The sequence below is a fragment of the Tenrec ecaudatus genome, chromosome 2 (assembly GCF_050624435.1).
Source record: "Tenrec ecaudatus isolate mTenEca1 chromosome 2, mTenEca1.hap1, whole genome shotgun sequence".
Classification (NCBI taxonomy): Eukaryota; Metazoa; Chordata; class Mammalia; order Afrosoricida; family Tenrecidae; genus Tenrec; species Tenrec ecaudatus.
In genome coordinates, this window is record NC_134531.1 from 217,662,072 (window position 1) to 217,806,250 (window position 144,179).

The window sequence follows — 144,179 nt, forward strand, 5'->3', positions numbered from 1 at the left end:
TGAAATAATAAACTACTTTGGGGTATATAATTTTTTATACATTAAACATTCATTAAGATAGCAAATCAAATATTAAATTATTCGTATCCCACCACTGGATTTGGTCAAAAGTCTTTTCCTCAAAAAAAAATATTTTCCTCACTGAATGATAAAATCTTGTGGTTATTGAATTCTTGGGATTAAACCTCCTTGGTCATAATGTAATATATTGTTGGTAGGTGCCATTGAGTTGGCTGCAACCCTCTGCACAACAGAATGAAACACTTTACGATCTTGTGCCATCTTGAAAATTGTTCCTATGCTTTATCCCATTTATGTAGCCACTGTGTCAATCCATTTGGTTGAGGGTTTTCCTCTCTTTCACTGCCACTCTGCTTTACCGAGCATGGTGTCCTTCTCCAGAGACTGGTCTCTGACAATACGCCCAAAGTACATATGTGAGACAAAGTCTTACCATCCTTGCCACTAAGGAGCACCCTGGCCTTACTTCTTCTTAAACAGATAGGTTTATCCTTGTAGAAATCTATTGTACTTTAAAAAATCATTTTATTAGGGGCTCATACAACTCTTATCACAAACCATATATACATCATTGTGTAAAGCACATTTGTACCTTCATTGCCCTCATCATTCTCAAAACATTTGCTCTCCACTTAAGTGCCTAGCATCAGGTCCTCATTTTTTCCCCTCCCTCCCCTCTCTCCCCACCTTCATAAACCCTTGATAATTATAAATTATTATTTTGTCATATCTTGCCCTGTCCGACATCTCCCTTCACCCACTAACTGACCGAATATATTGTACTTTATGTTGTTCTCCAACATCACAAATTAAATGCATCAATTCTTCTTCAGTCTTCCTTATTCGATGTTCAACTTTCACATGCATATGATGCAATGGCGAATACAATGGCTTAGCTCAGGTGCACCTTAGTTCTCAAAGTAACATCCTTGCTTTTGAATACTCTAAAGAGGTCTTGTGCAGAAAATTTTACTTAATGCAACTTGTGTTTTGATCTCTTGGCTGCTGCTCCCATGAACACTGATTTCCATCCAAGTAAGACAAAATTCTTGACAACTTCAACTTTTGCTCCATTTATCATGATGTTACCTGTTAGTCTAGTTGTGAGGATTTTGGTCTTCCTTAAATTGAGTTGCAATCCATACTGAAGGCTACAATCCTTTTGTCTTCATTAGCAAGTGCTTCAATTCCTCCTCAGTGACAGAAAGCAAGGTTGTATCATCTGGATACCACAGGTTATTAAGAAGCCTTCCTCCAATCCTGTTACCGCACTCTTCTTCATATAACCCAGCTTCTCTGATGATTTGCTCAGCATTCAGACTGAGCAAGTTTAGTGAGAGGATACAACACTGATGCACACTTCCTTGATTTTAAACCATACAATATTCCCTTGTTCTGTTTGCACAACTGCCTCTTGACACATGTACAAGTTCCTCATGAACACAATGAAGTGTCCTGGAATTCCCATTCTTCTCAAGATTGTCCACAGTTTAGGAAGGTGCACACAGTTGAATGTATTTGCATAGTCAATAAAACAAACACAAGTAAACATCTTTCTGGTATTCTTTCCTTTGAGCTTAGATCAATCTGATATCAGCCATAGTAGCTCTTGTTCCACAGCCGAATTTGAATTCAGTCTGGACTTCTGGTAGTTCCATGGCAAAGTACTGCTGCAACCATGTTTGGATGATCTTCAGCAAAATTCTATTAGTGTGTGATATCAATGATATTGTTCTTAGTTTGAGCATTCTGTTCGAGTTACTCATTCTTTGGAATGGGTACAAATATGGATCTCTTCCAGTTGGCCAAGTAGCTGTCTTCTAAATGGCCTGAAAGACGAGTGAGTGCTTCTAGTGCTTTCTCAGCCTCCTGAAACATTTCAGTGGATGTTCGGTAAATTCCTGGGGCCTTGTTTTTGGCTAACGCATTCAGTGCAGCTTGAGCTTCTGCCTTGAGCACTGTCAGTTGTTGCCATAGGCTACCTCCTGAAATGGCGGGCTGCTGGCTAGCCTGGGTTCGGTTGGGTCCAGTGACTCGGAATTCTCTCCATCTTTTCTTGATGCTTCCTGCGTCATTCGGTATTTGGATCTTTCAAACTGTGATTTGAGGCTTGAATTTTTTCTCGAGCACCTTCAGTTTCAGATATGTTGTGTGGGTTCTTCCCTATTGGTTTTCTAAGTTCTTAAACATTTTGTTATATTTGGCTTTGTTTTCTTGAGCTGTCCTTTAAAATTTTCTATTCAGCTGCTTCACTTCATCCTTTCTTCCATTTGCTTTAGCTACTCTGCAATTAAGAGCAAGTTCCAGGGTCTCTTCTGATATCCACTTTGATCTTTTCTTTCCTCCTTATCGTTTTATTGACCTTTTGCTTTCTCCATGAATGGTGATCTTGAAGTCCTACCACAGCTCATCAAGTCATCTGTCATGGGTGTTCAATGCATCAAATTTGTTTTGAGTTATTCTCAAAATTCAAGTGGGATAATCTCAAGGTTGTTTTTTGACACTTGTAGATTTGTCTTAATTTTCTTCAGCTATATTCTGAGCTTCCTAATAAGCAATGAATAGTCTTGTTCCACAGTTGGCCCCTGGTCTGTTTATAGCTGCTGTAATTGAGCTTCTCCATTGTGTCTTCTCACAAAGGTAGTCAGTTAGATTTCTGTGCATTCCATCTGGGTAAGTCTGTGTGTATAGTCATCATTTGTGTTGTTGGAAAAAGGTATTTACTATGAACAAGCTGTTTATTTTGCAAAATTCTATTGTGCAATCTCCAGTTTCATTTCTATTACCATGTCCATATTTTCCAATTACTGTTCTTTGCTTCCAACTTTTTTATTCCAATCACTAGTAACTATCCATGCATCTTAACTGTGTGTTTGATAAATTTCTGACTGAAGTTGTTGGTAGAATTCTTCAATTTATTCAACACTAGCTTTTGTGGTTGGTGCATACAGTTGAATAAAAGTTGTATTGATTGGCTTTACTTGAAGGTGGATAAGATATTCTGATCACAAATAGCATTGCACTTCATGATGGATTTAGCAAGATTCTTTCTGACAATGAATGCCATGCCTCTTGATTGTGTTATTTCCAGCATTGTAAATCATATGGCTTTCTGATTCAAAATGGTTAATGCCAGTCCATTTCAGTTCACTAATGCCTAAGATATCAATCTTTGTGAGTTCTATTTCATTTTTACCATTTCCAATTTTCCTCAATTCATACTTTTCATATTCCAAGTTCTGATCATTAGCAGATTTCTGCAGCTATTTCTCCTTACCTTGAGTTGTTGCCTTCAGCAAATGAAGATCCCAAATGCTCCATTCCCACAGGCTTTATCTGACTCACATACCATGGTTGACTCCACTGAGAGAAATAAGCACCTTCTCAGCCACAGTTCGAGTACCCTCAAGCCTGGAGGTTCATCCTATTACTGTATCTCTGACAATGTTCTGCTTCCTTTGTATAGGCTTTCAGTATTTGAAAATGCTTTAAAGCTATGCATAAGGTTTCAGCAGTCTGAAGTGAGGATCAAAATGCTTTTTCATTGTCTATTCTTAGTCTAGAAGCTCCACTGAAACCTGTTCACTGTGGGTGAACCTGCTGTCATTGGAAATACTAATACATAACTTCCAGCATCATAGCAACACACTGCAACAAAATGATAGACAAGTGGTAGATAACATAATATAATAATAGTTATTATTTTTAGTATGTCATTGGATTATACTGACTAGGATTTTGCTACAATTTTTTATCTGAGTTCATGAGGAATATTGTTATATAATTTTCTTTTTCAGTGGTGTCTTTGCCTGGTTTGAGTATCAAGGTCATGCTTGCTTCACAGAGTGATTATGAGTGTATTGTATGATTTTCTATATGCTCAAATAGTTTGAGTAGAATTGCTATCAGATTCTCTCTGAATGTTTAGAAATCACTAATGAATGTATCTTGGCCTGACTTTTATTGTTGTTGTGAGTTTTTAAAAAATAACATTTCATTCCTTTTTGTGTGTTATTCAAAATTTCTACTTCAAATTGTGTTAGTTTGAGTACATTGTTTCTAAAAACTATGTCCATTTATTCTCAGTTTACTTTTTTTATTAAAAGATCATTTTATTTGGGGCTCTAACAGTACTTATAATAATCCCTACAGCAATTGTATCAAGCATATTTGTCCATATGTTGCCATCATTATTTTCTAAAATTTACTTTCTTTTTTAAAAATCATTTTATTGGGGGCTTGTACAACTCTTATCATAATCCATACATACATCTATTTTGTCAAGCACATTTGTACATTTATTGCCATCATCATTCTCAAAACATTTGCTTTCTACTTGAGCCCTTGGTATCAGCTCACTTTTTCCCTCTGTCTCCCACGCCCTACCCACCCTCACTTCTCAGTTTCTAAGTTGTTGGAGTACAGATCTTCATAGCATTCTGTTATTATCCTTTTAATTTGGTTTTGTTTTGATGTTTCATATCTTATTCATGTTACTTGCATGTTACTTGTTTCATATCTTATTCATGTTACTTGCATGTTTTCTTTGTCAATGGTTTCTCACTTTTATTAACTCTATCAAAAAACTAATTTCAAGCCACGTTGATTCTTTCTCTTATTTTTAAGTGTAGCTTCATTTATCCCCACTTGAATCTTTAATATGTCCTCTATTCTCATGACTACAAACTATGTTTGCTGTTTGTTTGTTTGTTTTAATTTTTGGAGATATTGTTTTAAGGTGTTAATTTGATTCTTTCTTCTTTTTTGATGTGTATATCTATGGCTATAAGTTATTCTCTGAGCACTACTTTTTAGTATGTTACAGAGATTTGAGTATATTGTGTTTTCAGTCTCATTTGATTCAAGGAATTTTAAATGTTCATTTTTCATTTCTCCCATTACCTGGCACTTTTTAAGTAGGTTGTTTTTTAATTTCCATGTAACTGATTTTTCCCTTGATCTTACTGGTAATTCTAATTTTATAACATTCTAATTTGAGAAGATGTAGTATTTTGGTGTTTTTCTAGTTTTTTTGATGTTTTAAAATATATTAAGGTTTGATTTGCAGTCTAACATATGGTCTATCCTGAAGGATGTTTTACCTGTATTAGAAAAAAATGTATAATATGCTGTTGTTTGGAGATGTGTTCTCTATAAATCTGTTGTGTTGGACAGGGTTCTCTAGAGAGACAAATCAGATTGCTAGTAATTATATATAAATATATTTATAAAGATAGATACATAATACAAGAAATGAACCATTAAATTATATACAGATAGATAATATAAGAAATTAACAGTTAAATTATAAAGCAGTGAGACACTAGCAGTCCTTTAAGGCTTGAGAGCCGCCAGTTGCCAGTCGCCTTCTGTAGAGAGAGCTGGGCTATATATCTCCAGGCAGCAAATAGCAAGGCAGGTCCCCAACTGTCATCAACTGTCAGTCCCCAGCTCCAGAGATGAACATTCCAATCGTGTGGGCTTAAAGGGACCTTAACTTACAGCGACACAGTCCACAGGCTAGGCATCCCACAGGTAGTGTACCCCTTTAAACTGAGGCACAGAACAAGCAAGGCGAGGCTCACCGAGCCATTTATCCCTCTGCTCTTCAGTTAATCCTACTTGTGTTTATCGGCCAGGCTGGCACAATAAACTATCGCATCTGTCAAATTGGTTGATTATGTTGTTTAGACCTTCTGTATCTTTGTTGTGTTTCTTTTTAGTTATCTGTCCTTCACTAAGTGGAGTATTAAAGTCTCCAACAATTCTTATAGTCTATTTCCAGTTTCAATTCTATAGTTATAATCAATAGTTAGATTTATGTATTTTGAGGCTCTCTCATTGGATGTGTAGATTTTTATCATATCTTACTGGATTAACCCTTTAATTACTATATCATGTCACTCCTTGCCTCTTTTGCTGTTTTTTACCTTACAGTCGATGTGTTAGTCCGGTTGACTAGAGAAACAAATTCATAGACAATAGAAAACTTTATATCAAAGAGTAATTGTATATTAAGAAATCACCCAGCCCAGTCCCAATCAAGTCCATAAGTCCAATATTAGCCCATATGTCAGATACCAGTCTATAATTTACTCCAGACTCCCACAACACATGTAATAACACCAGATGAGGAAGATCACAAGCCAGTGGGTGGAAAGTCTTGTGGATCCAGTGGTGGTGGAAGCATGTCAGTGCTGGCATGGGTCTCCACATTGATCCTCCAGTTCCAGGGCTCTAGCTGCATCAGTGGAGCTCCATGTGGCATGTCAGCAGGAAGCAGAGTCTCCTACCTCCAGGAAGGAATACAGGAGTTCCCAGAATCCTCCTAAGAAGGCCATGCCCACACCAAGGCCTTATTGGCTATAGCCTAATTGACAGGCTAGATTCCACCCCTTTACAAGTTGACAGGAGATTATGTAACTGTGACAGACCACTCCATAACAACTTGACACTTTTATACAACTCTATAAACTTCAGACCAGCCAATCCACTCTCGTTTTCTCTTCTAGTTCCTATAAACCAGGTCCACAGTGTCAATGGCCAGATTCAACCTGTCTCTCTATTGCTGCTTTTCCCCCACTTCCTCTCAACAAGTGGACCCAGGTAGTTACCTAGCAAGCATTTCAGGCTGCCACAGGCTCCCTTTAATCAGTCCAAGACAGGGGTTTTCTTCATGGTTCCAGATTTTTCCAGCCTCAAGCACAAACCACTAGTTCAAAATTCCAATATCCAAAGATTTCCATTTTTTCCTTCAATCTGTCAACAGCTCCTAGGCAAGTCTCTTCACCTTCAAATGTCCTGAACACTGAAGATACTGGGTGGGGCTTATCTTTTCAGAGCCTTCTTTGTAGGCGTGTCCTAAACCCATTTAAAGATTCAAATTTTAATGGCTGAAGGTAAGGCTTACAAAATATCTATTTTTATACTTCCCAATGATCATTGTATCGATCATTATATCAACAATAATAAGCAGAATAAATCAGTATAAACAAAGTAGAATCAGATCCTAAATTGAATTCTTAAAACAGTCAAGTTTCCTTAACTTAGTTATCTTAATCCTTATCAAAACTATTCAATTGATATGAAGTATGGCCTTATACATTTGGCTGCATTGCCTCAAGCCAGGGCCAAGCATTCTGTCAGCCATTTTGAACTTCTCAGCGGTTTTCACTAAGCAGCACGGTCTCTGAGAAATTCAAACAGCGATTTCACACCCTGTACTCAAAACATACGTTAATCAATTCATTTTCACCATTTCAAAGAGGAAAACCAAAGACAAAACCAAACAGAATAATCAAAACTTAAACTTCCCATATTCTCTCCAGAAACAACCCAAAAAGTTGCATGGCTGTATCTGACCTGTGGCTAGCCAAAGAAGAACTACCATGAGGTAGAGGTCAAACAACCATCCGCTCTCCATCTTCACAATGTTTCTCTAGTACCCAACTCCTGACACCAATGGCCTTAGGCAGAGTTCTCTAGAGAAAAAAACCAGGTCATTTATGATTACAAGCACACATACGCACACACCATATATACTTGTCTATAAGCTGAGTTTCTTTCCGCACATTTTTAATGCAGTTTTTTGTGGTAAATTAGGTGCCTCGGCTGATATTCAGATTGGCTTATATTTGAGTATATACGGTAAATAAATGGATAGGTTTATACAGCTCAAAGGAGGACAACAGCTAATTAGTCCACACAGCAGTACACAGGGCTCAGTTCAACTCACTTCTGTGGAACAGTTAATATACTATAAATTCTAGGACTCATGAGGGCTACTGGGTCCAAGGTCAAGGACGCAGACAGCTGAGTCTTCCCTCAGACAATATAGGCAGTCTGCCCACAGGCAGCAAACAGCAGGGTGGGTCACCAACAGTCAGCATCTCACGAGCTAAGTGAAGCAGGCCTGGGATATAGAACTCAAGCAATGCAAGGCGACAGATTCCACCAGCTTCAAGCTCTAGCAACAGGATCCATGGGTTTGTTTGTCCCACAGGTAGTGTAGCTCACGAGTTAAGGGAGAGAACTAGCTAAAGCAGCCACATGCTAGTGCGATCACCAGAGCGCAGGTGAGTGGGCAGGCCATGCAGAGCAGTTTATGTCTTTGCTCTCCAATCAAACTGCAACCTGATTAATACCACATGTTCCCATTGGCCAGGTTGGCATAATACATTTATCTATCACAGTCTATTTTACAGAAATTAATATTTCTGCTCCTGCTTATTTTTGTTGCTATTTGCTTAACATACTATTTACCATCCTTTGCGTTTTAGTCTACCTTTTCTGTGTGTCTAAGGTATTTCTCTTGGAGACAGTGTTTGGATAGGTCATGATTTCTTATTTAATCTGCTACTTTCTGTCTCTTGACTGGTGCTTTTAGTCCATTTACTTTCAGTGTAATTACTGATAGTTATGTCTATTGCTGTCATTTTGTGTGTTTCATATGGTGTTGACAGTTTCTTTGGTGGAGTGTCAAGCCCTGGCCCCAAAGTCTATTTTTGGAATTCCCTGGGGACTTCATTGCTCTGTTCTCCTTGCTGTTCTGTTGCATCAGTGTGGTGGGATCAGATGGGGAGCAATTCCCACACTGTTTCTCTAGTATTGTCCCCTGTAGGGCTATGGGTCAGTAAGGGATGTCATGTCTCATAGTGGGGCTGGCCATATGGTCTTCTCTGTGGATTGGCTGCTCTGAATGGAATATCATCGTCAAGGCTTGGTGGCCAGAATGTGCTCCACTCTCTTTTACTCTCCCTTAAGTTGTTTCTGTGTGCTCTGATCAGACCCTCTCCCTGAGCTGCAGCTTCAATGTTGTACTCTGAAATAAGTTCTTCTGTGCTTTTTTCCCTCAGGATGTTACACATGTCATTCCACTGTCTTCTTCACTACTTGGCTTCTTGAAGAAATTAGAGGTTAGTCTCATTAGATTCCTTTGTAGGCTACTTTTCTTTTTTTTTTCTCAGCTGTTTTCAGGATTTTCTTTATCTTTGGTTTTGGACTGTTTAATTATATCTTTGGAGTTTTCATTTGGAGCCTATCCTTTGGAGTATATGTAGGTTTCATCAAGCTTCTTGAATGTCTATCTTCTTATCTTTTATGATATTAATAGAGTTTACTTCCAATAAATCTTTGAAAATTATTTATCTTTTTCTGTTCTGGAATTTGGTTACACATTAGCAATGCATCTTGATGATATTCTACATAATTCTTAGACTTTCTGCATTTTTTACTCTTTTTTCTGATTGTTTCTCTGGCAGATTAACATTGAGATTTACCTTTGATTACATTAATTTTGTCTTCCATTACTTTGATCCTTTTTTATCCTTTCAACTTGCTATCAATTTCTGAAATGTTAATATCAAATTTCTGAATTTAAGTTTTCCATTTATTTATCAAATTGTTATTGCATTGTTTGCTTGTATGCTTCTATAGTTTTGTGTTTTCTTTGATTACCATCTCTTTCTTAAACTGTAGAAAGGGCATAAATATAAATCTTCTGAATTCTCCAACAGGAATATTTGTTGACCCTGTATTTTGTTGAGTAGTTTGGACTATCTTGGCCAGTTTAAAGCTTTGAGTTAAAGTTGTTGTCTCTGAGACATAGTGATGCTATTGTATTGATTTGTTTATAATATGTCAATTTGCTTCACCCTGACTTTGTTTTATTTTCATATATTGTAGTTACATAATCTGTTGTCAATTTAAGACTATTAAGAACGAAGTGGTACAGTTTGGTGTGTCAATCAGGTCGCAACTTGATGACCTCATTGGGAGGTACTAATGAGATAAAGTTTGCTGGAGGCAGGACACACACAACTTCCTGTGTAACAATCCTGATGACAAGACATGAAGCCACACAAGAGCCCTGGAGCTGGGGGAGCGTGAAGACCCCTGCCAAAGTTGAGATGTTTCCACTACCACTGGATCCACAAGACTTTCCACTCACTGGCCCGTGATCTTCCTGCATTCAATGTCATTGCATGTGTTGTGTGAGTCTGAAGAGGAATTTATAGATTGGTATCACACATATGGGCTAATTTTGGACTTATGGGCTTGGACTGGACTGTCTTGGGATGCTCTCATACACATATGAGTTTCTGTGGATTTGTTTCTCATTAATACACTGGTGCTTGAAGGAGTGTTGGCATTCTCTCTGGTGGGTAAGGTCTCTGCTTCCTAACTGCTCTCTGATGGCTGGTCACCAGTGTGTCTGGTGAAGTCTTGAGTGAGTGCACTGAACTATCTGGGTCCTGCTGTGACTGGAATGTTGCTAGTGATAACTCAAAATGGCTATATTGTGGCATTTGTTCCTGGTTCCATTTGTCTCCTAATTCTGTTTTTGTTTAGCCTCTTTGTCTCATCAGCATTTGATCCACTTCTTTATCCTATCCTTTGAAGTTCTTGACTCCAAAATTGCCACCTATATTCGTTCCACTTTATTTCTTGAGTATTTATTGTAGTGGGTCTGGATACTGCAACTGTCTAGTCTGTCATTTTGTGTCCTCTTTCCTGACTTGTGTTTTTAATATAGTAAGGTTTATGAGGGTTGGTTCACAACGCTAGGTTACACATAAGTTAGATGTTTATAACCTGGAGACTACCTGTATATTCTATGTTCTTAGTTTTTAATCCATTGAGTATCTGAAAGACTATGTTGTATTCAAATCTTCCACTAGCAGTATCTGTCTATTCAACTAAATGTTTTTGTTGAATATATCATTGCTATACTATTCTGCAATGGTTTCAACATTGTGTCTTTGCTATTAATTGATAAAATTATCCCAAACTCCTCTTAAACTTTAAAATGTAAATTTTTATTGTTGAGAACATAAAGGGCAAAACAATTCATCAGTTTCTACATGTACTATTCATTGATTACATTCTTCAAGTTGTACAGCCCTCCTCAAGCTCCTTTTCTGAATTATTTTTCTCTTTAATAAACTCACTGGATGACCTGATGCAGAGGACTTAAGTGGAGAGCAAATGCTTTGAGAATGATTAGGGCAAAGAATGTAGGGATGTGCTTTATACAATTGATGTATGTATATGTGTGGATTGTGATGAGTTGTATGAGCCCCTAATAATATGTAAAAAAAGAAAAGAAAATGATTAGGGAAAAGAATGTACAGATGTGCTTTATACAATTGATGTATATATATGTATGGATTGTGATGAGTTGTATGAGCCCCTAATAAAATGTTAAAAAAAATAAACTCACTGTCCCTCAAGGTTCCTATCTAATCTTATAAGTTGCTGTTATCTATTGACCTCCTATAGATAGATTTTCAAAGAGCACAATGCTCAACTTAGTATTTTAACTAAGATCAGTACCTCCCTTGTTTGGTGACCTGAATATCTGCAGTGCAAACACATATAGCATCTTGTGTTTTTTGGAATCTAATTTGTTAACATACTTGCTGTTCATAGTTTTCTCTTGTGGCCCTTTTTATTTATATAGGTTGGTTATAATGTTACCACTTTCATTTTAAATGTAGCACCTTACTTGGTAATTGCATGCACTAGCTCTGGAGTAGAATGGGTGGGTGTGATAGTTAACATTTTGTGTCAAATTGGCTTGGCAGTGAAGACCTACTAAAATAACTTATAATGAGATCTTCATGAAGGGAAGACCTACTCCCAGTATAAGTAAGCACTATGGAAAAGCTTGGTTGCTTTTGTCTGGATCTGATAATGAATTTGGCTCACTGAATTCTGGTTCTTTGAATGTGAGCCAAAGGCCTGCCATATTACCTGCCAACCATGGGAGTTGTCAGCAGCCTGAAATCTTACTTGTCAATCTTAGATGAATTTGCCTTTGCAGTCAAAAGCTTGTCATCTGACTTGCTGATCTTGGATTCACCAGCAGCTACACAAGTCTGGAGAAGCCTCCAGCCTGAAATCTGACCAGGAACTCAGAATTTACCTGCCACTACAATGGTGTAAGCCATTTGTTCAGTAAACCTTTCTCTACATATATACATATGTAAGCATCAATGGCTTTACTTCTTTACAGAACTCAGACTAAGACAATGTATTTAAATTCTGGCTTGCCACGTAGGTACTATGGAAGAACTTCAAAAAGTTTATGGAAAAATAGAATCAAAGGGTAATATTTTTCTACAAACATTTTGAATCTGCCTCATGTATGACCTTGAATGAGTACATTAAGACACCTGTGCCTCAGTTTTCACTCTTTGGATAATGAGCTAATAGTACCCATTTCCCTGACATGCTCAATGAAGACAAAATGGGTGCATAAGCAAATGTGGTGATGAGAGCAGATGGTGCCCAGCTATAAAAAGATATGGCATCTGAGGTTTTAAAGGCTTGAAGTTAAACAAGCAGCCATCTAGCAGGGAAGCAAATAAGCCCACATGGAAGAAGCACACCAGCTTGTGTGATCATGAGTGTCAACAGGATCAGTTATCAAAAGATCCAAAGCACACAACTTTTTGGTTGCAAATGAGGGAGTTGGAATAGAGACCCAAAGCCCATCTGTAGACAATTGGATATCCCCCAACAGATGGGTTAAAAGGAAGTGAGGATTCAACCAAGGTGCAGTACAGCATGAACGAAATGCACATCATTCCTCTAGTTCCTGAATGCTTTCTCCCCACCATTACCATCACCCAATTCTAACTTACAAAACTGGCTAGACTGGAGAACACACATTGGTACAGATAAGTTCTTGACACATGAAATTCAGGACAGATAAAGCCCTTGGAACGTAGTGGGAGTCGGGGTGGGGGAAGGAGGAATAAGGGTGAACCCATCACAAGGTTGGATTTATAGCTCCTCCCAAGGGGATGAATAACAGAAATGAGGGTGAAGGGAGACAACAGACAGCATGATACAAAATAGTAATAACAATATATAATTGATCAACGATTTATGAGGGTAGGAGGGAGAGGAAGGATGGGTAAAAAGAGGAGCTTATATCAAGGGCTCAAATAGAAAATGTTTTGGAAATGATGATGGCAATATATGTACAAATATGTTTGATACAATTGATGTATGGAATGTGGTAAGAACCCCCAATAGAATTATTCATAATAATAATAATACCCATTTCTATGTAAATAATATGGGAATTATATAACTTTTTGAAAATCATGCAACCCCTTTGAATGCTATTCTCCTATGCATGTTACACATATTATATGCACATTCATTAATTTACATGAGTGTACTAATTGTGAAAAATGTGTTTCTATATGACAAAATTGTTGGAGGATAAAATAAATATATTAAAACATTTTAATTGCTTAGAACAGAACTTGACCCATAGCAAATTTTGGACAACTCTGTGATCTCTTAAGAATCCCACTGTAAAGAAGGGGCGATGGGACCATTTTGCCAAGAGGAGAATGGGTTCAGAGAGCACAGGCGTGAAGTTCCCGAGAAAGGACTTTTTGCAGGTTGGATTGTATGTCAGCTTCCTCTGAAGTGGATATCAGTGTGAAGGAAGCGGTGTGTATGTGTGTGGGGACTGATCTCTGGATCAACAGATGTATAAGGGGACATAAAAAAGGAAATAGTATTGGGCTGAGGGAGAAGTTAAACTGATGGAGTCACAACAAAGCCTTAAGCTAATTTTATACGGAGCATAGTGGTGTAAAAGGTATAGTTTTAAATAAAGTAAGTCAATCACAAAAGGGAGACTATTGCATAATCTCATTCATATGAAATATCTAGAACAGGTAAATGTAAGATTATTGGTTTGGGGAGCCAAAGGCAAGGGAAAAGTGGAAATCATTATTTAAGAAGCAGTAAGTTTCTATTTATGATGATGGAAGATTTGGCAAGGGATATTGGTAATGGTTGTATAGTATGACATGTTTGATGTCTAAACATTAACTTGGCTAATGTGTTCATATATTTTTACAACAACTTTTAAAACTATGGGTTTTTTATTTAAATCATTTTATTGGGGCTGATACAACTCTTATCACAATCCATACATACATCAATTGTGTAAAGCACACTAATACATTTGTTGCCCTCATCATTCTCAAAATTAACCTTCTGCTTGGGTTCCTGGAATCAGCTCCTCATTTTCCTTTTTTTCCTCCCCCTCCCTCCCCACTCCCTCCTCCCTCATGAACCCTTAATAATTTATAAATTATTATTTTATCGTATCTTACACTGCCCAGCGTCTACCTTCACTCACTTTCCTGTTGCCCATCCCCCAGAGAGGAGGTTATATATAGATCCCAGAAATTGGTTCCCCCTATCTAACGCCTCCTTCCCTCCCTAATAACATGTTTTTATGGAATAAATTATGTCCATTTAAAATATGTGATGGCAATCACTGAAGACAAAATGTGTGCATAAGCAAATGTGGTGAATAAAGTTGATGGTGCCCGGCTATCAAAAGATATAGCGTCTGAAGTCTTAAAGGCTTGGAGATAAATAAGCGGCCGTCTAGCTGAGAAGCACCCTAGCCCATATTGAAGAAGCACACCAGCCTGTGTGTGATCACGAGGTGTTGATGGGATCAGCTATCAGCCATCAAGGACCCAGAACAAAAAATCTTATCAATGTGAATGAGAGGGAGGATGGAGTAAAGAAAGACCCAAAGCCCATTTGTGGACAACTGGACATCCTCTTACAGATGGGTCAAAAGGAAAAGACAAGCCTGCCAGGGTGCAGTAGAGCACTGATGACACATACACTTTCCTGTAATTATTTAATGCTTCCTCCACCCACTGTCATGACCCCATTCTACCTTCCAAATCTAGGTAGACTGGAGAATGTACATTGTTAGAGATAAGAGCTTGAAACACAGGGAATCTAGGGCAGATAAACTCTTCAGGTTCAGTAAAGAGAGTAATGATACCAGGAGGGTAAGTGTAAGGTGGGGGGAAGAGAAACCAATCACAACCCCCTCCCAGGGGAACAAAAACAGAAAAGTGGGAATAGGGAGACAGTGGTCGGTATAAGACATGAAAAAATAAATTATAAATTATCAAGGGTTCATGAGGGAGGAAGGGAATGGGAAAATGAGCTGATATCAAGGGTCAAGTAGAAAGCAAATGTTTTGAGAATGATGATGGCAACAATGTACAAGTGTGCTTGACACAATGGATATATGTATGGATTGTGATGAGTTGTACAAGCCAATAAAATGGATTAATAATAATGATAATAAAATAGGTGTTGGATTCCTAACCCTTATATCTGTGAGTAATCCTTTGGGACACTGGGTCTTTGTTATGTTAATTAGCTCATACCTGAGTCAGATGGATTCTAAATTTGTTCACTTATGAAAGTTTTTTAAAAAATTAGACAAGGAGATATGGAGGAAGATAGGCACTATGTGAGGACAATCTATAAACAAACTAACCAATGAAGGAACGCATAGGGCTACATCCAACTAAGAAATGTACAAGGCTGAGACCCTAATTTGGATTTTCAGCTTCCACAACTATGAGAAAACACACACACACACACACACACACACACACACATATATAAGCCACTCAAGTGCAGTATTTCTGTTACAATAGCACCATCAAACTAAGACAGATATCCATGCATTCTTGACATTTTCTTCCATGGTAAAGGAAAATTCCCTTTTTCTTGAATATGGCCTGAATCTAGTAACTCTCTTCTAACAAATAGAAGTGGCAGTGTGAGACTTCAGAGACTAGGTCATAAAAGGCATAGCAGATTTTGCCCTGTTGGATATATCTATTTAAGCCACCAATGGAGAGGACCATATGGTGTGGACCTAAAGCCACCTGAGTTAAGCCACAAAGGGAGCCCCTTGGAATGGGACTCTTTAGCCACAATCTAGTTTTCAGATGACCATAATTGTGTCCAATGTCTTTACTGCTAACACCTGAAAATTTGAGCCACAACCACCAGCAAAGGTGACTTTAAGTTCCTGACCCACAGACACAGTGAGGTAAGTAATGTTAGTTGTTTTAAACTACATAAGTTTGAGGTAATGTGTTGCGGGGGAAGCCAGCCCCCAACAACTAATCATGGGTTCAGTAAGCACAATTGTATGGTTGAGAAATATAAAGATTATAGTAAAGTCATAGAGAATAGGGAGAGACGGGAGAGAGTTTTATAAAAAAGTCAGACGCAATTCATGGTTGCATGCTCACCTCCTGGATGGCCATGATCTCAATAGCCAGGTTCGTGCACACCAGGGACAGGGAGGACAGGAGAGAGTGATTTATTGCTAACCCAGGCTTATATATCAGGTAAAGACATACATCACAGGAAGGGGTTGTACAATAGGTAATACAAGCAATAGGAGGGGGATATACAATGGACATAGATGTGACAGGAAGGGAATGAGCTAGGGGTATATGAGTAATAGGAAGGGGAGGGACTAGAGGTATACATGTGACAAGGACGGACCCTAGGCAAAATGGCAGCCTAACTTGGTCATCCTTGAATGGGCTTGACCTCCCTGGGCTCTCCTTCAGAGAAACAATCTACTATCCTTATTGGAAGGGAGTGGGACCTACTAATGATGGGAAAGACTATATACAGTCTGATTGCCCTAAATGGCTGATAACCTTTAGGGAGAATAACCTCTGACCTACTTTCGTTGACCCCCAAGTGTATAGTCATTTACTATGTGTAGCAAGCAGCTAGGTTTGGCATCTATTTGGGGGTGAAAACTTGGGAGAAATTTGTTTCCCACAAAGTGTGATGCATTATTAGGCACCTAGTACATAGAGCTTTGAAGCCATAATGGTTCTTTGGAGTTATCCTGAACTGGGATGATAAGGATGAATTTGTTTTTATATCCTAACTTGACCAGTCATTGGATATGGACTGTCTACTAGAAAGGAGCATGACCTTGATGTAAGGCAGTTTTCTTTAGTTGAGGGCAAGTTCTGTAGAGTGAAAACTGAGAGCTGTTGAGTTCAATACTCCAAGCAGCTCTGGAAACATGTCTGACAGGCCTTGCGATGCTTATGGTTTGGGGTCACTTTGGTGGTACCATGAATCCAGAGACATGAAAGTTATTAGTTATTGTATAATTATGTAATATAGTAATTTGGCATTTATGTTATAATCAACAACTTGTAATCTTACATAATGTAATCTGTCTTAAAGTAATGTCAGAATGCTCCTTATAAGTGAGGAATGGCCAGACTTCATCAAGACTCAAAAGATCAGTTAACAGAGCCAGATAATCAAACCCATTACAATTCAGTGGACTGTGACTTACAGTGACAGTATAGGATGGAGTTCTGTCCCCTAGGGTTTCCAAGAATATAAATATTTACAGAAGAGAAAGCCTTATCTTTGCCCTGAAGAGTAGATGATGGGTTTGAACTGCTAAACCAAAAGTCAACTGGGTTAGGTCAGGGTTATCAGTAGTAATCTCCCATGATGGCATCTAACATTACATAGTCAACTCCATTCTGGGGTCTAGCACACCTTAATCAATCCTGTGAGCAACCAGCAACTATGGTGGGTTTGAGTCTCCTGGATTAGGTCACAACCTTGATGCAGTTGGAAGACTCTTTAGGGTGTGGAAAGCTTCCCTTCTACTGGGTCTGGATCCTGAATATAGTTGTTGACCTCCTGCCATACTGCCACTGATCCCAGGAGCCATCTGCTGACCTTGGATTCATTCAACTTTGCATCCACCAGCTTGTAGTCTTCCTACTTCCTTATTCATCAACCCTTTCTTGGTATCTCTTCACACACTCGCTCTCTCTCGTTACTAGTTTTTCTTCTCTAGAAAACTCAGGGTACACAGAAACCATCCAATTAAGAGGTCTCAATCAGCTGATTATACTGATAAATGCTGGAATCAAAGTTCTGTGCACCCGCCAACATTCTCTAAAGATAGAATCCATCCTCCAAAGATAAGCAAAATATGGCACACCTGTTCTTGATGAGTAAGGAATGTTCTGTTGGGAAATAAATATAAAGCAAGTTTTAGCAGCAGTCTAGAATTTGGATTCATGTAGGTGTTTGTTTCCCTGTGCTGACATCAGGTTAATTTTAACCAGTTGAAAATGATGGGTGAATCTAATGGACAGGAATCTACTTCTGGAATTGCAAACAGAATGATTAAATCCCTAATGAATTGTTTCAGAATCCTTAAATTTAAGACGCCAAGAGGATATCCTAGATAGATGGAAGCCCTGAGGATTGCGAATAGCTGCAAACTGCGACCTGAATATTGGGGAACTACTGTATTTAGCATCCCTCAAAAACCACTGCAGCGACAGCACCACCACTCTCGTCTCGTCCTACTAAAAATAACAAAAAGCTTACATTTTCAAAAGGGAGGCGTTCGTGCGTGACACCAATGCATAAACATGTTTTACAGAAAATTTCTGATGTAATCCTAATCGTAGGGCACGATTTTAAAACAAGACTTTAAACAAAAACACTGCTTCACTGGACCACTTAATTAAACCTGTCACCAAAATTATGAACATTTTACCTTTCTGTTTATCAGAAAAGTCCTTGTTTAAAAGCATTTACAAGGGATTTCATTTAATTAAATATACTATGTTGCCTAAAACGACGGCCCAGCTGGACGGGAGTAGCTTTAAAAAGCCGATCTCTGTGTACCCTGTGTCTTCTTCATTCGGTGTTGCGGGGAGAAAAGGCAAGTTCTTCTCCGTTTGGGTTATCTTTCTCACGCAGTCTCGAGCCTCAAGGACTGAGTGCGGCCCCTACCCGTTTTCCAGCGCCAGGCGCACGGATATGAATATTTAACACCCGCTATCGGGACGCGCGCCTGGGGAATACCCACAACCCCCCGCGGCTCCTCGGAGCCGAGCTGGCAGGTGACCCAGCGCCGCCGCTTGAGCGGAGCGAGGTCACCCGGCACTTCCCGAGCCTCGGCCGCAGGCCCGGCTGGGGGGGGCGGGACATCCGAGCCTGGCCAATCAGCGGGCTTCGGGACGGGAATGGGCGGGGGAAGGGGGGGAGTTGGAGAGCCCTGCAGGTGACCGGAAACGCCCCCCTTGGGAAGCGCTGCAAGCGGCGGCGAAGCGAAAACAGTTTAAGGAAGTGCTGGCACCTCAGAAGCCTTGAGAAGAATTTCGAGGGGGGACGCACTCAGGGAAATGCTCGGCTCGCACTTTCCGAGTCTGGGGCCCAGGGCCTGATGGGAGTCTCGGTTTTCACGCGCAGCTTGCGCTTGAGAGATGCGGTTCCTCTCTGCCGCAGGGCAGGCCGGGAGAGGCGAGCACTCTCCGCCCCCGCCCCCGCCCGACCCTGTCCCCTGCTAGGGGTAGATGGAGATTATTTCCGGCGTGACTCTGGCCTTGTGAAAGGGGTGGAGCCGGTCTGGTCCCGCCCTCAGCCTGAGGGGGGCGGGGCGGGGAGTGGCGGCCCCTCTGTCAGCGCCAAGGCCCGCCCCTGCGCCGGAAGGAGGAAGGCGTGCGGTGCTATGGGGACCGGGGAGTCGACCCGGCGTAACGCGCGCGGTCACGTGACGTAGCTGCCAGCCGAGAAGTGGAAACGGGTGGAGGGAGGCGCGCCCTCTTCCCTTCGAGTCACGTGCCGGCAGGAAGTAGCGCCCACTGCGGAGAATCCGAGATGGGGACCTCCCTGGACATCAAGATTAAAAGAGCGAACAAGGTTTATCACGCCGGGGTAAGTGGGATGAGGGGGCGGGCCTGCAGGTTGCGGCTTCTCCGACGCCCAGCGTAATCCTCTGTTCTAGACGGTTTGGGCTGGCTCGCCTGCTGCCTGCGGACCGGTGCACCCCCCATGCTGTCCGCTGTCCTCCTTGGGCCCCTGACGGAGGCGCTACCAAGTCGGGGAGAGGTGCAAGGGCGAGAGGGCCGGTGCCCGAGCTGCAGCCCTAACTGTCTGTTGCCTTGAATATCCTGCTGCCTTGGTCCCTGATGGTGGAGACCCTCTATGAACAAATGTCCCTCCCTTCCTCTTGCAGTGACTGGACCTCCAAAGAGTGCTGAATGGACCCTTAAAAGCACAAGTATGTCTCAAAAAAAAAAGCATAAATATGCACATCAAGTGGTTGTCAGCTCAAACACCGTACACAAATCACTCAGTTTTCTGCTTTTTTCTTGGAATACTCTAGAGAAGAAATGGCATATTTAAATGAAAGCCAAAACAAGAACATTAGTTTCAGCCCCCTATGGCCTCAATTGCCTTATTTGCAAGATGATATTCTAAGATGCCTCTAATTGGGGGAAATCTCAACTTTTCTTAAACATGCCAGTCACTTAGCAGTTGTAAAACTGTGATAGACCAGGTCATGTCTGTGCTTCTAATGTACAATCTGCTTGAAATCCTAGCTAACTAACACTCCCAGGGAGATTTTGATTGCAGTGGTTTGCCACATGAATCTGAATAGACTATCTTTCCAATGCAGATGAGCTGCTAGGGTTTGGTTAGCATCCAACCACTTTAGCCACTGTATCACCAGGGCCCCTGAAACATGCAGGATTTTCTTTAAAAACGAAACAACACGAATGCCCCTGACTCATGTTAGACTCTGATCTGTGATTCAAGAAGAGGTCCCATCTCTGGTCAGTCTGAGTCAAGTGTAATTTACACCATGGCTGTGGGAAGGGTGACTCTCTAGGTATGAGCTAATGACAAAGTCTTCCATTTTCTTTGAACATCACAACATTGGTGAAAACTCTTGTTCTCAGAGGCTTGACTCCCCCCATGGAGTGATTGGCTCCATGGTCAGATTGGCTTGATGTAGTGGCCTTTTATTTTAGTATGATCCCAATTAGTAGAAATCCACTCTTGAAGTAATGAATGATTGCCATCAATCAAAGCAATGCTTGTTCCTTAGCATACACTGGTATAGAGTTTAACAACCAGACCATTTACTCTTGTTTTACTGATGAGGAAATTGAGGCCTAGAGAAGTTGAGGAATTGCCCTGGGTTACCAGACTAATAACAGGCTGGATCCTAGCTCAGGTTTGAGTGATTTCAAAGCTTGTCCACCCAACACTGTACTATTCTGCATCCCCAAGCGTGAACATTTTTTGCAAAATGGAGGAATTTATGGTCTAGAAATAATGATTATCCATGATGAAGTATACTGTAAATAGCACTCTAATATTTCATTTAAAAAAAAACTACTTTGAACATGTGCTGATTCTGTTGTGTGTTTCAACATCTCAGTGTGGAATGAGAGTAAAACCTTCAAAAACCAGAACCTGTGGGGAACCTGTGTAAGCTGGAAACCTATCAGAAGGAAAGCCCAAATATTTTCCACTAAAACAAGTAGTAGAAACGTCTTAAGCCTACATTCTATCAAAGATGGAAAACCTGTGAACCCAAAGACAGTCTTGTCAAGTCTGACTTTAACAGATTTCACTGTACAGTCAGCATCCTACCAGGGTTCAAAACTGTTGGGAGACAGGGTGGAGCTCTTAAAAAGCATTGGTAGCATACTATGCACATAACACCTTATATGGTGTTAACTGCAGCCCTTCTGAGCATTAGTTTCCTCTCTGTGTGTTGTGTATGTCTGCACAAGAAATATTAAATAATCAAAGTAGTCACTCAAAGACTAAGGGAGCATAAAGAGCTACTTGCATTGCCTTTACATTCGATGAGATATTGTAAGTAATGTGGCAGGTGGTTTAAAGAATATAGCATGCAACGAGTAAGGGACTTGAGCATCTCCAGATTTGGGTATTCTATGGCCAATGGGAGTCTTGAAGCCAATCCCTTCAGATACTATGGACAGTATCTACAGACATTTGGAAATGACTTCAATTATGCGAACACAAAATAACTTACACTTAGATTTAAAACCAACATTTGTAATTTTCTCCTAAAACAAAATGCTAATTTGAACAAAGGAAAACAGTTTAACATTTTTAAAATGTAAAAATAATTTGGCACAATTGTGAAAACTAACTATTGAGAGCCATGCAACGTGAAAAGCCATATTCTTTTACCTTCCAATTCTCTTCCCTGCCTCTGGAGATACCTGCCAGTGGTTTGTGTACAGACACTTTCTATGAATACTGAATGCATGCCTGTCTGCCCCCAAAGCCTCCACACACGCAACTTGTTCTTTGTGTAACAATTTATCTTGGATAACTTTTCATATCATTGCATCTTTGTCAGTGTCATTTTGTTTAGATTACTATTTAATCCAAATAAATTCAGCCAATGTCTGTTCATTTCAAGAAGTTCATTAAAGCGAGAGGTGAGTAAGAAACAAAAAAAACAACAACATACTCAGTGTTTATGGTATATAGCCCTGGGTGGCACATTCTGTAAATGCTCAAATACTAGCCCAAAGCTTGGGAGCTGAAACTCATCCAGAGACCTCTTGAAAGAAAAAGACTTGGAATCTTCTGAAGAATGCCATGGCCTTGAAAACCCTGTGGGCAGTTTTACTTATGTAATACTTGGAGACAGGATCAAACCAATGACAACGAGTATGGTGTAAGACTGGGGCCAAAGAGCAGGCCCAGCCATTTTAGGGGCAAGGAGAGAAGGGACACTTGGGGAGTCTGCCGGAATTGATGGTGCTGGAGCCCAGTTCTGCAACCTGTGAATGAGGCCAGGGCCTCCCTCCCCTCTTGAGTTAAACTTGTTTCCGACAAAGAATAGACAGTGGAAGCAAATAGACAACTGCAAAGAAACCTGAGTTACGTGAAAGAGCTCCTCTCTTTGCCAAGCTTTTTGTCTAATTTGACAGACATCCTAATCTCCTTTTATTTTGTGTAAGAGTCATTTAGCTTCATAGTCTTTTCAAATTTTTCTTTTTTGCTGGTCTGGGGCTTAATGCACATATTTTGCACTCAGTAATCCTTTAGTTGCAACCCACAAATTTGCTTTTAAATAACCCCTTTGTAATTTGTTACATACATAGGAAAGAAACATCCTCGTCCTACTAATAGAAAAGTCTACCAGAGATGGGAGGGAGTAGGAGAGTGACAGGCTGGAGGCTAGGTAAAGTGTTAACTTGAGGGAAGAGGAAGCTCATGACCAACAAGAAGATGGGCACAAATGACAGACATGCCAAGACGGTGGGAGGCTTGATGAATATTGGTTGTAACGCTCTTCATACGTTCTTCAATCTTCACCTGATTCACAATAAAAAGAATGTAAAAAAAGAACAAGCACCCGTAGAACCCGATCCAGGTCCTGGAGAAGGTCAGGCGAGGGAGAGGAAGTAGGGGAAAGAACAGTTGAGAAAGTGGTGTCACTGACAGAACTCTAAAGGATGATGCTTCATGAAGATGTGGGAACATCCAGCAACACACCACTGCTGTACCCCAAAATTGTGCCCCAGAAGGCTTGAGTAATAGTGTTGTCATTAATGTACAACTTCAGTATCATCTAATTTCCATTATTTTTCCCCCTTGACATACAAGAGTACTTAAAAGAAAGTTTGTAGGAAAGGGGAATTAAAAGAAAAATAATAATATAAACTATTTCTCAGTGTAAGTTCCATTGAGGTCAGATGCCTTTGTAAGAGTTGCTAGTAGCCATTTAGTCCATCCCTGAAGAATTTAAACTCATTTTCAGAAGGGACATTAAAAGTTAGTCCCCAGGGTCCTGGGAATGTAACTGGCAATGCACCTTTCCTTACATTATTGACTAAAGGTTTTTTAAAGACTGGTAAACAAAAGGAAGTCATGGAGCCAGAGATTTCCCACAGAAACTTGCAAAGTTGTCTTCGTTTGATGAAAGGAATAAGCAGGAACATTGGTGGGGAAGGAGTGCTCTCTGGTGAAGCTTTCCTGGGTGTTTCTCTGCTAAAGCTTTGGCTAACTTTCTCAAAACACTGTCATCATAAACATATCATTGTCCTTTTCCCTCCAGAAAGTCAACAAGATAATCTTGTGCATCCAAAAGCACTATTGTCGTGACCTTTGTTCTTAACTGGTCAACTTTTGCTCTGACTGGATCACTTGTCCTTCTTGGTTGCTATTGCTTGACTGTGCTTTGTCTTTAGAATCATACTGGTAAGGAAGCATTTCATTTCCTGTACAGTTCATCCAAGAGGTGCTTCGGGGTCTTGCTCCCACTTTTAAAAGATTCCGCTCATCTATATTATATGTAGGCACAGTCTTTTGCCGCCTATCAAGTGTAAAGTTTGCTCAATTTTAATTTTTCAGTCAGAATGGTGAACAATTAAAAGGCCTGTGGTTTTGAACATTGTTTCTGCTGTTAATCGTTTGTCCTTTTCAATTAGGGCACAAACAAGATTATTTCCTTGTAAGTTGATGTGGTTAGTCCGGTACCGGAGGCTTCACCTTCAACATTTTTTTAAAATCATTTTTTGGGGGAGCTCATATAAATCTTATCACAGTCCATACATACATAACTGTGTAAAGCACATTTGTACATTCGTTGCCCTCATCATTCTCAAAACATTTGCTCTCCACTTAAGCCCCTGGCATCAGTTCCTCATTTTTCCCCTGCCCTTCCCAGTCCCCCCGCCCTCATGAACCCTTGATAATTTATAAATTATTATTTTGTCATATCTTGCCCTGTCCGACATTTCCCTTCACCCACTTTTCTGTTGTCCGTCCATCAGGGAGGAGGTTATATGTAGATCCCTGTAAGCAGTTCCCCCTTTCCACCCCATCCACCTTCAACATTTTAACGCCCCTTCTGAAAAAAACAATTTCTAAGCTGCTGCAATGAGTTTGGTTTTGTTTTTTGATAGCCCTTTCTTGGATTTTTTACACAGAGTTTTACTGTCTCATGCCAGGAGTGATACTTATCCAAATCTTGGCACTCCCTTTGTATCATCAGAAAGTGTGTTTAAGGTAATCTCTCTTAAACCCAGATCATCGTCTTTGATTCATGTACCCCAATACTTGTTGACTCAGATCCAAAAATTCAGTTTAGTGACCTTGGGAGTGCAATTTTATAGCCAAGGCTTCCCAGAGGCCTTATCAGAAAGTGTCAGCCCTTAAACGTAGAAGTTGTTTGAGGTTTTGACTTTACATTCATTCTTATACTGAGTAGACTCAAAGCTGCAGCTGGAGATTTACCTGTCAAAGGCAACCACTCGGCCCACTTCTGTGTTGGTAGGTGATGGGACCATCTCCTTAATTGGGGTTAATTTTGGTAGGAGGGCAGTAGTGATTTAGTGGTAGAATTATCGCCTTTCAAAGCATTACACCCTGTGCACTGCTTGCATGTTGCTATGATACTGAACAAGTTTAATCAGTTTAAAGGCTGGCAATCTACCTCTAAAAATCAGCCAGTGAAAGCCCTGTGGATCGCCAGGGCACTATTCTCAACCAATGGGGATGGCACAGTATGTTCCATGGTACATGGCATCACCATGAGCTGGGCATCAGACTCCATGACAACTAGCAACAACACCCATTTAGATAGTGTTAGATCTGCTCTTCACCGTAATGTATCTGCACCATTGTAGCCAGTCAACTCTTGTCTGATTCTTTTCAAAATAAGCCATATTTTTATGGCAGGCTTTCTGAGAAACATACAGTTCATTCATTCTCCTTTTGTAAATGAAATGTTTCTATGTGTTTTAGAGATGGGTAGAAGTATAGCAGGAGGCATTTATGTACAGGTAAAGGTTAAGTCTTACAGTAGTATCTAAAGATTTTTAGGCCACCTTAAGTGAAAATATTTCTGAGACTAATGGATACTCAAGAAAATATAAAGCATTAACTGCTGGTATGTATCTTACTAAAGATATGTAAGTATTGGCACAGTACTCAGCTAAAAGTATGCATCAGTTTTAATCCCACCAATATGTTATGGAAAATCTATTTCCTTTTACTACCTTTCTTTAAATATGGTTACGTCAACTTTATTACCTCTCCACATTATACATAAAACACCCAGGGTCTGCTCTTTAAACTGGCATTGAAATTTTTTATGTCAAATCTGTGATTATCTTGCTAAGAAAATTGAGTGGGAAAGATTAGCCACTGAGAAGTACAATTCTGCCTCCTCATCCTCGTACTCCTCAGTTAGCTATGTTATATTACTAAACTCGCAACTGGGGCGTTCTTACGGTCGCTGAGGGGATTTGAACCTGGGCGCAGACTTGTCTGGATCAACCGAAGGCCAGGAGAGATGGCTTTAGATGTATGCTGTGATCTGCCTCCAGTCATTCTCTGAGGTTTCTCTCTGTACCAACAGCTCTTCAGGACTGTGGCCATCTTTGTGGCTGGTGGTCTCCTCTCTTGTTTCTCTGCCCTTGAAATTCACCTGCATCATCCAGTTGGCTGAGGTATGGATGATATGTGACTGGCTAGTGCTCATGCTTATTTTTCACTGACCAGAATTGTAATGCTATGGTTGCTGGGTTGTTCGTTATATAAGTACAGGCTTGCTATACGAGGCGTTTCCCTTGGCCTGCTCCCTCTGTGCCTTGGTAATTACTTGGACACGTGTGCATAACTCCCATCCTCCTATGTAATAGGAGCCCCCCTAATCATTTGGTTTGTCATCTGGAGTCTACTTGCACTTTTTGTCAGCCATTCCAAACCAACATCAAAGTTCTGAAACTTGTGTGCTATAATGTCATTGACGTCTTAAAAACGACTAACTCAATCTGTTATTATGTAGACTCTAACTTCTGGAACCACACAGCACACCATGATTAGAACTTCAAACTCCTGTGCAGAAGTCCCTTTGTTCACTCTAGTTAATTCTTCCTTTTTATGAATCATATTTATAGTCTGCACCTTTCCTCTCAACTTTAGCTCATGGCTTAAGTTCATTTCCTGCTTCCCAGGAAAGTATCAAAACCAGAAATTCCACATATCAACACTGGACAGTAGCTTTGCATTCTACTGGCCTGCTTTCTGTAGTATTTAACCCCCTATCTCTCATTTAAAATAAAATCCTGTTGTTTAATTAGATTTAGTCTCTGGGGTCTTGGTGTCTGTTCAAACACGGGAGAGGTGTTTTCCAAGTCTTTCCCACTTGCAGGGTTCTCATTGCCAGCAAGATCCTCTGGTCCAGACATGAGTTCATTGCTGCATAATTACTCCTGCCCTTCCTGAGGCTGCCTTCGCTTTCCGTCTACTATTAACTGCAAAGCCACCTGGCCTACAGGATGAGTCTAGCTTTGACACACACATACACAGCCACCAAAGAGCCATCAAACCACCTAGGGCCAGCGTTGAATTGACCCTGAATCCTGCTCTTTCCCTTGTCTTTCAGTTACATGGATTCTGTTATATGGCCTTTGTCTCTTCTTATCCTCTCCAGGCCTTCAGGGAAGCCCTCAAGCTACTGATGTAAGGTAGTCAATGGGATTCATACTTTTGGATTATGTCTTTTAAATTAGATCAAGAAGTGAACACCTGGCACCAAGCTGCAACTTCCCCTCAAGGCTGTTTTGAAAGGGAGGCTCTGCCAATCCTGGCCTACTCTAGGTCTCTGCATCTCCTTCCTTTTCTCTCCTTTTGGTGCCCATTCTTGATTTTAATTAGTAATAATGAACATTCGTGGAGATTTTACTAAATGCCAGCACACCACGGTAAGTGTTCTTCACAGGTGATCTAATTTAATGTTAACGATTTAAAGATTTTTAGTATCATTAAAAAATACTGCCATTCATTCCTTGATGCTCACCTACCCTACACGATCACTGAAGACAAAGCAGGTGCATAAGCAAATGTGAAGAAAGCTGATGCTGCCCGGTTATCAAAAGATAACAGCGTCTGGGGTCTTAAAGGCTTGAAGATATAAACAAGCGGCCATCTAGCTGAGAAGCAGCAAAGCCCACATAGAAGAAGCACTTTAGTCTGTGTGGTCATGAGGTGTTGATGGGATCAGGCATCAAAGAACAAAAAATCGTATCTGTAGGCAACTGGACATCTGCTTACAGAAGGGTTATGAGGAAGAGAGAAACCAGTCAGGGTGCAATGTAGCTATGATGAAACATACAACTTTCCTCAAATTTTTAAATACTTTCTCCCCCAACTATCATGATCCCAATTGTACCTTACAAATCTGGCTGGACTGGAGGATGAACACTGGTACAGGTAGGAACTGGAAACGGAATCCAAGGACAGATGACCCCCTCAGGGCCAGTGGTGAGAGTGGCAATACTGGGAGGGTAGAGAGAAGGTTGGGTAGAAAGGGGGAACTGATTACTAGGATCTACATATAACCCCCTCCCTGGGGGATGGACAACAGAAAAGAGGGTGAAGGGAGATGTCGGACAGTGTAAGACATGACAAAATTTATAAATTATCATGAGTTCATAAGGGAAGGAGGGCGGGGAGGGAGGGGAAAAATGGGAGGACACCAAGGACTCAAGTAGAAAATGTTTTGAGAATGATGATGGCAACAAATGTTTAAATGTGCTTGACACAGTGGTTGTGTGGATTGTGAGTTGCACAAGCCCCCCAAAAAATGATCTTAAAAAAAAGTCTGCCGTTGAGTTGATACCTAGTCAATATGACCCTGTGTAGAGTTTCTGAGGTTTTGAAGTCTACAAACAGCCTCATCTTTCTGCCCAGGAATGACTGGTGAACTTAAGCTGTAGACCTTGCTGGGCAAAGCTTACTCAACAGCATGCTTCTCTAATGAGGCCTAGGCAAGTTCCAATTCTCTGAAAGCTGGTGCTCAAAAGTGTGGGTGCATTGTGGCTTGGGTATCAACATCTGCAGGCCACGCTTGCTCTTTCTTTTCATCTGTGTAAGCCAGCTCCAGGAGGGAGGGTAAATCAGTTCTGTATACATCACTCTGAACTCCACATTGGAGAATCAATCTTAGGTGGGATTAATTGGAAAACCTTACGGATTGTATGGTAAAGATGGCTTCATATCTTCACTCCGGGTGGGCATAATGTTAGAGACTAAAGGATGTGAGGTGACTGGTGATTTGTTAAAGAGTATTTTATACACCAACAGGCACTTTAAGGAAAAACTCATTTTGAGCTACAAATCTGAATATCACAATGATTTTCATTTCTCATTACTTAGAAAAAGGTAATTCAAGACACAACGAATCAAGTTACGGAAAAAGTAATTGGACAAGAAGTTACACAGATAATCATGCTTGTGAGGGGGTCTCTGCAGAGAGAGAAGCTAAGAACCATGTGCTTCATATGGTAGAGGAGGCCCCAGCCCGAGAGCCACAAGGAAAAAGAGACCAAGAAGCACAATGTGTCACAGAGAGAGGAACGCCAACGACTGGTTAAGAACCATTGGGAAGGAAGGCCAAGGAGCATGAGAGCCATGTAATGTGAAAAGCGTAGGAGCACAGAAGGGCCAGATATAGCAGTAATCAGGCCATCTTGTAAATGGATCCTCTGGTCCCCATCAGCCACCCCAGCCGATGCCACGTGGATCGGAGACAAACTGCCCACCCCCGCATTCCTGAATTTCTGAACGACAAAAATCTCTGATGTACAGAACAATAGAGTGGTTGTTTTTATCCAGTAAATCAGGGTGGTTATACCATAGATTCCCTGTAGGCTGAGAGTTTGAATGTTAAAGCCGGAAGGATCCTTGTAGGGGCCACCTGGCTCAGACACCTATGAAGGTAGGGCTCACCATTATTATTTGCCTGTTGGTGACAGAGTTCTAGCTGGATCCCAAGTGCCCAAGGTCTATTTGTACAGGAGGCACGGAGTTGTTTGGCAAGGACACTGTAGAGCAAAAACCATTGTCCTTTCTAGTACTGAGTTCTTTGTGACTGTAACTCCCTTCCCAAGATACAGAGCAACCTGCCGCCCCAGATTGCCATGTTCATCTTTGTGCTCAGCCTCTCCTCCTCAGCTCCTGTAAACACTGGTCTATTTTCAGTCTACTTAGTTTGCCTTTTCCCAGATGTCATGTCAAATGGCATAACTCTGTACAATCAGTAACATTTTGAATCTGACGTTATCACTTGGCTTTATGCATTTATGATGTATCCATGCTCTGTCAATAGTCCCTTTTGCGGAATCATCTCTTGTGTGGATGTATCACCATTTGTTTTGCCATTCACCTGCTGAAGGACATTCAGTGATTTTGAAAGAAGCTGCTGCGAACAGTGTTTGTTGGATGTAAGCTTTCATTTCACTTGGGTAAAGTTTAGGGATAAGATGCGAAGAGCATTATCACAATTTTGAGATGATGCATTCTCTTCAGAATTTTCTCCTTCTGGGCTCCAGTAAGCACCACATACTATTGGCCATTACGAGGTGGAGAAAATCTTGGTTGTGGTTAGTTGCCATCAAGTCAGTTCCAACTCATGTTGACCCGATGTACAGCAGAACAAAATGTTATCAACTCTGCAACATCCTTACAGTAGTTCTGTGTGAGCTCATTGTCGTAGCCACTGTAGCAATTCTGGTTGAGGGGCTTCCTCTTTCACTGCCCTTGTACTTTTTCAACCATGCCCTTTTCTAGGGACTGCATTCTCCTGGCAACATTTCCAAAGTACATGAGATGAAGTCTTGTCCATCTTTGCTAGAGAAGCATTCTGGCTATACTTCTTTCAAGACAGATTAGTTTGTTCTCATAGTCTCTGCTGTTTTCAGTATTTTTAGCCAGCACCATAACTCAGATGTGCAGTTCTTTAATCTAATTGAATGTCCAGCTTTCACAGGCATGTGAGGCAATTGAAAATGCCATGGCGTGGATCAAGCACTTCTTAATGCTCAAAGTGACATCCTTGCTCTTCAACACTTTTTAAAAAATCATTTTATTGGAAGCTCTTAAAGCTCATATCACAATCCATACATACATCCATTGTGTCAAGCGCATTTGTACATATGTTGCCATCATTTTCAAAACATTTTCTTTCTACTTGAACCCTTGGTATCAGCTCATTTTTCCCCTCCACTGCTCACCCTCCCTTGTGAGCCTTTGATAATTTATAATTTTTCATATCTTATACTGACCCACTGTCTCCCTTTGCCCACTTTTCTGTTGTTCGTCCCCCTGGGAGGGGGTTATATGTAGATCATTGTGATCGGTTCCCTCTTTGTCCCCTCACCTTCCCCTTATACCAGTAGTTCTCAACCTGTGGGTTTTGACCCCTTTGGGAGTCAAACGACCCTTTAACAGGTTGCTTAAGAGACCATTGAGACCATCGGAAAAGACATTTCCGATGTTCTTAGCAACCGAGACACTGCTCCTCGGTGGTCTCCAGGCAGGTCCACCCACATGCAGATACGCCCACATAGGGGTACCCAATATGAAAACTGTTACCCATGCTTCAAGATAAATTTCATCTATTTGTAATTAGAAATAAATATTTCACAAAGTATAATTACATATTTTGTGATTAATCACTATGCTTTGTGTTCATTTATAACAACAAAAATACACCCTTCCCCAAAAATACATCCTGCATATCAGACATTTACATTATACATTCATAACAGTGGCAAAATAACAGTTATGAAGTAGCACCGAAAATAATTTTCTGGTTGGGAGTCACCACAACATGAGGAACTATATTAAAGGGTCGTGGGAGTAGGAAAGTCGAAAACCACTGCCTCACACCCTCCTGGTATCACTATCATTGGTCTTTAGGGGTTTATCTGTCCTGGATTCCCTGTATCTTGAGGTGTTATCTCTACCAGTGTACATGCTCTGGTATAGCCGGATTTGTAAGGTAGAAGTCGAGTCATGATAATGGGGGGGAAGAAGCATTAAAGAACTAGAGGAAAGTTGTATGCTTCATCGTGCCATACTGCACATTGTTACTCTTCTGCAAGGGGTTGTTCAGTTGCCTACAGATGGGCTGTGGGTCTCTACTCAGCAATCCCCCTCATTCACAGTGACAAGATTTTTTGTTCTGGGTCTTTGATGCCCAGTACCTGATCCCATCAATACTTCATGATCACACAGGCTGGTGTACTTCTTCCATGTGGGCTTGGTTGCTTCTCAGCTAGATGACCACTTGTTTATCTTCAAGCCTTTAAGACCCCAAATGCTTTATCTTTTGATAGCCAGGCACCATCAGCTTTCTTCACCACATTTGCTTATGTACCCATTTTGTCTTTCAAGATCATTTCAGGAAGGTGAACATCACAGAATGCCGGGTTATTAGAACAAAGTGTTCTTGAATAGAAGCCCAATGTTTGTCTGCTGCCTTAATACTTAACATATATGTACATCGATCTATTTCCCTGTTATATATAAATATATTTACATTTGTACATGCCTGCATTTAGGCCTGTATAAATGTCTTTTGCCACCTAGATCTTTATTCGATTTCCTTTTACTTTCCTCTTGTCCCACTATCATGTTCAGCCTTCATTTGGGTTTCAGTAATTCTTCTTGGTTAGTGTCCTTGATAAGGCCCCACCTATGCCCTCCTTGTCACCAATTTTAGATACCTGTTGTTCCCTTGCCCCTGGGTTTGTTGACACCCATTTCCTTTCCCCCATCTCCCCCTCTCCTGTGTCCCCCAGAAGTGTTGGTTCATTTGCTTTCCCCTCCCGGTATCGCCGCTCACATCACTGGTCTTGAAGGGATCATCCATCCTGGATTCCCTGTGTTTCCAGTTCCTATCTGTACCAGTGTACATCTTGTGGTCTAGTGGGATTTGTAAGGAACACTTGGGATCATGATAGTGGGGAGGGGGGGTCGTAAGCATTTAAGAATTAGAGGAAAGTTGTATGTTTCATTGTTGCTAGACTGTACGCTGACTGGCTCATCTCCATTTCTGACAGCTCCCTGTCAGTGTACTGCTACAACCATTATTAAATTATCTTCAGGCAAACTTTACTTGCATGTGATATTAGTGATATTGTTTGATGATTTTGGCATTCTTTGGGGTTCCCTTTGCAATGGGCACAGAGAGGGATCTCTTGTATCAGTTGGCAGGTGGAGAAATCTAGTGATTGTTCTATTTTCCATGGAAAATTGGAAAACAATTTTATTATCTAGGGTAGCAGAAATGAAAATACCTAAGAAGTTGAATTCTCTTTAATGTGCCTGATTTCAGTTTTCCAACCAAGATGAGTCTCTTAGTGCTAGTAAAAAGGGTGTTTCAACAAGCAATTACTTGTTAGCCTGATGTTTTCCCATCCCACTCACTTTGTGATTTTTTTCCCTCATTAGTTATTACTTAGTGCATTTAATTCCTTGCTGATAAATAGAAGGGCAGCTCACAATTGGTGAACAAGTGCTGTAGACCAAATGTGGTTTAAGAATCCAGGATGTTTTAAGGGCATTAATTACTGAAATTTTAGAAAGGAAGGACTGTTTGAAACCCACAGTGGCCTCTTGGTAACATGACCTGGGGTGGCCCATGCTGGTGCCAGCCCACCAGAGAGAAGACAGCAGTGAACTGGGAGGCATTTAAGAGGCTTTTACTTCCCTGCAGTTGTGTTTAAGTAAAAAAATAAATATTTCAAAGATGTGTGGCTTTTTTGTTTTTGTTTCTTAGCATACACTGTTAGGGAAGGTAACTGCCCTTGGGTAATCAAAATTTGAAAGCTTAGAATCTTACATGTTTATGTCTAGGGACCACCATGTTGAGATTTCATCCTATTTAAAAATTGACATTGTGTTAGTAGGTAACTGCTTCGCGTGATTCAGCACTTACTGTTTTACTGTGGATAACATCCACCTGCTGCCTCTGTCGCCTGTACACAAGCCGTCCAGTTCTTCTCTTCTAGGGCAACTAAAAGAGTCTTGTGATTCCTTCCACTGATACTTTGTGCACATAGCCTCCCTTTATACAGATGTGAATGATTTCTAGGAAAATAATGCTTTTGTTTTTTTAATCACCAGGTTCCTACTATGGGAATTTAGGTTGTTTACAATCGTTTGTTACAATTGTCCTACAAGTGGGATTGCTGAGTACGTGTGCTTGAAAAGTGTTTGTGGTATTTCCGAGTGGTCTTATGACTTTGCAGTATTTTAGACTCCCAAACCCCACTCAACAGTGCACGAGAGGGCCTTGCTTCTCCCCCGGCCGACGCCCCCCACCCTTCAGCACATAATAAAAACTTTATCTTTTTTAGTCTTGTAAGTAGAAAGTGAAGCAGTATTTTTAATTTTAAAAAAGTTAATTTTCATTGAGAATTAGCATCTTCTCATGGGTTTAGGAGAAATTTGTACCATAGCCTTTGCCCAGACTTTCATTTTTGGGTTGAGTTATCATTTTCATTGTTTTTAAAAACAGTTCTTATAATATTAGGGAAATTGGCCCTTTGCCTATTATATCAATGCAAATATTTGCCTACCTTATTTATATGGCGATAATTGTACCTAGTCACTCCTTTTTTCTCAGACATTGCATTAGTCATGTTTATTTAGGATTTTGGGGTCTTTCCTAAAAAGCTTTTCCATTGTTGTGGGTTAGGTGTGGATCTGCTAACCACAGGGTCAGCAATTTAGACCTACTAACTGCTCTTGGGGAGAAAAATGAGGCCATTGGGCCCCCCAGAGTTACAGTTTCAGAAGCCATGCATAGTATTGCTATGAGTCAGAATCTGTTCATTGCTAGTGGGTTTGGTTTTTTGGTTTGGGCATCTGAGAAAAATCATTCTCAGTGGTTCCCTCTGAGAAACTTTTAGTGTTTTAGTTTATTGATTTAAGTTTTTAATTAAGAATTTTCATGCACACAAAAGTAAAGTATAAACCCCATTTAAGTTTTTTTTTTCTTTCAGTTGTCTAGCCATTTGTCCCCGTGTCATTCAATCTTTATGGATTTAAAATGCCACTTCTATCATATATTACATTCCCATACAATTTGGGTCTAGTTCTGACTTCCAATTATCTTCTGTGGATGTTTCAATTTATACACATGCGTCTTGTTCAACACTTTGTAAATTACATATAATCACCCATAGGGCTACTTCCCCCCTCTTTGTTTGTCTCTCCCAGAATTAATTATTATTGCATATGAACACTTAGATCAGTGTATCTAGTCTAAAAGAAGCATTTTCCTGTTTCTAGGGAAATAGATATATTAAGGATGTTGAATCTTCCTACCCAGAAACAATGTTTGTTTCCCATTTGCTTAAGTTTTCTTTTGTGGCTTTTAGGCATGTTTTAGCTCTTCAAATGGGAGTTTTAGACACTTCTTTTAAGTTGATTTATGAATATTTAAGCTGTTTGCTGCTTTTGTAATTTGGGCCTTTTCTTCCAGTGTGTCTTCTGTGTCTTAATGTTGACACAACTATCTGTGGAATTCTCTGCTATTTTTTAAATATATGATCCACATATCCTACAATTCAGTAGTTCAGTCACAACCAGAACAGTTGCTGTCATCACCACAATCAGATTTAGGCCATTGTCTTCATCATTATTAGCTCCCCATAGCCCTAACGTCGCCTGACGTGCCCTCAAGGAACCCTTAATCCAGGTATAGTCTCTAGATTTACCTGTCCTGGAGTGAAATTTTCTTAATATTGTAGTTACTCAGTGGCTTCTCTTTGGATTGCAACTGGATCAGCTGCAAATAATCATCAGTGGCTGCCTCTTTTCCAATTTTCATACTTAATTCCTCTTATACTTCTTTCTCTCATTTCATGGAATTAACTTGTACCTACAGTACAATAATAGTAGCAATATCAACATCTTTTATTCCTGACGTGAAGGTACCTAATATTTCCATTACTTTCAGTGGTGGCTTTTGCAAATAATTTTTCAGTTGAGGATGTATCTTTCTATTCTTATTTTACTATGAATATCAAGGATGGTATTAAATATAACCATTAAAATTATTTATCAAGTACCTTTTAGCACGTAAGGTAATGAATATACTGCTTTTCTCTTGTGAGCTCGCATAAAGTGGGCATGGTTATGTGGGAATATTAGTGGTGGTTTTCAGGTGCCATCAAGTCAGCTCTCACAGTGACCCTGTGTACAACAAGACGAAGCACTGCTGGGTCTTGGGGCGACCTCACACTTGTTCTTGTGGGTCAGCCCATCGCTGTAGCCGCAGAGTCAGTATTGAACTATCCTACTGTTTACAGTTTGATATTCCTTAATTTGCTATTGGAAGGTAATTTCTAGCATTTTATTTAGGAGTGTGAGTTAGTATTTATAAATGAGATTAAACATACAGTTTAATACATGTATGTGTGCAGTTTTGCCTTTGCTATCATTGTTAAATGTGCTATATATTTTTTTAATAATCTTTTTCTATTAACTAGAATCTCTTAGGTTTGGAATTCCTGTTTACACATTTAGAACAGTCCTTCATGAAACTTTCTGGGTTTAGTGTTGTTTGGAGGCCTTATTTCTAACTGTAAGTTATCTAAATAATAAATTGTAATTATTTAAGAACTTCTTTCTCTAGTGATTAATAAGATTTGATATTCCCTTTGGAGTTATTTTGGATAAATTGGATTTTCCTAGAAAAATCATAAATTAAAAAATTGATGTATTTATTTATAGTTGAAAACATCTTGTGTGTCTGGTTATTTCCCTTGTATTTCTTATTTTGAGTATTTTTGTATTTTTGTCCTCTTAGTTTCTTGGTTAGATTAGTTAATAATTTACTTTTTTTCCCTAAAGAGAACTTTTGGAATTATTTACTAGTTTCCTTTGTTGGCTCATGGAGTCCTTTTTTTGTTCATGAACAATAAAAAAGAGTGTATTTTCTGCTTCAAGGTCTAGAGTTCAATATATACCAATTAGTTATGCTTTATTGATGTCATTTAGTCCTTCTATATACTTGTTCCATTTTTATATGTTATCTATTTTGATTTGAGAGAGGTGAAATAACATCTCCTCTAACTAATGTATTTTACTCAATCTCTCCATGTCCTCTTTGTAGTTTTTGTTTTGTGAGTATTGATGCTTTGTTATTTGATCTACAGAGTACAATACGTCCCTACTGTGAATTACACCCTTTAGGAATTGTAAGGTACCATTCTTTGTCTTGTTTAATGCTTCATGCTTTGAATTTAACCTTGTCTGATATTATTATAACCATGACGTACTTCCTTTCATTTGCTTCATATACCGTACTTGGTTATCCTTTATTCTTCATCCCTTCCAGATCTGCCCCACATGCCTGCCATTTTTAGGTGCTTTTCTCTCATGCAATATAAAATTGAGTTTTGCTTTGTGATCTAATCTAGATGTCTGGGTTTGGTTTTGTTCGTATTTTAATTTACATTTCTGTAACGCATTTATTGATACGATACATGTTTGGTATTGTTTCCTTGAACATTTCTGTGGTTATCACTCTAGTTTCATTTGGAATTATATTTTGCTATAATACTTTATTATACCTTGGAGAGGTCTGATTTTTCCTCCCTCTTATTCAATGCTGAGCAAATAATCCTAGTAGCTCGACTATATGAAGCAGAGTATGACATCAGGATTGGAAGGAGGCCCATTACAACCTGTGATATTCAGATGACACAACCTTGCTTGCTAAAAGTGAGGAGGACTTGAAACACTTGTTGATGAAGGTGAAAGACTGCTGTCTTTAGTACTGATTGTAGCTCAATGTAATGAAAACCAAAATCCTGACAACTGAACCAATAGGTAATATCATAATAAATGTAGAAAAGATGGGAATTGTCAAGGATTTCATCTTGCTTTAACATACAATCAATGCTCACGGAAGCAGCAGTCAAGAAATCAAAGGATGCATTGCATTGGGCAAGTCTTCTCCAAAAGACCTTGTAAAGTGTTGAAGAGCAAGGATTTCGCTTTGAGGATTAACATATGTCCTAGCCCAAGCCATGTTATTGACAGTCACCTCATATGGATGTTAAAGTTAGACAGTGAATAGGGAAGACCAAAGAAGAATTGATGCATTTGAATTATGGTATTGATGGAAAATATCGAAAATACCAGGAGCTGCCAGAAGAACAAGCACATCTGTCTTGGGAGAAGTGCAGCCAGAATGTGCCTTACAAGTAAGGATGTTGAGACTTTATCTCATGTACTTTGGACATGTTGTCAGGAGAGACCAGCCCCTAGAGAAGGACATTATGCATAGTAAAGTGGAAAGGCAGTGAAAAAGAGGAAGACCTTCAAGGAGATGGATTCGCACAATGGCTACAACAGTAGACTTAAGCACAACAGCTGTGAGAATGTTGTAGGACTGGGGAGTGTTGGTGGTGTGCATGGAGTCTCTCTGAGTTGGAACCAACTCATTGATCCCTAACAAGAACATAAGGAACTTGATATGTTTGCCTGATTGCTTAAGCAATTTTTTTATTCCGAAAAACATTTTATTGTGCTTTAGGTGAAAGTTTACATAGCACAGCAGTTCTTCAATTAGTAATTTATATGCACAGTGTTCTGTGGCATTGATTCCAGTTCCTGCAATGTGTCTAGGCTCTCCCCTTCCCTTTCTGGAATCTCCATTTCTATTGCTCCAGTTTCCATGTACCTTCTACCCTTCCAGTCTTTGGCTTGCAGCTAACATCTTTTGGGTTTTGTATAGTTGATTGTTCTAAGAAGCAAATTCTTCCCAGGTGTTGTAATTTATTTTATAGGCCCATCTGTTATTTAGCTGACAGATGACCTCTGGAGTATCCTCAGCTTCACATTTTAAGAAATTTCTTAGGGCATTAATCTGGGAGTGGGGCTGGAGAGGGAGGGTCCCTTATTTTCTTTCAGACCAGCAAGTATGGCCTTTTTGTTATGGTTAATTCGATTCTACTTTTCATCCATTCTAATTGTGACCATCTATATGTTCCTGGTTAGTGTCAGATAGTAGTAGTCAGGCACCATCTAGTTCTTGTCTTAGAGTAGAGGTGGTTCAATGGAGTAATGTGGTTCAATGGAGTAATTGCTTTCCTTCCTCTTTAATTTTCTACACTGTCTTTTGCTCGAGGTGTACAGAGACCAATAGGTGTTCTCCTAAATGATCACTCACAAGCTTTTTTAAAAATCGTTTTATTAGGAGCTCATACAACTCATCACAATCAATACATACCTCAGTTGTATAAAGCACATTTGTACATTCATTGCCCTCATCATTCTCAAAACATTTGCTCTCCACTTAAGCCCCTAACATCAGGTCCTCATTTTGTCCCCTTCCTCTCCGCTCCCCCCTCCCTCATGAACCCTTGATAATTTATAAATTATTATTTTAGCGGGGTGGGGAGAAACCGAGTGGATGGTATGGGGGGGAACAGGGCACTAATCCACCCGGGGGAGAGTATTGATTGTGTCCCCACAGAACTGTAACGTGCATACAGACCCCACCCCACCATGACACACCAACGTAAAGTACAGAGGGCAACGTAAAGTACGGAGCATTACACAAAGAGACGACCATATGCCAGCTTTGTCCAGAACTAGCCCGACCCCCACAATCGAAGGAAGCTCCACAGAAAATGAAAATAGATCGTCTGGTGTGGGAAAGGAACTGACCTACCACACCACACACAGAAGGAAGCTAAAGCAAAGGAGGGAGGAACGGAGTGGAGTACACCTGGACCCACCAAGCTCAGAGGACGATAGCCCGGCTCAAGGGCCCATCGTACAGAGAGGACCATACAGCTGGCCCCACGGCCAGATGTGACATCCGGCACTGACCCATGGCCCTACATGGGACAGCACTTGAGACACAGTGGGGGATGTGCGACTGAGCTGACCCCACCACACTGAGGCAAACACTGGGGGCATGCAATGGAGCAGCGGGGGAAGCAGAGCAAGGAGGTCCTTAGGGAGTATAAAGGATGGACTCTGGGGCCAGGACGAGGCACCCCACCAGACTCATCTGGAAAACACTCCTAAAGGCCAACAGACCTCGAACTACTAACAGAATCTTTTTTTTTTCTGCTGTTTGTTTTTTCTCTTTTAAATTTTGTATGTCAGTGGCTTTTTTGTCTGTCAGCATGTTGGTGTACTGTCAATGCCATGTTCTTATGTGCCACTTGGGTGTTGTCAAAGCCATCTGCATTTTTATGCACATATTACTATATCTGCAGGTCTACCTAGGTAAGATAGGCTGGACAAACATGTGAGAAGAAAATAACGGGACCAGTGGTCCCAGAGGGACATGAGAGTGTGGGAGGTAGGGGAAGGGAGGAGGTGTTGGCCAACACAGGGACAAGGGAAAAATGAGTGGTTCAAAACCAGTGCCAGGGAGGGAATGGGAGGACTAATAGGGAGGAACCAAGGGCAAGGTAACTGCAAGGAAATACTGAAACCAGAATGAAGGCTGAACATGGTAGTGGGACAGGAGGAAAGCATAAGGAAATAGAGGAAAGGAGTAGGAGGCAAAGGGCATACATAGAAGCCTAAATACAAACATGTACATATGTAAATATATTTATGATTATGGGGGAAATAGAACTATGTGCATATATTATAGGTTGAGTAGTAGGGTAGCAGGTGGACATTGGGCCTCCTTGCACGCACTCCTTCAATACAATAGCACCTTGCTCAGCTAAACTGTCATTCCATGATACCCACCCTTCCCGACATGATCACTGAAGACAGACGTGTGCATAAGCAAACATGGTGAAGAAAACTGATGGTGCCCAGCTATCAAAAAGATATAGCATCTGGGGTCTTAAAGGCTTGAAGGCAAACAAGCGGCCATCTAGCTCGGAAGCAACAAAGCCCACAGAGAAGAAGCACACAGCCTAAGTGAATATAAGGTGTTGAACGGACCAGGTAGCAGACACCAAGTAACAAAAACCATCATTGTGTGACCACCTTCCTCACATAAACGCTGAAGACGAATGTGTGCATAAGCAAGTGTGGTGAAGAAGGCTGATGGTGCCCGGCAATTGAGAGCTACAGCGTCTGGGGACTTAAAGGCTTGAAAGTAAACAAGCAGCCATCTAGCCCAGAAGCAACAAAACCCACATGGAAGCAGTACACCAACATGTGTGATCATGAAGGATCGAGGGGACCAGGTTTCAAACAACAAAGGCGGGGGGGGGGGTGCGGATTCACATTACCGTGAATGAGGGGAGTGTGTGATGGGGACCCAATGCCCATCTGTAGATAGCTGGACATCCCTTGCAGAGGGGTAGTGGGAAGGAGACGAGTCACTCAAGATTCAGTGTAGCAACAATGAAATTCAAAATCTTCCTCTAGTTCTTGAACGCTTCCTCCCCCGCCAATTATCATGATCCCAATTCTACCTTGCCGACCTGGTTAGACCAGAGGATGCACAGTGGTGCAGTAGAGATCTGGAAACACGGGGAATCTAAGACGGATAAACCCCTCAGGACCAGCGGTGAGAGTGGCAACACTGGGAGGGAAGGGGGTGTAGAAAGGGAGAACCAATCTCAGGGATCTACATGTAACCTCCTCTCTGGGGGATGGGCAACAGGGAGGGGGGTGAGGGGAGATGCCGGGCAGTGTAAGATAAGATAAAATAATTTATAAATTATTAAGGGTTCATGGGGGAGCGGGGAGGGAGGGGGAGAGGAAAAAAGGATAATGAGCTGATTCCAGGAACCCAAGTGGAAGGCAAATTTTGAGAATGATGAGGACAATGAATGTATAAGGGTGCTTTACTCCATTGATGTGTATATGGGGTGTGGTAAGAGTTGTATAAGCCCCAATAAAATGATTTATTTTTTTAAAAAAAGGAAAGCTAAAAAAGTTATTATTTTGTCATATCTTGCCCTGTCCGACGTCTCCCTCCACCCACTTTTCTGTTGTCCGTCCCCCAAGGAGGTCACATGTAGATCCTTGTAATCAGTTCCCCTTCTCCAACCCACCCACCCTCTACACTCCCAGTATTGCCACTTATACCACTGGTCTTGAAGGGATCCTCCGCCATGGATTCCCTGTGTTTCCAGTTCCTATCTGTACCAGTGTACATCCTCTGGTCTAGCCAGACTTGCAAGGTAGAACTGGGATCATGATTGTGGGGGTAGGGGGCGAGGAGGAAGCATTTAGGAACTAGAGGAAAGTTATATTTTTCATCATTGCTACATCGCACCCTGACTGGCTCATCTACTCCCCGAAACACTTGTGTAAGAGGCTATCTCCAGTGGCCTACAAATGGGCTTTGGGTCTCCACTCCGCACTACCCCCCCACTCATTCACTATGGTAAGATTTTTTGTTCTGATGATGGCTGATACCTGATCCCTTTGACATCTCGTGATCACACAGGCTGGTATGCTTCCTCCTTGTGGGCTTTGTTGCTTCTGAACTAGATAGCGGCTTGTTTACCTTCAAGCCTTTAAGACCCCAGACGCTATATCTTTTGATAGCCATATAGCCAGGCACCATCAGATTTCTTCACCAGATTTAATTATTCACCCGCTTTGTTGTGAGCGGTTGTGTTGGGAAGGTGAGCATCATATAATGCCCATTTAATAGAAGAAAGTGGTCTTGCATTGAGGGATTACTTGAGTGGAGGCCCAATGTCCTTCGGCTACCTTAATACTAAACCTATAATATATGCACATAGATCTATTTCCCCATCCTCGTATATAAATATGTTTGCATATGTACATGTCTTTATCTAGACCTCTATAAATGTCCTTTGCCTCCCAGCTCTTTCCTCTATTTCCCTTGACTTTCATCATGCTCAGTCCCCACCACTGTTTCAGCAATTTCTCTTGGTTACATTACCCTTGATCATACCCTACCAGGCCTCCTACACCCTCCTCACCACCGATTTGGATCACTTGTTCCCTTGTCCCTAGGTTTGTTAACACTACTACCTTACCCCCCACCTTCCCCTTCCATGTTCCCCGGAACTGTAGGTCCCATTGTTTTCTCCTCCAGATCGTTCATCCAGCTTATCTTATTTAGACAGACCTGCGGAGATAATAACATGCACAAAAACAAGACAAAACCAAGCAACAATATACAAAAAACAATGACAAAAAACAAAACACAAGAAAGAAAAGCTTGTAGTTCAAGGATTGTTTCTTGGCCTTTAAGAGTGTTTTCCAGTCCAGTCTGTTGGGGTACCATGCCCTGACCCTAAAGTCTACCTTCAGCATTCCCTGGGACCTCACCGCTAAATTCCCTTGCTGTTCTGTTGCACCCCCTTAGTGTTTTGCCTCGGTGTGGCGGGATCAGATCGGACTCAATCCCCACACTGTGTCCGGTATTGTCCCCTGTTAGGCTATGTCTCACAGTGGTGTCATGTCTCATAGTGGTGCCAGTCATGTGATCCTCTCTGTGGACTGGCTGCTATAATTGTGAACATCGTCCTCAAGGTCTGGTGGGCCAGGATGTGCTCCACTCTCTCCTCTCCCCCATCATATGCTCCCATGTCCTCTGATCAAATACACTCAGAAGCTTTTAAGCTCCAAAATTCTACTCACGTGACTAGGATATAAAACATTTTATTTATAAATCGTATTCTATAAATACAGTTGACTTAGATGTCCCTCAAGACTAGGGACCTTGGCCTTCAAGTCCTGATGTCTAAATAGTTTCTATACCTGAACCCCTTGTGTGCTCTATTATATATTGGCGCATACATACAGTGTTTACAAATATGCATGTAGAAATGTCTACAACCCGATGCAAACAAGGGTTGTCGGAGTGGAGACCCAAAGCCCATCTGTAGACATTTGGACATCCCCTCACAGAAGGATCACAGGAAGGAATGAGCCAGCCAGGGTGCAGTATAACACCGAAGAAACACACAACATTCTTGTAGTTCTTTAATGCGACCCCACCCCCAGCCCGCCCGCCTGCCCCAATCATGACCCCAGTTCTAGTTTACAAATCCGACTAGACCAGAGCATATACACAGGTAGTAAGAGCTCTTGACACAGAATCCAGGACAGATAAACCCCTCAGGACCAATAATGAGAATAATGACACCAGGAGGGTGGGGGGGGGGGGGAGAAAGGGGAACCAATCTCAATAATCTACATACAACACACATTTACACCCCTTACCTCCCAGGGGGACGAACAACAGAAATGTGAAGGGAGACAGCGGATGGTGTAAAATATGAAAATAAAAATAATTGATAAATTACCAAGGGTCCACAACAGTGGGTGAGGGAGGGGACGAAAGAGCTGATTATTAAGGGCTCAAGTGAAAGAAAATGTCTTGGAAAATGATGATGGCAACATATGTACAAATGTGTTTGATGCAATTGATGTATGGATTGTAATAAGAGCTGTAACAGCTCCTCTAAAATGATTCATTAAAAAAGAAATACCCACGACCATACCTATATATGGATGTGGGTGTACTTCCTTATAGCCTCATTTAGCATACATATTTATGCTATCTACACGCAAATTATTATTTGTTACTGTTGTTGCAGGATTGTAAGTTCTGGTATTTAGTCTTTTCCTCTGTCTTGGTCATGATATGCTGAATTCCCCCTTATTGTATATCACTTTCCATTTACCATAACTAGTACATGAACTCTCTAAGTAGTGACTTACCCTCCCTTCCTTTAATGAATGTAACCATTTCTGAATCTTTCTGTGTGTAAACCTGTTCTTGACTCCTTACAATAGTGATCCCATACAGCAGTTGTCTTTGTGACTGACTCATTTTACTCACCATAATGCTCCCTAGATTAATCAATCTTGTAAGATGTTTCATAGCTTTATTATTCATCTTTCTTTATTACAGCATATTTCATTGTATGGATGTTCCTTAGTTTGCTCATCCATTCACCTGTTGATGACAGGCAGACTATTTCATCTTTTTGCATCATAAATGGGATGAACATGAGAGTGCATATCTCTATTTGCATCACACCTCTTATTTCTTAGGGCATATACTAGGAATTAGATTACCTGATCGTATGGTATTTCTATTTTAGCTTTTTAAGGAAATACTTGTTTTCCATAGTGGCTGTACCATTTTGCAGCCCCACCAGCAGTGAATAAGAGATCTCCCCACAACATCCCTAGCATTTATTGTTTTATGTTTTGTTTTCTTCAGTGGGGTTCTTTTTTTTTATTAACTTTTATTGGGGACTCTTACATCTCATCACAATCCATGCATTCATCCATTGTGTGTAGCACATTTGTATATATCTTGCCATCATCATTTTCAAAGCATTTTCTTTCTGCTTGAGCCCTTGATATCAGCTTCTCATTTTTCCCACACCCTCCCTCCCTCATGAATCCTTGATAAGTTAGAGATTATAATTTTCATATCTTACATCATCCTCTGTCACCCTTTACCCACTTTTCTGTTCATCCCCCTGGGAGGGGGTTATATGTTGATCCTTGTGATTGATTCCCCTTCCCCCCCCCCACCTTTCCCTTATCCTCCTGGTATCTCTGGTTTCATTGTTGGTCCTGAGGGGTTTATCTACCCTGGATTCCCTGTGTTGTGGGCCCTTAACCTATAGCAGTGTACCTTCTGGTCTAACCTGATTTGTAAGTAGAATTGAGGTCATGACACTGGGAGGAGAGGACACATTCAAGAACTAGAGGAAAGTTGTATGTTTCCTGTGTTTCGTCGGTGCTACACTGCGCCCTGACTGGCTCGTCTCTTCCTGAGACCCTTCTGTAAGAGGATGTCCAGTTGTCTGCAGATGGGCTTTGAGTCTCCACTCCTTGCCCCCTGGGGTTCCTGATTTTTAAGTAAAACAATTTTACTAGCATCTGTCTTCTCATTGACTGTTCTTAATTTATTTTCCCTTTCAGTAGTTTTGAATCAATTATAACTATTCTGCTAACTTCAGTTTTCTTGGGGATTTCGTTGTGTCTATGTTGAGAAGTCCTTACTTTCCTCTGTCTTTATCATTTTCAGGTTCTTCTCAATTCATTCTTGAATTTTTGATTAATCTGTTTAAATTTTTTCATTTTTTGTCCTTTATATATTTTGTACTCTTTCTAACGTTACCTCTTTTTTCCTTTTAAGAAGTTATTGTAAATTGAGTGAAGGTTTACAGAGAAAGTTAGTTTTCCATTCCACAATTTACACATATTTTGACTCTTCTTTTTTCCTGTAATGTTTTGCTTTTTTCCATCTACTTCTTTTCTGAGCTCATCTTCATTTTTCAATCTTCCTGTTGTCTCACCATTACATCTTTGGGGGCTAAATTGATCTATTATGTGTTCACCCCTTATAGGGGCAATTGTTTCAGTACATTTATACAATGTATAGCAAAATGCATATTCACAACTCTCATGTTTGATCGCACTGTTCCTGGTGAATGATCATTTCACTCAGTGAATGCTTATAATGATCAATTACTCTACCCTTGTAGAGTTTACATCCCAGTGGGTGGGGACAGATAATAAAACAAATGAGTAGATTAGATGTAGATGATTAATGCTACAGAGGAAGGTAAGGAAGGCAGAGAGTGAGTGTGCAGTCAAGGAGGCCTCACAAAGCGATGCCATCTAAGCAGTGATGTGGGGGAGGGGAGGGAGCAAGTCCAGTGGTTCTCTAAGAGGTGTGCTTCCTTCCAGTGAAGGAGCAGCTGAACCATAGTAGGCCAGTAGGTTAAAGGAGTAGCAAGGAGAACAGTGCAGTGGAAACCTAGTGAGGTTAGACAGGGGACACACACACACACACACACACACACACACACACACACACACCCTTTTGTGGATCATTGTCTTGAGGATGGTTTTCACCATGAGTAAGGTAGAGAGCAACTCAAAAAACCAAAGTCGCTGACATCAAGTCAATGCTGACTCATAATAACCCTATAGGACAGGGTAGAACTGCCCCTGTGAGTTTCTGAGACTAACTCTTTACAGGAGTAGAAAGCCCTGTAGCCCAACACATAACCACTACACCAACAGGGTTCCTATTTAGATCCTATTTAGCATAGCGTTTTTCCAAGTTAAAATAGTGACATGATCTTTATTTTGTTTGTTCCCTACCAGCCATTTGAGATCTTCTTAGCTTTCTCTTTATTTTTTAATTTCTGTGTCCTATGTACCTCTGCTGGTCCTATTTAGTTTCTCCTTGTAAGAGGATGGCTGAGAGTTCTTTTAATGTCTTAAGATTTTATGTGTGAGTATCGTAAGCCTTGAACAACTTTCTCTTCAGCCACTGAGCTGCATTGGTTCTCACAAGGCAGGGGAGCCTATTTCCTCCAGTGCCCGAAGTGAAGGCTTCTTACAGTGTGTTCATGATCTCCCTCATTTCCCTCCTCTGCTTCTTAGAGCCCAGCCATCACCAGCAGAGCTTCAGTGGCCAGCCAGAGCAATGCACCCATGTGCCGAGCCACTTCTAAGTTCCTTTGCTAGACCTTTCTGACCTCCACAGCCATATGGCCTCTTCTTCCAACTTTTTGCTGCAGGCACCCTTGCTGGGCCACCCCTTCTTTTGGCAGATCTTCCACCTCTGTCATGGTGTTCACGGTCTTCTTGCTTCACCGAAAACGGAGTTCGTGCTTTCATTTTTGCCCTTTGGGATGATTTCTAAGCTAAAGGGGAATGCTGACCCGATGCCATCATCTTCAAACCCAGAACCCCAATTATGGTCTTGGTATTTTATTCCAGAGAACAAAAAAGGGGGTTAAAAAAAAAAAGCAAATACAGAGAAACAGAAAGTACTATTGTATATATTTGAGTATAAGCCGACGCACCTAATTTTACCACAAAAACTGCATTAAAAATGTGTCCCAAAAACTCAGCTTATATATGAATATATACTGTGTAGATTAGAGGTTACCAGGGGCTGGAGGGAGAGGAGAGATAATGGGCTTACTGCTTATTTGGTATAGATTTTCTGTTTGGGGAGTTGAAGACGCTTTGGAAACATACTACTAATGGTTACATGAAATTGGGAATATGATTGACAATAAATTGTCCTCTTAAAATAAGTTACAATAGGCATTTTATGTCATATATTTTACCACAATACATTATTTAAAGAGAAAGAAAATGTATGGATTTGGTAGTAGCTTTTTATATTTAGAGAAGACCAGGTTGGAAAACATCCCTTTTTTTTTAAAGCACTCTGGATGGAGGGGTGGGGAGGTGGGTAGGGGTGGGGTCCTTGGGTAGTGAAAATAGTTAACACATTTATCCATTAACTGCAAGGTTAGATAGAGATTCACATCTACCCAGAAGCACCCTGGGAAAAAGGTCTGGTTATCCGTTTCTGAAACATCCGCTATTGAAAACCCTGTGGAGGGTACACAGTTCCACTCTGATACACACATATAGGATTGCCATGAATTGGAATCAACTCGGTGGCATCAGGTGCTGGTGAACAAATGCAGTTTGTGGTTTCTTCCTGGGAAGCAGGCATGACTGAGAAGACCAGAGTGTGCCCAGTAGCTTCTTTTCTGCTTTATTTTCAACCCTCTCATTTGGGCTATGGTTGAAGATGGGACAGTTGGGTCTTTCTCTTAGATTAGCATCTCCAGGCCAAGGACTTGAACTTGCTTACAAGAGCTGCTCTCCTGGAAACACATCACCTCACTCTGAAGTGAGTTGTCCATGATGCTGTTGGGATCTGAGGCAGCTGTGCTGCTGACTTGGCTGTCCACGAGAGGGCAAGATCTGCCATCTCCAACACAGCCTCATTACCCCTGTGTTTTCTATGCACATTCAAGTGGAGGACCTGCATCTCTCCCCAGACTCTGTCTTAATCTTTTTAAGGTCATGGGCCTCCTTGATGATAGGATTCGTCTCACTGAGAAAGAAGCACTGTGGTCTTGTTCCTAAAACAATAGCTCACATGCCTATTTGTAGATCGTTCCTGAATCTCTTGTCATCCTGAAGCCCCTCTTTAGTCATGATTTCCAAATAACAGTCCTTTCTACTACGTTAGAGAGTGGAGGGTTGAGATAGGCACCATTTAGAATCATAAACCTTATTTGCTCCTTGTTGAGATTCCATACAAAAGTCTGAGGGGGAGTTTCTAGCCAGGTCTGTAGTTTTCCTTCTTTAATTCCTGTTACTCAACTTTCTTTTGTCTTCCTTTACCAGAAATAATCATTGTTTTCTCACTGCTCTTGGTCGTAGTCTTTATTAAATCACCTTGTTTCTAAAATCTTTGACTTCTTGGGCTGATTCTCCAGTGACCCCATGTATCATAGAACAAAACCCTCACCATTGCTCTGCATCATCCTCACAACCCTCCATGTCGGAGCCACTGTGTCAGCCCATCTCGTTGTGAGCCTTCTTGTTTTTGTTGACACCTACTCTACTCTAAGCATGATGGCTTTCTTCAGGGATTGGTTCCTCCTGGGAGACAAATTGAATGGAACTGTCAGTAGTTTTCTGCCATATATATATATAATCTCCATGGGTGTAATTTGTCTATAATTTTTATTTTGTATTTTCTTTACTATATTGTTCAGTAATTAAAATTTTTAAATGACAAAAAGACCTTGATTCATGAGATATTTACTCTTTTTACTTCCAAGGTTCTTCACTGCATTTTCTTTGTTATGCCACAGAGTGTCTAATGCTGTGATTATAACAGGCCAGTTGGTGATCAACAGAGATCCTGGGCCCATGAAGTTAACAAAAGGGGTTATAGTTAAACAGGAACCAAGCCACCCACAAACATTTGCTCAGTGGATAAGATTTATAAAATTATTTGGTCGCATTTTATCTTGGGGAAATTCTAGTCAAGTATATCTTTTAAAATATACTAGTGAATGGAAATGTTTCAAAATTGAATTTCAATTTTATTTCAATTGTACACAAATATTAATTATCTCAGAGGAATTTTCATTTAAATCTGTTTATGAGCTTTATGTATTAAGAAGGTTTGCTAAAAGCAAAATGATTTCTACTCTTAAGATTCTTCTGGGAATGGAGATGATAGTGTATATTTTAATGTAGACATCTGAGCTCTGAGAAAAGAAAACAAACAGTTTGCACATTTTTAAAAACCAGTTGCTGTCGAGGTGACTGGCTCACAGCGACCCTGTGTGCATGTGAGTAGATCTGTGCCCCTGGGGTTGTCAGTGGCTGATTGGAAATAAATTCTCAGACTTTTCCTCTGAGGCTTTCTAATGGCTTAGTGGGCAACTTGTTGGGCTTCTAACCTCAGGGCTACCAGCCGTTCCTCAGGAGAAAAAAATGAGGCTTTCTATATCCGTATCGAGTTAAGAGTGACAGTCTTGGAAAAGCACAGGGGTAGTTTTCTACCTGTCCTGTAGGGTCACTATGAGTCAGCATCGACTCAATGGCAGTAAAGGGCATAAGGGGGACTTCTGCGTAGACTTGAGCCAAGTACATTAACCTTTTGCCCTACCCAGGGACCACTTAGCACATTTAGAGATGTAGGCAATTTCTGCTCTGAAATTCTGTATAATGTAAGAACTTGGTGACCGTCATTTCACTGAATGACGAGAGGAAGTACTGTATGTACTCGTGTATAAGCCAGGTTTTGCAGCACATTTTGAATGCAGTTTTTGTGGTAAAATTAGGTGCCTCGGGCTGATATTCGGGTCGGCTTATACTCGACTACACACAGTAAAGTTTTAGAAAGTAGTAGGGCAGATCTTTTTTATTTAAATATTTTGATTTGCAAGCCATTGTTCTTGGTGGTTTGGGTTTAGTTTTGTTGAACTTTCAGCAGTTTCGACCATCATGATTCTTGTGATAGTAGGTGTGCTACATACCTGAAGTTCATTTCAGAAACATACTGTTTTGTATTTATTGCAGATTTGCTTTATGCTTTAGTCTATGCTATTTAATCTTCTCAATATCTTTTTCCACTCAAATCCCCATAACAAATTCAAACTGTCATGTTCTCTGTGGACCGGAAGAAACTGCTGCGCAGTAAAGAATGTCGTTAATGTGCATATTCTATTACTCAGTCATTATCTCCAGATACACGAATAGAAGACTTATTGTAAAGCTTTTCCAAAGTGATTTATGAACCAGGAACCGTAGGCTGAAATGACCCAGAACATGAGGAGCTGGGGAGGCCTTGCAGGAAAGGGGAGTGTCGCCTACATGTATTGTAGCGATAGTAACCTCCAGCCCTTGGGGTTTCTGGGCAGCTGGACACTAGGCCGTCTTGGTAGACTATGCAGGCATCTGGGTTGCCATTGCAGTCAGGATAACCAAGGAAGACCCCAACGGCAAGAGTGCTACTGTGTTGCATCCCATCTGAAGCAATCATTCTCTGTGAGCCTGTGTGAGCTAGCCAGGAATCTCCATTAGCTCCAGACACTCCTCTTTGCCTTTTAAAAATCAGTGTCTGAAGCATTCCCCTAGCCTGTGAAGGAAGATAGTTTAGAAAGGCAGGTGGAGTGAGGTTGCTTGCTCCCTCCTCTGGGCCACTTCCCTGTGTGCATACACAGCCCCCCTTGTGATTGTCCATGGGTCTCCAACTCCCAGAGTTATACCTTCTCCATCTTGCTTGCTGGAGTCTCCTGGTACCGTAATGTGTTAGTCTGGGTGCACTAGAGAAACCAATCCAGGAAGACTTACACTTGTATGAGAGGTTTGTATACACAAGCCACTGAACATTGAGAAACCAGCCCAGTCTAGATCAAGGCCATAAGTCTGATATTAGACCATATGTCCAATACCAATTTATAAAGTCCTCTTCAGACTCATGAAACACGTGCAATGATGCCAAATGCAGGAAGATCACAGGCCAGTGGGTGAGGAGTCTTGTGGATCCAATGGCATTATAAGCATCTCAGCATTGGCAGGGGTCTTCACATGGCTTCTCCAGCTCTAGGTGTCTGACTTCATCAGTCTCCATGTGCCTTGTCCACAGGGAATCAAAACTTTAAATTCCCACATTCTTTACAGAAAACAGTCAAGTAAACAGTGTGGCTTTATCTGACCTCCAGCTAGCCAAAGAAGAAAAATTACTCTGAGGGAGAGGTCAAACAACATCCACTCTCCACCTTGTGATTTGTTTCTCTAGTACCCCACTCCCAGGGTACCATACTATGTTAGTCTGGGTAGAGAAACAAATTCATAGAGACATATGTGTATAAGAAAGAGCAATAGAATATCGAGAAAACCTCCCAGCCCAGTCCAGATCAAGTTCAAAACCCTGATTTAACCCCTATGTCCGATACCAATCCATAAAGTCCTCTTCAGAATCGGCAAACACATGCAGTGATGCTGATGCATGAAGATCATAGGTCTGTGGGTTGGAAGTCTTGTGGATCCAGTGGTGTTGTAAGCATCTCAGTGCTGACAGGGTTCTCCACATGGTTCCTTCAGCTCCAAAATTCTGCCTCAGGGTAGCTTCATGTGGCTTCTCCTCAGAAATGTCTCTCAGGGAGTGAGCATGTGTCTCACCTTCAGCAAACTATATATCTCCTTAGTGCCTCCAAATGATTAACAGGCCAGACTCCACTCCTTCACTCTTAATCCTCAAATTGATGCCACTTTATGTAACTATCACAGACCCATAATAACTACCAGTGAGTACTCAGTGGATGAGTGTTTTTAAAAATTGGTTGTAGCACCCTGGTGTGGTAAACCAGGTGAGTGAAAGCTGGGTGCTCACTTCCCTGGTGGCTGTCTTCTCTCCCGTAGGAGCTGCTCTCTGGCGTGGTGGTCATCACTAGTAAGGATTCCGTCCAACACCAAGGAGTTTCTTTGACGATGGAAGGGTCTGTAAACCTCCAGCTCAGTGCCAAAAGTGTGGGTGTGTTTGAAGCTTTTTATAACTCTGTCAAGGTAAGAATGCTTCAATTTCATGTGGTACGGCCTATATTCAGATGTCTATAGTGGTCTCTTAGGGTCGCTTTGAGTTGGAATTGACTTTATGGCACGGAGTTTGGTTTGTTTGTTTTTAATGGTGGCGTTCATGTACTGTCTGTCTTCGTTGTAATAACTCATTGTTCTGTGAGAGATGATGGTGGTCATGCTTTTAATAATGAAGGTTCAGCCCAGTAAGAGAACACAGCTTGCGCTTTTTTTTTCCTGATTTTTTAAGTGAATTTTTTTTCCTTTTTAAAATCATATTATTGGGGGCTCGTCCAACTCTTATCACAATCCATACATACATCTATTGGGTCAAGCACATTTGTACATTTGTTGCCATCATCATTCTCAAAACATTTACTTTCTACTTGAGCCCTTGGTATCAGCTCATTTTCCCCCTCCCTTCCTGCCCCCTCCCTCATGAACCCTTGATAATTTAGAAATTATTATTATTTTGTCATGTCTTACACTGTCTGACATCTCCCTTCACCAACTTTTCTGTTGTCCACAGGGAGGAGGTTCTATGTAAACCCTTGTAATCGGTTCCCCCTTTCTACCCTATCTTCCCCTTACTCTCCTGGTATCACTACTCTCATAATTGGTCCTAAGGGGGTGATCTGTCCTGGATTCCCTGTGTTTCTAGTTCTTATCTGTACCAGTGTACATCCTCTGGTTTAGCCGAATTTGTAAGGTAGAATTGGGATCATGATAGTGGGGTGGGAGCAGGGGGGAAGCATTTAAGACCTAGAAGAAAGTTATATGTTTCATCGTTGCTGTACTGCTCCCTGACTGGCTCGTCTCCTCCTGACTCTTCTGTAAGGGGATGTCCAGTTGCCTACAGATAGGATTTGGGTCTCCACTCCACACACCCCCTATCCTCTCGTTCATAAGGATGTAAATTTTTTTTTTGATACCTGATCCCATTGGCACCTCATGATCACACAGGCTGGTGTGCTTCTTCCATGTGGGCTTTGATGGCCACTTGTTTATCTTCATGCCTTTAAGACTCCAGATGCTGTATCTTTTGATAGTGGGCACCATCAGCTTTCTTCACCACATTCGCTTATGCACCCATTTTGTCTTCAGCGATGTCGGGAAGGTGAGCATCATGGAATGCCAGTTTAATAGAACAAAGTGTTCTTACGTTGAGGAAGTACTTGAGTAGAGGCCCAATGTCCATCTGGTACCTTAATACTAAGCCTATAAACATATGCACATAGATCTATTTCCTTATCATATATAAATATACTTACATATGTACATGTCTGTATTTAGACCTCTATCTATGCCTTTTGCCTCCTAGAAGAACACAGCTCTTGTTTTCCTCAAACAAAAATGTTATTTTATCTGTATGTTGCTGTCAGAGTTGACATTGAGGTAAGATGCAGCAAGAGCAAGTAACCCCTCTGTTCTTTTAGTATTTTAAAGTAGAGTTATGTATTTTTAAAAGTAAGCTCTTTCTCTGTGCCTACAGTCTCCTTTTCCTGTGGATGTATTCTATGTTTTGAGGGAAAAGAGTTAAGAAGAAAACTCCCAAAATTTACTGCCCTTGAGTCAATTCCAACCCATAGTGATCCTATAGGACAGGAGAGAATCACTCCTATGGAGTTCCAAGACTGAAACTCTTTATGAGAGTAGAAAGCTTCATTCTTTCTCCCTCAAAGCAACCAGTGGTTTTGAACTGACCTTGTGTTGGCAGTTTAGTGAGTAACCTGCTGCACCACCAAGTCTCTTGTTAAGAAGAAAAATGGTTGTATATTGTGTTAACAACATTCAGGGCCTTCCTGTGTTTTTCTACAATTTTCTTATTTTAACCCCTTAGTACCTGGAGGTTTACTTCATACTTTATGGACTTTTTCAGACTATTGATTAGCCAGAATTTCAAAAACTTTAATACTTCTTGTTCCTGGCAGGGGACTCCCTGATGGTGTGGTGGTTATAAATTAGGCTGGTAACTGCAAGGTCAACAGTTCAAAGCCATCAGCTGCTCCTTGGGCGAAAGATGAGGCCTTCTACTATCATAAAGAGTCTGTCTTGGAAAACCCCAGGGCAGTACTACCCTATGCTTTGTGGGGTTGCTATGAGTAGGAATCTGCTTGATGGTAGTGAGTTCGTTTAGTCCCTGGTAAGCACACAAGCCAGTGGTAGAGTGGAAACTCAGACAGGGATGTTTACAGTCTTGAGGCAAAAGTCATCTCACTTCAGAAACCTTGGACTTCTGATGGCCTTCAACTGATGGGTGAGACCTACTCACATTACAAAGGATAATCTGCTTTGCTTAGGGTCACCTGATTGTAAATGTTACTTACAAGCATATACTTTTACCAACATCTAGACGAGTATTGAATCAGATTGAAGTAGGTACCCAAGCCTAGCCAACCACACCTGCCTTGGAGAATTATTGTGACAGTTAAGTGAGATACTTGGTGAGGCGAGAGGGAAAATATTGATCCAGCTCTTACTGTGGTCAGGCACCTAAGTGTTCATGCTGTAAAGAGCCATCATTTCCCAGAGACATAGAGAACGGACATACACTCTGTGCGCCAGCAGACCTAGCACTATGTGGCCAAACACACAAGGTGGTAGTATGTGAGAGGTTTTTGTGTTTTATCTTTAAGGAGATTGTTAATGGACACTATCATTTGAAAGCACCTCTAACTATGCATGTTGATGGACTATTTGATTTTCATTTACAGCCTATCCAGATTATCACCAGCACCATAGAAATGGTGAAGCCAGGAAAATTCCCCAGTGGCAAGACAGAAATTCCTTTTGAATTTCCACTCCACGTGAAGGGTAATAAAGTTCTGTATGAGACCTACCATGGTGTGTTTGTCAACATCCAGGTGAGCACTTGCTAGTCTGAGTAGTTGGCTTCCTTGTTTCACCTCAGAAGCACATCTTGGTCTTTCCTTTGAGAATCCATAGAGGGACCTAAGAATTTAATACTGTGCCAAAACTCAAAACAAAGCTCACTCCACTGAGTCGACACTGACTTTTAGTGACTCTAGGACAGGGTAGAAGTGCCGCTGAGGGTGCCCAAGACTCTTTATGGGAGTAGAAAGCTCCGTCTTTTCTCCCAAGGAGCAGCTGGTGGTTTCAAACTGTGAGCCTTGTGGATGACAGACCAACATGTAGCCACTACACCACCAGGGCTCCTGAATACTGTACAAGGGAACAGCAAAAAGTGCAGGGGCGGGGGGACGCTTTATGTTTGGAAACGTTTGGAAGGTCCCTTGTGTTAAGGAGCCCTCTCTTGTACTCACTTACATACGCTAATGTTTTCTCACTTTTCCCTCCTGGATGCATTTCACACAAAAATTAAACTAGTTGTTCCCTCGCAGTTAATTCTAGAGTATCATTCTGATTCTCAGCGTGTCAGAGTACAATTGGGCTCCATAGGGTTTTCACTGGCTGATATTTCGGAAGTAAATCACCAGGCCTTTCTCTAAAGCACCTCTGGGTAGATTCGAACTACCAGCTGCTACCTGAAGCCTTAAGTGTTTGTGCCACAATACATTTCCAATGTCACCGTTATTTATTTTTTAATCGGAATCTTAGAGGAGCCCTGCTATAACTTTAAACATTCTTTTGTTTCCTTGGGCTCTTTGTACAAGCCAAGTTGACAGTGGCAGGGGATGCTCTTACTGTTTGGTAATAGATATGCCCCAGCTTCTTTCTGGCTCCACCACTGACCGTCTTGTCTATTTCATACTTATAAGCATCTCCTTGTTTAATGCCCAAAGGCTACGCATTTAACATTGGCTTGCATTCTTTATTGAACAAACCTTGTAAATGAGAGGAAGTGAATTTATGACTTCCTGTCAACTTTGCTGGTTAAGGATGTCTTTCACAGCTGCTATTGTTGTCTCAGGAGGCATGACTCAGAGTGAGAGAAAGAGCCTTTCCTTTATCCAGAGGAAAGAAAGGTACTTTTGTGACATTTTGGGCAGCACTTCCCCTGCTGGAGGAGACAGAACTGTTTTGTCTTGCAAATGTTCAAAGAGCTGAAAGTTAAGCATTTGGAAGATGAAATTAATTTTTTGTCAATAATTTGGCATCGCCGCCTACATATGGTACCTCTAAAATACGAGTCTCCAAAACACTTAATGGCATCCAGCCAAAGCTTGTCTGTGTGTGTTTTATGAACTGCTTGAGAGCTCTGTCCTGAAGGGTGCCATAATCCAGTAGGATGGATTCTACTGCAGTAAATCGTTTTCTGTGCAGAAAAAGGTGGGGTTTTAGTCCCTTAATATTAGAAGTACCTCTTTCAGGCCATAGACTTATCAAAGGCTTTGGACCTAGACAGCCGCTAGGAGTATCAGTAATGAATGATTGTGCTGGCATACACCGACATTCAGATAACAAGGAGACTTGCAAAAGTTCATGGATTAAGACTTTCATCATTTGCTAATTTATAGGCCAGGTTTGAACTGCTCCGTGAGTTTCTTTCTTCCTTTTTTTTTTTAATAAAGCATTTTGTTGGGGGCTCTAACAGCTCTTACCACAATCCATACATCAATTGTATCAAGCACATTTGTACATAAGTTGCCATCATTATTTTCAAAACCTTTTCTTTCTCCTTGAGCCCTGGGTATCAGCTCCTCTTTTCCCCCCTCCCTCCAGTGAGCTTCTACGACTGTACCTATTTATGGGAATAGAAAGCCCCATCTTTCTCCCATAGAACTGCTGATCTTGTGGATCAGAGACCAAAGCATAACCACTGTGACACCAGAGCTCCTCCGCTATGTATAAAGCAATGGTGGCTACATGATAGAATTCTTGCCTTCCATGCAGGAGACCTGGGCTCGATTCTTAGCTGCTGCGCTTTGGACACAGCCACCACCCAGTAGTCAGTGGAGGTTCATTTTTTGGTGTGATGCTAAGCAGGTGTCAGACTACGGCGGACTAGGAAGAAAGTGCTGGTGAAAGTGTCTACTTCCACAAGTCAGCCGATGGCAATCGTGCAGGTTCCTGATGGTACAGTCCAGTTGTGCCTGGAGTCACTATGAATTTGAAACACCTGGAGGGCACCTGACTCAACAGCAGGCATTTGCATTTCTTCTGTAGAATACATCAGCTGGACACAGTTTCTCTCAGCTATTTCGAATCACTTCGTTTTTGCTCTGGTTCTAAGGTGAGAGCAAATGCACTGGAATGACATTTTCTTCTCCACCTCTCCCTCCAGTACACACTGCGCTGTGACATGAGGCGATCTCTGCTGGCCAAGGACCTAACCAAGACCTGTGAATTCATCGTTCACTCTGCTGTAAGCTCTGCTTGGGACTCCGGGGCTGAGTAGTAGGAATCCTCCATGGCGTCTGGGACGCTCCTTCAAGCTATTCAGTCAGTCTCCGTAGTAGATGTTGGTAGAAGCCACGAGGCTCCCAGGTCAGAGTTGAAGGACTTTGTTTCCCACTCACCACAGGCAGCCCAAGCATCGGCCATTGTTCTCAGGCCTGGTGTCCCACTTCGGTGGTGCCGGGACCCCAGGAGCACACTGCACCTGTTGTGTGTTTATGTTGCAGCCGCGTTTTTAGCGAGTAGAAAGCAAACCTGTTCCTTGTCCGGGAAGGATACCACCTCATCCTTCAAGTTTGCTTCTGGAAAATGCAGCTGAGAAGACTACATTTAGGATGAATTTTCCTTAAAACATTGTTGGGAAAAGTAGTAAACTTTAGCAAATTGGTCAGCACCCATCCCCCTCTGTAGCTCACTGGTCATGGGTTTTGGTGGGCTTTTGAGGGTCCTGCCCAAGTAGATGCTTGGCAGGCACTAATGAAACTTGCCTGTAAAGACAGATTCTGCAGTTACGTAAATTAGGAATAAAATGCAGACCAAACTCAATGCTATTGAATCATTTCCATATCATAGCAACCCTTTTAGACAATACAGAACCTTTGGGTTTCCGAGGCTGTAAATTATTATGGGAATGAGACTCACCTTTCTCCCAAGGAGTAGCTGGTAGGTTTGAACCACCAACCTTGCACTTTATAGTCCAGTACTTCCCTGACGGTACCACCAGAGCTCCAATTTGGGTATGATCAATGCTAATTATTGATGGAAAGACTAAAATGTTATAGGTAGGCAGTTATATAGCTCGGTGGCTAACAGCACAGGCATTGGAGGCCAGCCACTTCTGAGTTTGAATCCCAGCCCTGCCACTTACTTGCTCACATCCTTTAACCTCTCTGTGCCTGACCTTCTTCATCTGGAAAGTGGGGCTATTGGTGGTCATAGTGCCCCGTAGGGTCATTGCACTAGGACACAAGGTAGACACACAAGTGTTAGCTCTTCTCCTAAAAGAGAAGCAGAAAATAACTTTTTCCTCAAATGATACTGTTCTGTTTCTTGGGTCTGATCTTCAAATTCCGGACCTGAAAGGGACCTTAGAGACTAAGACATCTATCCTCTTGTTTTGTACAAGAGGAAACAGAGTCACAGGGGAATGAGAAAACTTGGCAAAAGGGCACACCGTTGGTTTTTGGCAGAAGGGATAAGCAGCCAAGTATCCTGCCTCCTGGTGCCTTTTGTTTTTTAAAGGGAGAAAGAGGAGTGTGACTTGCAGAGCTCTTGGTCTTGCACCAGCTGATTTTGATCTTCTTTCCCATTTCAGCCTCAGAAGGGGAAATTGACACCAACCCCTGTGGACTTCACTATCACCCCTGAAACCTTGCAGAATGTCAAAGAGGTAACTGCTTCTTATCCCTACTGTTGTGGGTGCTCTTAGAAACTAGATCCCACAGATGCACTGTTACTTTGTTTGGCGTTCAAGTCATCAGCAAGAGGAAATTCCTGATATTTGTCCCTATCCAAATTAGTCTCTATTTCCAATTTTGATAGCCTTTTGTTTTTGCCATGATATCTCTGTGCTTTGCATTTGCCAATTCAGCGTTTTTTAAATGTGTAACTTAGGGGTATCAACTACATCGATCAAGTTGTCATCGTCGACAGTATCCAATGCCAAATTTTCCATCACATCCATTGATGTCTTTTGAAACTCAAATTATTTAAAATAATGTTTTTTTAGGAAGGTATGTGTTTTTATTGTTTGTATTCTTTTAGGTACTTTTTTGGGGTGATGCACATAGATATTATGGCAAAAACAAAAAGCTATCAAAATTGGAAATAGTCTTTATATTTTTCACTGACCTTGTACCAAGCCTAATGTCTTTCCAGGGATTGGTCTTTCTTGCTTTCATGTCCAAAATCCAATAAGACAAAGTCTCTCTATCTTCTCATCTTCTGAGCCTCCTACTTCTTCCTCCTAGCTGTACTTCCTCTAAGACAGGTTTGTGCTGGCAGTCCATGGTACTTTAAATACTCTTTGTTAAAATGCATCCAGTCTTCTCCAGTCTTCTTTGTTCATTGTCACACTATCACATGTATATGAGGTGATGGAAAATACCTTGGCTTCAGTTTGGTACACTTTAGTCCTCGGTGTAACCTCCTTGCTTTTCAACACTTTAAAGGTGTCTTGTGCGGCAAATGTGCCCAGTGCAATGTGTCCTTTGATTTCTTGACTGCTGCTTCCATAAGCACTGATTGGGGACCAAGCAAGACAAAATCTTGACAACTTCATTCTTCTCTCCCTTCATCCTGTGAGGATTTTGGTTTTGTTTACTTGGGTTGAATTCCATACTCAATTTTAAACTTTCCCTAGCAAATGCTTCAAGTCCTCATCGCTTTCAGCAACAAGTTTGTGCCATCTGCGTATCTCAGGTTATTAATAAGCTTTCCTCCATCTTCATGCCACATTCTTCTTCCTATAGTTAAGCCTCTCAAAGTATTTGCCAAGCATACAAATTGAGTAAGTATGGTGATAGGATTCAGCCCTGATGCACACCTTTCCTGATTTGAAACCACACAGTATTCCCTTGTTCTGTTTGAATGTTTGAATTAATGTTTCTTGATCCAGGTACTCATTAAGTTTCCACTGGTGCAGATAGGAGCTGGAGGCACAGGGAATTCAGGGCGGATGATACTTTCAGGACCAGGGGTGTGAGGGGTGATACTGGGAGGGTAAGAGGGTGAGTGGGTTGGAAAGAGGGAACCGATTACAAGGATCTACATGTGACTTCCTCCCTGGGGGACAGACAACAGAAAAGGGGGTGAAGGAAGACGCCGGACAGGGAAAGATATGACAAAATAATAATTTATAAATTATCAAGGGCTCATGAGGGAGGGGAAAGCGGGGAGGAAGGGGAAAAAAAGAGGACTTGATGCAAAGGGCTTAAGTGGAAAGCAAATGCTATGAAAATGATGAGGGCAAAGAATGTACAGATGTGCTTTATATAACTGATGTATGTATGGATTGTGATAAGAGTTGTATGAGGCCCTAATAAAATGTTAAAAAAAAAAAAGTTTCACATGAGTCCAATAGAGTGTTCTAGAATTCCCATTTTCATAATGTTATTCGTGGTACATTAAGAGCTACAAGTGGAATGCCTTTGCATGGTAATAAAACACAAACATCTTTCTGGTATTCTCTGCTTTCAGCCATGATCTATTTGACATCAGCAATGATATCAACACTTTAAACACTCTATGCCATTTCTGAATCCAGCTTAATTTCTGGCGGCTCCCTAACCATGTTCTGCTGCAATTGTTTAATTATCTTAAGTAAAAGTTTACTAACGTGATATTAATTATATTGTTCGATAATTTCAACATTCTGTTGACTCACCTTTGGAATGGATACAAACAAATGTAGATCTCTTGCTGTCAGTTGGTTGGGTAGTTTTCTTAGAAATTTCTTGGTATGGGGAGGGAGGGGAAAAAGTGAGAAGCTGATACTAAGGACTCAAGTAGAACGAAAATGTTTTGAAAATGATGATGGCAATAAATGTACAAATGTGCTTGACACGGATGGATGGATGGATGGATGGATGGATGGATGGATGGATGGATGGATGGATTATGATAGTGTTGTATGAGCCCCCAATAAGATTTTTTAAAGGAAAAAAATTGTGATAATGATTGTACAATTCTTGATATGATTGAACTATTGAATTGCATGATATATGAAGTGTCAATAATATTATTAAAAAATCAAAACAAAACAAAAAATGTCTTGGCATGGACTTAGTGAGTACTTCTTCAGGTTACTGAAACATTTAAGTTGGTATTCCCTTAAGTCCTAGAGTTTTATTTTTTGCTAATGTCTTCAGTACAACTTAGATTTCTTCCTTCACGTTCCGGGTTTTTTATAATATACCTCTTAAATTCGTTGAATATTGACATTTTTGGTACAATATTTCCATTGTCTTTTGATGTTCAAAAAACTCACTGCCATTGAGTCAGTTCCGACTCAAAGCAACCCTATAGAACTGGGTTGGACAGCCTCTATGGGTCTAAGGCTGCGAATCTTTATAGCAGAAGATCGCTTCCTCTTTCTCCCTTGGAGTGGCTGGTAGTTTCAAACTATTGACCTTGCAGTTAGCAGCCCAACGTCTAGCCCACTATGCCACCATGGCTCTTGCTCATAGAATCCTTCAATATTATAACTTGGGGCTTGAATTTTTTCTTCAGTTCTTCTGTTTGAGATTGACTTAATACTCTAACTTCAGGTCTTTGCACAGTTCATTATAATTTTTTTCTCAAGCTTTGAAATTTTCTGTTCATTTATTTTACTGAATCATTTCCTTAATTTTCTTAACTATTGTACAAGAATAGCCTTGTGTAGTATAGTCATGACAACGTCTTCTGGCATCCACTTTAGGTTTCACTTTCTTTTTTGACTTTCTAATGACTTGTTTTTATTGTAAGACGTTCTTGACTCCATTCCATAACTTACCAATTCTTTGATAATTATTTCATGTGTCAAATCTGTTATTGACATATTCTTTAAATTCAGGTAGAATATGTTGAAAGTCATATTTTGGCTCTTGTGGACTTGTTTAATTTTCTTCAGCTTGAACCTGAACTTGAAAATGAGCAATTGATTACTTGTTCCACAGTCAGCCCCTGACAGTATTTGTTTTCTCTGTTATTTCTTCCCACAGATGTAGTCAGTTGGATTCTGGCGAATTTCATTTGTACAGTCTCCATTATGTTACTGAAAAACTTAATTTGCAATTAAGAGTTCATTGGTGTAGCAAAAGTCCGTTATGGGCTCTCCAGCCTTCTTTCTATCATCAAGGCCATATTTTCAAACTCCTGATCTTTCCTTTCTGTTTCCAATTTTAACCTTCCAATCACCAGTAATTATCAATGCATCTTGATTACTTGTTTGATCCATTTCAGATCAAAGAAGTTGGTAGAATTATTCAAATTTTCCATCACTCTTTTTAGTGATTGATGCCTAATTTTGAATAATTGTATTAATTGAACTTTCTTGTAGGCATGTAGATACTATCCTATAACAGCCAGCCTTGTACTTTAAGATAGATGTTGAAATTTCTTTAGTGACAATTAATATGATGTCATTTCTCTTGAGAATTTGTCATTCCCAGTATGATAAACCATATGGTTGTCTGACTCAAAATAGCCAATACCAGCCATTTCAGCTCACTAATGTCTGCGACGTCATTCTTTATGCATTCTATTTCATTTTTGATACCTTCCAATTATCCTAGAGTCAGACTTTGTACATGCCACATTTGGATTATGAATGGATGTCTACATCATTTTCAGTACGTAAAGTTCCTGAAGGCTTTACTCCCAAAGCCTTCGCTCCATATATGTCATTAAGGTCAACTCTACTTTGAGAAGGCAGGCCTTCCTCAGTCACATTCTGAGTGCCTCTGACCTGAGGGACTCAATTTCTGGCACTATTTCTGACAATCTGCCGCTGTTATGCATGAGGATTTTTGGTTTCATTTTGTAACCATTTAGTGAACAATTTAGAATTTGTGCTAGAGTTTGTGGTTTAAAAATTTTAAGTTTTAAGGGGAAATTGATCGACACACAACCAACACACACCCCTCTAGGGGAAAGGACAATGGAAACCATGGGAGAAGGGAGACAGTGGTCGGTGTGAGACATGGAAATAATAATTTATAATCTATCAAGGAGCCACGAGGGTAGGGGGGAGAAAGGGGTAAAAAAAGGAACAGATACCAAGGGCTCAATAGAAAGTAACTATCTAGAAAGTAACTATCAAATGATAGCAACATATGTATAAATATGCCTGATACAATAAATATGCCCGATACAATTGATGTATGCATCATAATAAGCACTGTAAGAGCTCTCAATAAAATTTTTTTAAAAATTTTTTGGCATTTAAGTCATGTACCATACAATTCAGTGGTTTGAATATATTACAAAAAAATTGTACAAGCATCACCACAGTCAATTTTAGAACATTTTCTTAATTTCCCTCCAACCATGACCTAGCTAGTTACTATCTCTAAATATCTATATATCCTGGATTTCATATAAAGAAAATCATACAAAAACAACAGTAAAACATAGAAAAACCTCAATCCAAAAGAAAGCAGAAAAGAATAAAAACTAGAACAAGTTAAAAATGAGTGAGAAGGGAAAACAATGGTAAGATGTTTAATTTTAACCTAACTACCTGCAGCAATCCGCATGGTCTGGGATAAATGCTACTCACACTCCTGGTCAGTAGACAAAGGGGATTCAATGGAGACTTAAATCCATATTGCGGATCTGCAGTTGGATTTTGGGTTTTCACTGTCATCCATAGCTTTCTGCAAAGTGGGTCTTATACAGTCCTCCTCCCCATGGATTTTATTATTAATAATCCTTTGATTACACTGGCTGGTGTGCTTCCTCTGTGAAGACTTAGCTGACTTCTCGCTTAGATGTCTGCATTTTTAAGATGAGCCCTTCAACATAGGGCATGAAGTATGATGATCCCCTCCCCAAAAGATTGCACTACAGAGGACAACACTGAAGAGAGTGGCGGGTCTTCCCAGACCACACGGGAGCAAATGAAGAGCGAAAGAGAGAGAGTAGATCACAGACTGGCCCACCAAGCCGAGGATGACACTCCTGCTCAGAGCAGCCAAAGCACAGAGAGGACCATAGGGCCAGCCCCATCATGAGACACGGCATCGTCTCACTGACCCATAGCAGAGCAGGGGACGGCACAGGAGACACAGTACAGGAATTGTACCTGGTCTGTCCCCCACACAACTGGGGCAAAACACAAAGGGAGTGCAACAGAGCAGCAAGGGGAGCAAAGCAGTGAAGTCCTGAAAATAGACTTCAGACTCAGAGGGAAGTCCTTGGCACCTCATCAGACTCGATAGGAAAACATGCATAAGGGTCAGCAGACACACCTGGAACTATTTATAGGCCCCTTTTTTCTTCTTCTTTAAAAAATTTCATGTCTATATAAGATAGGTAATACTTACCTACAGGGGGATACCATGATCACGAAGGTGATTTTCCCAGGGCTTATCCATTGCACTCCGAATGTGCAGACCCCTGCGATTTCCCCAAACTCAACTACAAAATTTGTGGTAGTGGGGGACTTTGTCCGCATTCTCCCCTAGAAAAAGAAAGATAGGCAAGATCAACAATCCTGAGGGGAAAACAACAGGACTGACAGTTCCGGGGGAATGGAGGAGAGGGGGAGGAGGGCAGTGGGGGAAAGGGAGGGAAGAGCCACCAAACACAGGGACGAGGGAACAACAAGAGATCTAAAATTGATGGTGAGGAGGGCAGAGAATGCCTGGTGGGGTTATCAAGGGAAATGTAGCAGATAGGAATTACTGAGTCGAATGAAGGTCGTATGTGATAGTGGGACAGGAGGAAAGTAAAAAGAAATACAAAGAACTAGGAGGCAAAGCCATTTATAGAGGTATAAAGACAGGCATGTACATAAATATATTAATATATAATGAAAAGGATATAGGCCTATGTACATAAATTTATAGGTTAAGTATTAAGGAAGGAGAAGTAAATTGGGCCTCTACTCAAGTCCTCCCTCAACACAAGATTACTTTGTTGAGATAAACTGGCATTCCATGATGCTCACCTCCCGGTTATGATTGCTGAAAACTAATGGGTGTACAAGCAAATGGTGAAGAAAGCTGATAAGCCCTGGCTATCAAAAGAACAGTGTCAGGGGTCTTAAAGGCTTGAAGGCAAACAAGCAGCCATCTAGCTGAAAAGCAACAAAGCCACATGGAGGACGCACACCAGCCTGTGGGACCACGAGCTGTCGACAGGATCAGGTATTAGGTATCAGAAGACCCAAAACAACCATATCAATGCAAACAAGGGGTGTCCGAGTGGAGACCCAAAGCCTATCTCTAGACGATTGGACATCCCCTCCCAGAACGGTCACAAGGAAGGGAGCAGTCAGCCAGGGTGCAGTACAGCACCAAGGAAACACAGCATTCCTCTAATTCTTTAAGCTTCTCCCCTACCCACCCCGCCCAACATCACCCTATTTCTACCTTGCAAACCTGGCTAGAATGGAGCATGTACACTGGTACAGATAGCGCTATCAACACATGGAATCCAGAACGGATACCCCCCCACCCCTTCCCCAGGAACAGTAATGGGAGTAACCGTATTGTGAGGGAAGTGGAGGCAGAAAGGGAACTGATCAAAATGCTAGATGTAACACCCACCCCTGAGGGGTGAACAACAGAAACATGGGTGAAGGGAGACATGGCCGGTATAATAAGACATGAAAACAATAATTTATAATATATCAAGGGTTCACGAGGGGAGGGAGGGAATAAAGAGCTGATACCAAAGGCTCAAGTTAAATGAAAATGTTTTGGAAATGATGGCAACGTGTACAAATGTGCTTGATAAATTTGATGTGTTTATTGTTGTAAGACCCCCCAACAAAACTATTTTTTAAAAAAAGATGAGCCCTTAAGACTCAGATGTTACTCTTTCTGATAGCCATGTGCCATCTGACGTTTTCACCCTACTTTTTGCTGTAGATCTAAAATGATCTCCTCGGGAGGACACATACCAAGCAGGACCACATCATAAGAACTAATTGTGCTTGGATTGAGGCTTATGATTCAGCACGACCTCAAAATCATTCATACATCTATGGGGTGGGTGGGTATCTGGTCTACTTTAAAGGCAGCATTATTAGTTTCTTGAGAATTAATATAAATAACTTACACAGGACATTTGGATTTTTTCCCCCGTTTTTGGAAATTCTAATATCAAAATCCCAGTGGAAGTAAAACATAGGAATCATTTCTTATTAGTTGCCTCAAGTGTAAAAACTCCATTATTTGGACATAGCTCTAAGTTTTATTTATTCTTTCCTCTCCAGTGTTTCTACTTGTGGTTTTGGGTTTTCTGTGTTGCTGTTTTTCTTTCCAGTTTATTTTTTTTGCTAGAATAGATCCTAGAATCATTCTTTCAGAAAGGGTGAGGAATGGACTTCCATCCAGATCAGTACTTTTAACTTTGTCCTCACATTTGAATTTTAGTTGTCTCGAAGAGAGGATGGTGGCACTTCATCTTGGGACATGTTTTCAGGAGACTAATCCCTGCAGAATGATAGGAGATGGATTGATACAGTGGCTACAGCAATGGGCTCAAGCATAGGCACAGTTGTGAGGCTGGTGCAGGACCAAGCAGTGTTTCATTCTGTTGTGCATAAGGCTGCTATGGGTCAGAACTGAACTGATGGCACCTAACAACAGGTAGAAAATGCTAACTCTAGTTTCATTAGCCCTCAGACATTTGAAAAACAGCTCCTTGGTCTTCTAATATCTCACACACATAGACACACTCACTCACTGCAACAGAGTCAATTCTGACTCATAACGACCCTATAGGGCAGAGTGGAACTGCCCCTTTGGGTTTCTAAAACTGTTTGAGAAGTAGAAAGCGTCATGTGTCTCCTACTACCTTTCATCTAATACCTAGGATACAAATTCTCAAATTTGTGTGTACTTAGCTGTTTCTTCTCCCCTCTTCCTCTCCCTTACCCTTCCTTCCAAGGTCTCCCCATCATTGGGGTTCTAGAATTTCATAAGGACCTCCGTGGTGTGAATCTTTGTTTAGTCAGTGTGCCTGGCACTTGATCTCTATTAGTCCGGAGGCTTGAAGAACCTTCGTTCAGTTCTAGGGACCTTTCTTCTGTTCTTTCTTATAAGCTTCATAGGAGAAGCTCTTGAGCCAATCTCTCAGCTCAGTATTTGCTCTTTATTTATTTAGCATGTCTGTTGGGATCTTACCTATAACAATGCAATTCATTTCTATATATTATTTTTTCAAGATAGCCTCTTACAGCTTAGCACTCTTTTATTTCTTCTGCTTCTTAGTGATTGATCCTTTGGTTTGATTGTGTGCTACTTTTTCTTTTCCTCAAATGTGTATTGGCTTTTGGTAGTCCATTCATGTTTATAGATGAGGATCTAATTGTGTGGTATTGTTAACCAGACTACCTGTGGATCCTTAATCCACAGGAGAATCTGTTCTGCACATGAACTGAGGCTCAGACTAGAGGTGCTCTTGCCTTGAGCAGTACGCAGGAGGGGGGGCATTTGCTCTGTGTTTTCCAGTAGGTCTTGGGCCTTGCTGTCCTGCACTGTGGCCTTAAATGACTGGACCAGCCTTGGAGGGCTTGAGTAGAAGGTCCCCCTTGCAAAAAGCAGATCCTAACTCCAAAGTCTAGAGCTGCAATGATTTCACTCCTTTTAATGAAGTATACTGAGCTATCCCAGACTGCCCCCAACTGCCCCTCTCCTAACTCCCCACTGCCTCTGAACTCACTCCTAGAATCCTCTCTCAGAACCAAAGAACTGTGCTCTGGTGAATACTGCTCCGCTTCTATTGAAAGTATCAATTGAAAGTGTTTCCTTTTTCTTCAGTCCCTTGAGTCTTTAAGGTGATACAAAGTCTCAGTAGCAGAAGGTTCCACCCTCAGCTGCTAGCCAGAAGGTATATGTTTCCGACCCCGGACCCCCAGCAGCTCTGTGGAAGACACAACCTGCCCAGCTGCTTCCCTAAGGTGGCAGCCTAGGAAAGCGTCATTGTGGATCAGCTCTACCCTGGCTCAGGGTGCTCAGACCTGGAATTTATTCAACAGTCCCTAACAGCAACCCAAAAAAGCAAAAGCAAACCCACTGCCATCCACTTGATTCATGGCAACTGCACCAAAGTTTCTGAGACGCGCTCTTTATGGGAGCAGATAGACTGCTGGATTAGTACTACTGACCCTGTGCTTGGCAGCCTGACATCTAGCCCACAGCACTACGAGAGCTCATTCGGCTAAAGATGAGGTGTTCTGCTCCTGTAGATTGATAGCCTCAGAAACCCTAAGAGGTTTACGCCATAGGGCTTCATGAAAGGACTCACCTGCCTTTGCAGGTAAGGGTTCTAAACCTGCCTTTCCAGTAGGGCCACCTGCTACACCTGACTGTCATGGTGAGTCCAGAGATGGGTTGCCAGGGTCTAGTAATGTCCAGTTTCAAAGACTTGATATGACAAAGAGAATGTAAAATCTATTGTTAAATTGTTTTATATTGATTGTATGCAGAGATAATATTTTTGCCCACTCAGCTGCTATCCAGTTGATTCCGATTCATAGTGCCCCAGTCGGGCAGAGAACTGCCCCGTGGAGTTTCTGAGACTGTAACTCTACAGGAGCAGAAAGCCTCCTCTTTCTGTTGCAGAACGCCTGGTGATTTCAGACTGCTGACCTTGAGGTTAGCAGCCCAGTGCGTGACCACCATGCCTCCTATAGTTTTACTGTGTTGGTAAATTTCACACTTCTTTTGACTCTCTTTAACATAGCTCCTAGAGAATTTTTAATTACACGCGTGGTACACGGTTGTAGCTCACATTGTGTTGCTGTTGGACAGTGGTGTTCTAAGCTCTGCATCAACTTTAGAACCTGGGAAACAGCCAGGGGTTAAGACAGCTCGAACAGTTGTTGCCCAGTCTTTAGATCTGTTTCTCCCATAACATCAATCACCATGGACCAATTTCCTAAGCCCAGTGCAAAGGCCCTTAGGCTTTTAGTCCGGCATGCAAGAAAAGGGCTCCCTGTACATGTCCTTGTCATAAAATATTTTTCTTGACTTTTAATAATTGGGTTAAAAACTTTTAATCTCCTTAAACACCATTTTAGTGACTGGCTGTCCTTAACCTTCACAACTCCCCTAAGACATTTGTTATCTTCGTGTTTGATAGTTTTCCAGGCCTGAGTGCTGCCAGTCAGGGTGATGTCTGCTCAGTGAGGTGGTACCAGTAAGGTGCCCTGTAGACAGATGCAATTGTAGTGGTTTTTGTTGCCATCAAGTTGGCTTCCTGTGTCTCGTGGAACCCAAGTCCGGCAGAAGGAAACGTTCCCCAGTCTGGCACTGTCTCCACAGTATTGGTATGCTGGTGCCCATTGTTGCAGCTGCAGTGCATTTTGGGTGATTTCTGCCCTAGAGATTCAGCTTCCAACATCATATTGGACAGTGTTCTGCTGACTAATCTTGGGGTATAGAGTGCCAGCTCTCTCTTAAACTAGTCTCTCTCCGACTGGACGCTCTGGTGACACCTGCTCACTACGGGGGACTGCTGGTATTTGAAATATTGATGAGTTTCCCGCCTCAGAACAACCCACAGGGCTGGCTCTCTGTGTGACCCGCTGAAAGAGGAGTGGTGGTCCGTATATGAGGGAGCTTCAGAGACTTCATGAAAAAGCCCCATGAACTTTTGGTTCCATTTGTACACAAACTACTTAACGCCCATCCTATATAAAGCTGACTAATTCTGTTCAATGACGGCCACACCTTCTGTTGAAAGAAGATGTAAATAACACTGTCCCTTTTTTTGTCATTCTGTAAAACAGAATTCCAGTGTGTTTTATTACAATTACTAACTTTAAGTTTTGATATGTACCAAAATAATGTTGAAGTAATTTTTCATTCTTGGTTATTTATTTTTAATTTGGTTTTATTTTAGAGAGCCTTGCTGCCCAAATTTCTTATTAGAGGACATCTCAACTCAACTAACTGTGCTATCACAGAGCCACTGACAGGAGAGCTGATTGTGGAGCATTCGGATGCAGCTATCAGGAGCATAGAGCTGCAGCTGGTCCGAGTGGAGACCTGTGGTAAGCCTACTCCCCCCCATTCCTCAGCTCTCCAAGTGGATACCTGTGGTGGGGGTCCTTTGTTAACAGGTTCATCTTCTAGTTTCTGCCTTTGGCCATTCATTGTGTATTCAGCAGTTAAAATGATGCCCGGAGAAGCAAAAATAAAGAGCGCATCTCTTGGCTCCAATAAATACGAGTTTCAAAAAGTTTGGATAAAAATTCTGTTCCCTTTTCATTCCCTTTTCCCAGTGTACATCCTCCTGTGTGTGTGGGAAAAGTGCAGTGGGAAAGGCCCGGAGTGTCCTGGAATCTCGCAGAGCAGGCTTGCAGACCCGGGGTTGCTGCTGCTGCCACTCCTGCTGATTCTCACGGGAGGTCTCATTCAGCTGGTGCTGGCGTGTGACCTCGTGCCATTCTCTCCCTTTCCCAGGCTGCGCGGAAGGGTATGCGCGAGATGCCACGGAGATTCAGAATATCCAGATCGTTGATGGGGATGTGTGCCGGAGCCTCTCTGTTCCCATCCACATGGTTTTTCCCAGGCTCTTCACCTGCCCTACTCTGGAGACCACCAACTTCAAAGTGGGTAAGCTCAGGGGTAGGGCCAGCGGAAGACAGACAACCCACAGTCTGCTGGGGTCACTGCAGCTCAAGTCTCTTTGCTGATTGCCAGGCTGGCTGGGAAGCCCTTGGACAGTGCGGAGGGCATAGCAGAGGATCAGCCCTGCTCCTGTGGAGCTCAGGCTGCCCAGCACAGAGACACTCCCCATGTGCAGCTGTACAATACATCAGGGCACAGGGAGAGTTGTGCAGAAACTAGTGACAGTGAGGCGCTTGAGAGCAGAGAGGAGTGGTTTGGCGGGAGGCCATTTTGATTAGGGACATCTGAGAAGAAATATCCAAACAAGTGAAAAGCTCACTGTGGCTGTTCCTCCAGATAAAAGCTTTGGGCTTCTCCAATTTAGATTATCACTGCTAATCAGTAGGTCAAAACAACCACTCACACCTCAGGAGAAAGATGAGGCTTTCTACTCCTATTAACGATGTCCAGCCAGGTCGACTCAATGGGAGGGAGTGGTCATTTTTCACAGATAAATGCATATACATCTAATGACCACAAAGGCTTGAATCAGGATACAGTGTTGTGTCCTGCTTTTTCCCCTTAACATTATTTCACGTTAAATGAAACCACATTAAAGGACTTTTACATCTTCTCATCAACTGTTTTAATGGTAGAGCGACCCTAGTTAAGAGTAGTGTTTGTAGAGTTGAGTTGAGAAACAGCCCCATGAAGAAGTGGAACAGAGACACAGTGGGGAGGGACTACACATGGCTCGGGCTCTGAAAAGAGTTTTCTGTACACTGACTACAAAGTGTCCCCAGTCATCTTGGGCCAGGCCTGAGGTGCACTGTTACAGATATGGGATGCAGAACTTCAGGGAGAACAAATTCCCTTGTGTCAAACCTTTTCCGAGTAGACCTGTGCTCCGTGGGGGTCTTAATGGGAGCAGACTCAGGCCTGCCTTCTAGAATGCCAGCCTTGTGGTCAACAGCAAGCACAGAACCAGGGAATCCTGATGGGCTGGCCTTCCTGTTTGATCAAAGAAGGGCCCCGCATCTTTATTAATGTCCCAGTGCCCCTCAGTCTTTTAACTTGCATAACTCATCCACCAAGAGGCCCCCTTTTAGTCCGTAGCACTGTGATTCTACTTGAAAGAGTCTGAATAATGTAAGTTAAAACTTACATTATAGACTCATTGCCATCAAGTCATTTGACTCACAGCCACCCCATAGGGCAGAGTAGAACTGCCCCTGTGGGTTCCCCAGACAAAGTCTTTAGGAGGGTAGAAAGCTATGTCCTTCTGCAGAGGGCAGCTGGGGCTAGAACTGCTGACCTGCAGGTAGAGGCTGGACGTGTACTCCACTGTGCCACCAGAGATCCTTAAATTTAAATTTTAAGTTCAATGCAACTTTGTTGTCACAGCTGACCTGTGCTGTCTAGGTTGAGAGAGGAGAGTATGTTGGGTCTGGCTGTCGGGTCACCCAAGGGGACAGTGACCTCCCTGTGAGTGCTTCAGGCAGCTCGCCCAGTGCGGCCAGAGCCCCTGGTAGCCTTTGGAGTCTCCCCAGTCCTGTGTGTGAGATGCTAAGTTGTAGTGTGGGATCAAGAGGCTCAGTTGTTCACCAAACACATTTGCAAAAGAGCGTCACTTGCCAAAAGACGTTTGAGAGTCAAACCTGAAACTCATGGGGTTGCCATGAACTCGAATGAGAACAGGTGAAATATGCTCGTCTTGTAAAATCCCAGGGCATGGAGTGAAGGGTAAATTCCTTCACCTGCAGCTGCTCTGGGTCCACATCCGGAGCGGCCAGCCCACCTCGACATGCTCCACCTCGACCAGGTGGATCACTCTGTGTATCCTCGGTACCACACTACACAGGTGACCCAGAAGGTGGGGACGTTTTTTGTTGGGTTTTTTTTTGGCGGCACTTGGAGGAAGGTCTCCGCTGTTGCTTTCCCAACTTGGTTACCCTCCATAGACTGCAGAAAAGTGCAGGAAGGTGTGGTTTCCTGCTGTGCTGTCAGTGAAGCTCAGCTGTATGAGAATTGTGCCCTCAGTCCCTCATCCAAGACAACCACACACTCGTGTCCTCACGCTGAAGGTCAAGCTTTACACATGGCAGATGTCTTTCCCAGAACGTTGATGACATTTAGTGGTTGGAGCTGCCCTGCACTGCTGTTCCCATTGGCGGTGGAGGGGAAACTGAAGGAAATGGTTCCCACCGGTGGAGGGCGAGTGTGGCCCGTGGGGCGGGGACCAGAGAGGCTGTGGTTCACAGAGGACGACTGTAGCCCAGAGGTGGGCTTGAACACAGAGCCCCGTGGTAAGAGTGACCTCCTTGTGCTCTGACCATTCGCCTCAGCTGTGCTGACTTACAGTGGCTTCACACACATGGTAAGCGCAAGCCATCTTGCAGCCTCAGTCCCTGGCTAGAACAACAGCAGGAGTGTGGGACATCAGAGTGTGGGGTGCTTGGCCCAGTGCATTCTTTGTGCTGGTGGGTCCCCTCTGCTCCACACAGGTCCCCTCAGTGCCTCCTGGGGAAAAAACAGCTAGGAGGGTGGGGGAACAGAGGAAGGGATAGTGGCTGGAATTGCTCAGAGGAAGCATCCAGTTTTGTGATGATTATCAGAGACAGGGAGCCAACCAAACAGATGCTGTTGGGGCACCTGTCACAGTTGATGCTTGTGTTAAGACAACACCCACATTCAGGACATTTGTTGACAGGTCTCCAGCCTCGGGCACCATTGGCTGAGGTGACCCCAAAGCCCCTTCAGAAGCTGAACTCTGCAGCACCGGGCATTCACCCTCTCCCAACTGCTGCTCGGCTCACAAAGAGCACCTCTCTCTACCTCCCTTCTCAGGGGAGCAGGACTTTTCTACAGGGAAGACACACACCCTTTACCTTGTGATCAACAAGGGAACCCACTTCAGCTAAAGAGATGGTGGAGAGAGAATCCTTTTGGTTGAAAGTTCAGGGAACCCCCTGGAGCAGGTGTGTCCGGTCAGCTAGCTGAAAGGCAGAGGCTTGCCACGTCCACTGTGCGTAATCCTGAACATGTTTCCTCCCTGGCGCTGTGCAACGTGGACACTGACAGCTGTGGGTCCGTGTGCTGGCCGCGCTCCATCAGTTGTAAATCACAGCCACACGGTACAAATGGGTTGCAAGGTTTCTGGAAGTGTCTGTAGTAAAGACAAAGGACAAGGAAAGTCATTCGGGGAGCCTGGTGTGGCCTGCTGTCCAAGACAGAGGAGAGATGGTCAGATGTCAGTGTACTCATCTTCACTGGCTTTCCTGGAAGCGTGCGGTGCTACAGTTACACACTCTCTAAAGGGCACCGGGGTGTGCCCATGACTTTCTAGAGCTGCGTTCTCAAACTGTGCGTCGCGACCCCTTCACAGGGATCGGCCGATTCATAACAGTAGTAACATTACAGTTTAGAAGTAGCAACAAAAATAATGTTATGGTTGGGGGTCACCACAACATGAGGACCTGTATTAGGAAGGTTGAGAACCACTGTTTCTAGAGCCTTCCACTCACTCCTGTAGTTGACTCATGGGACAGTGTATGGTGCTGTGACCTGAGAGGACAGAACAGAACTGTCCTTAGAGAGCCCTGGTGACACAGCAGTTACGCATCAACTGCTGACACAGCAGTCAGCAAGAGAAAAGATGATCTTCCCGGAAGCCAGGAGGGCAGCTGCGCTGAGTCACACGGCGTCACTGTGAGCCGGAATCCGCTCACCGGCAGGCACAACCACCACCGTTGCTGCAGAGCCACTGGAAGGGGCAAAACCGCGAGCTTCCGGTTGGCAGCCAAGTGCTGACCTGCCCCTATTTCCCCATTGTCGCTGTGAGGGTGAGGGGACGGCCCGGGGACAGGGTTTAGTCCCACTGGAGTGTGGTGCGAGTGAACATCAAGGCTCTCTCTCCTTTTCAGAATTCGAAGTCAACATCGTGGTGCTGCTGCATGCTGATCACCTCATCACAGAGAATTTCCCACTGAAGCTCTGCAGGACGTAGCCCACGAGGCATGTGGGAGACGCGTGCCTTCGTGGAAATCCAGCTGGTTGCCAGACTGTTGGGGAGAGACACAGCTGCGACACATACTTGTTGTCTTGATTATTCTGTGTCAGAACTGAATCTGACTCCACAAAGTCTAATCACCCTCATCCTCATTCCCTGAAGGCTCCTGCTTCCAGTGGGCGGGACGCCTTGTAATCAGACTTTGAAATGAAGCAGGATTTCTAAATGCCCTTTGCAAGCTCGTTGTGCAGGAAGCATTTCCTATGACTCCTGACGTCCCTGATCCGTTTGCCATAGAGCAAAGCCTCCCCCCCGCCCTCAGAGCTTTGCCGGGATGTGAGTACGTGGGACAAAGGGGAGCCTCCCCACAAGGTGCCAGTGGCTGCAGCAGGGAATGTGTGGATGAGGAAGTGTGCAGACACCCTGCAGGGAGAAGTGCAGAGTGCACTGAAGACACATGGCACGCGCGTGCTTCACCCCGATCGGGCGGAAGTCTCCCTAGCGCTCCCGCAGCTAAGGCTGGGCAATGATGGCCTGTGTAGCGGAGTGCTTCTGAGGTCTCAGCACCAGGTGTCAGATTTCATGCTGCCACATTCCCAGAAGACATGTAAGCACAAGGCTCTGTAGGAACCCCAAGGCCCATGTCTGCTGCTGGCTCTGTTAGGGGCTGCTGAAGGAGACACCCCACCCCCAGCACAGCAGGTAGAGTCCTCTCCACAGGGGACACCCATTATGTCATGAGCCTGCTGGGCTCCAGCCAGCCTTAGGGATCTGTGCTGTGAGCCAGGGGCTTGTGGCCTCTTTTCCTTAGCCTCCCATTGTGGGGCTTGGTCTTGGCGAGTCTTTGGTAACACCTTCCTTGTTGGTTCACAAAGAACAAGAGCACTGAAACCAGCACACTACCGACCTGCCGCGCGTGTGTGTGTGTGTGTGTGTGTGTGTGTGAGAGAGAGAGAGAGAGAGAGAGAGAGAGAGAGAGAGAGAGAGAGAGAGAGAGAGAGAGAGAGAGAGAGATATGGGTGGGTGTGCGTGCTGAAGACAAGCCTGACTCGGCCCTGCTTCATCCTCGGCTGTTCCCAGTGAAGTTGATAGCACTTAGCCACTGGGTCATTTACTGATGGTTCCCAGAGAATCCATTTCTGGTGTAGAACTCTGCTTCAGTGCTCACATGGCAATGATGATACTTAAAGTAGCAGAACTGAAGAGGGCACACTTCTGGGGAAATTTTAGGGTAGAATTTTTAATAAAGCTAACACCCCTCCCACCCATCCCTTTGTCATTCCAGTCAAACCTGAGTGGTCCCGGTGAGCACAAAGCTTCCGCCAGGCCGTCAATATGACTAGAAGGCACACCTAGGTGTTTAGCTAGTGCAGACAGACCTTAGTCCCAAACTGCTGGGGCTGGCTGCAGCAGGGGCGCCTGCGGTTGGCAGATTCGATGCCCCATAGGTTTAGCACATGCTAGGCAGGAGCACGTTCTGGCTGTGTAATTATCCCAGCGGAAACAGCCCAAAGTATGCACTTTGTGGCGCTCAGGTCAAGAGCATGGCCTCTGGATCCAGACTGCCTGGGTGCAAGCCCGTCAGGCCCTTGAGTAAACTACTTAACCACAGTGCCTCACTTTCCTCGAGTCTAAACTATGGTTAAGGGTTGGGATTGGCTCCAAGTCCCCCCCCCCCCCAGTGGTTGGTCCCAGGCTAACGGGTGGCCGTCAGAAAATGCTGTGGGAAGAGCTGAAGTATCGTTCATGGACGGGGAATGGGCTCTAAAGCCGTGTCTTCCTTCACTGCTGTTACTGTTAGGTGCTGTCAGGCTTGTTCCGACCTAGTGACCCCGTCACGTCAGTGTCACAGTCCTCCCCATGCTCTGTTTGCATCCATTGTGTCAGTCCATGTCTCCAGGATCTTCCTCGTTCTCGCTGCCCCTTGATGGTGCCAAGCATCATGTCCTCCAGGGACTGCAGCTGCATAATTCCTGTCCCAGTCCAAATTGCCCTTCCAAAAGTTATTGGGCTAAGATTGAATCCACTAGCTTGAAGATGTAGCAAATTGCCAATGTTCTCCAAAGCCCTACCTATTCTAACCCTTGTTTTTTTTTTCCAGAAAATTCAAAAGTTCCTGGAAGAAAACTTAGTTGGCCCCTGGCTATCAAACTAGGGACTTATTTCCCAGACTCCTTTGCAACTCCGCTGGTCATGTGCCTACGTATATATGGCCAGGCCCAAGACCAACGTGGTCGGTGTATAATGGTAGGTCCACATTCCCACAACCAAACATCATTGCTCCTAATTCTGCACAGAGCACGCATGGGAGGACAGCTGCCTAGGGGTGGCAAAGGAAGATCAGGGAAACGCAAGTCTCCCTGAGTGTGTGAGCTGAACAGTTTGCTTCCCAGCCCTATATAGTTACACATGCCCACTCGCTCAGGGGCAGCCCTGGTAGAGAAATGGGGCAGGCATTGAGTAGCCAGTCAGCAGTCCAAACCTATGAGTTGCAGGAACTATCCCGATAGACCTTGTGGTTAACAGGCTGATGCTTCACCTACTGTGCTTGTGTAATCGCAAGAGGAAAACAGGAAACCTAATGCTACTGCACTGGAAGATTTCTTGGTTCCAGCAGCCCAGCCTTTACCCCAGTAGGTGTGGGGAGTAGCTCCCATTCAGCACCCATGGGCCCCTGCTCTGTATTCAAAGGTACCCACAAAATGTAAGATAACTAACTCCTTTCATGACCATCCCCATGCACCAAGACAGGCTTCAGAATGTTCTCAGAGGTTCAGACACCAACCCCCCCAACCCTCTAGTTGGTCCTTTCCAGGGAAGGATGACACACCCACCCACCAGCACTCCTTGGCACCTTGCTGCTCCAGTGACGCGGGGAGCCTGTACCAGAACCCTCTACTCAGGACAATTTCAGGTCCACAGTAGGCAGGCCGGTTCCACTGCTAGTCACTATCTGATGATCAGAGAGTAAGGGTTTCCCAGAGAAGCCAATACCAAGAATAAATTGTGCTGACTAACATCCCTTCCTCGCCACCATTTGGGAAGGAGCACTTCCACAGGCTGAGGAGGGTGTGAACCACTGCAACTGTGCTGCTATCTAGTGCCAGTTGCCAAAACACCCTTGACACTTCCTTGGAAAACAGCGCTCTAAGTGAGGCCAAAGCCTCAGTTCTGGAGGAATGTGATGGCATGCCTTTCCCGGGGAGCTTAACTTTAAGTTGCTTGGGGCATTAGTACATACCCAGTGTGGGCTTGGGGCTAATGATGGATCTCTGTGTTACTCCTGGTTCTTAACCTATGGGTCCCAACCCCTTTGGGGGTCGAACGACCCTTTCACAGGGGTCTCGATTCATAACTAGCAAAGTATCAGTGATGAAGTAGCAACAAAAATAATGTTATGGTTGGGAGTCGCCACCACATGAGGAACTGTATGAAAGGGTCACGGCATTAGGAAGGTTGAGAACCACTGCTCTAGGTCTGGGCAGGTAGGTATTTGTCATGGCAATCCTCTGACAAGAATAGTTCCATCCATTCCCGTTCCTGGCGACCCCACGCCTGCCAGTTTGTTTTTTAAACAGCCATTAGGACTGTGTTTACAGGTGCCACCAGGTGGCTGTGAGACGCCAACTTCCCATTAGTGGCCACGTGCCCCACGCCCCCTGGGAACCAGCTGTCGTGTATGTAGCTAGTGACACACATGTATACATATATAGAAGATGCATAAGGGATGACAGGAACCCAGAGAGGAAGTGATTGGCTGCACTGAAGAGATCACAGTTAATGTCATGAAACAAAATGTGGGTAAATCATTGAATAAACTTTAAGCCAAACCACAGAAAGCAAAACCGTATGTATAGAGTCGCTATGAGTCACCATCAACTTGGTGGCAGTGAGTTTTTTTTAGTACATAAGTAGATATAAATGTATATAAAAATAAAATAGTTTTAAAGCCTACGATATAGAAGTATTAAAATTCTAAACAAAAAGCCAGCACAATTCATCCTGAGTTGTACTTGTCTGAAAGCAGAAGGTTCAGAGAATACCTAAAACAGAAAGCTAGGGCAGTGGTTCTCAACCTTCCTAATGCCACAACCCTTTAAGACAGAGTTGCTTATGTTGTAGTGACCCCCCCAACCATAAAATTATTTTTGTTGCTACTTCATAACTGTAATTTTGCTAGTTATGAATCATCATGTAAATATCTGATATGCAGGATGTATTGTCATTGCTACAAATTGAACATAAAGCATAGTGATGAATCACAAAACAATATGTAATGAAATATTGTGAAAAATGTGTTTTCTGATGGTCTTAGGTGGCCCCTGTGAAAGGGTCGTTCAACCCACAAAGGGGTGGCAACCCACAGCTGGAGACCCGCTGAGCTAGAAGCATGAGCAAGGCCTGTGGGCAGAGCAGCTGATTAAACTTGGAAGACTCCAGGAAGGCAGGCCTTGCGGGATGAACCTGGCCGTCACACCTCAGAGGGGCCCTGATGGCTCAGTGGGTGAAGCAGTTGAGCAGGCTGGCTGCTGCTGCCGGAAGGGCAGGCTCACTGAAGGAGCAGTTCGACTACCCTGTAGGGTGGCTGCGAGCGGGACGATCCAGCTAGATCGGGTTCTCACCGCAAAGGCGATGGACGTTGGTCCCTTCCACCCGGCGCAGAAATACATGTCCAAGTGGCTCCTGTGCGGCTGGTAGAGAAAGGGCGGAAGGAAACCTGCCATTTGTTGTGCTGCGAAGTCTCCGGAGCCAGGAGAGGCAGGAGCTCTGGGGTCTGGCATGTTTACAATACTGAACTGGCAGCTGCCTGCTGCGCCCCTGGGAGCCCGTGATTCCTAGAGCTTATTAACATGTAGGTTCTGATGCAGTGTACCTGGGAGCCCTGGTGGCATAATGGGTTCCACGTTGGACAGCTAGACTTAAGGTCAGTATCGGAAACCACCACTTGTTCACTGGAGACAGAAGAGGCTTTCTACCCCTGTAAACTGAGTCTCCGAAACCCACAGGGCCAGTTCTACCTGCCCTACAGGGATGTCACAAGTTGGAATCCAAGAGTTGTAAATGCAAATCATCTGGGGGGGGGGGGTGTCAACCAGAATAAACCCGCGAAAACCCTAGTTATAAACTGTCTGAAGGATAGGGTCCAAGTGTGGGTAGTATCAACCCTTTCCTAAGCGATTGCAATGTGCAGCCTGGTGGGGCACCCCTCCCACGGTGTATTGGACAGGGTTCTCTAGAGAGACAAACCAGATTGCTAGTAATTATATATAAATATATTTATAAAGATAGATATATAATTCAAGAAATCATTAAATAATATACAGATAGATAATACAATAAATTAACAGTTAAATTATAAAACAGTGAGACACTAGCAGTCCTTCAAGTTTTGAGAGATGCCAGGTGCCAGTCCCCTTCTGTAGAGAGCTGGGCTATATATACCCAGGCAGCAAACAGCAAGGCAGGTCCCCAACTGTCATCAACTGTCAGCCCCCAGCTCCAGAGATGAACATTCTAATCGTGTGGGCTTAAAGGGACCTCAACTTACAGCAACACAGTCCACAGGCTAGGCACCCCACAGGTAGTATACCCCTTTAAACTGAGGCACAGAACAAGCAAGGCGAGGCTCACCGAGCCATTTATCCCTCTGCCCTTCAGTTAATCCTACTTGTGTTTATCGGCCAGGCTGGCACAATAAACTATAGCAATCCACCCCTTGCGAGCCTGGCACCTGTACACAATTCTTTACCAATATATACTTATATAATTTCCAGATATTAATGAAATAACACTTATACTTATCAATCATCTATCATACATGTAAATGAAAACACAGAGTCAAATGATATCTGATATAACATACTTGAAAAAGGAAAGATACGCAATAATCACATACAATGAAAATACATTGACAATAACAAGCCTTGCTTTTGCAATTGGTCACATGGTCGTAATTGATAGGTAGAACTAACTTCTACTGCTACCCATTCTGTATTACCTTTGCCCTCAGCAAGCACCTCAGCTGGCTGTGGTTTTTGGCCTGGCGGGGTGACCCAGACCTTCATTCCTGAGGGGTCTGGGCCATTATAAGTCTTGTTAGGATTGGGTTGCTGTAACTTACCATTTACTTTAAAAACAGGGCATGGTAACACTAAGAATCGGCCTATGGGATCTCCTGGATTCCAGACATATTCTTCTTTACCTCCATTATGTAGTACCAGTCCAGTTTCTCCTTGGTAATCAGGATCAATCACACCACTTAGTACGGTGACACTCTTCCTGACCTGTTGATCCAAAGGCATAAGAAGTCCAAAGTGCCCAGGGGGCATTCTCAGCTGCCAGTTCAGTGGAATCTGTGCTGTGTTTCCAGGTGGGAGAGTTCCTTTCTTTGGGACCAGGACCTCCAGGCCTGAGGAACACAGGGTTGCTGGGACAGGAAGCAAAAATGCTGCAAGGGGATCACTAGGAGTAATAGTGAGGGGTGCCATTCCAGCTTCCACCCCTTGGTTCCTGGACCCATGAATCCTGGCTATTGGAGACACAGCGCCATATATTGGCCGCTGGTTTAGAGTATATATAGCTTCCTGGAGAACATTGCCCCAGCCTGGCAAGTTGTTGCCACCTAGTTGGTGCCATAATTGTGTCCTTAGGAGTCCATTCCATCGTTCTATCAAGCCGGCAGCTTCAGGATGATGAGGAACATGATACGACCAGTGGATTCCATGGGAATGGGCCCATTGCCGCACTGTATTTGCTGTAAAGTGAGTTCCATGATCTGAAGCAATGCCATGTGGGAGGCCATGCCGGTGGGTGAGGCATTCTGTAAGTCCACGAATAGTAGTTTTGGCAGAAGCATCACGTGCAGGGAAGGCAAATCCATATCCAGAGTAGGTGTCTATTCCAGTAAGAACAAAACGCTGTCCCCTCCATGATGGAAGTGGTCCTATGTAATCAAACTGCCACCAAGTTGCTGGTTGATCTCCCCGAGGAATTGTCCCATATCTTGGACATAAATTTGGTTTCTGTTGCTGGCAAATGGGACACTCAGCAGTGGCAGTGGCCAAGTCAGCCTTGTGAGTGGAAGTCCATGTTGCTGTGCCCATGCATAACCTCCATCCCTGCCACCATGTCCACTTTGTTCATGTGCCCATTGGGCGATAACAGGTGGCAGAGGAAAGAGGAGGACCAGTCTCCACAGCGCGTGTCATCTTATCCACTTGATTATTAAAGTCCTCCTCTTCAGAGGTAATCCTTTGGTGAGTGTTCACATGAGATACAATTTACTTTCTTGGCCCATTCAGAGAGGTCTATCACATACCTCTTCCCCACACCTCCTTGTCACCAATTTTCTAATCATGGTCTTTCCAATTCCCTGACCATCCAGCCAAGCCATTAGCCACAGCCCATGAATCAGCATATAATCTCACATCTGGCCATTTTTCCTTATATGCAAACTGAACGGCCAGGTGTACTGCTCGAAGTTCTGCCCATTGGGAAGATTTCCCTTCATCACTGTCCTTTAGGGAGATCCCAGAAAGGGGCTGTAGTGCTGCTGCTGTCCACTTACGAGTGGCACCTGCATATCGTGTAGAGCCTTCCGTAAACCAAGCATGACTTTTTTGGTCTTCACTTAAAGTATGGTAAGGAACTCCCCAGGAGGCCACAGGTGTAGACTGGGAGAAAGAAGGTAATGTGACAGGGGTGGAGACTGTTGGCATTTGGGCCACTTCTCCATGCAGCTTACTTGTTCCTTCAGGTCCTGCTTTGGCCCGATCTCGTATATACCACTTCCATTTAACAATGGAGTGTTGCTGCGCACGTCCAACTTTATGATTACATGGGTCAGACAATACCCAGTTCATGATAGGTAATTCAGGCCTCATGGTGACTTGGCCCATGGTGAGGCGTTCAGTCTCCACCAAGGCCCAGTAACAGGCCAACAGCTGTTTTTCAAAGGGGGAGTAGTTGTTTGCAGAGGATGGCAAGACTTTACTCCAAAATCCCAATGGTCTACGCTGTGATTCACCAATAGGGGTCTGCCAAAGACTCCACACTGCATCTTTATCTACAACTGACACCTCTAGCACCATTGGGTCAGCTGGATCATATGGTCCCAGTGGCAAAGCAGCTTGCACGGCAGCCTGAACTTGTTGAAGAGCCTTTTCTTGTTCTGGGCCCCACTCAAAAATGGAGGCTTTTCATGTCACTTGATAAATAGGTCGAAGTAGAACACCCAAGTGAGGAATATGTTGCCTCCAAAATCCGAAGAGGCCCACTAGGCGTTGTGCCTCTTTTTTAGTCATTGGGGGAGCTAAATGTAATAGCTTATCCTTCACTTTAGTAGGAATATCTCGACATGCCCCACACCACTGGACCCCTAGAAAATTTACTGATGTTGAGGGTACCTGAATCTTTGTTGGGTTAATTTCCCAACCCCTTGTACGCAGATATTGTACCAATGAATCTAGAGTCTTTGATACATCCTCCTTAGTGGGTCCAATCAGCATAATGTCATCAATATAATGGACCAGTGTGACATTTTGTGGGACAGGTGGTCAAGGTCCCTTCGGACTAAATTATGGCACAGGGCAGAAGAGTTGATGTACCCCTGGGGGAGAGTTGTGAACGTATATTGTTGCCCCTGCCAGGTGAAGGCAAACTGCTTCTGGTGGTCCTTTGAGATTGGTATGGAGAAGAAGGCATTAGCCAGATCAATAGCTGCATACCATGTACCAGAAGTATTAATTTGCTCAAGCAATGTAATCACATCTGGGACAGCAGCTGCAATTGGAGTCACCACCTGGTTAAGTTTATGATAATCCACTGTCATTCTCCAGGATCCATCTGTCTTCTTTACAGGCCAAGTTGGTGAATTAAATGGGGATGTAGTAGGAATCACCACCCCTGCATCTTTAAGTCTTTGATGGTGGCACTGATCTCTGCAATCCCTCCAGGAATGTGGTATTGCTTTTGGTTTACTATTTTCCTAGGTAATGTCAATTCTAATGGTGTCCACTTGGCCTTTCCTACCATGATAGCCCTTATTCCACATTTTAGGGATCTGATATGGGGGTTCTGCCAGTTACTAAGTATGTCTATTCCAATGATGCATTCTGGAACTGGGGAAATAACCACAGGATGGGTCCGGGGGCCCACTTGGACCCACAGTGAGGCGTACTTGAGCTAAAACTCCATTGATAACTTGACCTCCATAAGCCTCCACTCTGATTGGTGGGCCTTCGAAACACTTTGGGTCTCCTGGAATTAGTGTCAGTTCTGAGCCGGTGTCTAGTAATCCCCGAAAAGTTTGATTATTTCCTTTGCCCCAGTGACCAGTCACTCTTGTGAAAGGCCGCAGGTCCCTTTGGGGAAAGCTAGAAGAAAGACTAACAGTATAAACCTTCAGTGATGTAGCAGTATCCTCCTTACAAGGGACCTGGCCTCCCCTTCATTCAAGGGGTTGTGGGTCCGTAAACTGGCTCAGGTCTGGGAATTGATTGAGCGATCGTGACTGTCTATTCTGCTGTTCACCTGATCTACCATGCTTTTGCCTGTACAGATCACGTAAATATTTAGTAGGCTTCCCATCTATTTCACTCCTAGGGACACCGTGGCTAAGTAGCCAATACCATAATTCCACACGAGACAGGTTGCTTTGATTACTATTGAAAACTTGTTGTCTATTATAACCATGCCCAACCTGTCTTTGTTGATTCAGTGCTGACACCTGCCCTCTACCATCACGGGGACCAATCAGCCCCCACAAATGTCAGAGTTCACTTAGGGAAGTGCCCACTGTTAATCCTGGTGCACATAGAATAGCAATTACAGGATTCTTAAGAGATGCTGGGGCCCACTTCACAAACTTGTTCCTTATGGTTGTGGTAAAGGGTATGTCTTCAGGACATCCCCTTTTTGGATCTATGGGAATATCTTGATAGATCCATTATAACATACCAATTCCTCTAAGCTTTTGGATGCCTTCCTCTACAGTGTACCAAGGTAGGTCAGGTACTTCAAGTTGGTCTAATCTAGGCCATTTGGCAGTCCATGCTTCATTGAACCAACCAAATAAAGACTTAGATGCTTTTTTAGCCTGTCTCACAGAGACATTGAAAGAAGAGTCTGTGCTTAGGGGTCCCGTATCCAGAAACTCAGACCGATCTAATATTATATTTCATGCACCAGTATCCCACACCCTTAGTAACCATTCCCAGGGATATTCTCCAGGCTTTTGCTTGTATGTATTTGAGAACTCAAGCAGTCTTTGTATGTGTAGCGGGCTTCTTCTTGGGTAATCATCTCAACCTCACCTTTAGGAGCTTTCTGAGACTTCATTTTAGTGACAGGTCTAGCGGAAATAATGGATGGTGAGGGTGTTTCCTGGGTGCTCTCAGCAATGTTTTGCGGCGAGGCATCTTCCTCAGGTAATGCTACTGATGCAGCCCCACCTGGCATATCAACTTGAATAGTTTGGCTAATCTGCTCAGGTGTTTCTAAGGGCTCAATATCCTCTTCTTCTGGATCATCAGCCCATATGTTCCCATCCCATGTTTCAGGGTCCCACCTTTTCCCAATTAATGCCCTTACTTCAGTTTCAGACACTGCTCTAGATCCGCAATTCAGCTGCCGTTGTAATTCAGCCACTCATATGAGACTCTGGACCTGGTTCTCAGCAATGTCAGCTCTTTTACTAGAGGAGAGAAGGCTCTCCTTTGTAGCACAGATGGAAGTTTTCAAATCTGTCTGCACGTGAGGCGTGCTTTTGAGGCTCTGAGATCATCCCTCTCCTTAATAACACTTTCCATTGTACGAAGGACCAGCCAACCAGCTTTCCTATACTTTTCATCACAAAACTCCTGGAAAATATCAAATATACGATTGCCTAGAACATCTCCTTTATCCAGCACGTCATCTACTTTAGGTATTATCTTTGCTATTTCACACCATGGATTAGTATGGGTAGTAGACGTATCCCTGTCAAGACTAAATAGGTTGGAAAACCAATTTAAGAAATCCATATTTATAGTTTATTTCTCTAGAAGCACTCCTGGTACCAAAGTGTATTGGACAGGGTTCTCTAGAGAGACAAACCAGATTGCTAGTAATTATATATAAATATATTTATAAAGATAGATATATAATTCAATAAATAAACCATTAAATAATATACAGACAGATAATACAATAAATTAACAGTTAAATTATAAAGCAGTGAGACACTAGCAGTCCTTCAAGTTTTGAGAGCTGTCAGGTGCCAGTCCCCTTCTGTAGAGAGCTGGGCTATATATACCCAGGCAGCAAACAGCAAGGCAGGTCCCCAACTGTCATCAACTGTCAGCCCCCAGCTCCAGAGATGAACATTCCAATCGTGTGGGCTTAAAGGGACCTCAACTTACAGCAACACAGTCCACAGGCTAGGCATCCCACAGGTAGTGTACCCCTTTAAACTGAGGCACAGAACAAGCAAGGTGAGGCTCACCGAGCCATTTATCCCTCTGCCCTTCAGTTAATCCTACTTGTGTTTATCGGCTAGGCTGGCACAATAAACTATAGCACACGGTGAGCCAACTGTGTGACTTACCCTTCAAAATGATGCTTCTGTGTCTGAGGGTCAAACTTCCCTACCCCTGGGCCCACACACAGGACGGAGCCTGAGTGGCTTCCCGCAAAGGACAAAGCAGACAGTCCACAAATGCTCACTTGACAAGGAGACTGAGGGGAGGGAGGGGAAAAAGAAAGAGGATCTGATGCAAAGGGCTTAAGTGGAGAGCAAATGCTTTGAAAATGATGAGGGCAAAGAATGTACAGATGTGCTTTATACAATTGATGTATGTATATGTATGGATTGATGTATATGTGTGGATTGTGATAAGAGTTGTATGAGCCCCTAATAAAATGTATAAAAAAATGAAAATGAAAGAAAAACAAGGAGACTGAAAAGCAAGGCCTGAAGCGCACACTGCAAGGTCATCAGCCTGGGATAAGTCCAGCTGAATTGGTGGTGGCTTTGAGAAAACAAAAAACAGATGAGGTGATGGTCTAAATAGTTCAACCTGTATTTAGCAAACGAGCCCACCGATCAGCGGTTCAAATCCACACTACTCCGTGTATTGGGGTGATCACTCTAGCTGGCAGATGCTGGCCCCTCTGACTTATCGCAAAAAGGATGGCATGGTGGCAGAGAGTGAAGCACGAACAGGTGGGAGGAGGGCGGTTTAGTAAGCAATACAGTCAGGAGACGCTGTGCACAGGCCCCAGAGAGTGAGAGTACCGCAGTGAGACCCTGCCCAGAGCGCGCAGGGTTTTCTATGTCTGGCAGGGGGCTGCGCACGTGCGTGCATACACACACACATTGTCTTACAGCTTTCCTTCTACTTAATCAGGTGAAGAAAAGTTTTTCTGCTCCAGAAAAATGGGACAGCCTCGGAACCCCCACGGAGCAGTTCTGCTCTGCCCTAGACAGGGTCTGTGTGAGTGGGAATCGACCCCACGACCATGGGAGTCTGTCTACTTGTCATTGTGTGTAAATGCTCAGACTGGCTTATGTGGTGAGGAGAGAGATAAATCTTCCTTCCTCTGTAAAATATGGACAATAATTCCGGCCTTGAAAGGCTGAGACAAGGATTAAGATGCCCTGCACTTGGTCCATGGAAAGTGCCAGGTAACATGTAGCCATCATTATTCCTCTATGAAAGCAAGGGTCAGGTACAAATAAAACCAAAACCAAACGTACTGCCATGATGTCAATTCTAACTCAGCGACCCTGGATGACAGGGTAGATGTACCCCTGTGAGTTTCCCATTAAGGAAGCAGGAAGCCCCAGCTTACTCCCCAGTTACACAGAACAGTGTAATCACAAATCAATCTTGTTCACTGCCATGGGGGCAGGAGCCATGCTAGGCAATGGGAACATGCGGCTCACCAGCCTCTTTTACATGGGTGACCCACTTTAGGAGTTGTGGATAGACTGTCTCCAAACCAGGAAATGACAGGAGCCAGGAGAAATGGCAAAGGGCCTGAGAATCCCTGGATTTATGTACATAATATCCCCCCAAAATAAAAATTCACTTTTTCGCTAGTGGTTACTAGGTCCACACTCACAAATGGTTTCCTTTTATTTTTATTACTATGAGAAAAAAACAATAAATCCTGTAAAGTGTATTGTTGCATGACAAGAGACTTAGCGATGTCATTGCATAATGTACTTCGGCTCTTCAGATAAATCACTCTGCTTTCAAGGATCAGGAAGGAACTTTTCAACTGAGGAAACTCCTAAGATGTGGTAGATGTAATTATGTCAAGACCAGGAAATGAATTCCAAGATGGGAAGATGAAAGGAGGTCCTGGATATTTTTAAGTAAATATTTGGTTTATAAGGGGCCCGTGGGATGGGAGCAGGAATGGCATTTTACAAAAACAGCTCATGTGTTAGGAAATATATTCTGGGAAGGGCTTTACCTTGTGAAATAGTCTTAAGCCGTTCTTCTATTTCTTGCAGGGAAGTCTTCAAATAAAAACGCAGATAAAGAAAATTATCTGTTTCTGTCTTTCCAACACTACCATATTCAGAGTCGCATGGGTCAACTGAAGTTCTGGTCTGTGTTCAGCTTCCCGAGAGGAAGAAACAGGGACGTAAAGCAGGCCCCTGCCCTTGGTTAATGACCTCTGGGGGTTTTCCTCTCCCTCTACCACTGGAACCCAGTGTCCCTTTTTACAATAATAACCTCTTAGGGAATTTATATATAAACCATCTACACACCGAATTTAAAGCTATGGCAAAGAAGAAATAGAAATGTTAGTTGCTAACGAGCCCATTTTAACTCATGGTGACCCCTTGTGTTGCAGTGTAGAAGAGAACTTTCAGAAGCAGATTATCAGGGCCATTTTCCAGGACCCCTCTGTGGGGGGTTTGAACCACCAATCTTTTGTCTACCAGTTGAACATTTAGCTACCTGCATTGCCCAAGGACTCCTAAAAAGAATGTATTCTAAAATTATATCGTGTCTATAAGCTGGTACTCAGACATAGATAAATCGAAAGCTATCACAACGTAATATTGAAGTGCTCAATGCTCATCCTTCGGGTCTGGAAATGAGCTCACCCGCATAGCTCAATGTTCTGCTGAGCAATAGAGAAGTCTACAAGAGGAACAATGACACTAGGGAGGTGTGCGCACCTAATGAGCATTGGAGGTCAAAAGGCAGCCTTTACCCAAGGACAAAGTTCCCAAGGGTTAGAAAAGGAGGAGGAATGGAAATAGGAAACATGAGGAGGAACTGAGATGAGTGAGGCTACATTGTGGGCATTGCAATCAATGACATGAAACAACATATGTATGAATTGCTTAATAGAAAGCTGATCTGCCTATAAGCCTGCACCCAATTCACAATTTATATATACATATATATATATCTATACATATATACACACACACATATATATCCATACATATACCCTTAAGCACTATTTTTTAAAAGAAAGAAAATAGCATTTGTAATTGCATTAAAATACTTATGGATATATCTAATAAAATATTTAAAAGATCAGCTCAAAATCTACAAAATATTGGAAAAATTTTTTAATTATTCAAATAAATGGAGAGCTATATTTTGTGTATAAATCAGAAGAATCATATTTTGAGAGTTGTTTTTCCAAAATTGATACATAGATTCAATATAATCTCAACATTACCACAAGGCTTTGCATAGAAAATTATAATCTGACACTAAATTATATTTAGCAATACAAAAGGCCCAAAATACCCAAAGCAACTTGAAAAACAAAATATGCTGAAGCATGGATCTCACCCCCATAGTAGTGGGTCTCACACCTGTGAATGAGCTGGACTCATGCAGGATTTCCTGGTTCCTGAAAACTCTGACTGATGAATGATACCAGCGGCACATCCTGCAGGATACTCTCCTCTATAGGTGCCTGATAGGAAGGGAGTTCTATTTCAGATGCTTCCGCCACGCTTGCGAGGTCCTGGGATCACCTTTGTAGTATGTGCGGCCCAACGCCAGCTCGCAGGGGCGCTCACTACATATAAGCCATTGTTGTAAGGCGTCCTCCAGTGGTTCTGACTCACAGAGGCCCTGCAAGCAACAGGCCCCCCTGTGCCATCCTCGCACCGCTATGTTTGAGGCCCTTGTTGCCGCCACCGTGCCCATCCATCTTCGTGAGGGTTTTTCCAGGGACTGCTTCCTCCTGGTGCCATGGCCGTATTGTGCCATAACAGCTTCTAAGGTGCGTTCTCAAGACGGATTGTTTGGCAATCTTCCGGCACTGAGCGGTATGCTCAATGCTCCCCATCAGCACCAACAGTCAAAGGTAGGCCCTCTCCAATCTTCCTTATTTATTGTCCAGGTTTTCAAAAGCTTGTGGAGTGGTGGGAAGTAACCTGGGTTGGGTGAGAAACACCTCAGTCCTCAGAGGGACAGCGTTGCTTTCTAACATTCTGAACCAGTCTTTTGCAATGGACGTGCACGATGGCATATACGTCTTTTAATTTCTTGACCATTGTTTCCATGAGCGTTGATTATTGATGCAAGCAAAACGGCATCTTTGACAGCATCTGACTCGTCTCCATTTGTCATGGAGACTCCTTGTTGCTCCAGTGTGAGGCTTTTTGTTATGGCACTCATTGACCTTCACCGCTAGGTACCTTCAGTAAGAGGCAGTCTACCGCCTTCTGACCAGGTCCACTCAGGGCCGCCCGATCGCCAGCTAGGAAGCCCACGTGTGCCAGCTACACCTGAACTTTTGTGCCCATTCTACTACCCCATCCTGACCTCTAGGCTGAGTAAATGTAACAATGAAAAAGGAGAGAGAGAAATTCGAATGTTGTGCAGCCAGAGCCCATTCTTGTTCATTTTAAGCCTCCCTGCTTGTCTGATGTCACATCCTCGGGATGTTCAACCCAGAGTCACTTAATGAATCCCTAGATCCCTCTTCCTTCTTCGCTCTCTGCCAATGCACCACCAGGTAGCAGGATTGGACAGTGAAGACTGTGCATGGCCTACAACCGATCTAATACACAGGAGGCTTCAAATATTCATGGAAAAATTCAATACTTTTTTCTCATAAATCTTTTTTGATTGGGGGCTCTTACAGCACTTATAACATCAATTACAGCAAACGTATTTGTACATATGTTGCCATTATAATTTTCTAAACATTTACTTTCTATCTGAGCCCTTGGTATCAACTCTTTTTACCTTCCCTACCCCCACTCCCACCCTGGTGACCCCTTGATATGCTATAAATTATTTTCTTATCTTACACTGACTGCTCTCTCCCTTCCCCCACTGTTTCTTCCCCACACATCTCCCCACCTTCACCTTCCCCTCCTGATAGTGCTGCACCCATGTCTTCCTGAGGGGTGCATCTGACCTGGATTCTGTATGTCGTGAGCTCTTATCTGTACCTGTGCACATGCTCCAGCCTAGCCCACAGTGAAAGGCAGGATTGGGGTCATAATGGGGGGGTGAGGAAGCCTCAAAGAAGGAGAGGAATATTGCGTGTTTCATCGGTGCTGTACTGCATCCTGGCTGACTCATTTCTCCCTTGTGACCCTTCTGTGAAGGGATGTCCCATTGTCTACAGGTGAGTTTGGGGTCTCTGCTCTGACCCCCCTTGTTCTCAGTATGTTTTTTGTGTTTGTTTGTTCTGGGTCTTCTGATACCTGTTACCTGATCCCATGGACACCTCATGATCACACAGGTTAGTGTGTTTCTTCTATGTGGGTTTGTTGCTTCTCTGCTAGATGGCCACTTGTTTAACTTCGAGCCTTTAAGACCCCAGGTGCTTTATCTCTTGACAGCTGGGCACCATCAGCTTTCATCAGACATTTGCTTATGCACCCATTTCATCTTCAGCGATCATACCAGGAGAGTGAGCATCACAGAATGCCAGGTTGTTAGAACAAAGTGTTCTTATGTTGAGGGAAGGCTTGAGTGGAGACCGAAAGTTCATTCATTTCCTCAATGTGTTGCCATGTAAATATATGTTGTGTTAGTCCAGGTGAATATAGAGACAAATTCATAGAAACTCATATGTGTATAAGAGAGTTTTATGTACAGAGTAATTGTACATTAAGCAAGCATCTCAGCCCAGTCCAGTCTAAGCCCTTAAGTCTGATAGTAGCCCATGTGTCTGATACCAATCTATAACGTCCTCTTCAGACTCACAAAACACATGCAATGATGCTGAATGCAGGATAATCACAGGCCAGTGGGTAAAAAGTCTTGTGGATCCAGTAGCACTTGTGGATCCAGTAAGCAACTCAGCACTGGCAGGGGTCTCTGCGTGGCTTCTCCGGCTTCAGATGTCTGGTCGCATCAGGGTAGGTCCATGTGGCTTCTCTAGCTCAGGGCACTAGCATGGTGCCATGTGTTTTGTCAGCTGCAATGTCTCCTGGGGAGTGAGCAGAGAGAGAGAGGTGTCTTCTACCTCCAGGGAGGAAAAACCTGATTTCCCAGAATCCTCAGGAGAAAGCCATGTGCACACAGAGGTCTCATTGGCTATGATCCGATTGACTAGACTCCACCCCTTCACTCTTAATCCTCTCGAGTCCCAAATTGACACCAGATTATGTAACTACCATATATGTATATCTGCCAATACAATTTTTATTAATATATTTACATAAGTACACACCTATGTTTCTACCTCTATCCATAGCTTTGCTTCCTAGATTGTTCCCGTTTCCTTTTCTCTTCCTCCTGTCCCACCATCATGCTTGCCCTTCTTCTGCCTCGTAATTCCTCTCACAATGCTGTTGCTCCAACACTCCCAGGATCTCTGCGTCCTCCTCATTGTTGATTTTAATTCCCTAGTTGTTCCCCTGTCTGTGGCATTGTTTGCTCACTGCTCCCTTCCTCTGCCTCCTCCTCGCCCTAAGTCCCTTTTTTGTTTATGTGGGTTGTTTTTTTTTTGGGGGGGGGGGGAAGGACGGTTAGTTATTATTTTTTATATTATTTCTTTTTTTCTGCTTTTATCAATTTTTTGTTTTCTTTTTGTATTGTCTACATTATTGTTGGTTTGTTTACCTATAGAAGATGGGCCTGGGAAGCAAGTTCATGGAACCTTTTGAAGGCCTTCATTTAAGTAAGACCATTTAAGGAAGGCATGAAACACAAAGGCAATCCATTTCTCCTTCAGTAGCCTCCTCAGAAATCCAGACACTAGTTCAAGATCAGTGTGGCAACCTGCAAAAAGTTTCCCACTGGTGTATCTACCTTGAGGAGCTGAGGCTCCTTCATTCTTGGTGCTGTCTCCTTTCTATTAGTCAAGGCAGTGACCCCCTGCCCCGCAGGCCTGTCTCTGTAGGGAGATGATGGTGAACGCTGGCCTACCTACTCACGTTAGCAGAAGCCGGGGTGCTGCATAGGTCCTGCCTCTAGTGCAACTTCCTTCCTCCTGACACCTTCACAAGGGCAGGAGAGCAGTTGAAAGGAGGCCCTGAGAAAGGCCAGGGAGGAGAAACTGGGAACGGCCGTGATATTAAGGACCAGCTCCCCAAGTCATAGGCTTGCCTCCCTTCTCTCTTGTCCTTCCCTGGGACTGGCCCCTGGGACGGCTCTTTCCACAGATGGGAATACCATGTCAGGCATTCTTTGGGCTGTATTTTTATATGGCTTAGTCCCCAGGCTTGAAGAAACTTAAATAAAGGCTTTGGTTGAGAGCAGCAGAACTGGAAGACGGGTTACAGATTTCATTCTGCACAGCCATCTCCCTTTCTCTTCTCCCTGCTCCCTACCCCCTTAGGACCTTTCCCACAAATTATGGCTCCCGGTCACTGCCTGGTCACAGGAGAAGAGAAGAGTCAGCTGTCTCTGGGCCTGACAGGGAGCAGCAGCTCCAGACTGCCTCATGAGTGACCTACGGCCAGGCAGGCAGGTGGCCCTGACATACCAAAGCTGCTTCAGAAAGAACAAGCCCACCTCTTCAAAGTGTGGCAGAGAGCAAAAACGGTCAGATAGAGCGAGCTTGGTATTAGAACTTAAAATGCATTTAAAAGTCTTTGACTACATGAAACAACTTACAAAAATACTCAGGAAAGGATTCTCCTTTGAAATGAGAACATAATTATTTCATTCACTGAGCCATGATGTTTCCATGACAACCTATCATTTACTAAGCAGGAGGCCCTGGTAGGTGACTGAGGGGATGTAAGTGTAAAATAGGGGTCAGCAAGATTTCTTGGGTCTCTGAAGATCGGGAGGTTAAGTTTAACCCATCCCTTCGCCACCCTCCAGAGTCAGAATCCTCAGGGAATGTTCCCAAATATGTCCTAGCAAGTTCCAGCAAGCTTTTGTCCTTGGGGTTTGAGCTAGTCTCCTGGTATCTGCTGTTTTGTTCCCTACCTCATCAAGTCATCCAATTCTTCCTCTTCCTCCATCTATCCCTGACACAGAACTTCAACCGACCTTGACCATCTGTAACTGTAATCGACTTCATGAGGAAGCAGGAGAGTTTAGAAGGAGGAATTTATATGACAAAAATGAAGACAACTTCCAAGTATATATTAGACACTCTATTTTCAAAATATACTACTGGACTTTAGCTCTCAAAATTTAAGAACAAGTATTTAACTTGACATCTCACAACAAAATACTATTAAACCTAGACAAACTACAACTGTTCTCAAATACTACTCCCATGGTTGAGCATCATTCACCATTATTTCAGCAATACCCAACCCGACCCGACCTGACCCACTGCCATCGAGTGGATTCAAACCCCGAGTGACCCTACAGGGGCTTCCAAAGCTGTGAAAAATTACGGGAGTAGCTAGCCTTATCTGTCTCCCATGGGGAAGCTGTGGTTAGCAGCCCAACACTCAACCCACATTGCCACCAAAGCTCCTTGCTCCAGAAATACAACTGTGTGTACCCAAAAAAGAGCTTGAGGAATGTGCGCGTCCAATACAGGATAGAAATAAAGACAATTCTAGGATCAGAGATGGACAGGAACCCATGAAGACAGTTGATGAAAGTCATGCAAAGGGAGAATGAAAAGAAAAAGGTAAACTTTGGGGGGAAAAACCACCACAGATTCTCTCATGTAAGTCGCAGTTCAAGTGCAGAGAAGCTGTCCGAAGAAAAACAGAAGCCAATGGAGTTGGAGTCCACGAAGAACTGCTGAGTAGGTTCCCAGATTGGCTAAGAATGGGAGGAAGGTATTCTGAATTCAGCAAAGAAGGTATTTGTTTTTCTTAGTGACAACATATGCGGTATAAAGATGGTTGTACTAAGACCATGGAGAAGGCCATGGAACCAAGGAACCCCCATGACTTTCTATCAACAGTACTGGAAGTCTTTCAGTGGCAGTTTGTACTTGACTGCTAACCTCAAGGCTAGTGGTTCGAAGCCACCCACCAGTACCATGGAAGAGGCCTCGAGACCTGCTTCTCTCAAGACTGCAGTCAAGAACATAAAACACTTCTGATCTGTCACACCCGGGGTTGCCATCAGCCCAGATCTACTCAATGTCAGCCACCACCGACAATAACAACGACGAATGCAAATGCTGTTAGTCGACATCAATCTATGGGTAAAGCCTGGAAAACCCAACTGGAGAAAGCAAATATAATGTAAATATTAACAGTGTTAACAGAAGTAACCATATATTTGTTCAAAATTTGGAAGAGGAAGAAGGGACAGCAGTAAAAAGGATTAAACAATATTGACCTTGAATTGGCCACAGGCCTGTAGAACCTGTGAGGTCCAGGTTAGACATACATTCCAAGGCTATGTTCCTTCGGAAATAGATTAACAAGCCTTTCTTCTAAGGTGTATCTGGGTGGATTCAGTGGGTAAGAGTACTCAAGATGAAAAGCCAAAAGATATTAAGATTACCTGGGGCCTATAATTCAAAGAGAGTCAACATACCAGTTTGACAAACGTATTCCTGTTTCCACCCACCGCCCCCCACAGCCACCACCCTTTTTTCTTAATGTTTGTACCACCTTGGGATTTTCTGTATATTAAAGAAAAACATGTATTTTCTAAGTGAGAGTGTAGTACACACTTTACCAAAGGAGACCTGGTGGCATATTGGTTACTCATTGACCTACTAACTGCAAGGTCAGTGGTTCAAAACCGCCGGCCACTCTGCGGGAGAAAGAATTACAGTCTCAGAAACTCACAGGGGCAGTTTTTTGTTGTCCTGTAGGGTGGTTGCTATGAGTCAGAATCGACTTGATAGCAGTGAGTATGCTTTTGGTTTTTATAAAACAGCATAGAGATTATATCTCAGGTCAATAACTGATTAACTGTGTGACCTTGGGCAAACTACGCAACACCTCTAACCCCCCATTTCTGCATCTGTGAAATGGGAATAACAATATGAAATCAGATTATGTGAGGATTACATACATTAATATATAAAAGCACTTAAACCATACTTGTTACTCTTTTAAAATTCAGTGTTCTAATGGAGTTGCATTTTAAATGTAATCATGTTTGTTTGTTTGGAGAAAGTGATGCCCAAACAAAAGCGGTGGTTGGTCTCTGGAAAACAACAACCGGCGCTGCTGCACTTCGTGGAACCACAGATTGTCATGGGTAGCTTGATTTCATTTTATTTTTTGCTTTCATGGGTAACTAATCGCACATATTTTTGCCTTTTACACCAATCTAAGACAAAACGAGGTTGTCTGCTAGGGGTACTCCTTGTACTGGGTAGTGACAGACAAGGATAGTGAAACTTCATCTTTTGTACTTTGGACATGTTGTCAGGAGAGACCAGTCCCTGGAGAAGGACCTCATGCTTGGTGAAATAGAGGGGCAGCGAAAGGGAGGAAGGCCCTCAATGAGATGGACGGACCCAGTGGCTGCAACAAGGGGTTCAGTCATAGGAACAATTGTGAGGCTGGAGCAGGACCAGGCAATGTTTCATTCCATGTGCATAGTCTTTATGGATTGGAACCAACTCAATAACACCTAATAACAACACCAACGTACTGCATCAGCATTAATACTCATATTTCCAGCTCAAATTCAATGCTAACGAGTTTTTAAATAACCTCATTAATTTTATATCTGTATCTTCAAACCATAGTTCTTAACAGCACCAACATAAACCCACAGCCATCGAGTCAATTTTGACTCATGGCGAACTTACAGAACAGTATAGAAGGGCTCCTTAGGGTTTCTCAGATCATGCCTCTTTATGGGAACAGGCGGCCACACCTTTCTCCCACAGATCAGGTGGCTGATGCATTTGAATAACCGACCTTGTGCTTAGCAACCTATCCCAACAGAGCCCCTTAGCACCATCATAGTTACTAGTAATTTTAGTCCCACAAGACACTATAAATGTTTCAGAATAACAATGCCAACACTATCCCTAACCAAATGATGACAAAACCACTGACTGACCGCAGTTCACCTGGGCCATCTCCAGCTCCCACTTTGACTTTACAGTGAAGAATTCACCCCAAACAGGTAAGGGTGCAGATAGATGCCAGCGGGCGAAAAATGAACCAAGATCTTCAGTAGCTCCTAATAGAAACTGACACAACCCATCAGTGATTAAGTTATGCTATGGTTACACTTGGGGCTGCTACATGCAAGGCCAGCAGTTTAAAACCACAAAGAGAGAGAGACAGGCTTTGGACTCCTGTAAAGTTCTGGTCTCAAAAATGCCCAGGTGCAGTTCTACCCTCTCCCATAGGACCACTGGCGTGAGAAGCATCGCAGGGGCAAGGCACTTGCACCTGAGGACATCCTCACTAACTGCTGGGGAGTCGGCTTGGACTCCGCCGATCCTCTGACGTGGCTCCAAGGAGAGCTGTGCTCCACAGAGTTTTCAACAGCTTTAAAATAGATAGAAATAGATATAGAAATACACACACATTTAAGTATATGGACAGATCTTTCTTCCAAAGTGTCCCTGGGTGGGTCTGAACTTCCAACCTTTTAATTGGCAGTTTCACCACCCAATGACTCCAGTGAAGTACCACCCATTTGCACCACTGAATGACTCCAGTGAAGTATGAACAAGCCATTAAATGTAATGAGTAGCCTTCCCATAACTGTAATGCAGTAGACATTCAAAGGGCTGGAGCAGGAAAGGTGTGAGATAAGTTGGAGCTTCTTGACTGGAAAGCAGAGGGCTAGGGCCATGCCGGAATGGCTTGGGAATACACTGTCAGCGGATGGAATAGAAATCCACGATTTGACATCACGAAGGAAAATTTGACAAGAAAGAACATAAAAACTACAATGGGGGGAGTTGTGCCAAGTAGGTTTAGAGCCATATTAATACTAAACAAGAATGAATTGACTATTTTTTGAAGGTGCTAAGGAACAATCATTAAGAAATTTTGGAGGCGAGGAAGGAGGGGGGAAATGAGGAGCTGATACCAAGGGCTCAAGTAGAAAGCAAATGTTTTAAGAATGATGAGAGCAACAAATGTACAAATGTGCTTGACACAATGGATGGATGGGTGGATTGTGATAAGAGTTGTATGAGCGCCCAATAAAATGATTTTTTAAAGAAATTTTCTAGATGAAGAAAAGTAATCCATAATTTATCCTGACTTCTGTGTGAGCTTTTCCTCTGGATAGCTAAATAAACAGTGAGGAAAAGTTCCTTGCTATAAACATACACTAGTTAAAAAGGAGGGTCCTTGGTGTGGTGGTGGGGATGCATTGGAATGCTGACCACAGCTCAGCAGTTCAAACCCATCAGCCACTCCCAGGGAGAAAACCAAAGGGAAGTTCTATTCTGTCACATAGAATCGCTATGAGTTGCAGTCAACTTGATGGCAATGACTTTGGTTGGTTTAGGTGATCTAGCTAATAGACAAAGAGGCTAGAACTGTATGATAGAACTGAAATATTTTTCAGACTCCAGAGCTGTAAACCTAGGCAATGATCACTCATGGCTAATGTCACAAAAAGAAAGTCAAGCAAAATGCATGACCTACCTCTATCGCCCCCACTCCCCACCCCACCTACTATTGAGTTAATGCTGGCTCATAGTGATACTCTAGAACAGGATAGAATTTTCCCCATGAGTTTCTGAGACTAACTGCTTATGGGAGTAGAAAGTCCCGTCTTTATCCCAAATTATGGCACAGTTCTGCAAAATTCTACAGAACAATCCAGTCTCTGAATAAAGTATTAAGCAGAAATAAGGACCTCATGAAAAGATCATTGAAGATATGAGTGCTATAGCAAAGCTAGGTGAAGAAACTAGATAGTGCCCGGCTATCAGAAAGAATAGTGTCTGGGGTCCTAAAGGCTTCTTTTCAAACAAGCAGCCCTCTAAGTGAGGTGGCAACTAAGTCCACATAGAAGAAGCACACCAGCGTGTGTGATCCAAAGGCTGTAAATAATATAATCCAAATCTAGAGGAGGGAATGGTATCAGAGCTTAACTTGTGAACACCTGCTTCAGAGGAGGTTCTGGATGACAGTGGAAGGCCAAAACCCATTTGCAGGATCCACACTGGATTAAGCCCCAGGGAATACCCACTGGTCCTAGTTGAAGGATCTGAATAGCCCGGTTATCAGACAAAGAACACTGTAAAGTCAATTATGGCAGGCGTAGTTAGGTCAAATGTAACACCTTATCATTTGATCTCCTTTTTGACCCATTTTAAAGTTGTTTCCGTTTTAACGTTTTTTCTGTTTTCTTTTCCATTAGGATTTTTGTTTTGTCCTTGTTGGTTTGTTTCTTGTTTTTGTTTTGGATGATTTTCTGTATATGAAATGCACGTTAGGGAATTCTAAGAAGAGAGTAACTGGATTAATAATTACCCAGGGGCATGGCATATCACAGATAGACAAATGAGACAACCTTGCTTGCTAGAAGTGAGGAGGACTTGAAGCACTTGCTGATGAAGATTAAGGATCGCAGCCTTCAGTGTGGACTACAGCTCAATGTAAAGATGATTAAAAAAAGATGATCAAAGTCTCACAAATGGACCGACAGACATCATCATCATAAATGAAGCAAATATTGAAATTGTCGAGGATTTTGTCTTGCTAGGTTCCACAATCAATGCTCAGGGAAGCAGCAGTCAAGAGATCAAAAAACATGTTGCGTTGGGTCACTCTGCTGCACTCTGTAAGGTGTTGGAAAGCATAGGTGTTACTTTGAAGACCAGGGTGCACCTGAACCAAGCCGCAATGTTTTCAATCGTCTCATATGCATGTGAACACTGGACATTGAATGAGGAAGACAGAATAATCGATGCACTGGAACTGAGGTGCTGGGGAAGAATATTGAAAGTATCATGGTCTGCTAAAAAGACAAACAAATCTGTCTTGGATAAAGCATGGCCAGAGTGCTCCTTAGAGGCAAGGATGGCAGGACGTGGTCTTACATATACTTTGGACATGTTGTCGAGAGAGACCAGTCCCTAGAGAAGGACCCCGTGTTTGGCAAAGTGAAAGGGCAGTGAAAAAGAGGAAGGCCCTCAATGAGATGGATTCACACAGGCATAGGACTCAGGCACAGCGACAATTGTGAGGATGGGGCAGGACTGGGTGGTGTTTCTGTTCTGCACAGGGTCGCTATGGGCCAGAACTGACTCGACGGAACCTCACAGCAGCAACAACAGGAGCATGGTGGAGAGGTGGGAGGGAAATGGGGAGCTCACAGCAATGAGTACAAGAAAGAAGAAATTGTGCTGAAATTGAGTGTGGTGATGATTGAATAACAACTCTTCTTAATAGGACTGAACTATTACATGGAATGGTATATGAATTACATGCCAATGAAACTATTAAAATTAAAAGATTGAAGGGACATGCCGCCTCCTATCATTGGTGATGGTGTGATAGACTAGCTAGTGAGCTACGACTCACTGTGACCCCACAGGAAACATTGCCCTGTGCTGTTTCATCACCGACCTGCTCAAGTCCATTCTTGTTGCAGCTTATCTTCCAGCCTTGTATTGGACAGTGTTCGGTTGTGATCCACAGCGTTTTCATGGTCTAATTATCGGAAGTAGATCCTCAGCCCTCTCTTCTATGTCTGTCTTCATGTGAAAGTGCTCCTGAAATGTGTTCAGCATGAGTGATTGTGCTGGCATATGGTGGCCGAGATTCCAACATCACAGAACATGCAAGCCCCTACTGACAAGACGGGCAGTGAAATTGATTCTAATAAACCTCAGCAAACAAACAAACCTGGTGCCACTGAGTCAACTCCGACTCACAGTAAACCTACATAGGATTTCTGAAACAGGAGCGGCATCTGCCTCAACATTCAGAGCAGCTGGTGTGTTTGAACACCTGACCTTGAGGTCTGTACTTCCTCAATTATTCAACAGCATCGCCACATGGATTAAGTTTGGATTCTGACTCAAACAAATAATGTGAAGGCAACAAGATAATTATGATGATGGAGACATTGACTAGAAATTTATTACTAGTCAGTAACTGATGTTGATTTTTCTGGGGTGGGGGGGTACAACAATGGTTGTGTGTAGTGTGTGTCCCTATCATTTAGAGATACTTATTGAAATATTTTGAAGATACTAAGTTGTTAATTGCTTACAGATGAGCATAGATACATTCCTATCTATAGTTTTGTCTGACACTGTTAGTTTAAATATATTGCACAGACTGTTCCAACACTCATTTTATAAGCAATCAATCCCACACTTAGCTGTTAAGGACGAACTCCAGGCCACGGCACAAGAACTGTCAGTTCCACTGCACCAAGGTTTCCGAAGGCAATGGCTTTCCTGCCCCCAAACAGTCTCATGGAGCTATTTACAGTAAAATATGATTCCTAGCATTTTCTTAAAGATCCGGTGAAGTGGGCACCTTGGGGTGGGGGTCCAGAGGATTAGCGATGAAACAAGATTCACTGGTATTCATGTGTTGATGAGGGCAGAAAGGTCACTGTACTACCGTCGAGGGTTATTTTTAACGTTTCAATTTTCTATAAACACAAATTGTAGAGAATCAGACAAATAAAATGTTATAGTGCGCAACCTTCAGCCACAGGGTTTTGACTCTCGCGTAGATTCAGTCTTAGGAACCCACAGGGCCAGTTCCCTACCCTATGGAGCCCACAGGGGTCAAAATTGACTCAATGGCAGCGACTTGGAGATTTTTTTCTTCTCCCCCTGTGTTAGGACAGATTGTCTAGAGAAACCAACTCATTAACACTTACATATGTGTCAGAAAGAGCTTTTTATCAAGAAGTGATCATAGATCAGGAAACTGTCCCACTCTAGTCCAAAGTAAGTCCTTAAGTTCAATGCTAGTCCATTAGTCCCTCTTCAGACTCACACAGCCACATGCAATGATGCAGCATGCAAATCACCAGCCAGTGGGTGCAGTCTTCTGGACCCCATGGTAGAGGACACGTGTCGCAGGTTCTCGCAGGTCTCAGCATGGCTTGTCAATAGAAGATGAAGGCAGAGAGGGAGGGGAGGTTCCCAGGACCCTCAGAATGAGGTCACATCCACAAGGAGGCACCATTAGGCTGTGCCTTGATTGACAGGCTAGACGCCACTCCTACACTTTCATACCTTCAAGTTGACATGAAATTATGTAACTACCACACACGCCCTCCCTCCAGGGAAGTGGGTCCCTTGCATCTGGCCTTTGCTCCCACACAGGCTTCCCCAAACCACGCACTTCAGCTGAGCTGCTATATATAAACTTACTCCATTATTTAAGTTGTTTTCTAAACTTCAAGAAAATCTGGCCACTCAGTGGTGACATTACAGCCACCCTACCCAGTGGCGACTCCACTACAGATCACTCTACCAGCTCCTGAGCTGAGAGGGAAAACTGAGACTCCCTTTATTTAACCCCTCCTGTCCATCGTGATATTCAGATATTCACATATATATTAAGCATTTTATGTCCTGTATTTCAACTCTATTGGTGGTGCCATGGGCTAGGCATTGGGCGGTTAACCATAAGGTTGGCAGTTCAAACACATCAGCCACTCTTCAAGAGAAACATGAGGCTGTCTGTCTGTTCCCTATAAATATTTATAGTCTCAGAAACCCTATCAGGGTCTATAGAAGTCAAAATCATCTCAATGGCAGTGGGGGTTTTTTAGTTGGTATTTCCATTCTACATACATTATGAAGGCCACAATGGATAATTATATTTTAAACATTCCATTCATTTGTAAACATATGAAGCAACAAGAATGACCTTCCATGCTGACCCACATGCTTATCTTTTCTGAGGTGGCTCTTTCCTTTACAGATCTCCTATCATTTGCCTGCACCTTGAATGACTTCCTTTACTATTCCTGAATCTGCTATGGGATGGAGATCAGGAAGGGGGCAATCATGGTGACGCCCACCAAATTCACTGTGTGGCAGCCAAGAAGGGTCAATCCCCTCTGCCCCTCTGCCCTAAGACCATCTTCTCCATTCTGCTCTACAAGACCCAAATCATCCAGTCAGGGCCTGTGTCTGCCCCACTGCAGCATTTGGCAATCAGAGGGATCAGTCCTTCTGTCCAATTCCTCTAAGTGGCCACTGGGTCCACCTGGTCCCACCAAGACAAACAGCCTCTGGGCCTGTGTGCACGGCAAGAATTTAAGCATCAGTCACAGTTGGGCAATGCTCCTTCTGTGGGGTGATATGGTCATATTGGGGGCACCACGGTCCTGTGCATGACACTGGAAATTCGGCATGGGGTAAATCATTTAATGGTTTCCAAGTTGATTGGAGTTTTCTGAGTAATTAAGGGGTCTTTGTTATCAGTAAGTCTGCAGACCACAACAGAGAGTTTTACTGAGATGACCCAAGTGGGGGATGGTCCATTCAAAAGGACCACCTTTTGAGGCTGACCTCAGTGGGGCGTGACTCCTAAACCTTGCCTACGCAATGAGGTTCCAATCGATGCTCTGGACACTGAAACGCCAAAGAACTCCAAGATGGACATGAGACATTTGCCGCTGGGTTGGGACACGACACATTGCATTGGGAACTAAACCTAGTGTCTCTTTCTTCCTCTGATTTGTCTCCTCTGTAGGAAAGGTGTCATTGTAAGGACAGCACTTCTGGTACATCATTCCAACAAGTTATGGAACGTTACTGTTCTCCAAGGCATTATTGGGTGACCAGAGCTTGGTTTGTGGAGATGCTGGAGGCGCTGAGAGGGCTGCGGTAGGGCCTGGGGAGGGATGGCAAGCTCTGCAGTTGATGAGTTACCCCTGGTGACCACTCTATTTTAAAATCATGTACTAGAGGAGGGAGGGGAGGGGAGGGGAGGACTGGTAGGGAGTAACCAAGAGCAAGGTAACTGAGAGGAATTACTGAAACCAGAATGAAAGCTAAACATGGTAGTGGGACGGGAGGAAAGTGAAAGGAAATAGAGGAAAGGAGTAGGAGGCAAAGTGCATACAGAGAAGCCTAAATACAGACATGTACATATGTAAATATATTTATGATTATGGGGGCAATAGACTTATGTGCATATATTTGTAGGTTCAGTGGTAGGGTAACAGATGGACATTGGGCCTCCTCATGCATAATCCCCCAATATAATAGCGCCTCGCCCTGCTAAATGGTCATTGCATGATACCCACCTTCCCGACATGATCACTGAAGACAGACGGGTGTGTAAGCAAACGTGATGAAGAAAGCTGATGGTGCCCGGCTATCAAAAACATACAGCGTCTGGGGTTTTAAAGGCTTGAAGGCAAATAAGCGGCCATCTAGCTCAGAAGCAACAAAGCCCACAGAGAAGAAGCACACAGCCTAAGCGAATACAAGGTGTTGTATGGACCATGTAGCAGACACCAAGGAACAAAAACAATCATTATGTGATCACCTTCCTCACATAATCGCTGAAGATGAAAGTGTGCATAAGCAAGTGTGGTGAAGAAGGCTGATGGTGCCCGGCTACTGAGAGATATGGCATCTGGGGACTTAAAGGCTTGAAAGCAAACAAGCTGCCATCTAGCCCAGAAGCAACAAAGCCCACACGGAAGCAGCACACCAACATAGGTGATCGTGAAAGGCAGAGACCAGGTCTCAAACAACAAAGGCGGGGTGGTGGCGAGAATCACATCACCGTGAATGAGGGGGTGTGCGTGATGGGGACCCAATGTCCATCTGTAGACAGCTGGACATCCCTTCCAGAGGGGTAGTGGGAGGAGATGAGTCACTCAGGGTTCAGTGTAGCAACAATGAAACTCAAAACCTTCCTCTAGTTCCTGAACGCTTCCTCCCCTCCCAATTATCATGACCCCAATTCTACCTTGTGGACCTGGTTATACCAGAGGATGTACAGCAGTGCAATAGGGATCTGGAAACACAGGGGATCTAGGACGGACGAACCCCTCAACACCCGCGGTGGGAGTGGCGACACCAGGATGGAAGGGGGTGTAAAAAGAGAGAACCAATCTTGGAGATCTATGTGTAACCTCCTCTCTGGGAGATGTGCAATGAGGAGGTGGGTGAGGGGAGACGCCGGGGAGTGTAAGACACAATATAATAATTATTTATAAACTATCAAGGGACCAGGGGGAAGGGGGGAGCGGGGATAAAGGGGAAACCGAGCTGATTCCAGGAACCCAAGTGGAAGGTGAATTATGAGAATGACGAGTGCAACAAATGTATAAGGGTGCTTTGCCCAATTGATGTATGTACGGATTGTGATAAGACATTTATGAGCCCCAAAAAGATTTATTAATTTTTTAATAAATAAATAGATAAAATCATGTACTAGAACCCCGTCACCATCAGGTGGGCTCTGCTTCTCGGTGACTCCACATGCTGTGTTGTGGAGCTGTGCTCCATCGGTTTAACTAAGGTGGCAGCTTTTTATTTTAAAGATCACTTTATTGGGAGCTCTTATAACAATCTGTACATCAATTGTATCAAGCATAAGTGAACACTTTTTGCCAATATTATTTTCTAAACATTTACATTCTATTTGAGCCCTTGGTATCAGCTCCTCTTTTTACCCCCCTCCTGCCTCATGGCCTCTTGATAAATTATTTTCATATCTTATACAGACGCTGTCTCCCTTCCCCTGGAGTTTAACCCCCTCCTCTGCTACCTTCCCCTACCCTCCTGGTGTCGTTACTCCCATTGCTGTTCCTGACGGTTCATCTGATCTGGATTTCGTGTGTTGTGAGCTCTTACCTGTACCTGTGCACATGCTCCGGTCTAGCTGGCAGTGAAAGGCAGGACTGGGGTCATGGTGGTGGGGGGTGAGGAAGACTCAAGGGATGAGAGGAGTATTGTGTGTTTCCTCGGTGCTATACTGCATCCTGGTTGACTCATCTCTTCCTTTTAACCTTTCTGTGAGAGGATGTCCCATTGTATACAGATGGGTTTGGGGTCTCTGCTCTGACCCCCCTCTTTCGCAAAATTTGTATGATGCCTGTTACCTGTCCCACTGACACCTCATGATCACACAGGCTGGTGTGCTTCCTCCGTGTGGGCTTGTTGCTTGGGTGTCATCTTTATGGAAGCAGGTCACCGGGTCTTTCCTCTGTGAGGCCGCTGGTGAGCTGAGTCAGCAACCTTATGGAGAGTAGGCGAGCACAAACCATTTGCATCACTCTGAGACCTCGGTCGCTATGCTGCCCTATGGCATGCCGTCAAGCCCATTCTGACTCATCACAGCTCCATGTGACCGAGCTAAAGGGTCCAGCGTCTTTCCTTGCTCATCTTCCCGGCAGCACAGCACCAGGCCTTTTCTGCCATGGTTCGAACGGGGCTCCCAGGGCTACTTGGTGGTCTATTTCACTTACCCGTTCTACATATTTCATATTACTGGCATTAGACAACAGTTATCCTATGTGGCGGATTCATCTTAGCATCCTGCAAAAGGAGCACTGCACTCCTTGGTTTCTTAGAAAGGATAAGGACCTCTTCCTAAACTGTTGGGTACTAGGATAAGGAGGAAGAAAACCCGAGCGTCACCTAGTCAAATTGTCCCTTCCCTCCAATAAAAAACTTCAGATAGCATTTCTTGGAATCCTTGAGTGGTCCAGGTATTGCAGGGGTGGGGTGGGGGAGACGGACTGGCCTGAGACCGTGCCATGGTGTTTGCCTGAGTCCACTCGCCTTAGGGCTGCTCCCAGGCCATGACCCTGCTCAATAAGGCCCAGTGGGGCAGGGAGACACAGGGGTCCCAGCACCCTGCACAACCTCCCTGAGACTACAGCCTCCTTGCCCCCAGCTTCCTGACTTCCCTCCTGTTCATGTGTGTCATGGTGACAGAGTGGCTTCACAGCCACCCAGACCTCACTGGTTCCCTCACACAGGCACTTTCCTTCATCTCTTCTTGACCTCCGCCTCCCCCGTGGCCCCGACTAGCACACGAGAGCAGCTAAGGAGAACACTATTTACCAGAACTTGGCAGGAAACAAGACTTGTAAAAACCGAGAAAGATTAAAAAAGAAGAAAATCAGGTATGCTGCAGGTCTTGTCTAAGAAGTTCTGCTGTTGGATTCGGGGAAGGAAGGCGAGCTTACCTTGGGCGCACGGAACAATTACGACCAGTTGAGATGCAAAAGCGGCAAAGGGAGTTTATTAGCTAGCTCGAGCTAGGGCTTCCTCCCTCTGCGCAGCACAGCAAAGACATACGTCCAAAGGGAATCAGCCCCGAGCTCTTTGTTCCCCGGGATTTTATAGGGCCAGGGACAAGGGGCGGGACAGGGGGCAGTCCAAGGTTGCTGTTCTTTAAACTCATTGGAGAAAACTTCTGGCGCCAGCATTGTCCAGCAGTGATTGGTGAGTAGCTTCGCGCGTGCTTTCCTGATTGGTCGGTCCCTGGTGGGCTGTCACTCGAACTCTATTGGCTAAGGCATCATCAGGCAATGTGTCCCATTGGTTAGGTCCGATCAGGAGATATGAGGCGATGTCCCATTGGTTAGGTGGATCAGGTGATGTGTTGCGTCAGTGACCAGGAACTTGAAACCGAAACTGAAACTGAAACCTAGGCCTACTTCAACCCCCCCTTTCATAAGACCCCCTTTCGTAACTTTCACTCTGCTGATTCTAGCAGTTGCACACCCGTGCCCCACAGTGCTTGTCCCTCTTCTTTGGGGCAAACACACAAGGAGCCTCAAGATGTCACATGGTAGAGCCCCCACCACAGCCTGGTGGGGTGCAGGCAGATGGTGATGCCAGGTCTCCAAGAATTAGGAAGAGAGGTTTGGGGACAGAATTCTTCTTTGTTGTTGTTGCAACTTTTTATTGTGTATTAGTCTTATATTTCAGATAAGCATTTTTGTATTCAACAACTTAACTTATATTTCCCAATAACTTGCCTGTCTTCCCCTTCCCCTTGGTCTTCCCGCCTGTCTACCCTCTTACCCGTCACTTCCCTTCACTCCCTCTCCTCCCACCCTGGTAACATCCATAGTCTTATTTCTTTTGGTACAACTTTATCTTGGTTTTTTTTTCTTTTTTGTCATAATAAGGCCTGCCTTTGTGTGAATGGCTTCACTCGGCATAATGCCCTTCAAATCCATCCATGTCATGAGGTGCTTCACTGCTTTGGCGATGCGTAATATTCCATCGTGTGCATGCACCAATGTCTAATTATGCATTCTTCCACTGATGGGCATTCAGGTGGTTCCCATCATCTTGCACTGCAATGAATGTGGATATGCATACATCTGTTCATGCTGGGGCCCTTATTTCTTTAGGGTATATAACAAGTAAAGGGATTCTGGGTCCTAGATCTACTCCGTTGTTTGAGTACATGGCATGCCCCTTTCCACAATGGTTGTACAATATTGTAGTCCCACCAGCAGCCTGTGAGGGGTCCCATCTCCCCACACCCTCCAGGATCTGTTATTTTTTGGTCATTTGTTTTGCAACGTTTCTATAGTTGTCAGTGTGAGGTGTTTTGATTTACATCTCTGGAATGGCTAGTGGTCACAAGTACTTCTTCATTTGTTTGTTGGCCACCTGGATGGCTTCTTTGGTGAACTGACTATTTATGCCCTCTACCCATTTCTTAGTTGGATTATTCATCTTTATCTTGTTGACGTGTTGCAGTTTTCTATAGATTTTAGAGTATAGTCTCATGTGATATATCATTGCCCCCTGCCCCCAATTTTTTTCAACCCATGAGTTCTCCTATTACTTCTTTGATGAAATATTTTGATGCGCTCACGTGTCTTCATTTCAGGAAGTCCCCGTGCTCTTTTTATCTTCCATGGCAGAGTTGTTAGCGTATCCAGGAGAGCTCGACTCCATTTCCAGCCAGCGCCGCTCATGCTCAACCACCACCTCTCTGTCAGTGGAGACTTCTGTTGCGATGATGTTTGTGTTAGGCTGGGTTTTCTAGAGAAGCAGATTTGGGGTGCTTGTGTGTGTATGTATTAGAAAGATATTTATATAAAGAAATGGCTCACACAGAAGGAGGTAAGTCCAGTAAAGTTCAAATCCATAAGTCAGATGTAAGCTGGAGGCTTCCTCTGACTCTAGTAGTTGTGGAAGCTGATCAACAGGAAGTAGAATGATTAAGCAGGTGGGCCACAGGCTGGTCGATGCAGAGGTACATAAATCCAAGGTCAGCCAAATGAAGCCTAGGTCAGCAGTTTGCCGACAGCTCTTAAAATTGGCAGGTGACAGCCCAGGAGATTGACAAACCAGGATTCAGATCCAGTAAAAGGAGAAGGGGCAGGAGTGCTCTCCTCTCCTCAGGGTCTGTCTCTTATACAAAAGGCCATACCCCCAAGGAGGTGTCTTCAGGGTGGGGCCTGGCGGATAGGTTGGGCTCCACCCCTGCCTTCTTCACCCAGATTGTCTAATCGACATAAGCTCGAGCCATTTCAATGCTGAACAGGTTGCAGTGGAGCTTTTGTGTGAAGAGAGACTAGGAAGAAAGGCCTGGTGATCTATTTCTGAAAATCAGCCAGAGGAAACCCTCTGGATCACAATGTTGCCATCCTATTTTGCACGAGGTCACACAAGTTGGGGCTGGTTCCCAGCGAATGACAGCAGCAGCAACACAGACAGGTTTAGTCGGGGGTAAGAGCCCAAGCAAGTATTCTTGCAGAGACAAGTCGTCAGCAGTGAGGGGTTAGAGCTGTGGGCCTGCTTAGAGAATGCAAACTCCGACTCTGACGTTTTCGGTTTGGGTCCTCCTCTGTAAAGTGGGGGTAAAAGAATCTCTGTACCAAAGGGTAGTGGGGAAAAGGACATGGAGCTGTTTGGAAACACTCAGTGTAGCAGCTGAGGAATTATCACACTTGAGAAATGGCTGGTTTTAAAAAGAGTGCAGGGAGAGGAGTGGGGGCTGGGGCTGTGTCAGGACAATGTGTATATGTATGTATGTATGTATGTGTGTGTTTCTTTGCTTTTCTTTTTTAACCAGATATCGAGTGAGTTTGTGGTTTGTGACTCTCTTCCTGCCATCTGGGCTCTCATTGGTTTTGTTTTTGAAAGTGTTTGTTGAGCAGCTACAACATGAGGATCACACCTCCTTAATCCCCATTTTACAAATGTACAAAGGAGGCTCAAGGCTTGAGGTTCACAGAGGCAAAAGGATTCTCAAGCAGAGGAGTGGGAGCCTGAATGGGGTGGGGGGCAAGCTTGAATTATGAGAAGACCAGGTAAAGTGAGGGGAGGCCAGTGACCTGGAGAATGGTGGAAAGAGGCACAGTTGCAGGATCAGTGTGCCCACCATGCTGCCACCCCGCAGGGCAGACCCACTAAAGGAGTGTGTTGGGAGCCAGAAAAGGGCGGGAGTGCTGAGGGTAAAGCGGTATGCCATGCTCCCTGCCTGGCCTGGCCCTTTGTGCCAGCACACTCAAGCAGAGCTTGTGCCTGAGGAGGACTCAGCACCAGGCCCCCTGCCTACCAGAATGCTGAGATGCCCCCACACTGCCGGGCTAGGGATAATGCCCAACCTTACCCCAGGTGCCCTCCACCTCCCTGCAAACTTCACCTCCCCACAATCCAGCAGGTGCAGGGCTTGTAGTGGCCGCCTTGCTTCTGGTCAAAGCCTTGCTCTTGTGTTTATCTGCCTTGACTGCTGCCCTGTGCCTTGCCTTCCACGGTTCCACCAGGCCTGCATCCAGCACTGCCATCCCTGGCCTCTCCCTCAACCATTGTGAACCTCCCACCACTCGCCCCCACATTTCCTGGTTCAGTTCCCAGCCAATGCGCCATGGACAGCCACCACCTGTCCCTAGAGGTGCGCATGGTGCTAGGATGCTGAACAGCTTTCAGTGGACCTTCCAAAGTAGGAGGGATTAGGAAGAAAGTCCTGGCAGTCTACTCTTGAAAATCAGCCAGTGACAACCCTGGCTCACGATGGTCCACTCTGCAGTCAGTTATTGGGTCGGGGCAGGACGGGGCAGCATTCTGTTCCAGGGGCAGGGGGTGACTCAATGGTGGGTGACAATAGCACCAACCCCCTCCAGCTTCACTTTTCTCCAGGTCCCACCAACCCGCCATAACTTGTACTCTCAGGGTTGGCTGGCATTAACCTCCACCAGTCCAAGCTGAGGCACAAGGGGTGGGTTTTCCATGCATTGCTGGTCTCCAGCACCACGGACAGTGCCTGCACATGGGTGGAACTCAATAATTGGTGAATGAATGAATGAACAAATGAAGATCCGATGGACAGGATGAAGTGGAAGACATCAGTCTTTTTCCTAAGGACTGGACTGCGGGCGGGGGGTGGAGGGGTGGGGAGTGGGAGTCGTCGCTACCACAGTGTCCCATGTGCCGTGTCTCCACAGGGACCTGTGCAGCAGCTTGAGGCAGTGGCAGTTTTTAAACAGATAGCAAGAGTCCGCTGCGGCCCCAGTGAGAGCTAAGTCCTTGGGCCACTGGCAGCAGGAGTCTGGGAGCACAAGACCCATCTGTTCCGTGGCTCTCCATTCCAGAGCTGTTGGCTCACGGCTAGAATGAGGTGCCACTTCAGGACACGCAGCTTGGAGGCAGTGACATACTTCTTGGAGCCTGTGGCAGGGAGATCTAAATTAAGACCTTTCAATCACACCAAATAAATAGAAGCTGGACTGGAAGGCTGAAGGAATTAGGCAAGCTGCCTCCACACATAACTTTTGAAAAATAAAGAGGGGGGAGTTGACGTTGAAAAAACAGAATGGTATTTATTCACTCCAGCCCGCAGTAGTGGCTGAAAACAATGCTGCTTCTGTTTTCCACAAAAGCACATGTTAGAAAGAGCAGGGTCCCTTCTTTGAAGTGCCCTGGCCCAGCAGTTGCAGAGTAAGCACCAGTGCTAGCTAGGGGCTGAAGGCCCTGTCTCCAGCCCCCACGCCTCCCCGCACCCCCGGGGAGGCAAGAGGAGTCACCTTTGGCTCGAACTCTTCGTGCTTAATTCACCTTGGCTCTTAGGAAACAAACACACCTGCGCTGCATTTACCTGTCTTCTCTTGGGCCAGGACCTCACCGGCCGAGAGGAGGGCCAGGTGCGACGGGGGACAAAGCTGGCAGGATGACAGAGGGTGACGACGGCTGACTGGGTCCAACGGGCCGGGGTGCTTTGGGTGGGCAGTGCCCTCTTTCCAGGAGGCCCTGGATGGGGCACAGCAAGAGCCAGGAGGCACCGAAGGTGACCAGAGTGGAGACCCTTGCCAGCTGGAGCAGTGGGCAGGCACTCCCTCAGCAGAATTCATCTCAGAAGGGTTTATTTGTTCAAGTCCTCTGTTCACTATTTGAAGTGTGAGAGGAGACGGGTATAAAGGGCTCCTAAGGGCCACTGGAGCAGCTGGGTCTCCAGCAGAAAGATCGCGGCATCCACCGCCTCTCCGCAGGGAGAAAGCTCTTGACAGGTCGCATCTGCTGAGGTCTGCAGTGTAAATACGCCCACCAGGCACATTTCGCGCTCGCATCGTAAACCCCCGAGTGTAGAGCTGGGAGGAGATTCGTGTCCGTCAGATTGAATCGCCATTATGTTGTTGCTGTTGTACGTTGCCATTGGGTTGGACCCGAATGTAGTGAGAACAGAGAGCAACGCTACGCGCTCCCGTGCTCTTGCCATGATTGGACTATGAGCATCTACAGGGTTTCCATTGACTGTTTTTCAGAAATAGATCGCCAAGCCAATGTTTCTAGTCCAGCTTAGTCTGGAAGCTCCACGGAAACCTGCTTGGCATCATAGCAACTCACAAACCTCCACTGGCAAACGGGTCATAGCTGTGCATGTGTGTGTTGGCCAGAAATCAAGCTCAGATCTTCTGAACTGAAGAGGAGAATTCTGCCCTGGAACCACCGCAGATACAACATTCGTAAAGAACGCCAAGAGCATAGATTATTATCTGCTGTAGTAAAACGATCAGGAATTACCTCTCAGAGTTGTATATATGCGAGGCTTCAGAATGTTTGTGGGTAAATGGAGTTGTAAGATAATTTTAAAAAATTTCCCATGGAAGTCTCCTTGTATAAGTTCATGATAAATATTGACCATGTGGCTACAGTCTCTATTATGTTATTAACTGACAAAAAATGAGTGTCCTTTAAGGATTTTTCATATTGAAGAAACAAAAAGAAGGCAAATCAGGACTTCCAGGTGGATGTTTGATGATTTCCCATCAAAACTCTTGCAAAACTGCCCTTGTTTAATTAGGGAAATGAGCAGGCTCATTGTTGTGGAAGAGAAGAAATCTCTGCTAAGGTTTTCTGAGGTGTTTTTCTTTTCTTTCTTTTTTAAAAAATTTTTTTATTTTCTTGAAATAATATTGATTGTTCCAAAGATTTGCATGTTTTTTAAACATTTTATTAGGAGCTCATACAACTCTTATCACAATCCACACATATACATACATCAATTGATGAGGTGTTTCTCTGCTAAGACTTTGACCAACTTTCTAAAAAATACTCTCCTAATAAGTAGAAGTTATCATTATTTGGTCCTCCAGAAAGTTAACAAGATAAATGCTTTGTGTACTCCCCAAAGTGTTGCCATGACCTCTGCCTGTCTGGCTTGCTTTTGCTTTGATTGGACACTTCCACCTTTTGGTAGCTATTGATTTTGTTGTACTTTGTCTTCTAGATTGTAGTAGTAAAGCCATGTTTTATTTCCTGGTACAATTCTTTCCAGAAATGCTTTAGGCACTTGATCTCACGTGTAGAAGATTTCCATCAGAAGCTCCAGTCTAGTCTATAGCTGATCTTAGTGCAACCGTGTTGGCAACCAGAGAGTGGAAAGTTTTCTTAACTCTAATTTTTTAGTCAGAATTATGTCAGCTGAACCAATTGAGACATCTGTGGTCTGGCTATTGTTTCTGCAGTTAATTCTCAGTACTCTTCAATTAGGGCCTGGACAAGATTGTTTCCTTGTGAACTCAGCATCATATTGTCCATTCTTAAAATGAACCGCACCCCCCCGAAAAAAGAGACACCCATTTGTAAACCGCTGAGATCTCTGAGGAATTATCCCCATAAACTTTTCATAAAGCATCAATGAGTGCACCATTCTTCCACTCAAGCTTCACCAAAATTTGATATGTAGTCTAGCTTCCGATTTAGCAGAATTCATATTGCTCTGACGGGGCCTCTTCTCAATCAAACTGATGTCTTATCTTTCTTAGTGCTTCAAATCAGATCTTGTTCAGATATGTTATAGTATGTCAATGTGGGTTTATTTTGGAGACTAAAGGAAATACATTGAAAAAAAAGCATGAGGACAGCATCTGGACTCCTTGAACTTCACAAAGTGGAAGAAAGAGCATCAGTTTCAGCTGCTTAAGTTCCATTCCTATGAAGCTGAAGTCAGACATGCTTCTAATCCTCCTCCATCCTTTCTACCAATTCCGACACAAACGGACCTTCCCACAGCACTGTCTACTTCTTATCTGGGTTTGATAATTTATTGCAGTCGTCACACAGAACATACTCATGATTGTGGGGTTTATTAGGAAAGTTAAAAATTCACAACTTAGAATCAGAAATACTCAGGGTACAATTCTGGTCAGGACAAACTCTTTTCAGCCATGCCTACAGGCAGGCCTCTCTCTGGTCCTTGACCCCTTAGCCAGACTGCCCCCTCAGCACAGTCCTGCTTGGGTTATGTTACAAAGGATCTTTAGTGCTGCTGGTAAATGCCCAAAGGACATCCACCTCCATTATAAGCCTGAAGGTGCTCAGCTCTAGCTCTGTGGGTAAGTAAACCTAGAGCCCCTAAAAAAATGCCTGGAGGCACCCCACTCGGCAAGCAAGCCTCCTGCCCAAAGACACTCAGCTTTCCTTGCTCTGGGGGCCCGGAAGTCCACCACTCTGTCTTGTGCGCTTGCTCTTGGTTCTGCTGCTGCGGTTCCTTTGTGCTTCTCTGATGTCACAGCTCCTGCTCTGGGTTGAGAAGGCTCCATGTACAGAGATCTTTGGATCCAAAAGACACACTCCATTCCTGCCTCTTCTCACTTGATGGTACTGAGGTCCTCCCTTCCTGCTTCTGAGATGGCTCCTTTTAAACTCGGAAGGATGGCAAAACTCAACGACCCCTTGTTAGTCTCAAGTTTTCCACCCACAATTCACCGTGTTAACAATCACTCACAATTGAGTAATATAGTCCCATCAGTATCTTCAAGGAGGCCTGGTAGCGTTGCAAGTTACACGTTGAGCTGCTAATTGAAAAGTCAGCCGTTCTAAACCACGAATCACTGTATGGGAGAAAGACAAAGCTTTCTACTCCTGTAAAGACTTGCTGTTTTGGAAACCCACAGGGGTGTTCTATCTGTCCTATAAGGCCGCTATGAGTTGAAACCGACTAGATGGCAGTGAGTTGAGATCATTTTCTCACACCTTCTCTTACCCAGACCCATCAGGAAGGATTCCTTCTCGTGGGAGTTATAAAGATTATGGCTAGAGCCATAGTAAGTAATTTACTGCACTGCATTCATGCATAATTTTTTTCATACATATTTTCTATAAGCTTTTTCAAAATCCTCATATATGTATGCGGCTATGTATATGAAATTCATTTTTGTCAAGTTGTATGGATAAGTACATTTGAAAATTCTTTATCAGCATCTACTACACACAGGAGTAAATAACCATGAGATTTCAGTTCAAGTGGACCGACAAAATGTAAGTTAGATTTAAAATGCTGTATTCAAAAAAGAAAACAAAAATACAGATTGTATTTTGGGCCACTTAACATTCTTTTTTTTGGAAAGATCCAAGTAAAAAGAATGAAAAACTCATATAGGATCATTATTCTATGATTTTTCTATTTTATTCTAAAAAGGGTCTTTTTCAGAGACAGAGAGTGAGCTGGTCAAATTTATACTTGAGACGCTTGTTTATCGATTCCCAACCAGAAATTTCAGAGGCTACTAGACCAGTTAGTCTCAACTCCATTTAAACCAGAGCATTCTCCTAATACTCTGAAGTCACACCCCATTCATGTCCCTCCTTAAGAAATGCACAGTCTTTTAAATAGTCGGAAATCAGTCATGAACTAGAGTTTGCTGAGAGGAGAGGTCCTCTGGGGCTGGCAGCAGAAGAGCACCCAGCATCATTAACTATGAATGCAATCATAACCAACACTATGGAACAAGTTTTACTCCCAACAATAAACGAGGCCCAAAGGGTCTCAAGACACTATAAAGATGTATCATTTCTAAATCACTGTGAAAGGAATTTAGTACAACTGACCGATCTTGTTTACTATTTGCCTTACAGAGAGATCTCTCACTAAAAATTGGCATAGAACAGGACAGAATGACACTTGCAGAGTGGAATATTGTAGTGACAAGACTGAGGCTGATGGCTATAGACATGTGAGTACGAAATGGTTACATCGTATTTATAGAGGACATTGGTGCAACACCAGGGAATTGGAGAGCAGCAGCTGGAGATAGATCTCCTTCACTGTTCAGAGATTAAAGGGTTAACCATTCTTTCCATTATTTTCTGTAGGTAAGTCCTTTTTCATATTGAAATCTGATGGCAATTCATTTCTGGCACTTTTCCAAGCTACTGTGTGAACAGGATGCTGAATGCCATCACAATCCAATATTCCAGTCACCGTCAATTCACCAATTCTAGCACACTTTGAAAATATACCTAACAGTCCAGTTTTATTTCTATCCAGGATGCTGGGAGCCAAGGAACGAATATAAGTACAGGTACATAGAAGCAGCACAATAACAGTCAACAGACTCTGAAAATTGAAGTAAGGCTGGCAAAGCCCCAGCCACACACCCTTCCGGGGCCTGGGCAGAAAAGGCATGCACACCCCTCCTGCCCTTCTTATTCTCTCCCACCGCCCTGAAGTTCAATTTTTAACAATGATTGTGCTGAACAGCTGACTTAAAAAATGAATGTCTGACTCTAATGAACTAGTCCTAGCTGGCTGCAGTACCCCAGACCCTCACCCACAGTCTGGAAGATGGCAAAGCTGTTCCCTGCGAGGCATATGGTCCTGTTCACTAATACAACATGGTTAATGCCTAACACCTTCCTAGGGAGGCATGGCCTTTGGCTTCTTTTTCTCTCAATTCGGCAGCAATCCCAAGCTTGGCACCAGGCCCACCTTCTTCACTATCTTACAGAGGAGTTTCCTGGGGCATTGCTGTGGCTTTGGGCCACTGTTGAAAGGCATCAGACACCTCAACCCCAGAAGGGAGCATCTGCTCTGCTGCGGAGCCTGTGGGCTGTGGTGGAATTCCAGTCTTGCCTAGTTTGAAGGACACAAGATGTGACTCTAATGGAGCTTCACTTATGGGTCAGAGTCGTTCCTGTGTCTCTCAGGACTAGGTTTTTAATTTTTTGTTTACTTAAGAGGAGAAGATAAAAGGAAATAGAGAGAACTAGGAAACAAAAGTATTTCTAGAGATACAAAGAGGTGTGTACATGTGTAAATATATTAATATGTAAACACTGGACTATTGGACTATGTACAAACATTTACAAGGCAATATATTGTAGTAGTGGATGGAATTTGGGCCTCTACTCAAGTTTTCCCTCAACCCAAGAACACTTGTTTCTAACAATCCGGCAATGAGCAATACGCACCTTCCCAATACAATCGCTGAAGACAAATTGGGTGCATAAGCAAATGTGGCGAGGAAAGCAGATGGTGCCTGGCTAGCATTAAAAGGTATAGTGTCTGGGTCTTAAAAGCTTGAAGCCATGACACAATGAATGAATTTGTGGATTGTGATAAGAGATGTAAGAGCCCCCAATAAAATGATTTATTAATTTTTAAAATGTTACTGGAAGCAAGAATATCTGCACAGAAAAGTGCATGAACTTTAATGAATGATTCTAAATGTATACAGTCATATAACCATCACTTAGTTCAAAGTGTAGAACATTTCTAGAACCCCAGCAGATGCCCTGGTCCCCATCACTGTCAATAGCACTGTCAGGTAACCCCAATTCTGACTGCTCCCACCATAGTGGGAGTTTGCTTGTTCTTGAATTTCATATAAACATAATTATGTTTTGTCTGGCTTCTTTTGCTAAGCATTGTGTTTGTGGAATCCAACTATGCTGTGTGCAGCGGTAAGATCTTCATTTCCATTCCTGAGCATCCCAATGCACCAGAATTACTCCATTTGGCTGTTCACGGACATTTGGGTTGTTTCTACTTTGGGGTTATAATAAATACAAAAATGTTGATACAATGCTAACATTTCTGTTAAGTATATAGTTAGAAACGGGATGACTATAAGGTAGATCTATGCTCAACTTTTGCAAATACTGTTAATTTGGTTGTACTGATTTACATTCCCACTAGTTGTACTCGTATCTCTGATCTTCAATTCCTTAACATTCTCACCAACACTTCGTATCGGAAATCTTTTCAAGTTTAGCTGTTCTGATGAATGTTTATATTCACATTTACCTGTTGGTTGATGTGGAACAACTTTTCACATGCTCATTGGCCACCTGGCTTCCAAAATACCTACTGATCATTTGGATATTTGTAAAGTGCCTATTCAAATCAACTGCCCAGTTCTAACAATACTGTCTTTTTCTTGTTGACACATGCCTTAATCTACTCTGGAGGAGAGTTTGCTGGAAGTGTGTACTACAAATATTGTCTTATATTTCCCGGCTTGCTTGTACACCCATTATGGTAAATTTTGATAGGGAAAAGTCCTACATCACAGTGAAATGGAATTCATTGGTTTTATTTTTAGGGTCAGTGGTTTTTTGTGTCCTGAGAAGTATCTGTCTGCTGCAAAGTTCAGGAATTGGTCTCGTTTTGTTTTATCATTTTGATTTTCTTAATCATGGGACCATGAATTGATTTTTGTGTATGCCGTGAGAGGTCAAGGTTCACTTTTTCCCATAAAGATATTCAAATTTCTTATTCTCAGTGTAAATAGTAATTGGTTGTTACTCGCTAGGGGTTTGCAGTTGGCTCGCATTGCTTACATTCGGCATCTTTGCTGATATGTATCACTGGCTTCCCTTTCCTGCTAATCTCTTCGAGGGGAATAGTAAGTGTCAATTGTAGGAAAGAAGAATGGTTTTCACCCCGCACTGGGGAGTCTGATTGTAGGCATTCCCTACTGTGCAGAGACCTAGAGCTAGAAAACCGAAGAGAAGAACGTGCTCAGCATAGCTTACATTGAAAGAACCAAGGAGGAAAAGTCAGGTCCAGGGTTGCAATACTCAATGATGGAAAGCCGATGGAAAGGGTACAGAGTTGCTGTACCAAAGAGAACTAGGCAGCATTCCTCCACTTGAAGAGGTGAGGCAGCAAAGGATCAAAACCCAATGGCTCTGAAGGAGGAAACTCAAGCTGCATGGAAAGCACTCGCCAAAAACGGGGCCCAGAAATGGAAGGAAAACCAATCAAATTGGTACAAAAAGCTGCTAAAGCACTGGGAGCACTCATGGGTCTGTGCCAAGAAATGTGGGGGGCAGCTGCTTGGGCCACTGACAGCAGAGACCCATACTCATACCCGTCCCAAAGAAACATGCGCCACCAGCATGCACAAATGATAGAGAAGGATCATTGATATCACATGCAAATAAAATTTTACAGGAGAATGTCCAACAACGGTTGCAGCAGTACATTGATAGGGAGCTATCAGAGGTTCAGACGGGATTCCAAAGCCGACGTGGTACAAGGATTATCATTGCTGATGTCAGGTGGGTCTTGACTGAAAGCAGAGGATACCAGGAAGATGTTTGCTTGTATTTTATTGACTCTACAAAGGCCTTCAGTGAAAAGATTTAAGCTGTCCAGGATTTCACCTTGCTTGGATCTGCAATCAATATTTATGGAAGCAAGCACAGTCAAGAAATCAAATGATGCATTGCATTGGGTCAATCTGCTTGCTGCACAAGACCTCTTTAAAATGTTGAAAATCAAGGATGTTACTTTAAGCACTAAGGTGCCATGATATTTTCCAAGCCATGGTATTTTCAATTGTCTCATCTGTATGTGATACTTGGACTTGACTAAGGAAGACCAAAGAATAAGCTATGCATTTGAATTCTGGTGCTCATGAAGACTATCGAAAATACCATGAGCTGCAAAAACAAAACTAATAGGTCTTGGAAGAAGTACAGCCAGAATGTTCCTTAGGGACAAGGATGGCAAGACGTTGTCTCCTGATGCCAAGTGTTCCTTAGTCCTCAAAGTGACATATTTGCTTTCACCCTTCAAAAAAGATCTTTTAAAAGTGTCTAATCTGTACAAGTCAACAATAAATGTATTTTGGTCTGAAGCCAGCCTATATTTATATAATTTCTTTTCTCAACAGTGTTTTGAATTCTACACCACTGACTAAATTAATGACACTATCAAATAGAACTACCTTATGCCCCAGGGGGACGGCTTATAATCTCTATCATAAAATGATCATGCCTCTAATGAGAACCAGAGACATGTATAAACCACAGATATATGGATGGATTTGTCTCACAATTCTAGAACAAGTAGCTCTGTGACATGGCCCTACTCAATATTCGCCCTCAGGAAGAGCTCGCTGAAGATATGGAAGTGATAGCAAAGGTGGTGAAGAAACCAGAAGGTGCACGGCTGTCAGAAAGAATATGAGAGGTTACCCCCCAAAGAAAACTAGATTTTTTTCAAAGTTATGTATTTAAAATTTTTAATAAAACAACTTTATCAACTTCAAAGTACTCTCCATACACTTAATACATTTGTCAAATCTGCGAGTCCGTTCTTGGAAACATTTTTCAAACTCATCTGTTTGGATGGCTGACAGCACCTCTCTCGTTTTTTTCTTCACCTCTTCTGCATCATCAAATCGATGTCCTTTCGTGTTCTTCATTAGTGCAAACAAAAATAAGTCATAAGGAGAAAGGTCAAGTGAGTAAGTTGCATGGGGCAAGAGAGGCATGCTGCTTTTTGTCAAAACTGGCGCACTGTGAGCAGGTGCATTGTCATGGTGGCAAAAAAATCCCCCATCTGCCACAAATTAGGCTTTTTTTGTCACACACTGCTATGCAATTTTTTCAGAACCTTAAAATAGAAAGCTTGATTAACAGTCTGACCTGGTGGAATGAATTCCAAATGCACTATCCCCCTCACATTAAAAAACCAAATGAGCATCATCTTTATCTTTGATTTCACTTGATGAGTTTTGGGGGGCAAGGTGACAATGGCATCTTCCACTGGCTTGATTGATGTTTGCTTTTAGGGTCATCAGAATAGCACCACGTCTCGTCACCAGTAATGCCCTGGGGGAAAGTCTGAGTCACTTCGGAGCTGTTCTTTCAAAGCACGGAATGTTTCCACGAGACACTCTTTTTCCTGGTCATTCAGAACCGGAGGCACACATTTCACAGCTGCCCTTTCAGTCCCAAATCTTCCGTTAAAATTCACTGAACTGAGCTCCAAGATAGTCCAAATAACATCCCCATCTCTTCCATGGTCCGTCGTTGGTCTTTGTGCACAGTGCATGAATTTTGTTGACATTTTCATCTGTTCGAGAAGTTGATAGATGTCCAGAATGAGGTTTGTCATCAATCAACATTTCACCTTTTTTGAAATGAGAAAACCACTCATACACTATGAAAAAAACCCCATCATGCTGTCCTTGTAAGCTGTGTTCAACATCACAATAGTTTCTGTGGCATTTTTCCTGAGCAGAAAACAGAATTTCACAGCCACACACTTTTAAATTAGCCATCACAAAACAAACAAACAAACAAACACAATGAGGTTTGAGTGAACTGCTTATATGAAAAAATTCACTGTGACCAGAGAGAACCTTCCCAGGCGACACCACTGGTGCACTAACTCAGAGCAAATTGCTGGATGCTTGTCTAGTGGGGAAAATGCATACGATGAAATCTCTGCTCCACCCAGTCCAATTCCAGTTTTTTTGGGGGGTACCCCCTTGTAATGTCTGGAATCTTAAAGGCTTGTCTTCAAACGACCATCTACATGAGGCATCACCTAAATCCACCTGGAAGAAGCATACCAGCCTGTATGATCCAAGAATCTTAAACAATAAGATCCAAATCTGAAGGAAGGAGTGGTATCAGAGCTTATGTTGTGAACAAATGATTTGCAGAAGGCTATGAATGACATTTGCAGGGTCTACGCATGGATGAAGCCTTTTGTGAATACCGTCTGAACAAACCCCAGGATGAATGGATTTCAGTTTCACATTTAAATCCTAATCCCAATCTAAGAGTAACTAGTTCTATGACATAACCCTACTCAATACTTGCCCTCATGAAGGGCGCAATAGCAAAGTTTGGTGAAAAAACCGGATGCTATCAGAAACCTTGCTAATTATGGGGATTTCTGTTTTGCCTAATCATGTGTGTTTTGTGTGTGTGTGTGTGTGTGTGTGTGTTTACTACCTGTGTTTCACATGATTTTCTGCATATGATGTCCAAGATAGGTAAATCTCTAGACAGTAACTGGGTTAATAATTACCAGGGGCATGGCCAGGGAGGATGCAGTGGAAGTGGGAAATGGGGAGCTAACAATGAGTATAAGAAAATATTCTGAAATTGATTGTGGTGATGGTCACACAACTCTTAATATGATTGAATGGTCAAGTTATATGATACATGAAGTATGTGTAAATAAAACTTTTTAAAAGGCCTTTTGCAGCAGTTTCCTAATGCAATAAACCATTTGGATTTCTTGACTGCTGCTTCCCTGAGCATTCATTGTGGATCCAAGTAAAATCAAATCCTTGGAACTCCGTCTTTTCCCCATTAATCATGATATTGCTTATTGTGAGGATTTTTGTTTTGAGGCACAATCCAGATCAAAGGCTTTGCTCTTCTTTGTCAGAAGGTGCTCCAAGTCCTCCTTGCTTTCAGCGAGTAGGGTGGTGTCATCTGCATACCACAGGTTGTAATAAGCCTTCCTCCAGTCCTGATGCCATGCTCTTCTTCATATAAGCCACTTTCTCAGATTATCTCTTCAATTTGCAGATTAAGTACGGTGACAGGCTAGAAGCCTGATTTTAAATTATGCAGTATTTTCTTCTGTTTAAATGATTGCCTCTTGGTCTGTGGACAGATTCTACAGAATACATGCTCTGGAATCCCCACCACTTGTTTGTCACTGATGTGCTGTGGCAGCTTGCATGTTGCCGTGACGCTGGCAGCTGGCAGCTATGGTCACTGCTGGTGGAGTGGTTCCCGCCAAGCTTCCAGATCAAGACAGACTAGGAAGAAGGAAGGACCTGGTTGTCTCCTTGTAAGAAAATGTCAACAAAAGACCCCAGCCAAGGGAAACCTTAAGAATAACAGTGGAGCAATAGCTGATGCAGTACCAAAAGGTGAACCCCTCAGGTTGGTGCACACTCAAAATACAGCTGGGGAAGAACTACCTCCCCAAAGGAGAGTCGGCCTGAATGGCTTGGAGTGAAGCTTTTGGGGCCTTCATTTGCTGGGGTGACGTGACTCAGAAAGAGAAGAAACAGCTGCTGGCATCCATTGACAAGCAGACTGTGGAATGTATGCGGTGCGAAGTCTAGGAATACTTGTAGACGCCCTAAGTATCAGTCAACGGAAATGAACCAGTATTGGCCATTTGGGGTCCAGCAATCATAATTCCTGTTATGCTGAGAATAAAAAGTGAAAAGGCATCAAATCCATGATCAAAAAGAACATTTCAAGAAATTATATTACATATTCCTTTACAGTCCATTAAACTGGAAGACAGACTTCAGAAAGGCAGGATCTCTGCTGTTTTGGTTGTTTAAATCATTTTATTGATAGCTCTTACAATCCATCCATCAATTGTATCGGGCATATTTGTACATATGTTGCTATCATTTTCTAGACAGTTATTTTCTATTGAGTCCTTGGTATCAGCTCCCCCCCCCCAATAGATTATAAATTATTATTTTCATGTCTCACACCGACTACTGTCTCCCTTCCCCCATGTTTTCTGTTATTCGTTCCCCTGGAGGGGTGTGTGGTTGTGTGGTCATTGTGATTGGTTCTCCCATCTGCCCCTCCCCCCCTTCACCCTTCCCATCTGGTATCCCTCTTCCCATTCCTGCTCCTGGATTGCATGTGTTGTGAGCTCTTATCTCTTATCTACACCTATGTGCATGTTCCAGTCTAGTCTGAAGTGAGTGGCATTACTGGGGTCATGGTGGTAGGGGGTGAGGAAACCTCAAGGAACCAGAGGAATATTGTATTTCATTGGTGCTTTACTGCACCCTGGTTGACTCATCCCTTCCCTGTGACCCCCCTGTGGGTGACCCCCCTGTTCACAGATGGGCTTTGGGTCTCTGCTCTGACACCCCTCGTTCTCAAACATATGGTTTTGTTTGTTTAAGGGTCTTCTGATGCCTGTTACTTGGTCCCAATGACATCTCATGATTGTACAGGCTGATGTGCTTCTTCCATGTGGGCTTGTTGTTTCCCTGCTGGATGGCTGCTTGTTTCACTTCATATATCTTTTAATAGCTGGGCATCATCTGCCTTCTTCATATTTATTTATGCCCCCATTTTGTCTTCAGCGACTATGTCAGGAAGGTGAGCATCTCAGATTGCCAATCTGTTAGAACGTGTTCTTGGATTGAGGGAGGGTATGAGCAGAGGCCCAAAGTCTATCCACCACCTTGGTGAATTGCCATATAAATATTTGTACATAGGGTATTACCTCTATTTTTATGGATTAATATATTTGCATATGGACACCCCTCTCCACAGCTTTGCTTCCGAGGATCTCTGCCTCTTGCTCACTGTTGTTATCAGATGCCTAGGCCAGTGCCTAGCTCATAGTGGGCACTATATATTTAGTCGCGGACTGAATGGCTTCCAACTTTCGTTGGTTCCCAACAGGCCTTACCCATTCTTCCCAGCAGTGGTTAAGGTATGTGAGCACATGAAGATGGGAGGTCTCTTAGTGGCTGTGTCACAGAGAAGCCAATACAAAGGAGTGACACCCGACGGCCGCCTCTTCACAGTGAGGCTTCAGGTCGAGTTTGCTGCACACATGTTTAAAACACCCACATCGTCCGCCCATTCCTTCCACAGAAGGGACTCATTGAAGATGGTTTTAGTCCTGATTCTCACAAAAGCCAACCGACCAGATACTTGACTGCCTTTACCCATTGACTTCACCAGGAAGTAGCTCCCGATGAGGAAAGGAGATTCTACCTCGGCCACTCTTTTACTGGCTTCCTTTCTTCCACGGCTTCAGAGAGGGTCACCGGACTGAAGAAGTGTCTAATGTCGTTTTCAAGTTAGTTAACGCCCCATTTTGGTGGTGTGTTGATCACTTTGCCCACTGTCCTCAATCATCTTTGCAACTACCTTAAAAATGTAGTAACATTATGCACCAGGAGGGCGCCCTTTCCCTCCCTCTATTTTGGGTTATCCCATGTCAGAGCCTAGATTAACACTAGGCTCAGAGATGTTTCTTATATACCTTTCTCTAACAGACACGTGTCAACCTGACACGTGAACGCAACTGCACAGTCTTTAAAAAGCAATTTACTACATTTCAAAACAATATAATTATACACTAAGTTATAAATGAAACTATGTGATCCTATATATTTAAATAAAATTTATAATATTTAACATGATACAACATTGAGATACTGGTTTCAACATGTCCTAAGGGTCACTTGGGCCAGTCACTATGGCAACCTCTGCTGTGTTGTCTGTTTTTACATGCGCTGTTCGCTTTCTAAGAACCTTTTGACTATGTTTAAATTGATTATTGAAGAAATGTTTCCGTGAATGAATCTGATTTACTGGGATTAAGACTCAATTTACATTAATGTCAAAATGACACATATCCATAGAGTTACGAATACCACACAGAGAACTTCGAGATTAGAAGAAAATGAATTTGTGTATATATTTGTCTCATTGAATGGATTATTCAGGCAAAGTGGTTGGAGATAAATATCAACAGTTTCAGTGATTTTCATTGAGGAATTACAAACGCATCTTGTAAACCGAGTAGCAGGTACTTCAATAGGACAAAATCCAAACTCTTGGAAATAGTCATTGTGCTGAAGGATTTTAAACTGCATGCCACCAGACTACAAATACTTACTGATGATACATTGAATGGACGAGTAAACAATCAGTTCAAGATGGTCTCTCTTCAACAAGCTTTCACTGTAATAGACGGTCCTCTGAAGGGGAACCCTAAGCAGCAGCTTCCATAGCCATTAATCCGTGTGTCTCACAGGAAACTGACAGGGTCCTCAATGCCCTTCCACGTGTTAACATGAAGACGATCTTTCTTCCACCCAGCACAGTCAGCTCGCTCATCTCTATATAAACTTTCCATTCACGAATTTAAAGTCAACCTTAGAGAACAGTCACCGTGAGTTTAGCAGTCTTTTGGGGGGTATAAATCAGTGTGCTGACCCAGGTTCTAAAATCCCCCAAGATCACATTTGGTTCCTCAGACCCAGCACTACTCTTTTTCCACAGGAAATCACTTTTTTAAGAAGATAGAGCAAAATACACACCTAAATGGTAGAAAGTGTTCTGTAAATTCTCACAACGGAAACAGTGAAAATATGCTGCCGTTATTTTTGAATGCTCTTTATTTAGAATGCTGTTACACACAGATAAGGCAGGTTCACAAGAATATACTTGAAGTTAAATACAAAATACACTGTTTGACTCTACAATTGCTCTTTTCCACTACATTTGCTGCTACAAAGTGATCCCTACGATTTTAAAGTTCCACAGATATCAACGATACACACATACACAGTGCTTCCAGGATCTGCATGGAGAACCTGCTTCAGAATAAGGTGTGTGTGCAGGGAGGTCAGAAACACATCAAAATTCACATTGACACGGGCAGAGGACAGTGACCAAGGTTGGCTCATAAACATGTAAATGCTGGTTTCCAATGGAACAAAGAACACATTTAAGAACATTGCTTGAGAAAAATGGAATGTGTACAGAAATTCACGTTTCCATATGCACCACTGTCAATACATCACTAACAGACATTTAACAGGTAAACAATGCTATTCTCGGGTCACAGTATACTCCGCATGCATTAACACATACATCAAACGCCACATCGTGATTGTACAGGGACACCAGGATTGTCTAACGTACGGGTTTCTTTTTGCGTAGGTGGGGAGAGGAGGACGGACACATTCCTCTCCTGTGGGGTTCAGGGGGTGTGTGGTGCTGGGCCAGACGCCCAAACACCCTGACCAACTAACTCACGGACAAGGGCAGGAGCTTCTAATGAGAATATTAGTGTTCAAAGAGCAGGTCCCAGATATGGGGTTGGGATAATGAACACACAGCATCAGTTTTAAGGGTAAAAAGGTCTCAGCTGATACAAATAAAAAAGTAATCTATTTTTATGCAATAAAAAAAATAGACTATATTTTTTAGAAGATGAGAAATAAACACTGCAAATCTACGGGGTTGGGGGAGCGGTAGGGAGGGTCGGGGAGAAAAGAGTAAAAATGCAAAAATAAAAAGCAAATAATTTCAAGATGAGATTTTAATCTTTTGGTCTCGGCTAGTTGATACCAAACTAGAAATGTTAAGAATCAACTTGCAAAACGGCTAAAATATGCTTGGCTTCAGCTCACTTTGTAAATGCTGAACCTTCAAGGAAAACAGTAGGCGTACTCAGGCACACTGACTCTTAGGAAAGAGTGTAAAAGGCCCAGATCATCTCTTCTGGGGAGACACCAGCATGGGTTTTTCAAACACAAGGGGGCGCTGGGCCCTTTAGCTGGGGAAGAACCCTTGGAACTGGCGGAGAGCTGGGAACACTGCAAAGCGCGTGGGCAGCAGCAACAGCACCAACAATGTAAGAAATGCAATGGTATCAAGTGTTGAATTGGAGGGGGCACGGGGGACACTGAAGGTCACCTGTAGGAGAGATCCATGGATCAGCAGGAGGTGACACACTGGACCGGACCAGACTCCTCAGAGATGCGTGTCATCCATCTGGTGAAGTGGAGTGTTAGCCTGCCAATTCCACGGCTCAGGCTATCACTCAGCAGAGTAGAGCCTGGGCAAGTGGGTGGACGTCGCTTTTCCTGGGCGGCCGCTTCAGAAAGCACAGGCCGCTCTTTTCACAGATCTTGCTGAAAACACGCTGGGCAGACTTTGGGTCCTTTAAGCCACTGCTTAAAGCACTGAAAAGGAATGCACAAAATCAGCTGTAGACTTGGGGCCAAGTGGACTCTTTGCTCTCCTGTGTCATTGTCCTCGCCGCTAAAATTCCTTGGTGGGCCTGGCTTTTACTTCCACATCCAATGGGGCCTGGAGCTGCCCAGTGGTCTCAGTGTCAGCTCAGGCTGGGAGTGTGGGTGAAGCCCCAGAGCAAGTCAGCCTCAGTACTGGGACCCATGACCATGCCACACTTCTGACCTGACCTCAGGAGGACTCCCTGCCACCCTTTCCCACCCCTCAATTCCCGCTACTTAGCTCTCCTACTTCAGCTATCCAAATGTCCAAAGGCCAGTAGGTTCTTGGCCCTCAGACCTATCACCTCTGCTCGGCCTGGCTCTAGTCCTGGAGGCTGCACATCCATCCTCTTGCCCACAACAGCCCTGCCTCGTTGCATTGCCAACCTGTCCCTGGCTACAGAGCCACATGGCACAAGATTCTCAGACGAGAGGAGGTGCACCTGAAGGACATTCAACTGACTCTTGGTATGTCTCTCTCTAGTGAGTGTGTTCAACGTAGCCTTTTCAAGGCTGCAAACTAGTTCAAGATGATTTGGTCATGGTCAACAGGCAGCATACTGGTAGCATAGCAACCCAATCTCTCGTGGATGAGATTTATCCTAGTAAATAAATGGGCAGGGGCATCTTGGTCAAAGAGGGTGGTTGACTAGCACATTCAAAATGGTGCTATTGACTACTACCTTTGAGCGGGGTGGGGCAGTCTGGTTCCTAGTGGGGCAAGCTGTGTGAGGTTTGTTTGTTATGTAATGACTATGCTGCTCTTGTTTCCACTGATCATGATGAACTGTTGGGAAAGCCCAAGATTTTCCCCAGAGCTTACTACCACCACGCTAAGACTGAGACCTCACGGGCTCTAGTCAGCCACAGGGTACAGAACCAATACTAATCAGACCCCAAACACTTACAGACATACAAATCTTAGAAGGGTAAGAGGTCGGGTCTCTGAGGGTCAGGCACCATGGCCCAGTAAGGTTTATTATTTTGTCTTTAAAACATTAAGCCTCATTAATCTACTGAACCACTCAGAAAAACAGTGCTGCACTGCTTGTCCACCCAAGACATCTTGAACTGGGACTGTTCTCACAGCACAGCCCAGGGAGGGGTCTTCTCTCCACCGACCCACAGGGCAGCCAGGACAGCCCAGAGAGCTGCACAGAGCCCCCAGGGCCCAGGGCCCTCGCTCACCCCATGCCAGTCTGTGGAAGCAAACAATGAACAACAGCTTGGTAAAGCTTGTAGTATTAATAAGAAAATAAGTCTCCTTTGTTGATTCAAAATACTTCAGTCACCGTACGGGAAGGAAGCGCGCCCTTACCCATGTGTGGAATTTGTGCTGACAGTTCAGCAGACAGGTGGTTTTTGGCTCCAGTGCCTGTTGGCATATTTCACAGGAATTTGTAGTTGGCTCCTGGGGGCGGTGGGGGGAGGGAGGAACAGATGTGAATAGCAAAGAATAACTAGACTTCCTTTTACTACAGGAGCTAGGTGGCAAATTATTCCCCAATTCAATCAACTAATGCATGTCTTAAGGGAATCTCTCTCTCTCTCTCTCTCTCTCTCTCTCTCTCTCTCTCACACACACACACACACACACACACACACACACACATGGGCTTCCGATCACTTGTGAGAAATCTCCACCTCTTTTAGCTCCATTGGCCCATGAACTTTTTTGCGGTCCCTAGTCTACATGAAAACACAAAAGGCCTGGATACTCCTAAAGTTCCCGTTTTCCCAGAGGAAAAATGGTTTTCTATGAGAGCAGATTCCCAGGTCTGGCACTGTGCGTGGTGTTGTTTTCCACGTCACACCTGGAGCATGGCACGAGCTGATGCTAAACACTAGTGGGCATATCTAGACAGGTATCCCTGTGACGACCGAAGAGTAGTGGCTATGATGAGACGGAAGGGGAGAAGAAAGGGAAAAAAGAAGAAATAAACAAGTATTCACCTAAGTAGGTAACAGCTGGGGAGGGTGTGTAAATGACCCTCCTAGGCTCTTGGGGGAAAGGAGCAGGCACTGGGCCTGATCCAGTGAGTGAGTGTAGGATTCCGCTGAGACCAGAACTCGGGCCAGCAGGCAGGCTCCCTTTACAGACAGATGAGGAACTGCAGACTTAGAGAAATGAAGAAATGGGACCAGGCTCACAGTGTGAGTCGGTGATGGGACCAGGTGTGTGTGATGCCTAAGCCCATGCTTACATGGGAGAAAGTGATTCCCAAAGCATCTCCCCATCTCTTCAAAACAACACACTCAATACCACAATCAAAGCACTCGACTGCAGCAGAGCCAGGGCAGGGAGGCAGGGGCAGGAGGCCTAGGTATGAAAGGAACAGGGCTACTCCATGGATTGGAACCCTGTCCTTCTTCCTTCTCGTCTTCTTCACGGAAAGAAAACAACAACAGAGAAGCACAAAGACTAGAATAACAATAGAGCTGCACAGACCACACTCTCTTCTTGTTTCTGCTCCTGGTCTCCGGGGGGCGCTGGGCCAGAGACCGAGGGCTGGTTCTCAGATGGCTCCGTCCCAGTGGCCGCAGCGCTGGGCTCAGGGGCCTTGGGCTCCATCCCTGGATTTGGCTACGGAGGCAACGGGGTGGACACAGCAGAGCTCAGCTATTGAAAAGCTTGACCGTCTTCTCTCTTTGGTAATGTGCTCTATGTTTTGCTTAAGCCAAAAAAAAGCACTTTGCTTTTACCTCAAACAACTCTCAGTATTTACGAACATGTAAGGGTGGAAGGGGCCACCTCACCCAATCTGGAAGCAATACCAACCTCCTTCTTCTGTTCAATCAGGATGTGTTCGATGACTCGCCCGACAGTTTCATCAATACTCAGTCCCAAAAGGGAGCTCTTGGCTCGCACTTTTTTCACAAATCCAGCAAGCCTGGAGCTGAAAGGGAACAGTGGGAAAAAATGACAACAGAAATCTAGGTCTCTATTGCCGAGAATCACTATGTGCCAAGGTTAATCCGACAGCAGGAGAAACAGAAGCAACTACAAACAACAGAATCTGACGTCATGACAACAGTAATTGCATTTTTAAAAAGCAGAACCACTTTAAAGTACGGTCATTGTCCAAAGTCCTTAGAAAAGTTCTGGTTTTATTTCTACATATTTATTCTACCAGAATTCCGAAGCAACTATAAACTTGGGTCACCCTCCCACAATTATAAAGGGGGCTACAGACAGACGTTATGTCACCAGTGAGCCAGCGGGACCCATTGGCTCATTGACTTGAAATCACTTTCTACCCTCGAGGAAGCACATTTTGCTGACTTCCTGCCTACTGCGGTTTCGGAGGATTTTAAATCCTTTGGTTACTGACCACCTCATCTTTCTCCCTCAGAGCAGCTGGTGGGTTTGAACCGCCAACACTGCCATTAGCAGCCCAAAGCTTACCTTACAGCGCAAGCAGGGTTCTTTTTCTCAAGCTTTTCTAAGGAACTCACTACCATCAAGTCAATTCTGACTCCTGGGGCACGGCAGGACTGCCCCTGCGGGTTTCTAAGTCTGCAGCTCTTTATGAAAGCAGAAAGCCTCATCTTTCTCCCGTGGAGTGGCTGGTGGGTTTGAACTGCTGGCCTTGTGGTTAGCAGCCCAATGCAACTCCCCCTACACCTCCAGGGCTCCTCCTGTCACACGGAGCCAGGGCTAAACAGGGTCACGTGCAGGTAAAATATACTTATGTTCAAGGGGGCAGGGCTCCACCTACAAGTGCACACCATGACTTTGGGTCAATCTTGTTTTAAAGACTACCCAGTGCTTCCAAGCGATGGGCTCAGGGTCTACCATTAACGTAGCAGTCAGAACAACAGGAAACAGAGAGGCCTTCCTAGTGGGCATCTCTGCTGAGCTGCACCAGGAGCTGCACCCACCCCCTGACCACAGTCTTCCTTCTGGCTGGTGCAAGGTACACGACTGTCCCCCTTATACCAACGTGAGACCCTACTGCAGGGCCTGCCCTCCCCGAGCCTCATTCACAGCTCTGTGTGAGCAGCGCTTCCCACCCTCAGAGGACTCGCCTTTCCATGAGCCCGCACCCCTGCAGAATCAGGCCGAGTCTGTGGTCTCTCTCAGTCAGAGGCAGTGCCCAGCAAGAGGGTGGCAGCTGCGGCGACTTTCCCTGCTATAAGTGACATGAAGAAGCCATGGTACGGTGGCCATCTGTCTTTCCCTCACCACTCACGCTGCAGAGTAGCAGGTGATCTCAACCAACCGCCGTGGGTCCTGCTGGGGGGGTGGGGTGTAAGGGGACGGAGGAGTGGGGTGTGTGTGTGTGTCAGTTCAGCAGTGCCATTTCCAAAGTCTAGGTGTGCACATGTGACCCACATTTGAAAGCCCTCCCTCTGTGCTACAGGAGAGACCGGACATGTTGGAGTGAAACATTTGTGCAGTCCTTTCTGTTTCGGGTCCTACAAGGCTATGGTCTTATGGAGCCGGGAAGGTTCGGGTCAGCAGAGGCATTTCTAGGCCTACCTGCTGTAGCACGGGAACACCGCTGCCAGGTGCTCAATGATACTATTGAACGGCTTCTGGTTGGAGCGGGCAGCGCGTCCTTGGGGCGAAGGTGGTTTCTGCTCAGCCTGGGTGTTCGGCCTGGACTGAGCTTCCTGGACAGCCTTCTTGGCACATGCCAAGAGCCGGGCGACTTCAGACTGGTCTGCGGAGTTGCTCTCTGCAGAGGCGCTGCTGTTCTTTGCGTCTTTGGGCAGAAGCTTGTACTGGGAGACACACCACAGGGGTTGCACCGTTTAGAGAAGGCTGGCCTGAGCTACCAGGAGCAACACTACAGACAGAGACTGAGTGCTAAGCACCACTATGGCAAAGCGTGCAAGAAAGGCCTGGAGAGCTCCTTTAGGGAAGTTAGCAAACCCGGTGGGTGGAGCACAGTTCTGCCGGGAGTTGGAGCCTACGCTGTGGCAAGTCGCATGCGGGCACAAACGCTGTGCTCTAACACATAGGAAACCTCATCCGCGCAAGTTAACACTGTTTCCAAAAAGTAGCGATCACAGCTAGGACAAGGCAGGAGTCTCTTCTCCAAACCCTTCTCCCAGTTCCTCATTGCTTTCTATATAAATTGTGCAACTCTGCCTCACACTGAACCTGGCCTCCTGCCCTTCTCCTGCTACTACCCCTTCTCTTGCACTTGCCCCCTTCCCAAGTCAATGCTGTGACCCATTCATCAGTGAAAAAGTTCGCTGCCACTGTCCGTGCCAAAGTCACCAACAACCTCCAGCCCATGAAACCAGCCTCACACATTCTCTGATCAGAGCACACCCCTCCCTGGTTACACTTGGCAACTTCCTGCCCACTTCTCTGGAGGCCTGCTGGGAAGTCCTTCCCCCCGGCCACACGTCAGCCCTTGGTGGGCTCCAGGCCATTTGACACTCCCACCCCCTACCCTTCCATAGCCTGACTGCTGATTTAGAGTTCCTTAGAGTTCTCAGTCTCTTATGCTTTTCAGAGATAAAACTCTGCATTTCCAGACTTCACATGGGTAGATCCACTCGGGTGGACCCCAAGGCAACTCAAAGTCTATGTGTTCAAAACCAGCATCTGCACGGTCTCCTCAACACTACCTAGTCTAAGAGTCTCCCTCACTGACACGCTGGGCCAAACCGGGCTTCATCCTACAAAACACACACACATCACACACATGCATGCACGCACACACACTCCTGTGCCCCAACTGAAGGAGCAGAGCAATTCTCTCATCAGTTCTTCCTAGCGAGTTGCACATCGTGTCTTCCCCACCCCTAGAGCTGCTCCCTTGCCTGGAGGTGGCGAAGGCTGTGAGCAGTCACTGGTCGGCCAGAACCCACTCATGCCCTACCACCCCCTTCTTCCCACTGCAGTAGCGTGGTCTTCATTACAAACAGATCTGTGATCACATCCTACTTGGACCCTGTGCTAGCCTCCCTGGGCCCTGAGGAAAGTCCAGACTCAACTTGACTCACAGCAGAGGTCCCCTAGTTCTGGCCCCTGGCACACTTGCACCTTCTTTCTCAGTACGGCCTCTGGGTCACTTCTTTGAGATCCATAAGCCATAGATGCTCCCTCCGGAATGTAGCATCTTTTATCAGGAGCACTCCAAACATCCTAACACCCCGCTTCTCCTCAAACACCACCCCCCACTTACTCCTTTGGTTCATTCCTAGTTCAAATCCAACCCCGAGAGCCCAGAACCCTAGGTTGAGCTGTGCTGCTGCAGCATTCAGTGTGCCAGCGAGCAACCTGGCACGCTCTGCTCGCACAGGGGAGTTTAGTCTGTCTGCTTCCCGAGACCATACGCACCTTGAGGGCCCAGGCCACATCTGGTCACCAATGAATACCCAAGGAATGAATGAGGGAGAAATGAAACACAAGGTGAATGTTTTCAGAGACGTGTAGTACTCAAGCTACTGGCACACGAAAAGTTCCCCAGGATTTTGGGATATTAAAATTCTAGAGTTATAAATTCAAATAAAAATACTCTACATAGGTCCAAAGATTTTTTTCTGTCCATGTCTGCTACTAGCACTTGGAAAAACCTGTAAATGACAAGTGAGGTTTAACTTAATCCTAACAAAATACTCTTTGTGGCTCAGTTTAAGGTGAACACACTTTTTCTCTTAATGTCTTTATTATTATTTTATTACTATTATTATTTTGCAGGTGGCTTCTGAGTGCCAACTGCACAAGGCCTGCAGAGAAAAGGCTGCTCCAGATCAGGTTTCTGATCCTAAAGAGCCTGCTGCCTGAGCTAGAGAAATAGAATACATGAAAGACAAGGTTCATGGGGAGGTGGGCGCTAATGGAGGGTCCTCAGGGAGGCAGAATGCAGGCTGAGGACAAGGTTTGAAGCTGGGGGACAGCTCAGGCAAAGCTCTGGAAGGAACAGGGAGGTAGCTAGCTAGCAGCACATCAATAGCCTTGCTTTGTCTTAAGAATCATATATTTTAATGAGGGGCCTAACCATTCCAAAACCTCTTTCTAACCAACTCTGGGATAGAATCCTTCTTTGTGTTCTTCAAGTCTCATCTTCCTTGTAGTGAATATATTTTCTGTTTAGTTATTACCTGAGCATTCTACTCTGCAACCAAATCTAATCAATATGTACTCCAGAATGTAATAAAGTGAGACCAGTAGGTTAGCCTCACTTTAAAGACCACAGAATACAAGCAATGGTTTTCCTTTACTGTCTTCATATTTTAAAAGGAGAGAAAAGATTTAACAGTCATGATTATTCAAAATAACCCTCAAAAGGAACAGTAAAATATCGTGTGTCAAACCAACAAAGCCCTTGTATGTCCCAGGGATAGCCGTTTCTCGTCTGTATTTAATGAGGAGATAGGTGTTAAATCTTAGAGTTTGGTCTCATACCCCTGAGGATCTACAGCTCAAGTGGCATTCGAAGAGATGGCCTACCTGAATCACAGGCACCTGGTGGAATATTAGTTGGAATGGAGAAATATACACACACACATACGCACACACACCAGCACCGGAAAAAGAAAGAAGACAGGCTTTGGAGTATGAAAGTAATAGACACACAATTGTCAGGGGTTTCTCTGTCACATCCTGTCCTCGTACACAGACGCAGGAAGACTGCTCTCCCTCTCTTGCATGAGTATGGTACGCAGCTTGGAAAGTTAAGCAGAAGCACAGATAATGAAAACATTCAGGCATTTAATAATCCATTAAATCCCCAACCCCAGGAAGCATCCACAATGAAGAACTACTTTGGCCAGTTACGAAAGAACTCACAGTTCCTTCAAAAAGGAAAGCGGTGGGAGGAAAAGCTGCGACGGACTTACCTGGTCGAAGACAGGAAGGCAGAACATCTCCGTAATCTCACAGACGTCTGTACCACTTTTGGCTTCCTCAATCTTCTCCTCTACCTGAGACTGCAGGCCGACAGGAAAATGTTAAACTCCGAGGGGAAAACCTGCACTGTCAATGAATGCTTTTTAAATCCATACACGTTACAAATGGTCACCACCTGTCCAGGAACCATAACTGAGGTGCAAGGTATTAAAAACTATTCCTTTCAGGATACACTCAAAATAAACGCTAGCTCACCAGAAGGCTCTACAGCAGTGCCCCGAGGGGTGAGCTGCAAAGCAGACCCCCTTTCTCCTGGGTTGTGGGCTGCGCTACAAACGTTTCTCCTGGGTGGGTGGTGAGTAATTTTTTTTGCTGCAAAGTGGGTGGTAGGCTTTCTAAGTCTGGGATCCTATGCTCTGTAGCCCATGAAACATAATGTCTCTTACCTTGTCAATCAAGGGCAGAGTTCAAGATAATTACTGAATTAAGACAGTATCCTTACTTTCATGAAAAATTCTTAATACTCTCAAAATAAAACATATGTTACTATTAGCAGCTAAAAAAGAAGCACATTTCATTACAACAATGGCGGTCTCCTCTGACAATAATAATAACCATCATATACTTGACGGATTATAAAATGTTTTACAACTTACATTCACAATTTCAAGCTCATCTTTAATCCAAGAAAAGCAAGAGTCCCACTCCTGTAAGACAGCTTCCAATAGGGACTCGTCATAATCACTGAAAAAGTATAAAAATACGATTTACGTTAGAAATTAAAAATTTCAATGAGAGCAGATATTTAAACATGACAATGATACTTTAAAGAAGGTCACAAAAGAAAAATGATTGTTAAAGCCTTTGTCTTGAAGAAAGAGTTTGTCTCTGTTGACTTCACCACTTCAGAAACTGGTTAATGACTGCTATGTGCTAAACCCCCAAACTGGTGAGCAAAGATCAAACGCTGTCCTGAATCTTCCCTGCGAACTCAGCGTTGGAGACTCTGACCATCCTTCATTTGGCATCTTTCTGTCTAACATGAAGAGTTGTCTTTACATTCAAAGCAAACCAAAAAATAAATCAATGCTCTCTTGAGACATTCACAATATTCTAAAACCTCAATCTCTACTTCACTACCGAAATAATGAGGAAGGCCGAGGAAATTAAGATCCACCATTCAGGATCTCAGCAACTCATTAAACCCTGTCTATTGTGAGTAATGGGGAAGCTTATCCTTCCTCATTGAGATGACAAGTAACACAGTAAGTCTCCTCATACATCTGATAGCAATCACTTCTTTTGCTAGCCTTTGGTGAATGGTGTAGAGTAAGCACAGAGGCCCCAGAAAGAAAGAAGTTTGAAACTTCATGGGAGAAAACCAAAATGTCAAATTCACTACCATTGGAGTCAATTCCGATTTATAGTAACCCTATAGAACAGGGTAGAGCTGCCCCTGTGGGCTTCTGAGACTGTCGGTATTCATAGAACTAGAAAGCCTCATCTTTCTCCCATGGAGTGGCTTGGAGTTTTGAACTGCTGGCCCTGTGGTTAGCAGCCCAATGTGTAGCCACTAAGCCACCAGAGCCCCCTTTGTGAGGAAGCTCATGCTATCAAGATAAAAGAAGGTCTGAGAGTGTCTGGTTGCCCTCGTGAGGGAGTCTCCATATATGTTCCATACCGAGCATGTCACGCAGCCATGTGAACAGCTGTACTGACTCTGTCATCTGACTGGCATCTGGCCCAGCACTAATCAGAAAGGGGTTCTCCCGTGAAAAAGCGTAAATCTTGAAAGTGAGGAAACATGTGAAGAGAAACATACTGACACTGTTTTTCTATTACCCATACAATCTATGGCTCATCACCAAGCACCTCAAATTTGAACCCAAAGCCCTGAGAAGAGTAAGGAGTCTGTGTAGAACACGATAAAAGAACAGATGAAAACATCAACTTCATGTAAAAATGACTAACTAAATGAAGCTAAATGCAGACTGCGGAAGACTCTCTGAGGGTGTGTGTAAACCAAGCCACAGGGAAACAGCAGAGCATAGAGAGCTGTTTTTAAAAAAGAACAAATGGCTCTTCATCACAGAGACATTCCCATATTCTGCCACAAAGATTGCTTCACGGCTGGCAGAGAAGCCATTTTGGCAAAAGGTTGAAAAAGCCGTAGAGATGTCGTCTTCATTCGAGAACTGCACTGCACAGAAATAAAAATGGTATTCAGCTCCAAGGCTGCTCACCTCAGGGCAGCTTACATTCACAGAACTGCCAATCACCAACTGCCTCTCCGAGGTCCTCCGTGACCTCCCACAGTCTGGCTGAAGAGGTGTAATGGGGGGAAGCTCCTGCTTCGCTACCCAGTGACAAAGAGATACCCGTTTGTCGGGTTTTGTCTTTCAATGACTTAGCACGTTTATTCCAAAGTACTAACAGCTATCCCTTCATTTAGAGTTAAGGGTAATCCTGACCTTTTATGTTTGTGCTGATTTTTCCACAATTGAGCATGTGGCAACTCTATAACTACGAGGAGTCAAATGTTCCTGTCCAACAGGTATGATTTCTGTAGACTCAGTGACGAAGCATTCCTCAGAAGACACACTGGGAAAGGCACACAGGGTAAGGGAAGGCACGAGGTACCTGCTCCCACTTCTCAGGTGCTCCACATAGTTCTCTCCACTGCTTTTAATGACTCCCAACTTCCACGTATAGAGTTCCTTCCAGCTTTCAAGCACAGACACCTGCCGGTAGAACAGAGAGCATTTTAAGGATTTTAAAAGCAGAAGACAACAGTAAAAACCACTTTCAGGGTTGCTGCAGCCATGGTGGTTCTCACGCCTAGTGAGCAGAACTACCTTTCAGCCTCCAAGTCTGTAATCTTAAGGGAGCAGGATCAGTAGCTCTTTCTCCCCAAGAGCTGGGCTGGATGGATTCGAACCATCAACCTTTTGGTTAGCAGCAGAGCGCTTGAACCATTAAGCTACCAGGACTCCTGTTACAGATAAAACTTAAATACTGTAAATTAAGTTTCAGATGCTTCCCTAAATAGCATATGACAATAACAACCAGAACTTGGTCTTACTATAATTTCCCCCAAGTGAGCATTTGGATTTGAACATGGACAAACAGACACTGAACCATGTGCCTTCAGTGGCACTCTTTCCAGGACTCTGGTTCTCTGAGTGCCTCTAGGACTGTCCAGTGCACGCAGAGGGGTGGGGTGGGGGGGTGAGGGGGGTAGGGGTAGTGGTGGGGGTGTGTGTAAGGTGGGATGGGGGTGGGGAGGGAAGCACAGAATAACCACCAGCTTGCTCCTTACTTAAAAGTTCCACAGCGCTTGAGCTCAGCTTCCAAAGTCTCAGGGCATTTTAAATAAAATACTAAATAAAGCACCTTTTAAAAACAAAGCACCAATATGAGAATCACTGCTGGCAGTATAAAGGGTCTTGTTTTAAGCCAGATGTCAGTGTCTGGGCAGAGACCTCTAGGCACTACTTAGTGGGCCAAAGAAGTTAAAGTACAGAGGTGGGTGTGTGACCCTGAGAAGACGGTTACTGGGCTGTGTTTTTATAACAGTGGTCTCCTACAATGTTTGTTCTTTTGTGTTCCACTAACTGAACTCAGCTAATGGCCTCCACATCCATCCACGTGATGACGTGTTTCACAGGTTCACCATCACTCTTTAGTGATGCGTAGTGTTCCACCATGAGGATGTACCGAAGTTTATTTACTCCTTCCATGGATGGGCATTTTGGTTGTTTCCGTCTTCTGTGAATAATCCTCCTACTAATCTGAGCCTGCTTTGTTCCTTGGTGTGTCCCCCCTCCCCCCAGGTATGTAGCAAGGAAAGGGACTGCTGGTCAGATGGTATCTCTATCCCCGATGGTTTGAGGACACACCATAGCACGTCTCACTGGTTAGTTTCACAGTCCTCCTAGCAGTGAGCAAGGGCCCCAATGTCTACGCACCCTCTCTAGCATTTATTTTCTGCATTTAAAAAATCATTTTATTGGGGGCTCATACAATTCTTATCACAATCCATACATACATCCTTTGTGTCAAGAACATATGTACATTTGTTGCCATCATCCTCAAAACATTTGCCTTCTACTTGAGCCCTTCATATCTGCTGCTCATTTCCCCCTCCCTCCCCACTCCTCCTTACCTCCTGAACCCTTCATCATTCATATATTATTATTATTTTGTCATATATTAAATTGTCTGATGTCTCCCCCTGCCATCTTCTCTGCTGTCCCTCCCCCAGGGAGGAGGCTATATGTAGATTCCTATAATCAGTTTCCCATTTCTACCCTACATTCTCTCCACCTTCCAAGCATCGCCACTCTCACCACTGGTCCTGAAGGAGTCATCTGTCCTGGATTCCCTGTGTTTCCATTTCCTATCTGTACCAGTGTACATTCTCTGGTCTAGCCAGATGTGCAAGGTAGAATTGGGATGTTAGTGGGTGGGGGGTGGGGGGAGGAAGTATTTAAGAACTAGAGGAAAGTTATATGTTTCATTGTTGCTACACTGCACCCTGACTGGTTCATCTCCTCCCCACAATCCTTCAGTAAGGGGTGTCCGGTTGGCTAGCACTGGACTTTGAGTCTCCACTCTGCACTCACCCACATTTTCAATTATATGATTTTTTTTTGTTCCTTGATGCTTGATACCTGATCCCTTTGACAGCTCATGGTCACACAGACTGGTGTGTTTCTTCCATGTGGGCTTTGTTGCTTCTGAGATATCTGGCCACTTGTTTATCTTCAAGCCTTTAAGACCCCAGACGCTATATCTTTTGATAGCTGGGCACCATCCGCTTTCTTCACCACATTTGCTTATGCACATATTTGTCTTCATTGATTGTATCAGGGAGGTGGGTGCATTTGTTTTTTTATAGTTTTCTTATCATTGTTGGTTAAAGTTTTCTTATCATTGTCGATGTGAGGTAGTATCTCATTGCTATTTTGATCTGCATTTCTCAAATCGCTAGTGGTCACAAATATTTCTTCATATATTTGTTAGTCCCTGGATGTCTTTTTTGGTGAACTATCTGTTCTTGTCCTCTGCCCAATTTCAATGGAATGATTCATCTTTTTCTTGTATAGGGGTTTACATTTTCTACAGCTTTTTAGAAATTAGTCCTTTGTCTGGTATGTCATTGCTGAAATTTCCCCCAGTCTGTGGGTTCTTTTTTCCCTCTTTAGATGAAGTGTCATAATGCATACAAGTGTCAGAGTATGGATTCTTTTATGAATTGAAGTGTGTTCCCCAAAATCCATATGTTATGAATCCTAAACCCTATATCTGAGTTCCGATATCTGGCTGGTGAGATTTCTAAGCAAGACCTTAAAGGACTCACGTGAGTTCTCCTTGTTGCTTATAGTAAAATGTGAACGGAAAGAGGCGGTTTGAAAAATGAGCGGTGCAAAAGGAAAATAGAACTTAAAAGATCTGAAAAACTCTGTTGTGCAAGCTAAGGAGATGTGTCCTAGAATGCCCACCACAGACATGCTTACACAATCTTTTGCTAAAGAAAGTATCTGTGACTGATGGGTATAACCAGCTACCACAGCGGGAAACCCATCAGCTTAGACTGAAGGAGACAGTATACAAAATGAAAGGAAAGAACACAACCAGCCTCATGACACTGTACAGGCTAAGGAGCTACATTTGTTGTCCTCAAAGAAAAGGTAACAGCCATCCCTGGAGCAGCTCTGAGCTCAGCAGAACTGCTGGGAAGCAGGGTTTCTTGGTTTCAAAGGGCAGGACTACAGCACCCTGGATCTCAAAGGCGGGCCCAGCCTCCTGGGTTCACAGAGTTGGAAGAATCTTTGCCAACTCAGTTTTAGAGTGTTGAGCTGCTGTTAAGGGGTGCCAGGAAGATGGGGCAGTTCACTCTAAGTTGAGAAGGTGGGACTGCCATGCCCACGGTGCAGAACAGGGTTTCCTGGTCCAAATGGGCTAGGAGAATGGGGCTGTCAAAACAGAGGGGAGAACGTGGTCATCCCAGAGGGCTTGGAAGGCAGAGTTGAGGGCCAGGATGGCAGTGTGGCTAAAACCCAGAGTCTGGAGACAGCGCCATTGCACAGGTGGGCTCAAAAAATAGGATTCTTTTCCAGCCTTGAGAGCTAATATAAATTATGCTAGGGGTTGACTTGCTTGTTGCCTGTAATCCTTGTTTTTCCTGCAATTTCTTCCATTTATAATGGAAATGTCTACATGTCCTGCCTGTTTCAACACTTACTCTGGAGATAGGTATAATCTAGGTATCACAGATGAAGAGGAATTTTGTTCAAGAATGAATTGTATCTAAATTCCCATTCATATTTGATTTAGATGATTTCAGAAACAGAAATTTTTGATCTGGGATTAAAACTTTTTGGATTATATAATGGAGTGAATGTGTTTTCCATACATCAAAGACAAGGATTTTCGGGAGTACCAAAGTGTGGAAGGGACTGAAGTGTGTCCCTCAAAACCATGTCGTGCAAGACTTAAATCTAGGTCTACAATTATAAAAACTCATTTGAGAATGAGTTTTCTTTGCTCATTAACAAAACAGGATTAGTGAAGGGTATGTTTTGAGTATATCTCTTTTGAGACATAAAGGAGATTAAACAAGCGACTGAGCAAGACATGTGTCAGATCATTACCAGGACGCACGGAGAGCTCCAAAATAAGAAGACATGTGAGCTAAAGAGACAAGGAGCTTCCTCTGGAGCTGACAGCACGTGAGAACCTTCCCGTGGGGTTTGCACCCTGAATTTAGATGCCTAGCCTGCTAAACTTGGAAAACATAAATGTGCTGGTAAAGCCACCCAGTTGTGGAATTTGTTATGGCAGCACGATATAATAGGACACAAGGATTTTTATCTGGATAGAAAGATAGCACTATCTTTAACATTGAGAGCTAGTACCTGAGTTTAGATGAACTTCTAGTCTTCCAAATAGTAAGAAAATAAATGTTGCCTTGCTAAAGACACATCACAGTTGTGGTATTTGTTACAACAACACTAGATAACAGTACTTGGCTTCCCCACACGCCTTTATCTCCTTGAAGCAGCTGCATGATCAAAAGCATTCTTTACGAAGTGACGACAATGTCTCATGCTCTATGGGTTTGCAAGAACTAAGCCTTTCCTTTATTTCTGAGAATACTCAAGAGACATACACCAATAACTATCGTCTACTTGTCAATTAGAACAGCAAAGATACCATATTTCACAGACCAAATCTGTTTCATAGAGCATACCCAGACCTCCCTGTTTCAACTTCTGATCCAGCAGTTTCTCAAATAGTACACAGATATCTTTCTTTGGGGGAGGGAAGTACGTTGTTCCTGGTGTTCCATTGCTGCCGACTCACGGTCACCCCTTTTCGAGGGAGAACAGCTCCAGAGATTACCCAGATGGACCTTGTGGAAACAGATTCCCAGATGTGTCTCCCTAGGTACCTCTGGGTGGGCTGACGCTGCCACCTTTCAGCTAGTAGTTGAGGGACCAACCTGGGACTCCAGAAAAGGAAGAGGCTCGGGACAAGAGTGGTGATTTGGGGAGGCCAGGTTATAGGGGAAAGAACAGTTCTCGCTTTGCCCACTCTGTGCCACTGCTGTGGTGGCCTCCCCACCCACTGCCATCGAGTCCATCCCCACTCACTGAGACCATATGCAGGATTCCAGAGGCGGTGGGCGCAGACAGCCTCGTCTTGCTCCTCCAAATCAACTGGTGGCTTTGAACCTCTGACTTTGGGGTCAACAGTCTAGAACTTACCCAACAGTGTCAGTAGGGCTTCTTGTGATGACTCGGAAGTGATTTCAAAAGCAGAAAAACAAACAAAGGACATGCTGCAACCTTGTCAGTCCCCAAGGGCCGTGAGTACACCAGCCTGGGACTCACTCACCTCTG

The 144,179-nt window shown here is 43.6% G+C and overlaps 2 protein-coding genes and 1 pseudogene across 7 annotated transcripts in view; 2 read left to right on the plus strand and 1 right to left on the minus strand.

The window, feature by feature from the left end:
• Positions 1–19,407: 19,407 nt before the first annotated feature.
• VPS26C (VPS26 endosomal protein sorting factor C) lies at positions 19,408–75,187 on the plus strand. Its single transcript, XM_075542297.1, has 8 exons — positions 19,408–19,617; positions 52,198–52,341; positions 55,065–55,214; positions 57,557–57,637; positions 58,985–59,059; positions 70,231–70,381; positions 70,794–70,946; positions 74,864–75,187. The coding sequence occupies exons 1-8, from the start codon at positions 19,561–19,563 to the stop codon at positions 74,944–74,946; spliced, it is 894 nt and encodes a 297-aa protein (XP_075398412.1). The 5' UTR covers positions 19,408–19,560; the 3' UTR covers positions 74,947–75,187.
• On the plus strand, positions 64,690–64,837 carry LOC142441812 (U1 spliceosomal RNA; annotated as a pseudogene).
• A 51,636-nt stretch (positions 75,188–126,823) lies between the features above and the next one.
• TTC3 (tetratricopeptide repeat domain 3) overlaps positions 126,824–144,179 on the minus strand; it is a 132,393-nt gene continuing 115,037 nt past the window's right edge. For all 6 annotated transcript variants that reach the window (XM_075542302.1, XM_075542304.1, XM_075542303.1 and 3 more), the window contains 9 exons: positions 144,175–144,179; positions 138,913–139,013; positions 136,929–137,016; positions 136,263–136,352; positions 132,943–133,187; positions 131,239–131,356; positions 130,909–131,043; positions 129,778–129,870; positions 126,824–128,408 (listed from right to left, as the gene is read on the minus strand). The exon at positions 144,175–144,179 is cut by the window's right edge and continues 92 nt beyond it. In XM_075542302.1, coding sequence (XP_075398417.1) covers positions 128,346–128,408; positions 129,778–129,870; positions 130,909–131,043; positions 131,239–131,356; positions 132,943–133,187; positions 136,263–136,352; positions 136,929–137,016; positions 138,913–139,013; positions 144,175–144,179 — 938 coding nt within the window. In that variant the 3' untranslated portion in view covers positions 126,824–128,345. The remainder of the gene's footprint in view (positions 128,409–129,777; positions 129,871–130,908; positions 131,044–131,238; positions 131,357–132,942; positions 133,188–136,262; positions 136,353–136,928; positions 137,017–138,912; positions 139,014–144,174) is intronic.

Coding starts and splice junctions, on each gene's coding strand:
- VPS26C (XM_075542297.1), top strand. CDS start 19,561: ATGGGGACCTCCCTGGACATCAAGATTAAAAGAGCGAACAAGGTTTAT. Junction 52,342..55,064: donor CTTTTTATAACTCTGTCAAG/GTAAGAATGCTT, acceptor TTTCATTTACAG/CCTATCCAGATTATCACCAG. Junction 70,947..74,863: donor GACCACCAACTTCAAAGTGG/GTAAGCTCAGGG, acceptor TCTCCTTTTCAG/AATTCGAAGTCAACATCGTG.